General features: G+C 42.8%; 3 protein-coding genes across 3 annotated transcripts; 2 read left to right on the top strand and 1 right to left on the bottom strand.

The window, feature by feature from the left end:
- Positions 1-14662: 14662 nt before the first annotated feature.
- Positions 14663-33097, top strand: LOC147891020 (ATP-dependent zinc metalloprotease FTSH 8, mitochondrial-like). Its single transcript, XM_087389319.1, has 8 exons — positions 14663-14903; positions 20647-20950; positions 21402-21479; positions 22040-22176; positions 22293-22766; positions 22869-23636; positions 31860-32087; positions 32509-33097. The coding sequence occupies exons 1-8, from the start codon at positions 14853-14855 to the stop codon at positions 32989-32991; spliced, it is 2523 nt and encodes an 840-aa protein (XP_087245445.1). The 5' UTR covers positions 14663-14852; the 3' UTR covers positions 32992-33097.
- Positions 33098-73578: 40481 nt separating this feature from the next.
- LOC147891019 (uncharacterized) lies at positions 73579-105850 on the top strand. Its single transcript, XM_087389946.1, has 7 exons — positions 73579-73847; positions 74000-74098; positions 77594-77703; positions 77922-78315; positions 104985-105087; positions 105253-105395; positions 105605-105850. The coding sequence occupies exons 1-7, from the start codon at positions 73689-73691 to the stop codon at positions 105704-105706; spliced, it is 1110 nt and encodes a 369-aa protein (XP_087246072.1). The 5' UTR covers positions 73579-73688; the 3' UTR covers positions 105707-105850.
- A 19922-nt stretch (positions 105851-125772) lies between these two features.
- LOC147891018 (trans-cinnamate 4-monooxygenase-like) lies at positions 125773-128181 on the bottom strand. Its single transcript, XM_087389312.1, has 3 exons — positions 127168-128181; positions 126955-127064; positions 125773-126844 (listed from the first exon to the last, which is right to left on the bottom strand). Exons 1-3 carry the CDS (start codon positions 127980-127982, stop codon positions 126249-126251), a joined length of 1521 nt encoding a protein of 506 aa, XP_087245438.1. The 5' UTR covers positions 127983-128181; the 3' UTR covers positions 125773-126248.
- Between the last annotated feature and the right edge of the window lie 15998 nt (positions 128182-144179).

Raw genomic sequence — 144179 nt, 5'->3', positions numbered from 1 at the left:
CTCTGATGGTGTTGAACTAGCCTGACATCTACCATGTGTACCGGGTGGCATAGTTGCATTTACCAATTTGTTAGGCTCTTTTTTACTTTCTTTTTCTGAAGTCTCTTGATCGAGCTTCATCCGCACATGTGGCTTATATTTTTGAAACTTCTTACATTGAGAACTATGGGGTAACTTTTCCACTGGTAAGGTGTTTCCAAGTAAGGGTTTATTTGTTGCGCATACTCCTTCCAAACCCTCAGGGAACCATTCAAGAGGTGGTGGTTCTGATTTTGAGGGAGCTGGCTTTGCAAGGTACAATTCGACGATCCTTGTTTGGACTCGTTCGAATTCATTGAAGTGCTCGGCCTTGGCTTTTCTGCAATTTCCTCCAGCTTTCTTGCAGGATCTTCTGCTGTTATTCAACTTTGGAGGTTCAACTTTTGGGAGCTCGACTGCCATTAGGGCATGTAGAATGGCTAAGTCATTATCAAAGATTTGATCTTCAATTTCAGCATTCTGAGCCTCTGTTTCAAGGTCCCTAGGAAAATCTGAGTCATCATTGGTATGGGTACCTTCTTAGGTTCATTATCCCACAGAGCCATAAAGAATGGCATCTCAGATCGATTGGTTCTTCATGTGTGAGTGGAGGATCTACCTGTAGCGCCTTAGCGTCTATCTGTGAGTAGATGGGTCTAATGAATGGCAATTGTCGATGGTTGCCAATGTTTGTAACGAGTTATTGACATTGCTTTGTGAATCGCCCGCTATGGCATGTTGTTGCAAGGGAGCTGATTTGCTTGAGATTGTCGTTAAAGATGTGTCATCCAATGCTCTAGGCACAATTGGTTTTATAGCTCCTGTTCCCACATTCACCTTGATTGCTGTGTCACGATTCTAGATTGTCAGTCTACCAATTCCCCAGTCATGGAGGATTGATGCTACCCGTAATGAAGGACATCCCAATAAGATTTGATAGGATTTTTTGGGAAGATCCAAGAGTGTGAATTGAAGGGAAAAGTGGACTCCTGCGACCTTTGTGGACACGCCATTTACTATTCCCAACGGTTTAGCCCATGAATCATCGGTAAGGCGTATGTTGAAATTAGCCTTTTGCATTGGTGGGAGACCCCATTCTTCGTAAAGCTCCTTTGATAGGACATTTACACCTGCTCCACCATCCACTATGGCTTGGACTTCATTATATGCCTTGTGGATCAAAGGCACAGTAATGTTGCATATGTCATCTCTCTCACCCATCCGCACAGGGATATCTTCGATGTCGTTCATAGGTGGAGGAGGATTTGCGAGTTCAATCCATCCTTTGAAACTTTGCCAGAGATTGGGACAATTTCGTAGGAGGATTTCGATGGGAATTGACACAGGGCAACTTAGGATGCTAGAGAGTGCAGCTCCTTCAAGTTGACGTGGCGGTACATTATGTTGTGGAGTCTGTTGTTGGAACAAAGGCTCAAGTACATTATCAATACTCTGTGGGGCCAAGTCATGGATTGGGTCTTGAGCTTGTTTCTCAACCTCAAATTGTTGAGGCTGAGCTTGTTCCTTTTGTACCCATTGTTGAAGTGCCTGAAAACGAGCCTTCTCCACCTCTGCATTTGGGTATGGTGCTTCTTTTATTTGAGGATCGAGAGTTGATGTGGATGAGCTCGGCTGCTCATTGCTTAGCGGAGGTGGAGGCACTTGTGCTTTCTTTTGAAGAAGTCGCTTTGATTGGATTGGAATGTTAGGGTCCTTGGCGGCCTCTTTCTATTGGTCTATAATTACATTCACAAGTTGTGATATTACACTTGCCGGGCCCAAACTTTGATAGTCCACCCCAATGATGCCGATTGGAACATCAGGCTTAGCCTCTGTTTGTTGTGGGATTATATTTTTCATGGGAAAATCCATACAGGCATGTCCTATCCCCCAATCTCTACAGAGTCGTTGGAAAGTAGTGGGGCTACCACGATGAGGGCACTCTACGATCCGGTGATTTTCTCCACAACCGTAGCACTTGATTGGTGCTCGATATGTGTTGGGACATACTTGATTTGCATAAATTGGTATTAGACCCTCTACACCTTCTACATAGTACATTGGGTACTCTGTTTCATATTGATATGATGAGTCTACTTCCTCAGCTTGTAATTGATGTATTGGAACTGCCTGAGGAGCTAGATTTGGTGCTCTTGGATATGGTCGTGGATTTGGATTCCTGAGTAGTTGTGGGACTTGTGTCCGAACGAGAACATGATTTAGCCTCGGAGCTGGGGGCGCTTATGCAAGTACCGGTTGCCTGTACACTGGCATGGGTGCCGCTTGGTATTATTGAGGTTGAGGTGGGTTGTTGCGCATGTTGAAGATGCAACCCGGCCACTCATTTGCTGTATGATTGGCCATGCAATGTGGACACCAGACATTTTGTCGCCGTGGATATGTCTGAGTTGGTGGCTGAGACAAGTGAAAGTTTTGTTCCATGGCTTGCATCATGTCCTCTTTGAGCTTCATGGTCATGGCCTCTAGGCGATCTGCAAGTGTTTGAGTCGGTCATGCCATCCTCAATGTCAATGGCTACCACATGAGTAGCACTGAATGTTTCATAGTTGCTTATCTTTTTCATACCCTTTCGGATTTTCTTTCTTAGTCCTGCAATGAACCAGGCCATGAGGTACTTTGCATATGGGCATGGGTCACATTTGCGATTTATCTTTTCATCTTACCCAAGTACGTGCGTACATCTTCTCGACAGCCTTGTTCGATCTTTGCTTAGTTGGAGAGCGGGATCATCTTGTAGCCTCTTCGTTTGAAAGCGTCATTTAAATTCTGTTTGAAGTAGGTCCCATGTGGCGTGCTCTTCCACTAGAAGGTCTAGGTACCATTCAGACGCTTCATCAGTTAAGGCCATGGAAACCAAGCCACCTTGGTTTCATGGGATTGATCTCCACCTGCTCGGCATGCGGCATCAAAATGCTGGAGGAATCGGGCTAGATCTCCCCTGCCATTATATTTGGAAAGTTCCAGTTTTCCCAAGGGGCGCCTGCCTTGAGTGTTATTATTTCTTTGATTAAAGAAATTGTGAGCCTCTGCATCGAGGTTGATATCCCCATCATTGTCGCGACGACGTCCAGCCATGTTGTGGCATGGAGAAGTTAAAGGGATTGATTGAATTTCAGGGGGGGGTTCAAGGTAGAGGATTGTCGCGGGCAGTGGTTGTAGCAGAGTTGTAAGCAGATTTGGTGAGCATTGGAATCGGAGGCGTTGGCCGCAACATAGTTGCATGTAGATTGGGTGACATTTGCAAAGGGTGTCTCTGCCGCAAGTGCGGGTGTGGATGTAGTTTTGTTGGGAGGGTTAGAGTGGTGTTAGGTTGTGGAGGGATCGTCGTGTTGATAATGTGCCTAAGATTGTCCTACATGTGTAGAAAAATATGCCGGTGTAGACGGATCATCAATCGGAGGTCACGGCATGAAGTACAAGTGAATTTGTATGAAACGAGGCCCACACGAGGGCGCAAATGAGCAAGTGCTGGGGATGCCAAAATGGTGTGCAATGGGTTGGAAAAATACCATGTAGCGTGGTGTTTTTGTGTGTGAAATTCTGGTTCAAACGGGGTACAGTTTGGGTTCCAAATGGGCACAATACGATGTGTTCAAGTAGGGGTAAAATTAGCCTTGGGGGGGGGGGGGGCTTGGTGTTAAGGTTTGGTGTGAATGGGCTTTAAGTCTAACTGAGGGGTAGTAACTGATCTAGTTTAGTTGACCTAACTGGCTCAATTAGTCTAACTAACCTAACTATCTAGTTAGATGCCTAACAGTTAGCCTAACCTAGTTATGGTTAGACTGACTGCAGCATCTAACTAACCACAGTTAGTTGAGCTAACCTAGTACAATCAACCAACCTAATGGTCTAGTTAGTGTAACTAACTAACAGTTAAACTAACCTAAGTAAAGTTAAAGCTAACCTAACCTAGGTTAATACTAACCTATGGTATAGCTAACCTAACCTAGGTTTAAACTAACCTAACCTAGGTTAAACTAACCTAGGGTTAGGTTTAGGTTAGTTTTTTTTTAAATATATAATAAATTTATTTTTAAAAAATTCGTGGGGGGGGGAGAAATTTTGCGTGGCGGCGATAATTTCGCGGTGGCGGGGAGGGCGACTGAGAGAGGTGAGGCTAGGCACGATGGGTAACGCGAGGGGTAGGCGGGGAGGTGCTGAGGGGTGGGTGGGGAGGTGGGGAGGGGCAGGCGAGCCGGTTGCAATCGCGGGGCGGGCGGGGAGGTGGTGAGGCAGGTGGAGGGGACGGGAGGGGGAGTAGCAAGGGCCTTAAGGCCCTTGCTTAGTAGATTAGTTTTGTAGGTTAGTGTTGTGTTGGAGTGGCCGGCGAGGCGGTGGGTAAAGAGAGAGAGAAGGGGGGAAGAGAGAGAGAGAGAGAGATAAAGAGAGAGATAGAGAGATAAAGAGAGAGAGAGAGAGAGAGAGAGAGAGAGAGAGAGAGAGAGAGAGATTGGTGGTGGAGGGAGAGGGGGGGGGAAGGATGGTGGAGATGGAGGGGGGGAAAAGGGGGGGTCGAGATGGAGGGGGGTGGGGGGAGGGGAAATGGAGGGAGGGAGGGGGTGGTGCTGGAGGGGGAGATGGAGGAGGGTGGAGGGGAAGATGAAGAAAGGGGGTGGTGGTGGAGGGGGGTGGAGGAGATGGAAGGGAGGGTGGGGGGGGGAATGGAGAGAGGGAGGGGGGAAAAGGGGTGGTGAAGATGGAGGGGAGATGGAGGAGGGGGAGGGGAAAAAATAAAAAAGAAAAAACTTGACAGATGGAAAACTTTGATGAAAAATGAAAAACTTTGATAGAAATCCAAAGGGAGGAAGAGATGGTCACCTGAATGATCTCCAAGTCTTTCTCAATGTAACGGGATTGTTGAGGACCAATGGATGGGGGGTGGATGGCTAGGTTATCATTGCAAGATGGGCTCGAAGTAACTTACCATGTGAGGATGGGAGTAGGGTGGTGGTCGATGGAGAGGGAGGAGTGTCTTGCATAGGGCTCGGAATGGGGAAGAGGATGGAGACAAGATGTGAAAGAAAAAGTATGAGAGAGATGGGCGCTCTTTTATAGGGAAGGAGGGGGAGCTATGGATTTAGTCAAACACATGTGCACCTTTGAATTTGTCCAAGTTTGACTAGGGAGGTGGTTTTAATTTTTCTTTTGGGTTATGGCATTTAGAACCTTTAATCATCGATTGCCCATAACTTTCGGTGGTTGTGTTAGAATGTGCTTCCGTAAAAAGGAGAAATGTTCAAAATTTCAAGCTCTAAACTCTAACAACCATCACATGGTCTGATTTATTCCTTAAGGTGTTGTTTTTCTAGAAAACGTGCATTTTTCTAAACTGATAACAAAGAGTTTTAGCTAGGATTTTTTTTGAAAAAAAACTTGAGTTAGAAAAATTTTAGCTCTCCTAGCTCTTGAGTGATATGTTCATGAAAGTTCGAAGTAGTTTGTTTTTTACACATACCTACGTATGTTTACTCATTACTTGAGACGCTAGTCTCCCTGACAGCGGCACCAAATGTTGGCTCTTTCCCACGGCTTCCACGAAAAGAGCAGGGTATTCTCAGTATGTAGGGTTCCAAGGCTTTTTTGTCACCTATAGATATATTAGGGTTGTCGTTTGTAATATACGTGTAGCTTAGGACCTCGAGTCGTGTTCTGGTGAGAGATGTAGGCTTAAGTGTGGTAAGCAAACATAGTGCATGCATGTGTAAAAGGAACGTGTATCATCATGGTTGAGGTAATGAAGGTTTTCGTCTTCATTGGGGGTTGCAAAGTTTAGGAAGAGTTTAAGGGTTAGGAGGAGGTTCCAGGGTTTAGAAGAGGTTCTAGGGTTAGAAGGAGTTTCAAGGTTTAGAAGGAGGTCCAAGGTTTAGAAGGAGGTTCCAAGGTTTAGAAGGAGGTTCCAGAGTTTAGAAGAGGTTCGAAGGTTTAGAGTAGAGTACATGGTGGAGAACTCGTCTCCCTTGTAGATCATGGAGATTAAGGGTTGAGGAGCATAGGAGTGGGAGAGGAAGAAGGTGTAAGAGCATGGGGGAAAGAAGAGAGAGGGAGGAGGAGGAGGAGGAGGAGGAGAAGGGAGGAGGAGGGAGGAGGAGGGAGGAGGAGGAGGAAGAGGGAGTAGGAGAAGGGAGGAGGAGGAGGGAGGAGGAGAGGGAGAAGATGGGTTGCAAGGTTGGAGGAGAGGGGAGGAGGAGTTGCAAGGTTAGGACATGCTTTTGGACGTGGAGTGCAAGGAAGCATGGACACTTGAGACAATTGCTTGGAATACCAAAGTAGAACTCAACACATTGCCCCAAAGAGTGTGGGCTGCATTCCATTATGGGGTATTTATACAAGTTGGAGAGCTTCTCTCTCTGCATGTAGGAATTATAAGACATTCTCTCTCTACATGTAGAACTTGCATATAGAAGTTGCATGCAAAACTCGCATATAGGAGTTGCATGTAGAACTCGCATGTAGAAGTTGCATGTAGGAGTTGCATGTAGAAATCACATGTAGGAGTTGCATGTAGAACTCGCATGTCGTATGTAGAACTTGCATGTAGAACATGTAAGTTGGATTTCTAAGAGGGATTATTTCTAGCCTTATGCAAGTACAAGCAGAGCTTTGTCACTACTCTATACACACATTCTGTTCTACCTAAGTTCATGTTGGCACAGAGACAACAGATTGTGTTGTAGTTATGCTCGTTTCGAAGGGAACCGTAAGATGGTTTCATCTACTGCAAATTGCCTTTTTGCTTAGTGGAAATTGGTATTACTTGGAGATAAAGATGCTAAATGATGCCTTGTTTGATGTTTGGTAGGTATTAGAGCAGGAGTTATACGTTGTATATGGAAACACACTAATAGTTTGATTTTCAAGAATGGGAAGATTGGAAGTTGGTATAGGGATATTGAAGATCCCCTAAGAATTGTTTTGTTGAGTTTGAGAGGGAAAAATGATTGCTTACACAAGTCTGCCTAAAAGTTCACAGTTGTTAGTTTCTGTTGTAATTGCTCTTTTGCCTCCTTTGACAAGGCAGCCTTTTTTCCTCTAAGTTATAAATATATATATCTCTTCTCACCAAAAAAACATAAATCATGAGCACCTAATTAGTTGAACTAGTATGTAGATGTATGGTGCAATTAAAAATATCAATTTAAAAGATTTTTGCACACCCTATAAGGTACACCAAAAAATGTAATCAAACCTCGTAGGAGCATTGTAGTTGCCTCCACTCCCAACTCATTCTCAAGAAATGATTATTAGAAGCAACAACCCATCCTATCCACCACCCTCTCTACCTCCTTGATCAACACCTCCTATCAACAAATTTCTCGATCATCCACCATTAGCTTATATGTGCCTGTACAAAGATTTCTTATCATATAGGTATCCCCAATTGTTATGCTTGGCCTACTTAGTTCTGACTTCCTACAGTGTATACTAGCCAGTTCATTTATGTCAACAATTGAGCTTTTCTATTTTAACAACCTTCCCATGCTACCTCAGTAGGATGTGGGCATGGAATACTTGCAAACTCTTGAGCCTATTTTGAGGCATATCTACTGCTGCTCAACCTTCCTTATGCCCACCTTACTTTCACTTCATGTCACCATAGCCACGACACCATAGAGAATGCTTGCTTGAATGCCACCACCTACTGTGGAGGAGTGGGAATACAAGGAACTACTTGGACTTTCAATGGATTAATCTCCATTTTCATTTACTACATAGCTACTGGCAATGTTTTTTTTGGGGTAAAATTTTGGCACCCCCAATGAATTTCAGGCAAAGCCCTTGCAAAGTCTTGCACCTCAAAGGAATTTTGGGTAATCCTAAGGAATTTCAAGCAAAATTTATTATTCTTTTCGGCCCCAAAAATATAATATAGCAAAATTCTTGATTGAGTTTATCATTAAGAATTGCAGTTTACTAATGTATAAATATAAGGAGAAAAATGTGAAGACTTGTGATACTTTTTCCAAGAGGTGTATGGGTTGTTCCCAAATGTTACACTTTTCCAAGGGGGGCCCTTGAAAAGAAACAATGCTAGTTGATGCATTTGGTATCATGATCCCTTGAAAAGAAACAATGTTAGTTGATGCATCTAGTATCATGAGCATCCATCATTATTTGTGAGCCTTCTTCTCTTTCAACATGTGCTAATATAAGAATCTTACTGAGACTATGGGCTTGCTTTGCTACAAGTGGACACCTAAACCTTTCAACACAAAAAGGCCTCTTTGCTATACATACTCCTTTATTAATAATGCACTACCTTAGGGCCATCTTTGGAAGTGACATTGCATGAGCCTTTTGATCTTTATACAAGTTTCATATATTGCAAACAATATGCAACCAGGCTACTCATAGCATTTTTGACATGATTGTAACAAAGTAGGTGAGAAGGAGTAGAGCCCAAACTCATGGACTCATCTTCCCAATCCCCTTATCAATCACCCTCAACATTTAGCACCGATTGAACAAACTATGACTTGACTTGACAAGGCACATAAGGTTTAGAAGGTGAGGCAGTGAATCACATGACCAATTTGCTACACAACTTGCCAATCTTTTATCACTTTATGACCCAAAAGGAGCACATGACTTGATTGTGGGTGTCAACATGGGTAAGGGCATCTATTACAAGATGCATTCATCTCAGTGCATGAGGCAACATCAATCTATGAACTCTTCTACGAGTGCAGCCAACCCCCAATTCCCTGATGGGTAGGGAGCATGTGTCACCAGTTCCACAGGTAGCAAAGAGAGATCCAAGCCATGAGGACTTGACTTGACTCAAAGAAGAGTAAACCCTGAAACTAACATATCAACGAGCAAAGCAAGTGAGCCGAGGTGTTGATTAAAGACTGGTTTGGAAAAGGATAGGGTAAAGTAAGAAGTAGCTCTACCCTTTTTAACTTTGTATATTGGATGCCCAATCCCCAATTGATGGTGCTATGAGAAAAAGTGAGGTAGTACTGCATGACAAGGCAAGGCATTGCCAACTGTCAATTAATTCAGCATGTTGAAATGTCAGAAAATGAGGGCTCCTAACCATCAACAATCTATATTGAGGAAGAACTAAATGACAATGAATGTTAGGATTTGTGAAGGCAAAGGGTGTCCAAAGGTCCCATATAATGTAATAGCACCTACCTCCTTCTAGCAAGGAGGTGCAAATGTTTTAAATGCAATGGGCAATACCTATCTAAAATGTCAAAAGAGGCCATGTATATAAATTGCTAAAGCTCTAGAAGTTAGGGTTGTTCTAGCCTACCAAGCCAGCATGGGTGCATAGAGTGCAACCTCTAAGCTAGTTGCATATGATTGCCAACTTTGTCTAGGCAATCGAAGGCTATTTCCAGCTCATGTGCATACATACCTCTATCTCTCTATTCATCATTCATTTTCTAAGTTATGCATTCCCCCCTTGCCCAACACTACATATCACTACACATCAGTTTGCCTCATTCAACAAAGAGTGAACACCTTGCAAAAGATTTGGAAATAGAAATTGCCCCACACACTAGAAATAGAAACAAAGGGTGATGGTATGAACTAAATCAAATTTCCACCTAAGCATTGAATTTAAAATGAATCATATAAGCTTACTCACTTCTCACTTCTATTTTCATGCTTTGTAACGCTTATGAAAGGATGAGGATGTTTTATTGATTTGGCACATGTTTTTGTCACGAGATGAGACTTCGAATTTACAATTTAGCATGTGAAAATGTTTTGTTTCTATTGTGAAATGTGAATTCTAATTTGCAATGTTGCAATTGCAAATGTACTTACATTGCTCTATTGGTTGTCCATGATGCGATTTAGGGTAAGCCAACTTTACTATTATGGAATTAAATGTTAGCATAGTAGTATGGTCTCAAGTACTTGGTTGTGTTATAGTGCATAGGCTCATGTGTGGTAGGTTTATGTCATACTTATCTCATCGTTGTAGTTGTGTTTGGTCTCCTCCCTCACCCTTGCTGTCTTGTGTGTTTGGTCTCCTCTCTAACCCTTAGAGGCTTGTGGGTGAGAGCAAGCTCAAGTGTGAGCTGTAGTAAGAGGTTGTAGATACCTTGAGAGGTTGAGGTAATAGTGAGGTTGATTATTAGCTTTAAAAAAATTATAGCACATGATTCCCCAAGGTTACCTATTATTAGCTAGAAGAGTCAAATTGTTAGTTATGTGAGTTGTGATAGTTAAGTTCTTGGTAGTCTAATACAAAAGAGCACAAAGCTAGAGGCTATAGAGAAGGTAGCATGAGGTAGCTCAATTGAGGTTGAAGACATGGGGCATGCCAGTTGCAATAGAGGTATTTGATCCTATGGAAACCAAGGATAAGGCATCCTATGTTCTTTATCACCAAACAAAGCAATCACATGGGTGTTTTGCACCTTGACCCAACATCGGGAGTTTTCCAATTGCCTCATTTCTAACTTCCCCAAATTCAGCACATAGTTAATTTGGAACCTCTTGACATCAAGTGCCCAAGTACTCAAGTCACCAAAAAGCCTACAGGGATATCCTTGACTAAATTAATCACCTAGTCGATTTCCAAGAGCACTTTCATATTAACATCTTTGGTAGTTCAAGCAAATCGAATGCTTGGTGAATTTCCTTTAAATAACTCAATGGCATGGAGTGGCTCCATTTCTATTCAACATACCAAGTAGTACTTGTTCATTGATTTCAAAATCAAACATTTACGTAATTTGAGTCCAATTTTAGGAACTGTTATCAAGTTTTTAGTTCTTCCAACAAATTGAAAGAGTGGTCACTTCCAACTCTCAATCAGCTGCCGTGAGGATATTCAAGTAACTGCTTATAAAGTTCAAAGATTTTTTTTGCCATCATTCCCAAATTGAATGGGTGGTTGATTTGGGGCATTATTCTGTCTAAAATTCTACAAGGACATCCATTCATCAATAATGGATTTGAGAGTCTTGTAGGCCATGTTTTTTATGGCAACAATTATAACATATGGAAATGTCGAATCAAGAGTCCTTGTGGTAAAATCTTGTTTTAGGTATGGTAAACACACCATATGAGAAGCACCAAATAGGGTCATGTTGAGGAGAATTTTAAGGCATTTTACATTCTCATAGCATGTCTAAAGGACACAATCTTTGCATAAGTAATGAACTTGACTTTTGCCAAGGACATGTGGACAAAGCTTGTAGGAATTTATGTGGCGATGCCATTTTTGAGGAACTTGAACTTGAAACCATGTGGCCAACATCAAAATGCGAAAAGGTGAACATGCTATGTGACATCTAATAAATATGTGTATCTGAAGTGTAGCCTTAGAATAAATTTATAGAGATTGGCTCAACAATGGAAGCTTTGGAGTTTTTGGAGATTTTGAGGTGCTACCCCTCATCATATGAGGATGAATGTGGCAATTATTTGTAAAGATGCTTTGCTCACATCTAACGCAAACATGATATAGTTAGTTAAAGAAGAATCAAGAAAAGGTAGACCTAAAGGAAGCATTGTACTAGAAGACTAAGACAAAATTTAAGGGTAAAGCCAAAACCTTTGCAATGCACTTAATTATGCGTCAAATCCTCAAGGCCATAATAACTAACAGAAAGGAACTAAATACAACAAAATCAAGGTAAATCAACAAAATCCAAACCTGATATGAAGGGCACATTGGAAGAGATTATAGGTCAAACCTCTAAGGGGACTAGTAAGAATTATGCAAAAGTAGCAATACGCACATGTTGCAAATCCAACTCGATAAGAGAAAGGGTTGCAAGTCATTGCAATGTAGAAAATCTACTTTCAATAGTGGCGAAAGATTTCAATCGACTTAAAGAAGAGTTGAGGGATGAGGTCATACGAGTAGAAAAGTTATCCTTAACAATGTCATATAACTTTGATATTGTTTAATATGAGGATGCTAATCTTAAAAGAAGAAAGTGCTACACAACTCAAAATTATTTCAAAAAAAATTATGACAATGGTGTATTGATTGTTTTGTAATGATATTGAACAAACATTTGAACATAGAAAAATCATTAGTCTGGGAGTAGGAGGTATTTGTGAATGATTTTCAAAAAATGCTACACTCATTTCATATATATTAAATAGATAAAAAGGTAGGATGAGATTTTCACGAGGCAAAAAGAACAGGATTTTCAAACTAAAAAATAAAAAACATAGAAATCTGTTTCACAATGGAGTGGCTAAATTTAAATAGATAAAAAAGTGGGACTAGATTTCATGAGGAAGAAAACACAAGATTTTGAAACTTGAAAATAAAGCTTGTGTTGGTTAAGATTGAAAGATAGAAATCCATTTCATGATAGAGTGGCTAAATTTTCCTTATTGATGGCATTTGCAAATTGATGAGCCTTGTCCTTAAGGTGGCAAATATAACAAAATCGATGCATTTGATGTAGAAACTAGTTTTTGGGAATCGTATTATACTTGATGCTTTCATTTTTAAAATTTTACTTTTTGTACAAAGAAAGTTGTCACATGAAATGGTTTATAAGAGAAGGACCACCTAGGATCTATAATATCATTGAACTTGGCATATAACTTGAGCTATTGAGACATAAGATCCATGTCATTTGAGGGAATCAAGGAAAGATCTTCCATATTACATTGTTGACATGCTATGCCAAAAGGCAAGAACATTTGTGAATACACTTCAATAAACCTTTAGTCAAATAAACATAGGCAAATCAATCTGATTATTAAAAAAAAAAACTAATACTCTTTACTATCATACTACTAGGGCAAGGTACTTATTTGTTATTCCAAACATTTTTTTCAAAATAACTTCCCTTTCAAGTCTCTAGTAATACTAATTAGATTTATGCTCATAGGGGTTGGTTGAAAGTAGTTAGTGACGTGCTATTAAAATCAAAATTAAGTAAGAAGAGCACCTTCATTGATGGACATTACTATATGTTAACTATTTACTAGAACACTCAATTTCATGGAGATGACATTGACTTGATAACAAATGATAAATGGATCATCTATAGCTAGGGTGAGAGCATGAAACCATTAGTGCCTCACAGTTGACAATCCAAACTATCAAATTGGTTAAGCATTTTAACCATTGTTCAACAATGATGATGCTTACAACAATCTATTGACAAAACTCATTCATGGTAGGCAACTTTAGTTTTTTATGACGACATGTGGCTCATGTAAATGGTGAAATGATGGACATGTGGCTCATGTAAATGGTGAAATGATGCAGAAGACTAATAAGGTAGGGATATTGATAGGGATAGTGATACTATCCAAAAAACTCTTCATAAGATAATGTATCCAAATCCACAAATGTAGCATGTCTTACATGAGTACAAAATTCCAAATCCACAAATGTAGCATGTCTTACATGAATACACAATTCTAAATGATTTCATCCATTTCCATAATTTTCATATTTTCCAAAAAACTCTTCATAAAATAATGTATCCAAGGTCTTTGATGCCATTAGTAAGAAATTCTAAACGATTTACCATTTTCACAATTCGAGTACTTTTAGAAATTGCTACTGTCTCATGTTTATACTTCTCTCTTAGAGTTATGAAACACACGAGGGATGAATCTTAAAGAGCTTTGACAAGATGTAAACCAAAATTGCAACTAAATAAAAGTAGTTGATTTCCATTATATATTAAAAAGAGCTTGTTAGGTTTTTTTGTTCATGCAACTAATGTGAATTTTTATTGTTCCATTTTTTTTTGTTGGAGTTGACCTTGAGTCTTAGAGTTTTTAAATGAGGATTTAAAGTAGCATTCCCTTTGCTCGTAGCTAAGTTAAGCATTTATGTTGCGATTATTTGACACATTTGGCTTTACAAAGTCCTTAAAGTTCATGTTAAGGGGGGTTAAATTTTACAAGCATTCTTAAAGAAGGTAAGACATTAAATATGCTATCCCTTGAATTCTCATCAAAGTGTGCATTTTATCTAGCATATTTGTTAATACCCCTAACCAATACTCCTTGATTTGTAGTGTGAATAGGACTCGTTTATTGGTAGAGTGATAAGGATTTCAGAGTGATAAGTTTAGATACAAGTTAAATTTTACAAGCATTCTTAAAGAAGGTAAGACATTAAATATGCTATCCCTTGAATTCTCATCAAAGTGTGCATTTTATCTAGCATATTTGTTAATACCCCTAACCAATACTCCTTGATTTGTAGTGTGAATAGGACTCGTTTATTGGTAGAGTGATAAGGATTTCAGAGTGATAAGTTTAGATACAAATGGGCACATGATAGTCTAATCGTAGGCAAACAAGGATGTTAGAGGTATACCAAAGATGGAGGACTTGTACTCTTAAGTTGAGAGTGCTAGAGCTAGCACACGAAGTAGATGAGTCAAAAGAGGCTATTAAGAAGATTGTAATAAAAGCTAGAGCCCCTTGTCTTGGGACAAAGGTGGAACTACTGATGAATCTATGGGCGGTAGGAAACGACGTGCCTTGAAGACGAAGGCAAGAAGTGTTTTGGGGAGTTGTGGAGGAAGCAAGCAAGGAAAAATATCAAAAGACTGCCAGCTAGGAAAGAGAGAAGAGAAAGCAAAGAAGCAATCCCTCTTTTTTTTTTTTTTTTGTTGGATAATAGAAAGAATAGACAGATAGAAAAGACCTTTCACTTCTAAACTTTAAAGCACCCTTGTTTTTCTCATCATCATCATCATCATCATCATCATTTCCTTTGTATAACTCCCACTTTGTTTGCCACCGTCGTTGTTTGCAAACGATTTCATTCGAGCTTCCATTGCTCCGTTTTTGCTCCTCGCCTTCGCTTCCCACCTCCCTCCTCTTCACCTGTCCTCGAACCGCGCTTTGTCATGTCAAAACGGCGATCGGCTCTGATTGCGCGCCCCGTTCAGCGTGCCCTTGTATGTGTTCCTTGTCTCACTGCTTGACGCATTTTTTCTCAATACCCCGGATAAATTGAAACAGCCCTCAGAAATCTTAGATTAGCTGCATTCCATACAATCAGGCCTACCTAATGTTTTTTAGGTTTTACATGGAGCCGCCCTTGTATGTGTACCTTATCTCTATACCTGAGGCGTTTGTGCGGATTTTGCATGAAAAAAGGTGTAAATTGAGTAGCTCTCAGAACTTTTAGACTAATTGTATTCCATACAATCAAGCCTACCTAATGTTTTTAGGTTTTACATGGGACAATTTGATGATTGGTTGAAATAAGTACTTTGGATTAGCCGAAGGCGACTTTCTGGAGGTAAAGATGGCTTAATGTAGACGCGCATGGCAAAGATTTTTTTTGGACAAGAAAAAGCGTGCTAGTAACCGATTTTAACTTCGCAAAGTACAGTTTCAGCATGCTGGGCTGGTCGAACTTAGTTTCTTAGAAAGTTGGTGCTTACTTGCTTTCCTACCCCTTTCTCATTTCATCCCTCTCACGCATTGCTGGGTCATAAAGGAGCCGCACTGCTGAGTCTCTCCTAATAGATGTAGTGACTCCGATAATATCATAAGCTCTGCCTGGCGATCCTGTTTTCTTTCGTAGTGTTCTCTTTTGAAGTGCTTCTTTGCTTGTTTTTTGGTTAGTCTTGAATCTGGTTTGTTCTTTCTCATCAAAGTATTTTGCTATATAAGTAAAGAAAAAGAATGTAGGGAAAGGGACTTTTAAATAAAGCGCTTCCTGACTTGTCTACGTAGATTTTCATGGACAACTTTTCTACTTGCGATGGCCTACTGCATCTCCCAGAATGTCGAAGACACTGCCTTTTATTCTGTGTTGTTTAGATACTCTTAACGGTTTTGTTAATAATACATTATGGTGCTCCCTCAAAGGCATTGTTTCAACAAATCCTCTTCATGTTTGTTTTGATTTTATTGGCTGGTAACCCTTGTGTTGTTGAGGATGTATAATGGACATTACATACCTCTTTTCTCCGATGCATTGAAAATGAGCTCGTACCTTCCTTGCAGAATTTTAGTTGCAAGATGTGTATCAGGAAGAATTATTGCTGTGTACTGGACTTGGGGTTTATTTTCTTACAGTCTTTGGTAGAGTTTCATATTGTATAGCAAAAGTTGGAGCTTTGAGGTGTCTGGATTTTCTTCTTATCTCCTTGTCTGTAATTGTGGCCCTCTTGTTCCCTGTCCATGTTTTCTCTGCCTCTTTGCCTCTCTGTTTATGCTTTACTTGCTCTTCCTTCACCTCTGCAAACATACATTAGCTGAGATCTGCACAAATGAAGAAATCAATACCCATGGAGTTTTTGCAAAGCGTTCGCTTTATTTTCTCGTGTGTGTGCATGATGTAGAATTGATACACATCTATTTACAGCTGCTTGTAAGAATTCCTGAACTAAAATTGCTGATGGTAGAGCTCCATGTTACCTGCTGAGAATGAATTCTGGAAGAGTTATTAAGAACAGATGATCTCCTCATGGACTCTTGACGGTTGTGCATGGAATTATTCAAATGCTTGAAGGTTGAAATTCCTGTTGTATAAGTACATTATCTTTGATTTTATGATTCCTTACTTCAAATCCTTGTAGAAGGACTCAGGGCTGAAGTCTGGAATACCCAAATACACATGCATACTTCCTGTTTGCTTATCTTTCTGGGACATGCAAGTGCGCACTAAGGGCCCAACCACACATAGTTGTTTCCTACGTAGAGAGCATAGGACAGGTAATAGATTTGGCATGACAGTAGGGCATTGCAGGTGGCACCTAAGCCTTCCATTACATGTGAGAATCAGTTGGTGGGGCAGCCCCTTATCCTAGTCCACCAAGAACTCACCTAATAAGCACCTTAGAAAAGGAGAGCGTCCTTTTATTATTTGTTAAATCTCATCAATTGAGCACACTCTTTGTTATCAGTTAGTGCCCTAATTGCGAGCCCCCATATGAGGCATTCGGGCTAATGGCTACCTTGGGCTGTGTGGATCTGCCCATTTATGGCAACAGCTCCCATCTCACCCATCAGTCAGTGCCCTAGCTGCGAGCCCCCATATGAGGCATTAGAACTAATGGCTACCTTGGGCTGTGTGGATCTGTCCATTTATGGCAACAGCTCCCATCTGACCCAACCGGATCGGTTCTAACCTGGCCTTATTGGTCTGTACTGGCCCGGTTGGTTGCCCTCAATGTTCTCCCTCTTAATGCTGCTAAGGTCTCCAATCAGGGCATGTATGAGAGGAGTTAGGCTGCACACATAGATGTCCCTTGGCCTCCAGTTTTCCAATACTAGGTTGTGATATCTAGCACTTGGCTGGTACTTTCTGGCAGTGAAGATTTAAGAGATTTGTGAGATACTTTACTTCCATTATTTGACTGTGAGGACTAGCATTAGTTTGCTGTCCTCTTGTCTGACACTTTTATATTGTATAAGCTGTTTTTCAAGTACGCTAAAACTTAAAACGATTTCAGATCCGGGTTGGTTGGTTGGTTTGTTTTTTCTTTTTAAATTTCAAGCTTTATTTGTGAGCTAGTTTTTGGTTGTGTGCTCTTCAGCTCTTTTAAGTGTTGCTTTTAGGCCTCTTTCAAAATGTCAAAACCTATATACATGCAAAGGTAATCCAAGTGTGAAAATCAACAGCTGTTTGGAAATTTCTCCAGACTTTATCAATCTTATCAAATGTATGGAACCCTTGAAACTTTCGGCAGTAAGTATGCTTGGAAGAGAAGATCCAAAAATGTTATATGGGGCAAGGGTCTTTAGAGCTGAGTTTGCCAGTGTCTAGTCAAGACGTTTCCATTCTGTTTGTCTCTACCATTAAAGGGGACCTAAGCAAATGAGATTTAAAAAAACAAAATTTACAGGCTTTATTTTGGGTATAGTAGGGTCATGACATTTCCAAGGCAATTTTCAGAATGAGATCTTCCTAGTCGTAGATATTCAGATTTGAATGTTGTAAAGTACTTATGGTGCCTAAAGGGGCTTACCAGCCACAATAAATAATTTTTGGCCCACTTCAAATCATAAAGCATTGGTTTAGGTCAATATTCGAACTACAAACTTTGGATTTGCCTCTGATGCCTTTATTAGATGCCTAGACTAGAGGTCATTCTCATCTTTTAGGTTGTATTCTTGATTTGCAAGCTTAGCTTCAGCTGATAACTCATTTCAGTTATTCCATACCAAGTTATCTTCAGATTATTCTGGTCTTATAGTAATTGCTTCAGCTCAATTCTGCGTGAATCCCCGCTTCTTAGTTCAGGTTTTATGATATTGTCTATTATTTCTGCTGAATGAAATTGGCACATGACGTAAAGGTGCTCAGTTGTGGCACCCACATATTGCAAGTAATCAGGGATTGTGAAGATCCAGTGACGAGTCCTTCAGTATCAAAATCTCAAGTTGTATCTTGGATTGCAGCAAATCTTAGATCTCAGTACCTCTGGGATTCCACGTGGTTGTCAGGTTTCTTTGTTCTACAAAGTAGAGAGCTTAGTCTGCTATATTAATGTGGTAGGACTATCATGTGGGCACCCTACCAGTCGGCTGTTTGCAGACTATGTTAGCCATAATACTGACGCGTGGGGCTGCCTGCCCTCATGTATATAAAGGGGTCCTTGTGTCCCCATTTCAGTACAGTCCCAGTCTGCAGGTTACCTCCAAGGGGAAGAGCAGATGTACATCCAATCCAAGAGCTCAGCAGCCCACTGAAGCCTACTCATGGGCATGCAGGCTGAGGGGTCTTTGTGGCGTACTCATCAAATGTGGGAACCATCTTTATGGGGAACCTCATGTGCAAGCTCACTTGGTGGAATGGTAAAGAGCTTATCTAATGGAACATCATGTGCAGCATCAAATGATCATCACCTAAAACCGTCAATTGGTTAGCAACGTTTTCCAAAACCCTGTGTAAGCTTATTAAGCATAAGCTTGGCATCCAATGGTGAAAGCATCAAGGGATATTTTATCACGTGCAACCTCAATATGGGTGGTAATACAATCTAGAACCTCATGGGTGGCTCATCAATAACTAATTTATTGAAATATTTTCGTGTGTTTGCGTCGGTGTCTCATTTGTTTTCTTCTATGTGTGTTGGTTTATCTCTGTTTTCTTGTGTTAGCATTCGTGTTTCTTTGTTTTTAATACTTCTAACCTAATTTAACACACATTGTCTGTCTCTGTAGCATGTGGGGACTTGCTATGCGGAAATAGATGAATGCATGGAGAACTCAAGCATGAAAAGACATCAGAGATCTTCCTAACTATTGTAGACTGCTTTATTAATGCCCTAAGTGTACATGAGCTCAGATGTATGGTGCAGTTGCTATGTGACTGAATGACTGATTGCTATACTGTTGAAACAGACTAAACTTTAACCTTGATGCTGTCCAAACCGTGCTGAGATGCTGCGTGGTGATGACCCCTCAATCGCAATCTGTTGGAGCTGCTATATGGCTGCCTCCGGATGTGGATCGGTGCGGCACAATGGGCTGGAGATGAGGGTGGGAGGGCTGGAACTGAATGCCAAACTAAGGCAGCAAAGGCCCCGTTAATAGGCCTGGAAATGGCGGACTGGTTGACTGACCTGCAGGTATGGTCAACCGACTTGTCTGGTCGGGTCAACTGACCCGACCTGTTCAGCATTACCTGCGGACCTTGGGTGACCCAGCTCTCCCTTGACTGGACTGCTGGAATGGCCGCAAAACTGGGTGTAGAAGCTGCATCTGGATGTAGAGAATACCTGACAGTGTAGCCAGGTGTCACTGCCACCTATGCCTGGCACTGGTGCATTTGACAGTCTCTCTCTCTTGCTCTCTCCCTGTGTCATTTCTTTTCTCATTTTCTGCATTGTGGTGTGAAGGGGCTCACAGGCAGGTGCCAGGCACTGCCCTCATTCAACATGTATGGTACCTCAAACAAAGCATATTTAGGTACACTACTACATTTGGGAGAAGATCTAGAGTAACTGGGTCGAGCTGTGCTCTACTAAACCATGCAAGAAATATCTTTACATTGAAATTGGCAAGAACCGGCATATGTATGTGTTACTGGTGATCCACATTAATCCACATACTAAACTTTGACTTGGAGTGTTGGAAATGACACTAACTGAGGTTATGCTTTGGTTTGCTCATTTTTGTAAGTGTCCGTATAAGGAGGCTGAAAGGGCATTAGGCTGCATGTTAGGACAGAATGTGAAGGCATATTGAGGGCCCATTTTCCCCTTAGGGGCTATAAACTGGGGCTCATCCTTGTCACACCACAACATTGAATTCCAGCAAGTGGGTGTCACAAGTGCATTACCTCTTTTAGTTGAAACAATGAGATTTCTTGACTTCCATCATGGTTACAACTGTACTTGTTTTTGGAGTGGATTGCTCATGCAGATGTTTCCCATTAAAGCCCATTTTCTAGGTGAATTTCTCACAGGTAGTAGTAACTAAATTGGAGGGTCTTCATCCATGTGACCTGCACCTACGTTTCGAGCATTTATTGTGTAAGTAGGACATTAAAGCAGAAAGTCCATAAGCTAGGCATGGTGAAGTTTGTGGTGTGGATAAGGCAGACTCTCTTGAAGTGAATTTTTTGCTTGTGCCTTTGTTGTTTATATGATGCCAAGGATTCTGAGTGTTAAAGTGGAACTGCTGTATAATAGCACTCTTTTAGTACTTCTCATTCTTCCTCCATGATGTGGTTTGTAGGAGAGTGTTTTATTCCCAAAGGTTCAATCAGGCTTGTGCTCACATCAACAAAGCCCAGGAAATCAGCAAAGTGTCATACTCACATTGCCTTTACTTCAAAGATTGATTGCATCAAGGCTATACAGAACGCTTCAGCCACCATCTGGGAGATGGCAACATGGTGAACATCGTACACTTTCTAAGGGTTCATTTGGCAGTAGGAAACCCCAAAGCAGCATTGCCAACGTCCATCATGTGCAAAGGTTGCCATTTGACATTCCCGGATTGCAAAGATGTTATTCAAGCGAGGCTCCAAAGAAAAGTGGTGAGTCCTTGAGTAGTAATGTGTTTTGTTGGGTTAGGCTTTTCACTTGTGGCTTCGAAGATCTGGTTGTGAACAGGGTGACAAAGTAGGATAATTTATTAAGAGCTTAGTGCTGTTATCAAGGACTATTGTAAAGAAACCTCATTGTGGAGAAAGTGACAATGTGTCTCAATGCAATATAGACATTTTTGGGTGTAAGGAAATTTGGAGCCACTGCTTTTGACTTTGTTGGACAAGGAAACTGGAGCCTTTTGGTATGACACAGTCAGATGATGAAACTTTTGAAGCTTCATTCACAAGTCACACCTCGGTTTTGAAATGAAAAGTTGATACAACAATCTCTATGTATGCCTTATGTAAGGTTGTAGAAGCACAGTCTGACGAGAATTTTCTATGTAGGGCAAGAATAGGATTCTGTTGGAGAGATTTTCATTGCTGTGCTTTTCCCCAGGATATGAGAACTTCTACCCCAAAAGGAGGAAAGAACTACCTAAAGGACGTGATAGCCAGAAAGAAGAGTCTAAAAGCGGTATGTGAATGAGTTAACTTTGCCTTTCTTAACTATATGTGAACTATTGTTTCCCTTTATTTTTAGATGCTTCAAATGTTTGATACTATTAAAAAAGAGATACTATGCGTCACACCCTGGCATCTCTTGATCTAAGCATGATGTTTTGGAATTGAGTCCATTTGTGCAAAGTTGTGTCCCTTTGATCTAAGCATTACGTTTTGGAATTGAGTCCATTTGTGCTGATGGCTTAAGTGAGGATGCCTTTATGTTGCCTATGCTGTGGATGTTGAGATTGCTTGTCTTAAGCTTTGTTAGTGGACTCTCATGAAGTGAATGCTTTCTGTTGGTGGTGGATTTTATCTTGACGTGCTGCATGTATTTCTTTGAAATGAAGACTTTCAGAGTCCTGTCTGTATTTTTGAACCCAAGGTAAGCAAAGACATGTATGTAATTCATATGTGTGTGTCTATGTGTGCGTGCATGTATGTGTAAAGAATAGCAAGCGTGCAGTTTTTTGCAATGTGAATCTGTCCAGCTCACCAACAAACACGATTATGGCTCTTTTTTCTCTCTTACAGAAGATGCAAAGTCAGAGGATCAAAAAGGTTTCACAGATTCAGCTACAAAGGATCAACTAAGGTCTTTGATTACAACAGCTGTTGGCACCATTGTTGTGCTTGCCGCGCTTTCATTCGGTCGAGATGATGCTCAAGAGGTTGGTTTGAATGTGTACAAATGCTTTGTTCTGGTACAATGGAAGAGTCTATCTTGGAAGAGGACAATTTTATGGCTGCTTGACCTTAGGTCATTTCTTTTGGTTTGTATTTACAGATCAGCTTTCAAGAATTCAAGAATAAGCTTCTTGAGCCTGGATTGGTTGACCGGATTGAAGTTGTAAATAAAAGTGTTGCAAGGGTTTATGTTAAGAATCCACCTGCACAAGGAGGAACAAGTGATGGACAACAGGACAGCAATCGCAGCTCAAGTGGTAGTCAGTACAAGTACTATTTTTACATCGGAAGCGTAGAATCTTTTGAACGGAAGCTTGAAGAAGCCCAGGAATCTTTGGGGATTGATCCACACGACTATGTGCCTGTAATATATGTAAATGAATTGAGCTGGCAACAGGAGTTAATGAGATTAGCTCCAACAGTTCTAATCATTGCAGGGTTTATATACCTGTCTCGTCGAATGCAGAGTGGTTTTGGCATAGGTGGGAATGGAAGTGGTTTAGGTGGTGCACGTGGATTATTCAGTGTTGGAAAGGCTCGTGTGACTAAAGTTAGTAAAAATGCCAAAGATAAGGTTTGATCCTATTCTCATGCTTGATGGTAATCAAATAGTAATCTTAATTGTACATTCTGAGTGAAATTTACACCTGTGACTGGGAGACTTTCTGTCTATCAGGTCATGTTCAAAGATGTTGCTGGATGTGATGAGGCCAAACTGGAAATCATGGAGTTTGTAGACTTTTTGAAGAACCCCAAGAAGTATCAAGAACTTGGTGCAAAAATACCAAAAGGAGCTCTCTTGGTTGGCCCTCCAGGCACTGGGAAGACTCTCCTGGCTAAGGCGACAGCAGGAGAAGCTGGTGTACCATTTTTGTCTATCAGTGGCTCTGACTTCATGGAGATGTTTGTGGGTGTAGGTCCTTCGAGAGTTAGGGATCTATTTGCTCAGGCAAGGCAGGCTGCCCCTAGTATTATTTTTATTGATGAAATTGATGCTATAGGGCGAGCCAGGGGACGTGGGGGGTTTGCTGGAGCAAATGATGAAAGAGAGAGCACATTGAACCAACTTTTAGTTGAGATGGATGGGTTTGGGACTACTTTAGGGGTGGTGGTACTTGCTGGAACCAACAGGCCAGACATATTGGACAAAGCATTACTCAGGCCTGGACGATTTGATAGGCAAATATCAATTGATAGACCGGACATAAATGGAAGAGAACAAATTTTCCGAATCTATTTGCAGAAGCTAAAACTTGATAAGGTGGCTTCTTATTATTCTGAACGACTGGCAGCCCTTACACCAGGCTTTGCTGGTGCTGATATTGCAAATGTTTGCAATGAAGCAGCTTTGATTGCAGCAAGAAATGAACAAACAAAAATATGCATGGAGCAGTTTGAGGCAGCTATTGACAGGATCATTGGTGGCCTCGAAAAAAAGCATAAGGTTCTCTCTCTCTCTCTCTCTCTCTCTCTCTCTCTCTCTCTCTCTCCCCCTGTGCGCGAGCGTGCGCGTGTGTCCTGCATGTACATCCTATTGGTTTGCAGTGTTAAGAGGTTATAAGAGTATATCGTAATGTATGTCTTTGCAGACTATTCTGAGACCATTATTGCAGACTATTGCTGTCCAATTCAACCTTTAGTTTCAATCTGTGTGTTCTTTGTGGTTTGTGTGCTGTTTGCGTACTCAAGATTTGTCATAGATTTTGGAGATGGTGCAAATTACATATTCTAAGATAGCAGAGGATCAGGTAGTGAAAATTGTTTAAACTTTTGGGTCTTGGGGATTCAAAGAGTTCAAAGGTAAAATGTGTTTTCCTATTTGAAGATTCTTTGAATTGCTCAAAGGCATGTGATCTCTATCTTATGGGCAAATGATCTCTATCTTTGAATTGCTCAAAGGGCATGTGATCTCTAATCTTACGGGCAAATGAAGACAAGGAAGCATATTGACTGAGAGGGATATCTAATTATCATCTTATGAGAGATGTGTACCAATTCCAATGGGACCTTGGCAAGGTCTTTTTTAGAATTGCATTTCAATGCTAATTGCCATGTAGGCTTTAATCAAACTCGTCCATCTTATGCTTAGTAAAAGCACTAGCTGAAAGGTCAGGAATATAAAGGACTTGGGAGAATTGCTCAGTAAAAGCACTAGCTGAAAGGTCAGGAATATAAAGGACTTGGGAGAATACGTTTTCTTCATCTTGGTTGGTAGAGAGTAAGTTGTTAGCAATCCCTTTGACAAGACATTTCCTACTGCCTCTGCCCTTCATTGAAGAATCCAAATGTGTTGTCTTGCAATATTCCATTGATGCTGATGGGCGCATCATTACGGGAGGAACACTGATTTAGATGTGGTAACTTGTATTGTTGAACATTCCTTCTTGTTTGGCATGTGCTTGGAAGCGCCACTGTGATCGTTTTTGATGTAGTCTCCTCCTATCCTTTACAATTCTTGACAAAAGGTCTTGGCTTGTCACTGTAGGGATGCTTTTCGTTCTCGTTGTTATCCCCCTTTGCTTGAGACTTGTCACCCTTGAGGTATCTTTGTCATTTTTGCACTTGCTCTTCGCTTTCCCTTTTCTTGAAGCAGGAAAGGCCTTCTCATTCTCTTTGGTGAACCCATTTGCCCTCACTTTCTTTTGCAGCAGCATGGCACCCATGTTTTCAAAAGTGGGTGGCCTCGAATCAAGCAACATTATGCTTGTCACAAGTCCTTTGAAGGTTTTTGGACACATATTAGTAGGAGCTTGGTTAGTGCATTGGTCTCGACCTTCTAGCCAATTGTAGCCAACTAATCCCCTTCCATCTTGACCTTACATGATGCGGTCATGCACTAAGTCACCTTCCTCCATCCTCGTTGTATATAGTTGATATTGGAAATTTGTGCATGTGTGGAGTTGCTTGTCTCGTAAGTTTTCATACTGCAGAGGCGATCTTAACAAATTAGACATGAGGAATCAACGAGTTCACGAATGTCCGGATGATAAGTGAAAGGGCCTTGGCCTCCTCGTCTTCCCACTCTTTATCTTTTCAAGATCTTTAAGTGACACACTTCATTTATTAATACCATGGCTTCTCGTCTATTCTAGTGGTGACAATCTAGATCCCTGTGCTAGCATATGGTTTCTGTGTTTTAACCTTCCAAGGTTAGTTGGTACCATCAGCCTTCCCCTTCACAAAAGGTTGGAAAAGGAAAATGTGAGGCCATGTTAAGATGCAAGAAAGCCAACTGAGTAGAGGGTTTTCAAGAGTGTTTGTTGTGGGTCTTCAGGAGGGCACACACAAGTGGTTCAGAGTGTCCAGATCTTGTTGGAGATTGTAAGAGTAACCTTTGGCTCTGATACCAAGTCATAGAATACTAGCACCCCTCTTACCTAATAGTATCTTACAGGACAAGGTTGACGAATGACTGAACTTGCCAATCTCACTACAAATGACAGTGTTTCTCTAGAGACAGCTGGAGGGATTTCTTCTAGTGGGGATCTATGTGGGACAGCCATAGAGATTGCACTGTGCCAGGTTCAGTGGACCTTTAGTGCGGATGGTGCCGGCACATGCTCAGGTTAGATCTTTCTCGTGAGGCATAGTGCCTTGCAAGATCCAAGGGGTTCACTGTTGATGAGGGGACACTTGGATGGTCATTTGTAGATGGCCTTGACAGTTGCAGAGTTGACAAGGTGTGTGTTGTGGATGATCATGTCAATGGTCCCTGGATGTTAGAAATAGAGGTGGTGGTTGCTTGCTACAGCCAACGCTCGTGCAGTGGAAGATAAACAATGAGATAGTGCCCAGGAATCACAGTGTTAGAATCAAATCCAACCTTTTTGTTGTGTGTGCTATTAGAAAGAGAGAGATGTGCAGACAATAAATGAACTCTGCTATGTACATCAAAAAATATATATTTGTCCAAAGATGGGCCAAATCATGTCCAAAAATGGGCACAATGTGCCACCATCATCAGCTGCATGCTGCCTAGATGTGGACCCCTGTGGCTCCCAAAGTCTGTTTTCCTACCTCCTCGTGGCACCTTCAAAACACTTCAGCTTGTGTTTCTCTCCTAGAGCGTCTGTGGGCTTCATAGTGTCTTCCCACAAACACCCCTTCCTGCTGTCCAGTGTACAGCCCAATGTAAGGCAGTATTTGCTCCTTTGATCCTTGACCTCCCTGCTGCTGCGAAGGCAGTCAACGGTGAGGCACAAGCCTCCTGTGAATCCTGTCCTCCTTGGCTGCTTGTAGGCAGCCCAATGTGAGGAAATTTTGCAAGTCTTCTGGACCTCCTGCTGCTGTGATGGCAGCCCAAACTGACAATACCAAATCTCTTGCGATGTGGAACAGTGCTCCCCTTGGAGGGGCCTCCAAAACTGACCCGATCAGCCTGCACACTGGCCCAAACTTTTGTGCTGCATTTCACTGTCTCATTGTGGGGCCCCTGACTGCCCTCTGGCAGTCCTGGTACTTGTGCATGGATGCTGCTCTCTTTTGACCTGCCCTGATCAGCTCCAAAGTGTACCTAATTACTGAGCCTGTTGCTGCTGTCTGCTGCACAGGTATTTACTCTGTTGCTGCGTGTGGACCAGCTCCAAACCATCCCTGGAACAGTTGGCTCCAGATCTATGCTGCTCCAGTCAGCTCCAGTCGCAGCCATCTGATGGTCTTTCGTACATCCTTGCCACCCACATGACAGGTAAGCATGCTGCTCATGTGGCAGCCCTGCATTCTTTCTCAGTTTTGCCCTTATGGCATCTCCGAGTCCCTTGGTGCACCTTTCCCATGCTCTCCTTGTTTGGGGGCTCAGAGGTGGGGAGGTGACCTACGAAACTTCAACATCTCCTCTCACCGACACACTGTGGATCAATCCCCACATGTTGATGTAGAATCTCCATTGGTTCCCATGGAGAGAGAAGCCCTCTAGAACAAGTCGAAGTTGTCCTCGTTCTTAGGTCTTTCAACCCGCAGCTCCTGCTCCTCCAGGTCCGGTCCCGTGCAAGCGAACCCGTGCAGTACCACAAGTCCATGACACCACCATCGTTAGTCATGAACCCGCCAGTGCTCGAGCAATCCTGGTACAACCATCATCTGGCTGTCTTGCTCATAATCTAAGAACAGCTTAGAGTCTTCCAAGCATGGCGCTCCTGAGATATGTTTCAACCCGTCTTCCTCTGGCAGTATCCGCAGCCAAGTAACCCACTTGAGCAATGAGATCCCAATAGCTGATCCACAGAGATCTCCCAGCCTAAGTGTATCTCTAGAAAACCCGGACCATGAGCTCCAGATGTGCTCTCAAGTAGGTAATCTTCTGATGACAGCATACTTCTTCCACCTAGATGTCCCTTCTCCACCTCTAAGGTTTGAACAAGTTCATCAAGTCCACCCTTGAGCCACCCACAATTGAGCTTTGAAGAAGCACCAAGTCTTCCTTCTTTGCCTTCCAGGAAGGCTTTCACCCTCCAATATCTCATTACCTAGAAACATACAGCAAAGTTTCTGCCCAAAGCATGCTACTAAGGTGCATGAATACACAATGAAATATACATACTAGAAGATCCACTTATCGTTTGCTTCCTCTAAAAACAAACCATTTATCTCATTGAGGCACTCACAACTTTTTTTTGTAATCCTTTAGTGCTCTCTCTAGTGTCCCAGCTTCCATCCGACTCTTAAGATCATTTCAAAGAGACTTCCCTGATGCCAATGATATTAGTTTTGCACTCAGAGCAATCTGAGCACTCTTTGCTGTCCTTCATCTCCACAAAGGTTGTTGATTCCTCTTGAACCCATCTTTCAATTTCAAACATACACACCGATACACCAAAGTCTGCAAATCTTACCTCAGTAACACTTGGAGTTGTTATCAAGAAAAACGCCTAAGTGATTACCACATTTGTAATTTTGTTGCTGGTTTTGACTTTTTGGACTTTAGAACAAAAAAATAAAATAAAATCTAAATTTGTATGATTGGATATATTCTAGTATTATAAAGGTATATCTTTTGATTCTTGATTGGACTCCTTTTCTTTTGGTCAGTCTTCTTCTTTCTGCAGTCCTTTGCAGAATGCCTCGGTTGGTTGCTGTAGAAAGCATTTCATCTTCTTCTTGCTCCCACTAGAAGAAGCATCATCACCAGTCTTTTCATTCCCCCTTGTTTTGTGCTTCTTGTTGCTAGGAATGGCCTTTTATGTGCCTTTGCTCTTGTCTTGAACATTAAAGGCCTTGTCATCAGATCCGTCGTATTTCTTTTCCCGGGCTTCCTCCTGCAGAAGCAGAGGCACTACCTACTTGAAAGTCACCTGTGCCGACTGTCATCCTGCAATCATGGTCGTGGCAAACCCTTTGTAGCTCTTGGGAAGCATGCCAAGCAAGAGCCTTGCCCACTTGTGAGCCCCCAGCATGGGGGAGGTGCACCAAGAGGGACTCAGAGATACCATGGGCAAAACCGAGAAAAAATGCAGGGGTGCCACATGGGCAGCATGCTAGCTGCCATGTGGGCAGCAAGGATTGCACAAAAGACCATCAGTCTGGAGCAAAAGAAACCCTGCAAGGACAGCCGGATAGAGCTGTCAGGGTCAGTTTGGAGAGCAACAGGCATTTCTGTAGGTCTGTGCAGCATCCAGGACCAGACTAGAGTCGTTTGGAGCAGAACCATAGCTTGGGAATCGGGATCATGCAGGAGATAGGCACAATGATCTGGACTGAGACGTGGCAGCAAGGTGACTGTTCAGGGATGGTTTGGAGCTGGTCTGCAAGCAGCAGACAGAGGAAATACCTGCGCAGCAGACACCAGGAAAGGCACAGCAATTAGTACACTATGGACCTGACAGTCAGGTCAGGGCAGGTCAAAAGACTGCAGCAGACATGTACAAGTACCAGGACTGCTACGTGGCACGCCCACAATGGGCCAGTGAAATGCAGCACAAACAGGTCAGGCCAGTCTGCAGCTGGTCTGGTCGTTTTCTGGAGGAACCTAGCCTATAAAAGGGCCCTTGGCATTCACCATTCCACATTGCAAGAGGATTTGATGCCTCACTTTGGGCTTCCATCACAGCAGCAGGGAGGCCCAAAAGACTTGCAGAAGTTCCTCACATTGGGCTGCCTACACAGTAGCAAGGAGGACAGGATTCACAAGATACTTGTGCCTCACCATTGGGCTGCCTTCTCAGCAGCAAGGAGGTCAAGGATCAAAGGCACAAACACTGCCTTACATTGGGCTGTTCACTTGAGGAGCAGCAGGAAGGTGTGTTTGCAGGGTTACCATTACGGACCCCACAGAAGCTCTGGGAGAGCAATGGAGGCTGGAGAACAGATTTTGGGAGCCACAGGGTTCCACATCTAAGCAGCACCCTGCTGATAGATGGTGGCACATTGTGCCCATATTTTGTATATAATTTGGTCCCATCTTTTGAAAAAAAATACTTTTTTGCTGTTTCTACATCTATCTCTTCAGCACGGTTCACTGTTTCTCCATCTATCTCTTCAGCACAGTTCACTCACTGTCTGCATATCTCTCTACACTAACACACCACGGAAAGAAGTTGGATGTGGTTTTAACACTGAGATTCCTGAGTGCTATCTTGTTGTTTATCTTCCGCTCTGCGGGGAGCGTTGGATGTAGCAAGCAACCTCCACGTTTATACCTCTATTTCTAACATGGTATCAGAGCCCTGAGGAAGATTCAGAAGTGTTGAGAGCTCAAAGAAATTGACTTCTAGGTTTGAAGGACAAGTACCCTTACGAGGAGGGAGATCCAGATTCAGGCCGGTGTACATATTCCTAATCCCTCCACAAGCCTCGTCATGGCTGCTACTAGACTGATTGGGAATCAGGTAAGCTCGACAGAAGCAACTACCCATTGTGGAAGATGAACATCCGGAGCTCCTTGGTGGTTCGGATGATTTGGGAAATCATAACAGGATTGAAGCTAAAGCCACACCCTACCACGAATGCGGCTGGAGTGGTGACACCGGTAGATCCCATTGCAGTGAGGGATTGGGTACTGCGTGATGCAGAAGCCCTTGCCATTGTCATTGGCATGACTGCAGATCCAGTCCTCCCACATATTCAGCTTGCAGACATTGCCTTTGGTGCGTGAACAATTATGCCAAGATTCTCAACCTCAAGACACAGTTGTATAGCATGCACATGGATGAGGGGTGAGTCAGTTCACGAGCACATCGCCAAGATGAAGGTGGTGAGGGAACAACTCTCCGAGGTTGGTCAAACGACAGATTCGGCAAGGATTGGAATTGATCGACCAAACTCCAAAACTGGATTGTACGAAGAAGTTGGCATCTTCATCATCAGTAGTAGTTGGTGCTCCATGGGAAGAACCTGTGTTTCACCTTTACAGAGCTGGAGTGATTGGGGTCACCTCCCCACTCGTAAGCCCCCATATGAGGAGTATATGGGGGAGATTGACATGCAGCAGAGGAAGAGATGAAGAGGACTGGATTGGGGCTGCCTTGTGGGCAGCAATCTGGCACACAGGGGCAAGCACATAGATTTCCATGTTAGTTTAGATAGTGGGCAGCCTCATGGGCCACGGTGGCCAGCATCAAGGTCTGGCACTAAACCTTGATTAGCCCCCACCAGGGCCAGTATAAGGGATTTTAGAGGCCTGAAGAGCAGGCCTATCCCAGGTCAGCCACATGGTGGATGTGTACTGGAGGAGGAGCAGATTCGCTCATCCTTGTAGCTACTGAAGCCTACAGGAAGGCACGTGGCAGAAAGAGGGAGATGCTAACAGCTAGCAACATGAGACTGAGTTTCTAGGCTATGTTTTTTGCAGTAGACTGCTTTGGGGTGACTATTTGTTGTATGAGTTCTCAGTTGATGAGTGGAGAATGCCTTCTGTACAGACAGGGGGGGTTTTCTCATTGCTGAGGCTTTCCGCACATGTACAAAGGCTTTGATAAGTTCAAGTTGCTGACTAGTGAAGGTGATCAGGAGGCTTCTCGAGGTGGCCCAGTTGATGATGCTTAAAGGACCAGGTGGTGATCCTGTTGAAACCTTTCAGGTGGAGACTTTGGATCGGAGGAGAATCAGTCGGATTCTTTGTGATTCAAGATCTGTTTTCTACATGTTTCCATGTTGAATGCATACTCATTGCTATCCCAAGACTACCAGTTTCAAGATGTCCTCCCATTGTGTTTGTTCTAGTTCTCAGTAACACTTCATGAGTTTTCCTGGACAATTTTGTGACACACATTGGCTCTGATTTCTTGAGTAAGCTATGTTACTCCTGCATGCTCAGGATGCAAGGAACGTCATACACAGTTTCCAGGGTATTCTCCCCAGGATCCTCAGGACAGCACGAGGGTTAGTGATTTCTGTCTAAACGAATATATTTACATTCAAGTGTACTTAAGTTCCTTTTGTCATTGTTTCTTGGACTCTCCCCTCTGCTCTTCTTCTCTGTTTTCCCCTCCTTTTCGCTTATATTTGAACATTGAACAGATATGGAGGGAATTGTGGCAGTATCTGCTGGTTTGCCAGTATACTTGGCTTGAAGGAGCCTGAGCGTTATGGTTCATAGGCACTGCTTATGAGATATGTGGTGTGATTAATTAATTGATTGACATTCATGGTTTCCTTGAAGGTTTTGGCTTTTTTCTAGCACTTTGCAGCATATCTAATCCACTGGTTCTTTTTTTGTCTCTTTTTAACCCAGGTCATAAGCAGAGAGGAAAGAAAAACAGTTGCATACCATGAAGCAGGCCATGCAGTGACAGGCTGGTTTTTAGAACATGCGGAACCTCTGCTTAAAGTAACCATAGTTCCACGCGGGACTGCAGCTCTAGGTTTTGCCCAATATGTGCCAAATGAAAATCTTTTAATGACCAAGGAACAATTGCTGGACATCACCTGCATGACCCTTGGGGGACGAGCTTCTGAACAGGTGATTTACTTGTAGAACCAGAGTTATTGATGTATGGTTTTGAGTTCTGGTATCAATAGATGGGCTCTCAATTGACTGCAAGAAATGTATAACATGTATTGGACTTGTCTCTAACTTCTGCCAAGATTTGATATCAAAGATGTAGCTGATTTAATTTGTTTGTGTTTGTGATGCCAAGTTTGTCTGGGCTTTGATACATGATGTCCAATTCATGCTTACAACTCTTGCATGCCATTAAGACTCCACAGGCCAGACGACTAGGAAATTTTGCACATGTATCCCTTGTATTGGGGACTCCACTGAGGGATGCTTCATGCACCCATAAGTGGCACTATATATATATGCTTTGTTCTATTGAATTATTCATTCTACTTAATTTTTATATTTGAAGGAATAACATTGATATTTGAAATGTCTACAGGTCTTGTTGGGAAAGATTTCAACAGGTGCTCAGAATGATCTTGAGAAAGTGACAAAAATGACTTACCAACAAGTTGCAGTGTTCGGTTTCAGTGAGAAGGTTGGTCTTCTTTCTTTCCCTCAGAAAGAGGATTCTTTTGAAATGACAAAGCCTTACAGCAATGGAACAGCAGAGATAATTGACACAGAGGTACGAGAATGGGTTGACAAAGCTTATAATCGCACTTTAGAACTTGTCAAGAAGCATCGAGCTGGTGTTGAAAAGATTGCTCAAATGCTCTTGGAAAAGGAAGTTCTCCATCAAGATGACTTGACAAACATTCTTGGTGAGAGACCATTTAAGACCAGTGAGTTGAGCAACTATGACAAGTTCAAGCTGGGCTTCCAGCAGGAAGGGAAAGAAGTTGAGACTCCATTTGCAGATAGCAAGCAAGAGGATGGATCTGAGTCAACACCCTTGGAAGGAACCCCGGCAATCTCTTGATTATTATGAACATTTTTTTGGGCGTTGGAAATTTCTAATTGTAATATAGTGTCTCCTGTAAATTGCTGTTCATGCCAAGGATATGATTGAATCTTTTTTCGGTTCATTGTTGCCTTTATTTTGGGCTACCTATAATCTGGTGCATTGTGCCTCTTGCAATAGCGAACACAGCAGATGTCATACGGCAGAGGATATGTCAACACTCTTCATCTGCAGAGGTATTTGTGGAATGTGAGTGGCTGCATTGTCAAGTCTTTCCAAAGCTTCCTCCCATGCACCTGTGCATTCTCAATTAAGGTAACAATGATAATTATACTTCCGGTGTGATCGTAGTGTATGCTGTGTAATTTTGTACATTAGGACAGCAGCATGGACCACATCACTCTTGCATCTAGGTTGACACGCTTCAGTAGATACTCATCAAGCTTTGCATCAAGAATGAACAATGTCCTATAAAAGAATCATCTAAATAGTTTAGGGTTCAGTGCCTAGAGTTAAGTCAAATGATGAGCCTGCCAAATAAGGCATTTTTTTTCACTGTTGGATTCCCATTGTTGCCCTCTTCCTAGAGGGAAGTTGCTGTCTGCCATCCCACCCTTGCTTGAATATCCCAAGTCCCACCCGATCTGGCTCAAAGAGAGTTTTAAATCAGCCTCCTCAAGTTGCCAACATGTCCCTAGTAAACACACCAATACCACATACCAACCTATGCCTAGCAACAAATTATTCACTACCGAAGTTCAAGATATGAGATCATGTCCTCTAGATACATGAAACCATCAAGATGGGTAGATCTACAAAGCCAAGATCTTGCGCTATCAAGTAATAATCCAAGGCATGTGGACCAAGGGCCATCATTCGTAGATTTGATGAGAGGGGGAATGCATCACTGGTGTCCCCTAATGAGAACCTAGCTAGCACTCCTTACATAGAGCTTAAGCACTTGGAGTATATATTTTCAAGAATCCATTAGAGGGAAAATCTGTAAAAGCCCCAAATTTCATTCCAATTTTGTAAAATGCGATTGCAATGTGTTGCAAACCTTCAAATGTGTCACAAGAGCCCCGAAATTGGGCTGAACTAGTCAATGTCACTACTGAAGCTCAAAAGCCTCAAAGTACACCTTGAAATCTGCAAAATGGATGCTTAAGTATGTGTGGGTGTGTGGATTTGTATGTGTGAGCATATTTTTATACTATGGTCTACACACATTGTTGGGCGTTAATGACATCAATGGGGATGTCATAGTAGCTAGTCCTTGTTATGCGTGATGAAGTTTATGGTCTTCAATCTTATGAGTGACTATCGTGAGATTGAAATTGCACTATGTTGTGTTTTTAGAGGATGAGTTTGGGAATGTTCTTGGATTCATCTAGGTATATGCTTCTTCCGCATTAGCGGACATGCAAATTTCACCTTGTGAAGTTTTCGTCTAAGTTATGGCCCATCGGTATTGCGAATAATTCTTTCCATCTTAAATGGTGCGTTGCCCTATCAGCTAGATTTAGTGCTCGTTTGGGAGAGACCAAAATGAAATTGTTTAGACTTCACAAGCAGTTGTAGCTTGAATGAAGAGATTTTGGATTACTTTTTGATTAGCCTTGTCCTTTAGTGCTAGCCTTCGTCATGGTTGAGTCTGTCCTTATCTCCGAAGTACCGACAGAAACTCAGTATGAAGACTTTGTATAAGTGGATGCTCAAGTATGTGTGGGTGTGTGGATTTGTATGTCTGAGAGCATATTTTTATACTATGGTCTACACCCATTGTTGGGCGTTGATGCCAGTGGGGATGTCATAGTAGCTAGTCCTTGCTATGCGTGATGGAGTTTATGGTTTTCAATCTTGAGTGACTATCGTGAGATTGAAATTGCACTATGTTATGTTTTTAGAGGATGAGTTTGGGAATGTTCCTGGATTCCACATTGTCAGGAAATTATGAGGTATTTATGTTCTAACGTAACCTTATGTGAAAAGATGGATGCAGCTAACAAAGTTTGGTTAGAGTATGATCATAAAATGTTGGTAAATTATACTTTCATAAAAGCATTTCATCAAAATAGAGGCAATGTGTCTAAGGGAAATGTGCAAGTTGTAGCACAAGAAAATCATAATGATGGAAGTAGAAGCAGGCAAATTGAAAGCCTTGCTTACAAATAAATATGATGGATGTAGAATTAGGTAAATTGAAAGATTTCTTACAAATGAATATGGCATAGCCTCTTTGGTTGCAATAGAGTGGCATCTTCTACGTTGAATGGGATTCCATCCTCCCTATTGGGTTCCCTAGGTTCAAAACTTGAGAGGTGGTCTCTCACAGAGTTCCTTGCTTGGACATATCACCAATTCAAATTTGAGTTTTTGAAATAGCAATAAACAATTATCTTGTTTCGTATGTATTTGAGGTCCTAGTCTCGCCAATAATCATTATAAATTTATTGGTGAGTGGATAATGACAAATTTTACAATGCAAGGACCATGGCTAGACCATCCCTCTATATGGTGTTGTATTTTCCCTCACCATATTTGAGTTACTTGTGAGAAAAATAGATACGGAGATCTCAAGGCCCCTTGTTGGGTGATCCCCATGCTTACTACCTTTGTAGCCATCACCTTTTTGTTATGTGAAGATTTTCCTCATATAGGAGGGCACTCAAAATTTGGAGTATTGAAGGCATGCTTTTGTCAAGTTCCCCAATGGAAAGAAACATCATGGTGGAGTAATTCTATGAGGGGGTACGTTATTGATGCAAAATGCATGATAGACTTTCTATGGTATCCCAAGTTCCCAATGAAAGCCTCACTTTCCTTAACATTGCTAGGTGGTTTCCATGGTTAGAATGGCCATGATTTTCTTAGGGTCAATGCAATAAGCACTGACCACCACTGTTCGTGGCTCATCGGGTGTTCCCAAGTTAAGATCATAAGTTGGCTTGGTATCAAGTGATCTGTTTTGAGTTGAGTGATTATAGCTATGGATCTGGATATTTAACACTCTCCTATTACATATTCAGTGGAATTGTAAGGAAAAACGTGCTTTTGTTTTGCTTGCTTCTCTTCTTTTGGTCTCTACTTGAGTTTAGGTGCCACATGAAATATGTCAATCTCTCCCATAGGCAAAATTTGCATTTTCACTTGCCTAGCTTCAAAATCCAGTGGAAATTGGTCTTTCACTTCTAGGTCTTTAGGGTGACAGCTACTTGGTACCTTACTGGGGTTGGTAGGAAGTTGTTCATTTGTGTATCTAGTCTTGATAGGCATTACTTTAGTATCCCAATCATGCAAGACCTTAGCACTTTTCAGCCAAGATCTACCCGACAACAATGGGTAGGCATTTTCTTCCATTGGGATAACAATCAAGATGGCAGTATAATGAACTCCTCCAATATTAAGTAAAACATATGAAAGAATTCGTGTTGGCTCAACTGGCCTTTGGTTGTCCATGCATACTATGAATGGAGAAGGATTAAGAATTTTAAGATTCGGACACTTTAATATGGCATCCGAGATAATGTTGGTTCCACAGCTATAATCTATAATGATGCAAGATACATTCGACTTCTTCATCTTAACAATGATAACTAGGACCACTTCATGACAGGTATATTGACAAGAGAACCCACTTCCTTCATTGTTAGGAGTTATTGCATTATCATTATTTCCTTTTCTCATACTTTACTTGTCTTGATCGACATCTTGTTGAGATATCGAGCTCCACTCGTGATATGCCAGGGTGACCATTGTGCATTTATGTCACCAACTTGTTAGCTGCAAATGCAGTTGGTACACCGCCCATGAATAATAGCTAGATGACAACTATCTTTATGTACTCTAGTTAGTGGCTCGGTTAGTATGCCACCTTAGTTAGCTGAGTTTGGTTTGAGACCCACATATAGGGTTCACCTATTCTTTTGTACTTAGAGTTCTTTTAGCTTCTTGCAATCTGATGTCAGGAAGACTCAAGCCACCTTGCCCTTCCGAGTGTTCCAACAATTCCCAGGTTATCTGGTGAAATTTTCTCTAGTCCACCTCCTCAACCTCACGAAAGGCTCCCAACATTTTCTCAATCTCTAGAAAGTAAAATTTTCTCAGGTCCACCTCCTCAACCTCAAGAAAGGCTCCTAGAATTTTCTCAATCTCTAGCGAGTGAGCCTTCTTGAAAATCTAGATTGAAGAGAGGTATGTGAACAAATATGGAGAGAGGAGAGGAGAAGAGTGGACATGAGAAGAGAGGGCATAGCTAGAGAGTAGTTTACAAATGACTAACTATACACTAGATTTAGTTGAAAATAATGAATATATACAAACCCCTTTATGGTTAGGGTTTACAACTCTTTACTTTTTAGCATTCTAATGTGTTAGTGCTATGGACATATGGTAATACATGATGTTGAGATGTTTTGTCAACACCTTCCCTAAAGATCAACATCATGAAGTAGGCCTTCCATCAAGATGATGATTATGGGAAATTAAAAAAGGACTGAACATTACATTCCATCGCAGCTCTTTAATGGGAATGTCCTTCATTTGACTTAAACCAAGAGCTTGTTGGTTCTTCTGAAAAAGCTATTTCCCAAGTGGTTTGGTAAAGATGTCTACAACATTTTCTTTGCTCTCACAATGTTGCAATGTGATGTCACCAAGTAACACTCTTTCTCTGATTAACTGTTCTCTGACATCAATGTGCTTTGTCCTGGAGTGATATACTAGATTCTTGGCTAATGCTTGAGCCGCAATTGCTTATCATACTATATATGCAAGGTTTTCCAAAATATAACCCCATAGATGTGCTCAAATGGGGTTTTCCGATCAATTTGAGTGGCTGAATGACTATATTTGGACATTGGATGTGAAAGTTATGTCACTTTTAAAAGTGCTGTCCAAGGTAGTTTCGCCAGCGAAACTACCTTGAAAGACCTTGTTCAAAGGGGTTTCGCTGGCGAAACTACCTTGATGGCTTGCTTCAATGAGTTTTCTTTGGAGAAACCCTTTCATGAAGATAGGTGAGAGAGGTTTTTCAATGTCACCCCCTATTAAGTAAAAAGTTGTAAGAAGGATCATAAGGGAATTTTCATAGAGAAGTCTACTCTACATGTGGGTTTCTTTAAAAGCCATCCCATGATGTTCTCACCATTCCCAAAGATTCACATAAATATTCGTGTATAAAATAGGCATTCCTATAATACTTTTCATATTTCTAAGTGAAACTATGTTTTCTTCTGATCCATTTTTGTCATATTTTTGCATAGTTGGAAGCTTTTTTTTTCCTTCGATCGGACGCTCGGAAGATTTCGCTCAGAAAATGCTCGTCCCTGTATATTGTTGTTGGCTTTGACTCATCGAAATAATCTATTTTTAACAGTAGTCTTTTGAGCCATATAGCCTCACATGCACCTGTCTTGAATGCACTATGTCCTCAAAATGTGGATGGTCTTCTTCAGCCTCTCCATCGTCTCCTCCTTTGGATCCCTAAAAAAATTTAATGCAACAAGCTAGACTAGGGCGATGACAGATTATCAGGCCAGAGACTGCACTGAGGCAATGAGCAGAATGATAGATTGTGTCTCATTATTATGCCAAAAACCAGTGCAGTGGTCTCTCCAAGCCAACCTATGATTTGCATGGGCAAAGTTACGGCAAAATGCTATGTGATGACAGGTAGTCAGCAGAGACTATGCTGTGGCGATGTCCAAAATGATAGATTGCATCTCATTATTACACCAAGAACCAGCGCGGTGCTCTCTCCAAGCCAACCTTGAATTTTAATGATCCACATCGGTGCGGTGCCCAATGATAGGTGGCAAAGCTGTGGTAGGAAAAGGCTACATGATGATAAGTGGTCAAGCGGCTCAAGCCAGTGCTGCGTGAAGCAGTGCAGAGATGCACGATGTATAGAGAGCTAGCATGTGTCGCCAGACATAAATGGAGGCTGTTAGTGTGGTCATGATATTATTCTTCAAGCAAAGCCTGCACATAGCAAACAATCTAGGAGTTAGAACAGGCAACCTTTTGAACTCTGTTACCATTCTAAATAAAAAAGATGGTGGTCTGGGTTTATCTAAGAGGGAGTAATTTTCCTCTTCATGACCCTCCTTCTCATTGGGCTCGATGGTAATTGCAATGCGTTGAGAAAAATCAAGTCTATTAGATGGCCTTGAAAATGGGTGGTTATGCAAAGTAGCCTCCTAGATCACCGTTCTTCCATCAGTTCTTCCAAATTGTAGAACATAGCCTCGTGGACTTTTTGCAATGTGTGATCCTCTCTTCTTTCCATTTCTTCCCATCTCTAATTATGTACATTTAGTACCTACACAATGTAGGGAGTTAGTCAAACATGCACGAGAGGAGAAAGGCAAATGGGATACAAAACCCTAGGGGCTCTTGGTAGCAAAGTCTAATGGCACATTTGTGTAGACCCATTCATCCCGCCCTCCTTCTATCAGCATCAAGTAAAAGCAAAAGCCAAACCTCATGATTATCCAAACGTACCTCAACTACTTCATCCTGCCAAGAATCCAGTTGTGAGACATGTAATGGGCAAGAAAACAAATTGGAGGTGGGATGGCAATGGCTATCACATAGCAATGGTGCACGTACTGAAGGAGGACAACATGTACCCAAATATCATCCAAGGCCATAGATGGAGAGAGGCTTGCTCTTCAACAACACTGCAGCATCTACATACAAAGCTACCCAAAACGATCGATTGGCACCCTCAGAGCCTCCAAACTCCTAGCACGCACAAGTAGCCAGCCTTCTCTGATCGACAAGACAACCCTGCTCCAAGCACATGGGACCTTTGCTCCTGTTCCTTCATCAACAAAAGGTCGATGTAACGCTCCTCGTGAGTGACTCAAGCACATGCAAGTCAATGCTTCTTCAGGTGCACCTCCTGCAATGACAGAAAAGCAAAGGCTCCCATTGATAGTAACAATTGGCAGCAATCAGCAGTGGCGGCGGCCTCCTACAATCTTCTACAACTAAGGCTCAATGCCTCTCCATTACCAACGATCTTCTCAGCGACAACAGCTTCACGGGCAGCTCTTTACCGACTCACATGCACATGGGCCATCCCTTCAACCACGCGACTCCAATGACCCTCTCCAGCAACTAGTCTCCAAATCAAGCTAGCTCTAGCAGTGACTAAGCAACTTGCATCGCCTCCAACAACCTCTCCATCTGCATAGTTTGCCTCAACGCTCTCCAATGAGCCAACCTAGCTTCACCATGAAATCTCTACTATTGTGAGCTCTAGTAGCTCCTACGACCTTGGTATTCCAGTAGCGCCAACGAGCAAACAGACAATAGCAAAGGAGCAAAGGCCTTCCAATGATCTTGCACATCACAAAGCACCTCGCAAACGACCTTCTGCCTGTCAATCAGCTGCCCCATAGTTCTATGCAATGAACTCCAGCCACCATAGCCGCCCCTGAGATGACAGCCACAACGACGGCCCATTTACTTCCTAAGCTCATGAGAGGACTGTGAATCCTCCTTCCTGCCTGCCATTGACGCCTTCACGATTTTCATCTTCTCCTTCTCCAAGGTTCACAGGAATCGACATGTGGCCGATTGGATATAGCCACGGTTACACTTTGTGACCCTTGGTTAGTTTAGGTGGGTGAGTCACATCGCAGATAAGATTGGGTTACTCTAACTATGGTTAGGCCAACTGGACCATAGGTTAGCCATGTGGTAGCTGAATGCCATGTCATCTTCTTATTCACAATGACGCGTCATTTGCCACGGTGGTAGCCATGTCATCACTGACACATTATCTGGCCACGTCACCCTGCTAGCTCATTAGACATGTCATCAGTGCCATGTCATCATTGCCACATCATCAATGCCACATCATCATTGCCACATCATCTGCTGACATTAGTTGTGCCACCTCAACACAGGCTTCACTAGCACACCTCTTTCTAGGCACAGTGCCACATCATCACTGGATGAGATCCACAGTGACACATCATCATTGAGCACCATTTGCACTCCTTTTGCCCCTCCACCTAGATCAAGCCGCATCTCTTGATCCAGGAAGAATTTGAGGGTGCTCAAGTTGCTTGTTTTTTTGTGCTTTATGCGCTCGTCACATCACACGCACATTTTGGCGCAAGTTACACTCACATTTGAGCCTCTCCGACAAAACCACTTCCTTCATGCACATTCGCCTCTACATCGATGCATCTAACCCAGCACTTAAAAAGAACAAAAGAAAAGGAATTATTTGTTGTTCTTTCATCGATCAACGATTGGTATAGATCTAGATCAGAGTAGACTATACCGCCATAGAGGGGACGCTTTGAATTTCCCCAAGTTGCCAATCTAAGCCATGCCCGAAATTCTCGACTAGTACCTACTCAGAGTCAGTCCATACACTCACATACATTTTCACATCATTACATTACCTGAAACCTTACGTTCATCAGTTCAGTGAGTAGACTTCAGAGTGCAGAGGCATTGCAGATTGTTTCAGAGGGTAGATATCATTTGATTTCACACACACATGCCACCATTGTAAAGCCTATTTGGCTATCTCACGGCATTGTGCACATCATTTCAACCTTGTAAAGCCTCTTGGCTATTCCCGGCATCATTGCCACAAGCCTTGTAATACAGATCAGATTTTATATATTGCAGTTCTATCTTCACCGACGGTACAGAGATTTCACTTGGCATAGTCAGTGTATTTGCAGTTGATTCATACAGAGATTTTCATAACACTTTTGAGTACATTTCTTGCACCATATCTACGACTAGAAACCTCAATCTAGAGCATCTGCTAAGTTAGAAAACTCCAATTACGGTACATGGAAATATCGAATGGAGACCATTCTTGTACTTTAGGACAAATGGGAGTATGTCGATGGGTTACATCTAGACCATTGGCCGATCTAGCCACAAGTAGCTCTACTCCATCTATTGTCAAAGCACCAGCAACGGGATCTACAATGGCATCTACAGCTACACAAATAGTTTCTGCACCAGCACACAAGCAGCAGATCCTACCATTGCCCAAGCTCAGGCAGAATGGGATAAGAAAGACAAGTATGCCTATCATCTGATCAAGCAGAATGTGCAAGATTTCATGCTAGGACAACTCAACATAGTCAAGACATCGAAAGAAGCATGGGATATGTTCGCAGCTCTCTACGAATCCAAGAACACATCTAGAATTCTCACGTTGAGCCAAATCAACCAGAGTTTCCACAACAGTAGCGAAGCCGGTCATGCTTATGTACTTCGCATAAAAGACTACAACAATCAATTTGCTACAGCAGGAGAGACTATGAACCCCGTAGAAATGGTTCAAGTCATTTTGAATGGACTAGGAGAGGGATATCAGAATCTAGTCCAGAGTATTGCCATCCAATAGCAAATTCTAAAACTGGAAGAACTTCAGTCAGTTCTACTTGGTGAAGAACTTAGAACTCAGGCAATTCAAGCACATAAAGGTCATTCTAATGATTAGGCATTCACAGCTTCAGACAAAAGTAGAGGCAAAGGAAGAGGCAGAGGTAGATCATATCAGAAAAGTGGTCATCATCAGCAACAAAATCAAAGTCAACATCAACATCATCCTCAGCAACATCAGAATCAGCAAAGAGGAAATCATTCCAACCAAGGACGATTTCAACGACGAGGGAATGCATCCACCAATGTGTCAAACATTCAGTGCCACTACTGTCACAAGTTTGGACATTATGAAAGAGATTGCCACAAGAAGCAATACGACCAAGGTAGTCAATCCAACAATAATCGAGGGGATTCCCGAGGTAGAGAAAATCATCGTGGTGGACATTCTACTCACAATCATTTTGCAAATGAACATGGAAATATGTTTCTTGCAAGTGAGGAATTGCATCAGACTGATACAGTGTACCTAGGCCAGTGATTTCAATACCAAAGAGGATTTCAACTATCAAGTCAACCAAGTGGAACAGGATCCTTGGTACATCAACAGCGGTGCATCATCTCACATGACAAATCATTAGGAATAGGTCACATAAATGAAGCCATTAGAAGGACAGAATTAGAAGGACAAAAAAATGTCATCTACATAGCAGACAATACACCAAGGGATAGGCATTATCCCTATGAACAATTTCACTAGTAGAAAAGGATTAGTGAAAGATGTGCTCTATGTTCCGAAGCTCAACAAGAACCTTTTGTTAGTAGGTCAAATGACGTAACACAATTACAAAGTCATCTTCGACGGTGATGAATGCACTATCAGAGACAAATCCAAAAGATGTCAGCTAGTAGCAAAAGGTGTCAAGGAAGGATGCTTATATAGAATGCTAGCTACAGTACTAGATAAGCATGCCATGTCAGCTCAACCACAACAGATGCCACTATCTACAAAATGGCACAAGAGATATGGTCATGTCAACTTCAAGTACTTGTTAGATCTTAGGAATCAGAATATGGCAATTGGGATTCCAAAGCTACAGTTTCTTGGAAAAGTTTGCGAAGCATGCTGCTTCGGCAAACAAAAGCGAACCAACTTTGTCAGGAGTACCTCTCATGCATGAGGTATTCTTGATTTGATACATACAGATGTGTGGGGTTATGCCCAGACCCACAGCATCAATGGTTCACTTTATTACTTGACTTTCATCGACGACTACAGCAGATATTGTTGGGTCTACTTTTTGAAAGAGAAATCTGAAGTGTTTTCCAGATTTCAAGAATTCAAAGCCATGGTAGAAAACCAAATAGGTAGAAAGATCAAGGTCATGAGATCACATAGAGGAGGTGAATACATGTCTTCAGCATTCATAAACTTTTGCAAAAATCAAGGCATTCGAAGACAATTCACATGTGCAATTACTCCTCAGCAGAATGCAAGAGCTAAAAGAAGAATGGGACTTTAGCAGACAGTGCTAGAGCAATGCTTAGTGAAAAGCATCTTCCGAATCAGTATTGGGTAGAAGCAATAGCTATAGCAAACTACTTGCTTAATTGGCTTCCTACCGAACCGGTACAGGGTATAACTCCTTATGAAGCATTCACTGGACACAAGCCACACATTGGGCATCTCTGCATATTTGGTTGCATAGCATATGCCCACATACATGATGATCATCGCAGGAAATTGGATGCAAAGTCACACAAATGCATCATGGTTGAAGAAAGCAAAGCATACAAATTATATGATCCCATCAACCGCAAAGTCATTATCTCTAGAGATGTAATCTTTGATGAGGAATCAGAATGGAAAACCTCACCTACACAGGAGATAGAAGCATCGACTTCACAGTCATCTACAGAATAGGTTGATGAAGAAGAGCAAGAATTGCCAGCAACACCCCAAGCAAAGCCATAGTAGCTCAAACGGTCTACTAGGGAAAGCAGACCACCAACCAGATTGACATATGCTCAAAAAGGCAAAGCAATTCAAGTGGAAACCACCAACTATGCTCTTATGACTACCATCATGGCTACAGAAGAGCCAGTGTACTTCGAAGACGTAGTAGACAAGCCAGAATGGCAAATTGCTATGAATGAAGAAATGGATGCTTTGTATTAATAATGCTTGGGATTTATGCGACCTTCCACCAGGAAAGAAGGCCATAGCAAACAAATGGGTATACAAAGTGAAGTACAATCCAAATGGTAGTATTCAGAGATACAAAGCCAAACTAGTTGCAAAAGGATTTGCACAACAATATGGTCGGGACTATGATGAGACTTATGCTCCAGTAGCAAATATGGATTCCATATGATTCTTGATATCACTAGCGACACCACTCAAATGGAATGTGTATCAGCTCGATGTTAAGAATACATTTCTCAATGGTTATCTAGACGAGGAAGTCTACATGCAACAACCAGCAGGTTATGTTGAACTAGGAAAGGAGAATAAGGTTTGCCATCTCTAGAAAAGTCTCTATGGCTTAAAACAAGCACCCAGAAGTTGGTACAATAGAATCGACAAGTATTTTGCTGATCTGGGATACATGAAATCCAATGCAGATCATACTCTCTACTACAAAGTTCAAGGGGAAGACATTACTATTGCATTTTTGTACGTAGATGATCTGATTGTGATAGGAAGCAAGGATAGCTTCATCAGAAAACTAAAACAAGACTTATCTGTAGAGTTTGACATGAAAGATCTTGGACTTATGCACTATTGTATTGGAATTGAGTTCTGGAGAGATTCAGATAGCTCATTCATGAGTCAGCTCAAGTATGTTGACAATCTCCTGAAGAAGTTTCATATGGCAAATTGCAAGATTGCAGCCACTCCCATGGAATAGAGTTTGAAACTTACTAAAGATTCAAAAAAGCCTATAGTCAATGATAGATACTACAGGTAGCTCATCGGATCTCTTATATATCTGACAATCACATGGCTAGATATTTGTTATGCAGTAAGCTCACTAGCACAGTTTATGGCAAATCCAAAACAGTCTCACTAGAATGCAGCCAAAAGAGTCTTGAGATACATCCAGAGGTACAAGACAGTTTGGGATAGAATAGAGAGGAAGTCATCCACAATTGCATTGATACTGTGACGGTGACTATGCTAGAGATCATGAGAGGTCAAGAGATCGACAAAGGGATATGCATTTTTCCTTGGTCAAGTTGCTATATCATGGTAGTCAAACAAACAGCCAACTGTTTCTTTATCTTCAACTGAAGCAGAATATAGAGCACTCACTACAGGTGCATGTGAGGCTATATGGCTCAGAAAAACAAATTACTTTGATGAGTCTAAGCCAACAACAATATACTGTGATAACCAATCTGCTCAAGCATTGGCCAAAAATCCAGTATATCACTCCAGGACAAAGCACATTGATGTCAGAGAGCACTTCATCAGAGAAAGAGTGTTACTTGGAGACATGACACTGCAGCATTGTGATAGCAAAGAAAATGTTGCAGACATCTTTACCAAACCACTTGGTAAAGAGCTATTCACAAGAAACACCGACTAGCTCTTGGTTTGACGTAGAGGAAGGACATTCCCATTAAAGGGGTTTGATGGAATGTAATGCTAAGTCCTTCTTCGATTCCCCAGAATCATCATCTTGAGGGAAGGCCTACTTCATGATGTCGCTCTTGAGGGAAGGTGTTGAGAGTTCACGCTCAACATCATGTGATCATGTGTGCATAGCACCATCACGTGATCATATGTGCATAGCACTAACTTATAGAGTGCTATAAAGGAAAGGGTTAGATCCCCTAACCCTAACCCTAAATGGGTTTGTATATATTCTATTTTTTCAACTAAATCTAGTGTATAGTTAGTCATTTGTGGTGTGCTCTCTAGCTGTGCCCTCTCTCCTCATCTCCACTCTTCTCCTCTCCCCTCTTCATATTTTGTCAAATCAAATTTTAATTGAGGAAAAATTGTGTGTGGGGGGAAGGGGGGGAAAAGGCTTCTAGTGCAATTTGTGTGGGACTTCTGAGTGTGCAAATATAATACCAAGGAAGTGTGTGAGTGTGTATGTGTGGGGGGCAAAGGCAGGGGAAGAATGTGTGCATGTGAAAATTTTAATTGAGAAAAATGTGTGTGTGTGTGTGTGTTTAGATTTACTAATCCCATCAATAAATGAACCATACAATCAATTTAGTCATAGAATAGCTTAAAAACATTAAATAGAGATTATACACATGGAAAATAAATACATGAAGAACTCAAATTTAGTTTGATTTTAAATGGCCAAACACCATTAGGGTTTCACAAAGAAATCCAACACTGTCGAATCTGTCAAGTAGTTCAAGCACCATGGTCAAGGTCCACTTACCTGCCACCACCCAAGAGAAACTAGCCGTTAGAACAACATAGCTTCAAGTGGGTAGATAGGTAATGCCTGTTGACCCTAGCTTGTTATTGCTTTTACCACTCTATAGATTCTAAGGTGCTAAATAATTAAGTACAACAATACAAAGATTATGAAAAAGGATGGTAGTGACAATTATGAAAACAAAGTTATGAATTTAAAATATCCCAAGGGATGACCACACAATTAAAGTGAAAATATTTCTAAGGGAGGTATTCCCCACCATGTAGAATTAATGGCCACAAACCTAAAGATCATGAAGGGGATTATTCACACCCAAGAGCCTCATAAGTTTTAAAGAGCAACTTGAAGGGTTAAAAACATAAATAAAAGCTTTCTAATCTACATAAATAAGCTTAAAGAATTGGACAAAATGTAAACACTAAATTTATTTGTGTAAAAAGTCAATATTACATAAATCAAGAGGAACCACGATTTTACAATATCAGTGAAATAAGAAGACGTACAAAGGAATAAGAAACCATGGAAAATAGTTTGCCTAGGAATTTGTTTTGAGTAATAATAAAGGGGAAGCAATTATTTCATAAGGAATATATAAAAATCTATCACACCTCTTTTCTCGAGTAATAAAAGCCAAGAGGTGTAGTCTAACCATGTAAATATTAAAAAGTAGGTAAATAATAGAGGTGTCGATGGTAAATAAGAATAAATAAGGAGAGAGAAACAAATCATATATGTATATATAAGGAAAATAAACCTAAGCCTTGACACAAACTTAAAGAAGGAGGGCAATAACGTAAAGGGAAAAAAATAAAATCCACGAAAAAGGAACTATAACTAAAACTATAAATGTGTGTAAAAAATGAATGCTTAAGCTAGGAACTATATGAGAATACATGCCTAAAGCATATATATGGTCTAACAAGAAGAAGCATGATGGAATCACGTAACCGTTGACAGAGCATGGAAGAGAATACAAAGGCTAACAACTGGAGCTACCAAGAAGGTCCACCAACATAGAGGAGGTTCATAGAAGACTACAAGTCCATGCGACATGCACCCCGAATGAGAGAGTCTCCATAAGTAAGGCTACGGAGCAATTGAGCAGGAGAAAGCCTTCACGGTCCCAAAAAATGCCGAGGGATAGAAGAGCAACCATTGTTGTGGAAACTATCATGGGCAAGTGCAAGGGAGAACGAAACACAAGGACAGAAAATAATTGCCAAAAGCATTGGCTGAACAGTATGAGCCGAGGAGACAAAGCATAGAATATTACCTCATAGAGACAACCATTCTGTAGCTATGGGCAACAAGCAAAAGAGAAAAGCACCAGGTGGAACATCATCAGGTATATTGACGAGATGGCCAAGAAGAAGCCAACGAAATGTTAGCCATGCAAACTAAGGATTGCATGGGGAATTCTGAGCCCAAGTAACATGTGTAGTAATCACAAAAGAGAGATTTACATAGTAGTAGCTGAGTATCTATGAAGTACGAGCCCATAGGGATCCCCAATACTCTAAAAACCATGTCCATTTTAATTCTGAGACATCCCAAATTTTGTAGCACCAAAAGATCTTTGCCACTTAAGGTATCATAGCCTATTTTGTAATGATTAATCAGGGAATTTGAGGCTTTGCAAAAAACATCAAGACAATCCATAACACATCTGGCATCTCGCTCATTATTCCTTGAGGTAAGTGTGGTGTCATCTGCAAATTGCTGGTAGACTAATTGTTTACCATTCAACATCTGAATTCCCTAGAGGCTAGCTTCATGAATTTGACTTCTGAGGATCCAACGAAGAGCATCTGCTATGGCAAAAAGTAGAGGGGCTAAAGGACATCCTTGCCTGATTGATCTTTTCAAGAAGAAAGATTCACTCATCATCCCATTAACATTCACTTTAGTTGAAGCATTGGTGAGTAAGAGCTTGACACTAGAAACAAAGGAAGGACCAAGTCCCATGTCTTGTAAGGATTGTATTAGAAAATCCCATTCTAATCATATGCCTTATCAAAATCAACTTTAAGAAAGCATATATCTTGTCTAGTTTCTTAGGCATACTCACACCCTTCCCAAATGTTTATAATGGCTTCAAGAAGATGACACCCTTTTATGAAAACCTTTTGTTCAAGAAGAATCAACTCTTTCATCTTACTTTGTATTCTAAGGGCTAGAGCCTTTGCAAAGATCTTGTAACTGCAATTTAACATTGTTAAGGGCCTCCAATTTTTTAGCTCATCTTTGGGTCCCTCTTTTGGAATAAGTTTGATTATCCCCCCCATTGATATGATAGGGGAGAGCACCCTTCCTCAGGCTTTCTTGCCACAATAACAAAAGGTAAGGTCCAACCAGATCCCAGAAAGTCTTATAAAACTCAATAGGTGGCCTATCTTCTCCTTATGTCTTACCATATGCGATAACTGTAACTGCCTCCTTTAATTCCTCAATTGTAAAAGGTTTCTCAAGAGAGGGTAGATCATACTATTTAAAAGCCTTATCCCTGATGATTTGACAGAGTTTCCTAGCTCTCTTATTATGCTCATTGGGGATGATTGCACAAGATAATAGCAGCTGGAAGTGTTGTTGGATAACCTGAATATTCTCTTATGTAGAAGCAACATAAGAACCATCTGCTTTTTTTAATAGTGGGATATTCTCCTGAGTTCTCTTTCTTCTAATAAGCTTAAAGATCTCTTTAGTGGGTTTGTCTTTCCTACTTGCCCACCAATCTCTAAAACAAACCTTGGAGTCATTTAATCTGATCTGCTCCTATCTCTTGAGATCCTTGTTAGCAGTAAAAAGATCCTCTTGAGCATTTGCATCCCTTGTTCTGGCTTTCTATTCTAATATTTTAATCTTGTTCTGAATACTATCCATTCTCTGAGCCATTATCTTAACTCTACCTTTCCAAGCTATTTTAGGAATGATCTGGGTGTCTTGAATAGCTAAGGCCCAAGCTTCTAAAGCAGATATGCTCTTGGCGAAAGTATTTTGCCAGGCTTTCTCAATCAAAGACTACACACTCTTTAAGGCAAAAAGCTTTGGGTTAGCTTTGAACCAAGAGAATCCCCTAACACTAGACCCAAAATCACATCTAAATATGACATGTTTATGGTCTAACAAGCTTAGGAAAGAGAAAGCTTTTATTTTTAAGGATAGATGACTATTAGATAGGCCCTATGACACATAAAATCTATCCAGTCTGGCTTCCCTCCTGTTCTCTCCTACTTGACTGTTACGCCATGTGTAGTCACCATCTGCACCCACATCTACCAATTGCCAGTGTTCTTTTCGTTCTTCCTAAGACACCAGCTCAGCACTTCTGATACAAGTACCCTTTTCTAGCCATTTGTCTCTCTTCATCTTGACCATATTAAAATCTCCCATAGTGATACAATCACCATATGCACATTGTAATGATTCCCATAGACCTTTTCTATTCATTGTTGAATTGGGGGCATACAAAGAGATTATTGAGAAATTTATCTCCTTAATGTACAACATTTAAGAATCACCACCCATCTACTATGGTCATCAATGATTATGTGAGTGACACCACCTCCATTGTAGTGAGATAAAACTCCAATGGTTGTCCCACCGTTACCCTCCACATGTGAAGTGAAATATTAAACTCTTCTTTTATCTATAGCTTTAGCCTAGCCTCTAGAAGATTTCCACAAGACTTGACTTCTTGTAATGCTAGAAAGAGAAGTGATAAAGTGTTAGCTCTTAGCCAAAAAGCTAACTCCTCACTTCTACCAAGGTCCATTAACCGTCTCACATTAAGAGTCAAGAAGGGGAAATTTTATCTGCCATTCTTCTTCTACCCCTTCTTAGCCCTGGGGTTAGGGATGTAAAGAACCACAACTGCACAAGGTGTCCCACTATAGATGGGGAATGATTCCTCCACCATCCTTTCCATTGCCTTGCAATTTTAGGCAGTTTTTGTGACTACTTGCACCACATACCTCACACCAACATCCAAAATGGCTTGCTTGATGTGGCCATAAATAAAATCCCCTATTTTGGTACTCTTTTATAGCATGAAATTTGAAGGAACGAGGTTCCCTAAGGATATTCATGACATGTCTCCTCTTGATATCATCCCAACCGTCAGATAGAATCCTATAGCCATACTTCTCCCAAGCGACTTTTATGGGCAGCAACTTGTTGTTTACAATATCCTGCACCTCCTCATGCAAGTTGATATGGCATAAGGCCTTGCATGAAATGCCTTCCCATTCATGCCTAATGCAAGGGACATGCTAATTATACATCACCATTGAGGAGTTTTAGCAAGATGAGAAGATAAATTTCATCTAATAAATGTCTTTTGAATCTCACTAGGGATTGCCATCCTCAAGGTTGGTTGCCATGCTCCCTTAAGCCTATCAGGTCTACCTCTACTTGCATCATACTTTCCATTGACCATGATAACCATAGTTGTTTAAGAGCCTCTTCATTATGTGCACCTCAAAGGGCCAGTATGAGTGCCAAAGGATGTGCATTTGTGCAATGCATCAAAGTGATCAATGCATAGTAAAATCACAAAGCCACTTAGCTCCAAGAATCCTAAAGAGGAGAGAAAACATTAAATACATTTAAGTGTCCAATGTGTGGTACAATCACGTAGCCACTTAGCTTGAAGAATCTAAAGAGGACTGACACCGTTAGACAAAAATAGATGACCTTTATCTTTGATGGGTCTTATCAATAAGGAGACACCAAAAGTGGTGGAGCAAAAGCTACTCCAGCTTATTCCTCTATCATATATATATGAGTATACATGGGCAATGTACAAGTGGGTGGGCACACTGCCCTTTACCCCAACAACCTCCCACTTAAAGGTAGTGTGCCTTTAAGGGAGTATAGTACACATATAATACAATCAGACATAGGCTGAAAAACAAGATGACCACACCGTCATCCTATGCCCATCGGCACTTTACAATGTGCAAAGTGCATAGAGGATAAGCTGCTAGCAGACATCAGGTTTGCAAGATAGAAAATGACAAGCTGTAGATGCCTGTCAACCAAGATCTCATGCCAGATCTCACTGGGAGAGTGAACTCTCACCACCACGTGCTCCTGTGCTAAGTCCATAGCACCCGAACTGTCACTGTGCAAAGAAAATGTCTCTGTACCACCTGTGACCATATGCACATGCCCTACAATAGACCTCTGCTAGTCTACCCAACCTGCATCACTTGCATGCTGCTCCTGAAAGCATAAAGACTTGATGTCCACAACCGCTTCCCTATTGCCAAAATCTGCCATAATCATGCTACCAACTCCCACTGCAACGGAAGCAAGAACTGGAAGTGTAGCCCCAATGGCAAACATGTGAGAACCAAGTCTCAACACAGTCATGGATGCATGAAGTACTATGGCTGCCATATCAACCATAACTTGCTGCTCAACTGATCTGTGATCATCAAACCTATTGTGTTTCAAGTATGGAGCCAATACAGGCAATGGAGTACTCAATAACTTCCCCCTCTCCATACTGAAACAACCAAGTACCTGACAAACATCATCAAGACCATGCAGCGCCCACTGCAACGCATCCCTGTCCATAAGGAACCATATGGCAAGTAACCTCAGAAGGATAGCAACCTCCTGAATACTGAGACCATAACCTATCTCACTGCGCATCACATCCTGAGCTCTCATAACGGTATCAAGCCTATGAAGCCAAGCTCGAGGGGATTGCTTCTGGCCATGGAGGCACTTACGAAGCAAACACATCAATTATTTCTGCCCATGCGCAATAAGACCCGAGTCAATAACTACAGAAACTACATCTGTCCTGGCATAACCAGCCAATGGATCATACCGGGCATCATTAGCCAAGGTTTCCTCCTCACCATGCATAGCCTCATCCTCATCTGCAAGAGGCACTCTGCATCCTGGGAGTAAACAGTAACTATCCATAAAAGATGCATTAACAATCTCCATAGGAGTATAAACCTATGGAATACTCAAGACATCTGACCATTTCTGACCAAAATCAGGAAGTAATCGTGGCTATCCCAACTTTATAACCTATTCACTGTGGGAAAAACCTCCCACTCCAAGGGATATGGGCTACCCCTGCAAAGAATTTGAAGGTATCAGTGCACTTACACCCTCCTGGAACACCACTCTCCTACTATCCACAATCCTGGGCTGTCTAAACATAGCATCCTCTCTGAAATAAACATTATGGCTGCGTATCAACTCTCTAGTTGAAGAATCCCATAACCTGTAGTCCCTACTGGACTCACTGTATCCAAGGAAGATACACCTCCTCGATCGGGAACCATGAGCATAAGCCTCGTAGCCAAACACACGTAAATGCTCATAACATGGTGCCATGCCTGTCAAGAAGTCAAATGGCACTCTACCATTTAGAGATCTCCTAGGTGACCTGTTAAGCAAGTATGCAGCTGTCTTACATGCCTCAGCCCAATAGCATTCGGTAAGACCTGCATATCGTAGCATGCTACCAATCCTGTCTAATAGAATTTGATTTATGCCTTCTGCTAAGGCATCGTGAGCAGAAAGATGAGGAGTGGTCAACACCCTCCTGATACCAAGTGTATCACATAGATGCTGAAATCTAGAAGAGGTAAACTCTGCATCACCAGCAGTCATCAAGCTCAATAGCTTCTTTCCTGACTGATTTTCAGAATTACCCAAGAAGCGCTAAAATGTATCATATACATCATGCTTTTGTCGAATCGGATAGACCCATATGTACTTTGTAGCAGCATCAATAAATGTCACAAAGTAAGAGGCACCACCTAGTGAAACGGTAGGCATAGGCCCACAAACTGCACTATGAACCAACTGCAATGGCTCAAGATACCTCTTACTGACTGACTTTCTCACAAAGGAGGATCCTAACTACTGACCATCATCACAATCATGATATAAAATTTGAGAGACATCCATAACAGGAATGTATCTCAATGTTGTAAGGGCTTCCATACCTGCAGTAGACATATGTCCAAGTCTGGCATACCATAAACTAGCTGATGGCTGCTTACTAATCATAAGCATCTTATCCTGGACACTTGATACATGCAATGCATAAGAGAATCCAACCCATGATCCCCTAGCCATAACCAGATTGCCTCTAGTAATCGTCCATGCATGATCACCCAAAGAGACATGATAACCTACCTCAACCAACTGTCCAATACTGATCTTGCTCGTAGCAAGTCCTAGTATATGTCTAACCCTCTGTAGAACAAGAATAGAGCCACTAGGCATAACAAGGTGGATATCCCCATAACCATCGACATCCATAGAATGATCAATGTCCATCAAACCACTCTCCACAATGCATTCCTGATATGCACTGAACCATGACCTATGAGGGGTCATATGACATGAAGCACATGGATTTAACATCCAATTACCAAGAATGGGTACATCAGTGGCCAAGAAGGAGGTGTCAGACATAGACAAAAGAATGCCTTCATCACTGCTACTATTAGTGGAAACCCTGGCATCCACGCCTTGAAGCTCAACATGCTTCTTCTCCTTCTTCTTGTCATTCTTAACCTTGCTCTTCTTCTTGTATTTTCTCAGCTACTTACTGACTTCGAGAGTGACGACTCAATGATAGAGCATGCTTGCTCATCCATGTCATCCCAATCACTCTATTTAATGCTATTAAGCTTGACACCTTTGCATTGAATGGGCTTATGTTGCCTCTTCTGCACTAACACATCATAAATCTGCTCTTTCCAATACTGAAAGTTTGATCCATCCAACCTCTCAATATCAAAGAGGGCACTACCAGCTATTGATGCCATATCTGTGGCACAATAGCTCACAACCAAAGAGCAGTATAGTGCAATAGGCAACCCAAATGACCAAAAATATAGTGTTGTCCAGACCAATCAGATCTCCAAATAAACTGGCTGATTGAATGCTCAAAAGCACTCAGCCATAAAGAGGCATAAACAAGAATATATGCAGCCCAGTAACCTGCCAATGCCTGGCAATTGAAGTAAGAAATGCACTGAACCAAATGAGCAATGCCTGCTCAACCAATGGCAATAGAAGCCCAGCTCAACTATCCATAAACATCAGTGCGGCATCCACCAATGCAAATCCATAATGCATCGAAATGGCATTTACTGCATCACCTTTCTCAAGGTAAATATTCTCAAAGTTTTGAACCGTATGCTCTCTGGCCTCCAATCAAATTTGCCTAGCTTGTACAACAAAGGCATTAGGAGGAATGGAGGTGGACAACAAATTTTAGAAGTGATGTTGGATCAACTATATATTCTCTTCTATATTAGCAGTAGCAAGAGAGTTACCCCCCTTCTTCAAAAGAGGGATTTCTTCATTTACGTCTTGTGACTCTTGTGACTAACAATGTTTAACACTCAGGTGAGACCCCAACCATTGTCATTTGAGGAGTTATGTGCTTTACTTATGGAGGAGGAATTGAAGCTTAAAGCTCGAGATGGAGGCAACAATGGGGATGCCACGTTCTTTGCCACTGCGAAAGGCAAAGGTGGTTCCTCCACCAAAGGTGAGTCCTCTACTAGTGGTGACAAAAAGAAGAAGGGCGGCAAGAAGAAGTTTCAGGGAGAATGCTTCTACTGCAAGAAGAAGGGCCATGTGATTGTAGATTATCGGGTCAAGAAAGCACATGAAAAGAATGGTACCCAGACAGATAAGGAAAAAGAGACAGCTAACACAGTGAAAGGAGAGTTGGATCTATTTTTGGCCATTGAGGAAGAGTGTTCCTCAGTTCAAGTGTCAACCATTGATTCATGGGTGTTGGATAGTGGTGCCTCCCATCACATGACCTGCAAGAAGGGTATATATTGTTCCATGCAGCCTGTACAGGAACCCATCACTATGACAGTTGGAAATAATGCAAAATGCCCTATTGAGAGTACAAGTATTTGTAAATGGAGATGTTAAGAAACTATCTAATGTGCTGTATATTCCACAAATCAAGAGAAATTTGCTATCAATTGCTTCCATATCTTATCTTGACCATGAGGTGCGGTTCAACAAGATAGAAGCAAAAATTTTGGATAGTGCTGGCAATCTTGTTGGCACATGAGTAAAGAGGAACAACTTGTATGAGCTAAGTGCTCTTACAACCACCACTGGAGTGGGCATAAGCAGAATTTGGCATGAAATATTTGGCCACATCGGATTTGCAGTACTGAAGGAGATGCAAAAGCAAGGTATGGTTGCTCACTTACCTGCAGTATAGCAAAAATCAAAGAATTGTGTGAAGCTTGCATGATGGGCGAGCAACAGAGAAAGGCATTCCCACAAGAAAGCAAGAATAGAGCAAATGCTCCTCTAGAGTTGGTACATGTTGACTTGTGCGGTAAGATGCCTACACAGGCCTTGGGGGGATCTTCCTATTTTTTATTGATTGTCGACAACTATAGTAGGAAGATGTGGGTGTACTTTCTTCATGAAAAGGCTCAAGCTTTTAGTAAATTGAAAGAATGGCTACAACTTGTTCAAAATGAAACAGGGAGAAAAGTGAAGAAAATCAGATCGGATGGTGGTGGTGAGTTTGTTTCTACAGAGTTTGGAGATTTTTGCAAGAGCAAAGGGATCAAGCGACGAATGATGACACCACATACGTCTCAGCAAAATTCGATTGTTGAATGCCGAATGCAGACCACCGTGGAGATGGGGAGGTGTATGTTGAAAGGTGCTGGACTGCCAAACCACTTTTGGGCTGAGGCTATCAATACTATGATTTACATCCTTAATCACAACTATACAAAGGCACTCAAAGGTAAAACACCACATGAGGCTTACAGCGATAAGAAGCCATCTGTCTCCCACTTTAGAACATTTGGGTGTGAATGCTATGTGCATGTACCAGATAAAGAGAGAAACAAGCTACAACCAAATGTATCTTCTTAGGCTATTGTGATGAGAAGAAAGCCTATAAGTTGTATGACCGAGAGGCAAAGAAGATCATAGCGAGCTGCTGATGTGATGTTCAGGGAGTAGCCACATGCAGTGGAGGCAGAGAAGAGCTCTTCCACTTTATCATCAAGTGAAGAGGTAATTCACTATGGACCTGTCCCAGGAGCTATAAAGGAGGAGGAAATATCATATGATGAAGGTATAAGTCACCAACTTGTTGTTACACCACCGGAAAAGCCACTGTCGTGATGGGTAAGGCAATTCTATGACCATGATAACCAGATGCCTATATCTATTGAGCAGCATGCAGATGGACCAAGGTGATCTCAGAGAGTCGAGGAGCAAAGGAGGGCTTCTACTCACATAGTCAATATGGCCTTGATGGTGGAGATTATTGTAGAAGTAAAGGAGCCTGTGAGTTTGGAGGAAGCACTTGCAGACTAAGATTGGAAAAACACTATGTAAGTAGAATATGACAGCATCATGAAGAATGAAACTTGGGAGTTGGTAGATCGACCACCTAACAGAAAGATTATTGGCACCAAGTGGGTTTGGAAGGTGAAGTACAAGGCCAATGGCACTTTGGAAAAGTACAAAGCTAGATTGGTTGCACAAGGATTTTCATAGGTTGAAGGGTTTGATTTTCAAGGATCTTTCACTCCGAGTGCCAGAATGACCAGTATTTGCATTACTATCGGTGGCTACTCATAAAAAGTGGCTAGTTTATCAAATGCATGTTAAATCAGCATTCTTGAATGGTGACCTCAAGGAGGAGGTGTACATGGCTTAGCCACCTGGGTTTGAGGCCCCCCATTCTGAGAAGAAGGTATGTAAGCTGAAGAAGGCTCTGTACTAGCTGAAATGGGCCCCAAAAGCATGGTACCAATGGATAGACAAATTCTTAAACTTCAAAAGATGTGCCTCATATGCTAACTTGTATGTGTACAGGAAAGGTGGAAAATCTGCTATTATTGTTCTATATGTGGATGATCTCCTTATTACAGGTGACCATGAAGACATGATCTAGCAGATTAGAAAGGCATTGAGCACAAAGTTTGAGATGATAGACTTAGGCTTGATGCACTACTGCTTGGGGACTGAAGTTTGGCAAGAGCTAGGCAAGATCTTCTGTGAAGATAGTGGGAGAGAAGGAAGGAGTCTCACTTGCGGCTTTCTCACATACACAATGGGGGAATACACACAAAGGTGGAGGCTGAAAATAGTTTTCCTCTTCTTAGTTGTGAAAGCCAAAAGAACTCTAGTATAAAGAAATAGAAGAACCCTATATGTGGGTCTCAAACCAAACTCAGCTAACTAAGGTGGCATACTGACTGAGCCACGAACTAGAGTACATAAGGATAGCTGTCATCCAGCTACTATTCATGGGCGGTGTACCAACCACATCTGCAGCTAACAAGTCAGTGACATAAATGCACAACAGTCACCCTAGCATATCACGAGTGGAGCTTGATATCTCAACACTCCCCCTCAAGCTCAATCCCAATTCCTGCACACCAACCAGGTCTCTGAACTTGCACAGCTTCTCTATGCCCAATGCCTTCGTGAATATGTCAGCTACCTGATCCTCTGTGCTGATAGAAACTAGATCAATAAGACCTAGTAAAACCTTCTCCCGCACATAGTGATAATGCACCTCAATGTGCTTTGTTCTAGCATGATAGACTGGGTTATTTGCCAAGTGTATACTACTCATGTTGTCACAATAAATGACAACTGGCCCATCTGTAGACTGATGCATATCATAAAGCAGCTTATGCAACCAAGCTACCTCACATGCAGCCATTGCTACACCCCTGTACTTAGCCTCTATGCTCGACAAGGTACCTGTAGGTTGTTTCTTGCTACTCCAAGTGACTGCAGCACTCCCAAAAGAGAACACATATTCACTGGTAGATCATCTATCAAAAATACTACCAGCCCAATTAGCATCAGTGTATCCATGCAATTGTATCTAAACCCCAGTCTCATAAAATAGTCCATACTGCAATGTGGACTTCACATACCTGAGTATGCATCTAGCCGCATCCAAATGCAGTTTCCTTGGAGCCTACATAAATTGACTTACCAATTCAATAGCATAGCTCAAATCTGGCCTGGTAATAGTCATATAAATCAAACTTCCTACTATGTGTCTGTACATAGTAGGGTCTTCCAGAAGCTCACCTGCATCTGTGCTTAGCTTCACATTCTACTCCAAAGGAACTGAAATAGGCTGACAACCTGTCATCCCATATTTGGATAGCATGTCCAATCCATACTGCCTTTGCAAGAGCCGTATCCCACTTGTTGATCTAATCACCTCAATGCCCAAGAAATAACACAACTCTCCCAAATCCTTCATCTCAAACTTCTGCTTCAATAGCATTTTCACATGAAGAATATCTTCATCACTATCACTTGTGATGATCAAATCATCAACATAAACGACAAGCAGCATAATACCTTTCTTTGTTTTTCTCACATAAAGTGAGAAATCTACCTTGGAAATCTGAAAGCCAATAGTAACAAGATACTATCCTATCTTGTCAGACCATGCTCTAGGTGCTTGCTCCAAGCCATACAAGGCTTTCTTCAACCTGCAAACAAACTCAGGATGAACAGCATGAACATAACCTGGTGGCTGCTCCATAAAGACCTCTTCTTGCAAATCACCATGCAAGAAGGCATTCTTTACATCCATCTGATGTAAAGACCATCCCTTTGATGCAGCCATAGCAATGACTACTCTTACGGTTGCCATCCTTGCAATTGGACTGAATGTTTCTTCATAATCAATGCCATATGTCTATGCATACCCCTTGACAACTAATCTTGCCTTGCATCTGTTCACAGAACCATCTACATTGTGCTTCACCTTATAAACCCACTTATAGCCAATTGCATTCTTGTCTTTAGGCAAAGGCACCAATTCCCATGTAGCATTTTCTTCCAAGGCATCCATTTCTTCATCCATGGCTTTCTCCCATTTTTCCTCCATTTTTCTTTTCCCATGGCTTGCTCAAAGAAAGTGGGTTTTGGTTCTTGTATCACTTTGACCATATAGGCATAGTGAATGGCTGTAAATCCATCATATTTCAGCCTATCCACAGGATACCTAGCTCTGGTAGACCTGCACGAAATAGGCTCACTTCCAAGTGCTCTCAAAACATCCATGGTCTTCCTTACTCTAGGTGTAACAACAAAAGGAATACCCGATTCATCATCAATGCTCTAGTCTGAGCCATTGGATTCACCATCCATATAAGAGTGACCTGCATTCACATCAAACATGGGCTGATTTATCTTCTCTTTTCCTTTTCGTGATACCTGCATACCACTATTTGCATTGCTTTGAGGAGATTCTCCTGATCTCAATCTGCCTATCCATGGCGAAGTATGTGAACCACTACTAGAGGACACTGTAGGTCCACTAATATTTTGTGATTGCTACTATGAATTCTGTGCATCATTACCATTTTGTGCATCTACATCATCAATCACATTTACCAGTTTATACCAGCTACTCATCTCATCAAAAACAACACCTCTGCTCATTGTAAACTTAAGAGTAGAAGGGTTATAGCATCTATACCCTTTCTGCTGCAGAGAATAACCAATAAAGATGCACTTCTCAGCTTTTGGATCCAACTTGGACCTCAACTCATCTGGCACATGAACATAGGCAATGCAACCAAAAATTTTCAAATGAGAAATATCTAGTTTCCTACCAGTATACATCTCCTCTGGCATCATGCCATGTATTGCTATAGTGGGAATCATGGCATAGGAACTAGAGCAAAGAGAGCTTGTGAAAAACTAAGAAGAGCACAAATGAAGGAGCGCAGTCCTCCTCTACCCTCTACCCTAGTTGCAGAAACTGCAAACTTAGAAATGTAGGTCTTGCACAGCTAAGTGCACTTGGGCCAATGATATTTATTGGTTTTAAGGACTCACATTCAATTAGAGACTTCAACCTTATAGATGATTGTAGAAAGGCACTAAGGTATAGGGAAGGAGAAGTCATAGATATGGTCATCCTTGTAGGACTCTAGTAAGCTCTTATTTTTATATTGTGCTTAAGGTAACCAAATATTTTCATATCATTCTCAACTAGTACATTGGTTTGTAGCCTACTTAGGAAAATGCTACATGATTCTCTTCAAGGACTTGTACATATTGTGGACCTAACAATCTCCTTCAAATTGAGGAATCCTATAGAACCACTAGAACTGATTGCCAAATGGTTCACCTTTTGTGATTTTAAATTAGTTTCTTGGAGCTCCTTTGATATGCATCCTCTGAACTAAAAGTGAAAAGTGCCAAGGTGAGAAGCTTAAAGAGAGAAGATGTATCTTGCAAATAACTTTTGGCTGGCTGTAGTTTGATTTTTAGACTTTGCTTCAAGATGCCAAGAATGCTCCCTCTTCCCCCTAACCCGTTACCTCTACCTTAAAAGTTGAAGCTGTTGAAGACACAAAAGAGGATTCAATCTTTAGAGAAGCTTCTTTCTTGGTCACAATGTGAAGTGCCTCCACGTATGTTGTTGGATCTTTACTCATTGATTTTGAGCAAAGACGAGGCTCTAAAGCCATTATAAATTTGCTCATCTTTAAGTGCTCCATCCCTACGAGACTTTGAGGGGCCGATTATGCAGATGCTACAGCTTGCAAAGCTGCCCTTTCATACTTTCTCCATAAAGTTTCATATCAGATTGCCAAGGTAGAGACCATCTGACCCTCTCCTTGATAGAACTGGTCCAACTGCAACATCAAAGCATTTGGCGACTCCATTGCCCCAAATCTCTGCTTCATTACAGCCATCACTTGGTCCTAGTCCTCCTTGGTAGAGCCCAGGAAGGCCTCATGCCAACTCAAGGCTACACCTTCAAGAAAATCAGGAAAAATCTTCGCTCGATCCTTCATGGACCATTTAGAAAGCCAGCATCCTCGAACAAAATCCCAAAGATAAGACTCCGGGTCTTCCCCTTGGGTCCCTCAAAACACTGGAATCTTCACCATGATGAAACACAAAAGGGAAACACCAAGATCCAAATAATATCCCAAACAAGATCCCACAAAGCCTTAGTATACCAAGACCAACTTATTATGCATAACCACTTGTTGAAAACCCTCCACAATGTGATCCTCAATAAAATCTTAAAAAATAAGTGACCAACCAGCACCATGAAAACATTCTGTGTACATGCATTCACAAATCACCCTTCTCACAATTGGAAGTGCACATAACAGCTTCAAGATATTATACTCTTCATCATTTGCATAGCAAAAGAAGTTGAAAGCATTGAGAATCACCACTCCACTGTTATAGTCAAAAACTACTCAAAGACTTAACTCTTCTTCACACCAAGCTGCTAGTGCATGAAACAATCCCCAATCTATCATTGTGCCTACTGTCGGCATTGTTGATTCACCAACATATTCAAGAGTGCAAACATAAAGGATATGATCATGATGACCGTGCGAATCGCTTGAGCATCACCTTCACAATCTTCTAGTTCTCTTAAATAAGCTGCAATCTCTCCTAACAGAGTTCTTCCAGGCATCTTCTTTATCACATCAGAAAACACATGCCTTTACTAGGCATAACATGTAATCAAGTATACCCGAGACTGTTTAGTAAGGTGGGATAATCCAATACCAAACGTACCCGGCGTCTCCACCAAAAAGATGTGACATGAAGTTGGGGGTAATAAACTTCACGCACCTCTTCACTTCCTATTGCTTTCGAACTAAGTGATAGAGATATTCATCACTAGGAAGGGGACATTAAAAAGAAGATTTTATACCAAGAGACCACCCCATACTATCCTCCCTTAGATGAGAATGAAGATGGTAACATCCCAAGTGATGTACTCAAGCATAGAGAGAAGGAAAGGATTAGCGGAGGCCATAATCTCAGCAAGCCGGTCTACACCAAAGAGAAGAGCGATACATTGTCGAAAGAAGATCTTATTGCTCAACATGACATGAACTAATATATATCAAAGAGTTTGAAGGGGATGATTGGGTCGGATGGGTAGGTTCTGAGGAAACATTGCACCTCCTTCATAGACACCTTTACACTTAGCTCAAAACACTCTCCAAACTATCATGACACAGAGATCCATAACTTTCAGCAGAGATATGATATAAAATATTTAATCACATATTAAGATGCAACTTGAAATGGGATTCACTTTGATAGAAGTTTTGTAAGAAATAGAGAAGCAGTCAAAAAGATGTGGGCAGTTTACTGGACAGGGGTAAAAACTATCTGAAAAAGAAATAGTCACACACAGAGTCCTAGATTTTTGGTTTGAAATCTAATACAATAACTGAAGACACAGGATGATGCTCCTTGAAGAGAGATTTGGGCTGATATAAGTTTTGTCCAAATCGGACTACCGAGCAAAAAGTTATGAGCAAAATATTACAGGGGGTTAAACTATCATGAAAAACACCTACTCCTTCTACTGGTGCTGACTTGGGAGAATACTACCTCCATGCTTAGAGAACCACCAACCACAGGCCTTCCTAACCACCGTTGGCACAGGCGCCACCGAAAGAGTTACCTGCTCAAAAATCACTGGTGAGGAAGTGGGGGCACCACACTGAGCTGCATTGACAACAACCCACTGCTCAACAAACTCACAGGCACCCCTGTTGATGCTGTAACTGCATGGGAAAGAGTAAGGGGAGCAATAGAAGGAAGCATTCCTTGCATGATCCGAGAACCTTGATGTCTCTGCTTCTTAGACTCTTGACCAGAGGCCCTTCAGCCACATGTCCTTCTGGCTCCAAGGTCAAAACTAGTGCCGTATTCCTTCGAGGAATAGTAGAGTCAAGTTGTAAGTCAAGTTGTAAGGCAAACAAAACTTCCAAAATCTACCCAATCTTTGAATTCACAGCTTGTTTCTTCTCCACCACTGTTGCCACCCTCTGTTCCTCTGCATGGATTGTCTCCTTCAAAATTTGTGCCCAAGGCACTGGTCTTTGCTCTACTACCGTGACCATCCCATGAGACCTAGGAGTAATCATATAGGTCTTCGCTTGCAAACAGACAAACTCCAGAATCCATCGATAAAGATCACAAACTTGAACATCGTTGCAAGTGTTCAGTTTGTACTCACCTCGAGCCGAGTTGCCAAACTCCACCACCATCTCTTCAGTTGAACACGATGGTTGCACCAATAGCTCCCCGTCCATTGGTAAGAACAACCACTGCTGATAGATCAATTGAGACCAATTCTCACCTGAAAACTCCACGACTGATCCAAGTGCAATCTGCTGACAAAGTGCTAAAGCCGATGGTTGAATGTTCACCTTCAGCCAATCAATGCTGCTAAAATTTGTAATCCTCAGCCTTTACAAACGTGCATCGATAGACTAAGAATCAATATACACTAGTGGAATGAAAGGATGAAATTGCGTGCACCATCACCATAGCGATGCGAAGCAGGGGGAAGCAAAGAAAGTTGAATACAAATAAAGCAAGGAAGGCAAAGGAAGCTAAAAGAATTGATAGTACAATGAGGAAGGCGAGGAATGATACAAGTACATGTAGAAAAGTGACAAAAGATTGCATTCCCAATTGCCAATGGACCTCCTTCATGCGACAACGTGTTGCATGGTGGCTAGGATAGGACCTCACAAGAACACGTCTGTCATGCATCTTACCATACTGCCACATGTCCTCCTATGATTGCTCTGCCACCTCCACCTCAACCCAGGAAAGTTGTGCCTCATTAGATACCAAAAATGGGCACTGAAAACTCCCATCATGATTATAAGGACATAGTCAAAAGCCATTAACTGGATGTAGAAGAACGTGCCCTTGCAAGTTTGCAAGATAAAATGATGTAGACCTGCACCCATGAAATATCCAGAACGGTCCTGACCACTGCAACATTGACTTCCTCGGCCCTTCCGCTTTTACCTTGCTTGAACCTCTAGAGTAAGATAATAGCTTTCCATCTGCATATCATCCAATTGATCTAGCACATCCAGACAGAATACCATAGACTCATGTGGGAAGAAGCATATCCTCCACCTCAATCTGCAAGCTCAAAACTACGTGCTCAATTGGTGTGATTGTTTCCATGATCCCAAATGCCAGCTTAGCCCAGTTGCCACCTTGAAGGACGTGCAGTAGGCCCATAATGCAGCCAACAACTTTTCGTCCCAATCTATTCGGTGCTCATTCACTAGCAACAAGATGATCTACTTGAATGTATGATTGGTTGATTCAACCAATCCATTGGCTTGCGGGGGTAGTAGGGAGATGAATTTTTGTGAATCACCATATAGAAGGAATTCATCTGCTTAATGACCTTGTTAACAAAGTGGGTACCCCTGTCATCACTAACTAGCTTGATCGGACAACCAAACCACATGAACACATCTCGATGGAGGCATTTTGCAATAGAATTTGCGGTGTTTTGTCGCAGAGCCCATGCTTCCACCCATTTGGTACAATAATCGGTTGCCACTAGCGTATGACAATTTTGCGTTCGGGCAGCCGCAGCAGTTGGCGAGAATGGACCCGTGAAGTCTAGACCCCATTTCTAAAATGGTTCAAGTGGCAAGATGGGGTTCAGTGGCATCCGATCACGATCGATGGATTGACCCAACCACTGACATAAATCACAACTCTTTGTGAGCCGTCGGGCATCTTTCTACATGGTTGGCCACCATAGGCCTGCTTGTAGAATCTTCTTTGCGGTTATTGCCGCCGCAAAGTACCCACCCAAAACCTTGCAATGTGCCTCCATCAGAACCACCTCTTGCTCATGAGGTTGAACACACCATAGCAAGGCCTCCGTTAAATGCCATTGATACAATTGGCCTAGCACTGCTTCAAAAGATCGGCTTTGCAATGCCAATTGCTTCCTTTGATCTTGATTCAGGTACTTGGGCATCACTCCAATGGTTAGTAACAACACCTTCTCATCATACCAAGACCATGGGCATTCCAGAACCACCTCGAGCTCAACATCAATGGGATCCACCCGGAAGATAGCCGCAAGCTCATTATCAAGAAACTCATCTTCCACTCCCGTTGGCATCTCCCTAGACTCCAATCGAGATAAGTAGTCGGCCACCACATGCTAGGATCTTGGCCAATGGATGACATCAAAATCATATTCCTGCAGCAACAACAACCAACGTGCCAATTGACTCCTAATATTTCGTTGTTTCACTAAGTATAGCAATGCAGAATGGTCAACATGAAACACAAAAGGTCATTACTGATGAAATTTCTTGATTGAATAGATCATTCCCAATCCTTCTCATTTAGTGACGGAATAATTTTTCTCAACTGCCGAAAGTCGTCGGCTTACCTAATAAACTAGGCGATACCATTAGTCAGCATCCTCCTGCATCAATACACTACCAATGGCTCTATCCAAAGCATCAACAAACACATGAAATTTTTTTTCCCAATTGGGGGACATCTACACTGGTGTGAGTGAGAGTTGAATTTTGAGTTGCCGATATGCCTTGTCGCAGGCTTATCGTGCTTCGCTGTCCATAGAAATGCCTTTGGTTCTACATAAGCAAGCACATTTAGGGGAATGGCCATGTGAGCCAGAAACTACAAATGTCTGCCATGCCATCGGATCTGTCCTAGGAATCGCAGGCACTCTTTAGGTGTTGTTGGTGTAGGCGCTTGCATGATCACAACCACTTTGTCTGGATCAACCACAATTCCCTTCGTCGAGATGACATGACCTAGGAGTCGCCCACTATGTACTGCAAACACAAATGCTCCAAGTGTTTGGTAAATGTCCCAAACATGCTGAGGTCATCCAGAAAGATCCGCATGAACTCTATCAAATATGAGCTAAAACTTTCCTGCATGGTTCGTTGAAGAGTGGAGGGAGCGTTCCGTAGTCTGAACCACATTATTGTGCACACATATACTCCCCACAATGTTATGAATGCTATCTTTGGATGATCTTCCAGAGCCATCTGGATTTGGTTGTACCCACTATACCCATCCAAAAATGAGTACACCTCATGACACGCCACTTTATGAAGCATTGAGTCCACGTACATCAGAGGAAAAGGATCTAGTACCATGGCCATATTTAGCTTGTGGTAGTCCACAAAAATCTGCAACTCTTTATTTTTCTTAAGCAGAATGACAGTTGGTGAGATCCACTCTGGATTCTCAATTGGTGCTATGAATCCCACACTTCGTAAAAGCGCTCCAACTCCTCCCGCACTTGTTTGGCCACATGAGGATTCATTCGATACCTCTGTGTCTTGATTGGAGTCGCATCTAGCTTCAAGTTCACCTGATATTGGTAGAACTTCGGATCCAAGCCCTTCATGTTGGCATAGTCCCAGGCAAACACATCGGAGAATTTTGTTGGTAGTGCTATCAACGCTATTCGAAATTCTGTTGTCAAAAGAGAACTAATTTTCACCGATTTTGATGTGCCATCTTCCTCGAGGAAGACTGTGTTCAAAGACTCCTTTTCAATATCATCGTAATAAAAAATTATGACTACTTGTTGCTCAATCGTTGTGTCAGCCCATGCTCCAAAATCAACTGTCTCATTCAGAGGCTTGTCTTTGAATCTACAGCGCTCGTGTTGATCGATAGATTGCATAAAAATGTATGTTGTAATTCCTCATTAAGAAAAACAAAATGTGCTTGAAACTCTAGATGCCCTTAAAAGATGAAACATTAAAGCACCTTACCGTGATTGGTTGGTATCCTACAATAAGTAAAAATTGTCGACGAATGGTTGGCTATATGAAACATTAAAGCACCATAACGAATTTGGCCAGTATGTTACAAAAGTTAATGAACCTCTATTGGAATGCCTATGGAGCACCATGAATGTGGAACATCTTGAATTTGTCAACAAATGGCAAGTTTTTTCAAGGAATGATACTATTACACACCTTTTTGACAATGTACAACAAAATCAATGAGAGAGGGGTGTAAAATTTATTCGCCAGCATAAAGAGATTGATTTAGATGATCGTCTTCTTTCTCAACCATGCATGAGCAATTCTAACAGAAGGCACCCGCTGATGCTCATTTGCTGAATGCAAGGCTCTTCTAAAGAATTTTCTGCCTTTGATCAATGGAGAGAGATTCTTCATGCTTCCAATAAATCAAGACTTCAGTCTTTTCAAGAAACTTCATAAATTTTCTTCTGCTACATACTCACTCTTACTCATCCTTGACCTTTCACAAGATTGCTGTCTCTACAATGCCTAGACAACGTGCCTTTTAAGTTTTCAAAATTTAAAGAGGCTTCGCTTTTCGAACTTCGGGACACATAGGAAACATATCTTTCATAAGCATTTTAGATTGAAACTTCTAGCTTCTTAATGCTAGATGTTGACTTCTATTTTGTCTAAAACAACGTACTTTCATGTGCCTCTAAAAAAGCCAACTCTCCCCCCTACTAAATGTGTTGGAACACTGAAAGGAAAGAGTAGAGTGGACACAAAATCAGAATACTTGCATATAGAATGAAGAAGAAAGAGGTCCTTAAGTAGGCACCTCATACAAGGTCACTGACATCACTGATGACCTCAAAGCTCCACAATCATCTCCTCAATCTGCTCCTAGATTCACTCAATCATCCTATGTGGCTTTTCCACCACCTAACTGTGCTTGTGGGCACCTAACTGTGCTTCTAGCACTCACACATAGAAACATAAGGTGTGCCTGAGGCATACACCTTGAGATATCCCAACAAACCCCCCCTCAAGGAAATGCCTCAGGCTATGTCAAGGATACATCTAGTCTCATAGTTTCTCATGCCATCTCATGGTGGTCAAGGATAAATCTATGGCTAGGTTCTCATCCTAGCAAGGGTTCCCTTGGGTGTAAGGTAAACAGAAAGGGATACAAACAGACCTTCCAATGGTTATCTCCCCTGCATGTACATGCACACAATGTCTGCAGGAGGTACCATGGAACAAAACATACACATGGCCTACATCATAAGGTGACCAGAGGTGTTTACAAAACACACAACACACAATAGTTTATTTTCATTCATTTTGGAGGACTATCCAGGCTGAGTACCTTGACATAAAAGAGAGATCTGGAGCATACATAGAGATGATTCAAAATGCATAATCTTCATGGGATGCCTCATCTTGTGGAGGCAAATTCACTGTAAGTAGATTTGCATTTTCTGTCTTTGCTTTGTCTCTGCAAAACTTCTCACTATGGTTGTTTTTGCCACAGTGCTTGCATGGATTAACTTTGAAGCAGTCCTTTGAAAGGTGATTTGTCTTTCCACAGTGATTGCAAGGAGTATACTTGCCCTTCTGGAATTTCATAACATAAGCAGTGTCATTGCCTTTCCTTAGCTCCATGTGTCTTTCTTCTTCTTGGAGAGCTGAGATAATGCCTTCAAGGTTTGGATTGGAAAGATTCTTCAAAGTGCTTACAATGTGATCAAAACTTTCAGGCATACTCTTAAGCAGTACTGCCATAGTATCACTTGCCATCTTTAATTCAAAGAAAGAGATTTTAAGTGATAGTTTAGATATGTGAGAGCTTGCACCAAAAATCAAATCTAGGTTCTGCCATGCTTCCGATGGAGACTCCAAGTCAGATATATGATGTATGTAATCATCACCCAAAGCTAAAGCAATTATACCATATGCTTTTTCTTCTCTTGTTGGATCCCTTGCCGGTCGTGTCGGAGCTGAAGATTCTCCAGCATTTGAGGCCGTAGAAGAAGCGGTAGGAGTAGGTTTGACAAGTCCCCATAAATTCTCCCGCATCAATGCAAATTTTACCTTCATTTGCCATGTATGGAAGCCCTTTCCATTGAACTTCTCAAGATTATATAAGGTAGCCATGAGAGGGTCTAACCCAGATATTGGGCAGTGTCTATCTCTCTTACAAGGCAAAAAGAACTGAAATACTTCCAAAGTATAGGCACTTGATGTAGCAAATAGTAGTGACTAGTTTTCAAACAATGATGCTACCTTTTGCATGCTTCATAGAAGTGGATGAAATAAACACTTTCCAATCACAACCAGGTCTAGCAAGTCAAAACAAAACTGAAGCAACACTTGTAGTGAAGTTATTGAAAACTTCAAAAGACCAGAAATGCTAGAGTAGCATTTTATGTAGCATCATTTTCAAAAGTATGTCAAACCTGTCAAAACTAGAGAGCTGAACTTGGAGGGCTCATATCACACTCTTCAAAGCAAAAGAAAGGGGGCTTTCTAAGGCAAAAGAAAGCTAGTATACCACAGTAGATCCTCTGGGAAGAAGAGGCGAAAATATGCGTCAGGTCGCCTTCACCTTCTTGAACAAAGTCGACTGGTTTTTCTCTGTTTTCTCCTTCAATATGCAGCCATTGCTACTCAAATTTCAGCACAAGGTAGCTCTAGGTATGGAAAAGCTTGCCCTAGAAGGAATTAGACAAAGACAGAGCAGGCGCAGAGAACTTGCAGCAGAGAACTTCGACGATTTTCTTGCAATGGCGACGAGCAGACGCAATGAATCGTTGATTCCTTGTAGCCAGAAGTGCGCCCCAACTAGGTGGATCTTCAGCTGGAAGGGCGTGGGAAATGAGTGAGAATTGGAGGAGAATAAGCTTAAGCAAGTTTTTGGAAGAAGAGGGAGAGATGGTGAAGAAGAAGAAGAAGAAGAAGAAGATGATGATGATGTGGCAAAAATGGGCTCAAGGGGGATCAAATGGCTCTGATACCATGTTGGAACACTGAAAGGAAAGAGTAGAGTGGACACAAAATCAGAATACTTGCATATAGAATGAAGAAGAAAGAGGTCCTTAAGTAGGCACCTCATACAAGGTCACTGACATCACTGATGACCTCAAAGCTCCACAATCATCTCCTCAATCTGCTCCTAGATTCACTCAATCATCCTATGTGGCTTTTCCACCACCCTAACTGTGCTTGTGGGCACCTAACTGTGCTTCTAGCACTCACACATAGAAACATAAGGTGTGCCTGAGGCATACACCTTGAGATATCCCAACAAAATGCAATGTGCAAAATGTAGATTCTTATGTGTTATGCATATATTATGAATGCAAATTACTATGCGTGGGATGCTGTGTTGAATGCAATGTATTGTAAACCCAAGGAAGAGCATGTTCCTTGGTCTTATAATTTTTGGAGAGGAAGCATGCCAAGTCTCTCCCCAACAAATTTTCTATAAAAAAAAGTCTCTCCCCACAAATGTGTGGCTAGTTATGTGCTAAATGCAAAGTGCTATGCACTGAATGCAAAATGCTTTGTATATTCAATTTCAAGCTCACTTTTGCAAAGTGCTATATGCTGAATGTATGAATTACTATGTACTCAATGAAGGGCATGCTCCTTGGCCTTATAATTTTTGAAGAGAAAAACATGCCAACTTTCACCTCACAAAGACAAGTGGTTATTAATGAATGTAAAGTGCTATTAGTAGAACACTCATTTTCAATATTCAAGCTCATTCTCTATCTTTTAAAAAATAAATAGAACATTTGTACAAATCCTACAACCAAAGAATATAATAATGCAATCTTCTTCTCAATATAGGTGCTCAGATCTTTTTGGCATGCCAAAGGCAAAGCCATAGCATTTGTTTTGGGTTCTCTTATTATGGGAATTGTCCATGTCATAATCTAAGGGTGAGGTTGTTTCATCTCCTTTGATCTAAGGGTGAGGTTGTCACATCTCCTTTGGCATGCCTAATGAAAGTTTCACCTAGTTTTGTATTTGTTAAGAAAGAAACAAGATGAACTGCATTCATTGGGCCTACCAGGATGGAGGGTTGTGGAGTTGGTAGTGTAGATTAGTGAATGTTCGAATATGCACCAAGAAAATCTAGGGCTCAACGGACTGATTTGGGCTCAAACCCTCCCAAAAAGAAGGCCACACAAAACGCCAAAATTCTACCTCCAGAAAAGGCCCAATTCTGTTCAAAATGAATACTACGTGTTTTGGTGTTCAAGAATTTGATAAGGCCATAGAAGTTCAAGAATTTGATAAGGCCATAGAACGAGCTTGGTTGACTGGGAAGAGTCTCTCTAGTTCTCTGGTCCACAGATGGGAAAACTGCTTGCAACAAGTCACCAACTTTTGCAAAGACAATGGGAGAAGGAAAGCTTCCTACATGCGTCAAATGGACTTGGTAGCTTCTCTTGTATGCGACCCTCTCCTACAAGCTCTTTAGGAATCGCCTTCCGATCCCTATCTTCCTCCACTCATTTTGACACTAGAAATGGAAATCCGTTGCCTTGAGCACGCTAAATTAGCTCAAAGTAGCTTGCTTAACTTTGTACAATTACTGGCATCTAGTTTGTGCTCCTGCAAGAGTAAAACATCAATAGAACTGCCACTAACACCTGGATGAAGCTGATTCCATATCAACTGTCTGTGGTGATGATGAGGGATGCCACCAAGGCCGTGTATGTTCCAGCTAGCAATCCTCATCGGCGGGAAGATGTAGAAAGGAATATCTTACCTAACCTAGTGGCAGAAACAAACCCCTCAATAGGAGAAGACCTCCTACTCAAAGAGTGAGGGATGGAACCAAGTGGCGGAGAGTAGAGGGCACACAGTCCTCCTCGTGGAAATCTAGCAGGGCTGAAAAGGAGTTCATGTGAATCAGGACCGACACAGGGGTGCGGAGGATCCCTTCAGACGGAAGCAGATCACCGGGGTACCCAACCCCCCTTTTCCTCTATCCAAGAGGGGAGCTAAAGACTGCTCCTGAGAACCCTCTGTCTAGAAAGCTGCAGGCCCCTCCAACTAGAGAATATGCAATGTTAGGGAGAGGGGCTACTACTGGGATAGGGAGAGGGGCAACCTCTAGGTCTCGGGCGAGAGGCTACAATGGGGGCTGCAAATGTAGGTGAAGCGTCTTGGATTGTGTGAGGTGCAACACTGGGAACAACTAGAACGAGAGACTCCAAAGCTTCTAAGGAGGTGGACTTGAGGACGACATCCTCCTGAATTGTCGGGGGTGGAGGATGCGTATGAACTGGGAGCCAACGAAGTGCTGTGGGTCTCGTCGAGGGAGCCGCTGGGAGTCATGAGGCACCAAAGGCAAGAGGTGGCGGTATCGAAGGATCACTCTGTGGAGGAGGAGCGCTCTGTCATGGAGGAACAGTACCACCACCTGCCTAGGTTGGGGAGTAGGCGTAGGAGTTGTCCCACCCCCTTGTCAAGGGCAAAGGGGAGCTATTGTGCCAGAAGGCTTTCTGGGCCTTTTCTTCTTCCTAGGGCAAATTCCTCGTGAAATGCCCAAGGGTCCTGCAGTCCTGCACTGGTCCAATCTGCTTGCAACCTCCACTCTCTGCTGAAAGAAAGATCCATCGGGCACTGGAGCAGTATTATCCAAATTTCTTATATTTTTTTTCTCTCGAGTAATATAACAAGGTGAATGATGATAAACCATTCATAAGGCTTGCCGGAGATCCAAATAGCGAAAGAGGGCAGAAATGATGAATTGAAAGGGATGAGGAGAGAGAGAGAGAGAGAGAGAGAGAGAGAGAGAGAGAGAGAGAGAGAGAGAGAGAGAGAGAGGCCCTAAAAATGTGGAGGAGAAAAATAGCAGTAAAAATCGTGATTAAAAAAATAAAATAAATGGCCATTTTCGCTTCCGAATTGCCTTCGCCTTCACTTAGGCCTCCGTGTGGTGGTAGGCCAAAAAGTGAAACATGATGGCTAGAAAGGGGTGTGGAAAGGAGAAAGAGGGAAAAATGCAAATGCAAATTCAAAGTTAAACTCAAACACAAAAAAAAGAGAGTCTAAAAAAATAAAATAAATAAATAGGTATTTTCGCTTCTACTGAGCGTCGCTTTCACTGAGGCCTCCTCGTGGCAGGCCAATTACCACCTTTTCTCTTTTTTGGGAAAAAAAAAAGTGCCAAATTTCTCTTCTCGTAGGCAGGCCAAAAATCGTTTTCTGTGTATACACTAGTTTAGTGTCTTTGGATTATTTGTAGACGGCAGTGGCAATAATAGGCAGTCTGAAGACTCATTACTTTCGTTCCTTAAGACACATTTAAATGGCCGATATCAGAGACGGTGCCCAAAATCGAGCCCAATTCGAAAATCATCTCCAGGGTCCCAATACATCAAGACCCCCCATAGCAAGCGCTTATTACTGCCAAGATTTCCTATGGGAAGATCTGCGAAATGAAGTAGAGCATCACCTTGTAAAGGAGGTTCGTTAGCTGCTGCACTGCGACTGTGGTTTCTTGGAAAACTATGAATTCCTGTTATCATATATAAACTTTTGTTCGTTAGCTGTACACATGGGCTTCAGTTACTTAGAAAAAAAAATGGGATTAAATGGTTACAATATACTTTGCTGCAGGGTTTGGAAACTCCAGACATCTATATTGCAACAGAAATCTGCACGACTGAAGCTTGGGAAAAATTCCACGAGCGCCATGGAAAGCATGCCTTTTTCAAGGTTTGTGTGTTATTATTCTACATTTCCTCTTTCACCACCAAATGAAGCACATTCGCTAATTCCCAACCAGTGACACAATAAAATGTATAGTTACATTAGTTTCATCATGGAACAAGCAATCAATCAAAATGCTAGGGCATGCGTATAGTCATAAAAGACAAGTCCATTACCAAGATAGGGCATCAAATATAGGTCAAAATGCTCGGACATTGATCAATCTGGTTTCCAGAGACACATGCTATTACCAAGAACAGGCATCGGTATAGATCAACATGCTAAGACATTGATCGATCAGGCACGTACTGCAAGCAATGCCCTTGCAACTTCTTGATCTGTATGGATGCTTATTCTAGTAATCTGCATGGACGTAGTTGCAACAATACGCTTAGTCATTGTTTTTGCATCTAGATCGTTTCCTTGGCAATCAGATTCTCTAATGGTCGTGTCTTTTAGCAACCAGCCGGTCAGTGTACTGGGTGCTAACCATGTTTTGGCTCGAGATGTCTATAAATGAGAGTGAGGTGACCATCTATGTGCCCCTTTCATGCATTGCACTTACGTTTGATATGGAATCTACTTTGAGCGTCTTGCTCCTTACTTCTCAGTCACTGTACTCTCCCGACTCCCTACTCTGCTCCCCCCCCCTCCCCCACACCCACAACAACACCCCCAACCCCCCCCACCGCCGCGCCCCTCCCCCCCCCCACCCGCTCATCCTTTGGTCTCCTTCTCTCCTCTTCCAACCACCTCCCAACACCAGTATCTTTACAGTGTTTTCCTTGTCTCGATCAACAATACTTTCAATCTGCTCCGATAGTGGCACATGCCAATAAGAGCTAACGAGCAGCAAAGCCTTCCAGAATTTATTGTTCTTTTTTTTTTTGCAAAAAGGAGACTTCTATTAAGTAAGAAAGAAACTCGCTAGAGCAAGCTCTGTGCGGAAATACAACATGCTAAGCATGTAATGAAAATACCTCAGAGGAATGAGGTAGAAAGAAACCAAGGATGAGGCTGAAAATGCCAAGTCAACCTTGTAGAAGTCTCAGCAAGGAAGGGAGAGTCTCTCCAATCTCTGAGAAAAGTAACTCTCTTGGAGGACGCTGCTCGAGATGATCCCTGCATGGTCGCCCAAATGGCCATCAGAGTGTGTACCGTATCTGTCCAAGTACTGGCCAAGATCTGAGAAGGGTGAACCTGAGAACCCTCCAAAGCCTCAGTGCATCTGGCTCTCCAAATGTGCCATGCTGCAGAGCTCCTTCTTGTCCAATGGTTGACAGAATGCTTAATGCAGTGAAGATAGACAGCTTTAGGAGTTGATTGGGTTACTGAGGTTGTAAATTGGCTTTGCATTGCTCATATGTTAGCTTTGAGAAGCAAGACAAACTTGGAGGTTCTTTGATGCCGTGAAGAGCCTAATTATGATGCAAGGTTGGATGTGTTGTTGTCTCCCTTTGGCTGTGGAGTGGGCTTTTCCATAGGTCCGCCTCTCTAGGATGAGTATGAATTCTTAACAGCTCTCCCAGAAAAGCGTACAATGGCAAGTTAACTAGTTTGGTAGAGGTACCGGGTAACTCATGGTATATTCCCTTATCAGAATGCCCAACGAAGGCCAATGACAAAGACTTTTGACATATTCCTCGAGACTTTTGATAAGAGACTCCGCTGGGTCTTTAGAAACCCAGTATAGCTTCTTATGCTTGGGCACTAACGACGACATAAGTGTCGCTTTGCTTGCTAGATATGTCTACCTTTTGTTTTTTTAAAAATTTATTTTTGTGTTAGCTCATTTTTCTTATGTTTCTTTTTTTCTCATTTATTTTCATTGTAGATTTTTGGACTTTAGAACAACAAAAATCTGAATTTTATGAGTGGATATATTCTAGTCTTACAAAGGTATATATATGCCTCAGAATGTAATCAGAAAAAAAGGACTTGAGAGGAACCCTGCCAAGTTCTTGAAAAATGCATTTCAGGAGTTTGAAAGTCTAGAATAGCACACCCCCAAAATGCTTTGCGAAACCCGTGAATGCACTTGGGATAATTATGTGTTTGTTTGATTATTTTGCACGGAGTGTTTCACCTGTGTGAAACTTGATTCCGTTGAGTCTTGACATTTGTGAGTTAGGAATAATTGGTTATGAGTAATTAGTCAAAGAATTGAGTTTTAATTTTTACTCTCGAAGTTGCGATATTCAAACTGTGTATCATGATTCATGCTAACGCATAATAGCATTATATGTACAGGCCAAGGCCTAGGCTATAAGCCTATTATGCCTTGGCTATATTCCATGTTTACACACCACAATGCAAGATATAAAATATCATTAGTATATTGAGTCATTGAGTGGCCCTTCATCTCGGAGTGCTAGCAGAAACTCAATACGAAGATCTTTGTATAAGTGGATGCTCCTCATCTTAAACCATCCTTAAATATTGGTATTTGTAAACACTGAGCATTAGGCAAGCATTGCCAAAGGCCATTGTGTCATCCGACGTGCCTTCTTCCCAAGATTTTTTTGAGCTTATCCACACTGACATAAGTGGCCCTTTTCCTCCATCTCATTGTCGGCATCGATACTTTATTACATTCATTGATATTAAAAAAAAAAATCATGTTTATCTTTTACATCATAAATCAGAAGCAGCTTTTACTATTTTTTAACAATATCATAAACTTGTTGAAGACAAACCGGGAAACTAATCAAGGCATTGAGAAGTGACCTCGAAGTGACAATGGTGGGGAATATACTTCGTCACTGTTTTCTTGAATATTGTGCTCAACATGGCATTCATTGTCAATGGGTGTGTGGATATTGTGTGTGAGAGCCTATGTTTATACTATGGTCTACACCCACTGTTAGGTGCTGATGACATCGGTGGGGATGCATAGTAGCTAGTCCCTGCCATGCGTAATGAGTTTATTGTTTTCAACCTTGTGACTGTTATGAGATTGAAACTGCATGATATGTTGTGTTTTTACAGGATGAATTTAGGCATGTTCCTGGATTCTTCTAGATATATGCTATTGTCTAGCGTTTTTAATATTATATTGTTGAATGTGGCTAATAAATTTATTTAGATTTATTTTGTAAAATGAGGCTCAACTCTCATCCTTATGTCATTTTTACAATTTAGGACTACATGCCTTTGGACCGAGTCTTCAGAAGAGTAGAGTGCTCAAAGTAGCTATCTTGACTGTCTGGAATTCTAACCAGTTGATCCACAAGCACTCAAATGTTCGTAGGCATGAAGTAGATCAAGCCTACTAGGCAGCACAAGCCTATTAGGCAGCACACTCAGCTGCTTTTATCTGTTTTAAGGCAAGAACGTGCAGTGATTCTTTAAATGTCCCTCATGAAGCTTTCATGATGATCCTTTTTGTTGGGTGGCTAGAAAATAGGCACAGTTTCGGATCCATGATTTACTCTTCTTTATAAGCTGTGGTTTTCTTCTATTCTCAGTACAGAGTGCCTGCCTAATTGGCCTGTGCAACAGGAACGCAGATATTTGGTAAAAGAGTTTCCTGAGTTACTAGCTGCAGAAAGAGCATTGAAAGTGCTAGAGGTTGGTTGTGGGACTGGAAGCTCCGTGCTTCCTGTTTTGCGGTAATCTTCTCACCCACCTTTAATCCCACGCCCCTTTGCCCCTCCACCATCCTCTTCCTGGGTTTCAAAAAAATCATGAATTATGGGACAATCTTCTTTTTATCTACTTCGGACAAATTATGGAGTCTGTTTTTTTTAAATAGATATGTTCAAGGTTGAGGATTCCTAGCTTGTGCGATCTATGCAGTATCTTATTGATGAAAGTTTACCTTTGCCAGAGCAAACAGCAAAGCAATAGTCTATGCGTGCGACTGTAGTGAATCTGCATTGAAGAGGGCACAAGAATTAGTGAGGAACACCAATCTTCAACGTGAACATTGTCAGTTTATCCCTTTCTATTGCGATGTGTGCACAGAAAATCTTCCAGACTGGCTTCATTGTAGTCTGTGCTCAAAATTCAAGGCCAGATTGGATGATAGAGAGCAAGATGTGGTTACGTCACCTACACACATTGGCTTAGAAGAATGGAAGTCTACTACTTCAGGAACCTATCATTCTTTGATTGGAGATGTTATTGATGAGGATGGCAGCGATGCTGGGCAGTCTGATTTTTCAAATGTCGACATCAAGAAACACTCTTGCTGTGTTGGTGGGATGAACATTGTGATGATGGTGAATTACGTCACACCCATTTACATATATTCTAAATTGCACTTTTTACCAAAGTTATTATGTTTTTGTGCATTCCTTGGTAGTTTAATCAAAGGCATTGGCAGTTTTTCATCGACTTTAATTATAAGTTTTGCCATGACCTCTGTTCTTTCTTCTTGTGCTGGCATTGTTAGACCCTTGCATTGCTTTTCCTTGTTATGTGGTCTGTTGGGGTTGTGAATGTGGTCTGTTGGGGTTGTGAGCTGGGTTAATGGGATACCTTATATCCTGGAAATTTCTAAATTTCTGAAATAGGCTTGAAATACTTAGCACCTTAAAGGATCATCATGTAAATGCTATTGCACATATTCTACTTCATGATTTGCTTATTTCTGAGGCAGTAGGAAGTTCATCAAGGCTGATCAAGAGGTGAACTTTTGGATCTTCTGTGAAGTTTCCTATATGCTTTAGCAAACTTTGGAGGGGTATGCCTCTCTCCTAATTTGGAGCCATGAGAAGTATTTATGGCTTGTGGAAGATTTACTCTGATGCCCTCGTTAATCACCTCTATGAATCTAATGTGACAAGCAATAACACATTGCAGTGCTACATGTTATTGTTCTGGACATCAAATGCTTCCCTGCCATCTGTCATCCTTGGGGGTTTGACTTGGCGTCAAGCAATTATGTTATCAGAGGGTTCAATCAAAAGAGAATGTTGGCTTCAGGTCTGAAAACAATCCTTTTGACAATCTTGTGCCGCTCAAGAGTAAAGATAGCAATGATCCCACATCCCATTTCCCATAAAGGGTGTGAAGCAAATGATGTCATATAAACATTCAAAGACCTGGAGCAAATAAAAGGCTATGGTCTAGAATATTTGACAACTGATATCCACAATGACTTGTCTTCAAATCAAACACGCTCCTTGGCAACAACATCTTCACACACCACCTCTCTAACCATCTGCAATGAATGATTCAAGCTATCGTTAAAATTCTTATCGATTTTTTGAAGGGGAAGCACCATCAAATAATTTCCCATCATGTTTCATGGATGGGCATTGGTCCTACCCTTAAAAGTTTAATTATCACAACTTTCATAGGCAAATCAACTTAAACATGAGCAGTTTCTTATCCATAGTTTGGGCTACATTTGATTGATTTAATGCTGGGCCAGAGCTCCTAAAATGCTGTTTTTTGGGGTAATGATCAAGTAATGCATTGATAAGAGGGTAGTTGTTTGATAGACATGCACACCCACACCCACGCCCACAGCCCCGAAGCAATGAGTCATTTTTCTACTAGCTCTATCAACACTTTTTCTTCCCCTTTTTGGGATAATAAGCTCTTTTTTCCTCACCACCGGTATTAAATCAAAGTGTTCGGTTTCACGTACCCCGTCAGGTTCGTAATCATGGTATTTACCCAGCAGTTGGGATATGAAGCCATCCTAGGTAGGCCCTTCTTGTGAATGTCCGGGCTTATACACGACTGGCGTAATGACAACATCTTTTTGCGGTATGAGGAGCAAATCATACGGGTGGACGCAAGCACCTACAACTCTTCATTGCCACAGAACCTGACACAACCATTTGGACAGCATCCCTGAAGCTGTTCCAATCTTGTGAGAGGGAAGATGAAGAAAAAGAGTTTGATGAATTTTGATATGCACCTTTCCCAACCATATAGAAAAGGTCATCCTCACCAATGTGTGTATTAAAAATTTCCATTTATATTTAACATTATCAAGTTTCCATGTTATGGTTTGATACTTATGAGAACTTCCAGCTTGCACATATCAGAGTGATAGGACCCCAAAGAGGCCGTCAAGTGTCGGAATGCCTTGCAGGCCTATAAGTCCATTGATGTGACAGGTCTACATGTCAAGTCACCTCCCCGCCCCCATATGAGGAGAGCAGGGGGGGGGAGGGGGGTGAATCGAGGGTTTGAGAGGTTGCCACATGGGTAGCAGACTGGCTGCCACGTGGGCATCATTCAGATAGTAAAGGAAATGGAGAGGGGCTGCCACAAGGGCAGCACCTCATAGCATACACAAGAGGAGTACCTGGCAAGTCGTGGAGCTCCTGGTGGTGAAGGCAGTATGGAGCAGACATGTGGACATCAGGGACCTGCAGCAGCCTGATTGCGCAGGGTTTCCAGCAAGTACAGATGGTGCATCAGTACATAAGGGTACGTAGCTGTACGGGGCTGGTAAAGCCCTGGCAGGAGGCAGGGATGTTGCAGCAGGCAGGCGCCTGCATGAAGAAGGATGCGGGGCAGATGGCGAGGGCTATGGGCAGGTGAGAGGCCTGCAATAGGCCCTGGATCTGAGGCAGCAGGGCCCTGGCCAGTGGCATAATGCCACGTGGCAGGTCAGCCCTGCAAATGGCCCTGAAGGGGCCTAGTTTTGTGAGCCCATCGGGGGGTCGCTGGGTCAGCCAGCCCACAGTGGGTCGGTTTTTGGGGCTGCTAGTCGGTCCATATGGGGGGCATCCTTGCCCTATAATAGGGAGGCTTTGGAGCCTCATTACTTATCTTCCGGAGCAGCAAACAGCAAGCAGCAAGGAGCAGCCTCTTCTGGGCGTACATCCAGGAGAAGAGAAGAGTGTTGGAGTGCTGCAGACAGCTTGGAGAAGCTGCCCACCTAGGCTGAGGTTCCGGTGGAGGGATCACTGGATGGAGAGTCTACATATGCTCAGTGGAGCACGCGGGCTCAACGATCTAGAGGTTCCAGGCATTAAGTAGGAGAACCTTTTGGTATTATATCTTGTCTAGTTTGTGAATTGATGGAAATATATAAGAGTTGCTTCTATATTTGTCTTTGAGCATAGTCTATTTGCTAGTCTGCGCACACATGAATTGTTGTGAAGTACACACATGGTTATGAAGCTTGATTCGATCGTGAAACACTTTTGTGTGTAATTCTCGGGCTAATCTATCAGTCTTTCGCTCTGCGGGATATTCTCTGATGGGATTTCAGTTTTCTAACATGGTATCAGAGCCTTGACGGAAGTTCTCGGGAAGTGGTGCTTGAAGGCAAGGACCTTGCCGAAGGACGACCTTGATTCATTGCTCTGAGGAATTAGCTTTGGTGTCTGAAGGATTGTACAAAGGCGGGAGGCTCAGGTTCAGGCAGGTGCTTGAACGATTGTACCCAGGTGGGAGGCTCAGGTTGAGACAGGTGTACGACACTCTAAAACCCTTTTCCTCTTTCAATTCATTATCATGGCCAATAAAAACTAGATTCCAAATTTTGGGAGACATGCAAGCTCGACGTTGTGGAAAATGAAGGCTCGGGGCCACTTGGTGTTGAGGGAGTCATGGGGGATTGTGACGGGGACGGAGCTAATACCTCAGGCTATTGTAACTACCTTTGCTACATCAACCTTGGCGGCGGTGGCAATGCCAGTGGACGCCATACTAGTGAGAGCATGGCATATCTAGAATGCGGAAGCCTTGGCTATCATTGTAGGCACGACAACGGATATGGTACTACCGCATATTCAAATGGTAGACACTTCTTTTGAGGCTTGGACGACATTGAGGGATATGTTATTGAGATATCGAGCTCCACTCGTGATATGCCAGGGTGATCATTGTGCATTTATGTCACCTACTTGTTAGCTGCAGATGCGGTTGGTACATCGCCCATGAATAATAGTTGGATGACAGCTATCTTTATGTACTCTAGTTAGTGGCTCAGTTAGTATGTCACCCAGGTTAGCTGAGGTTGGTTTGAGACCCACATATAGGGTTCATCTATTCCTTTTGTACTAAAAGAGAGAGTTCTTTTGGCTTTCACAACTAAGAAGAGGAAAACTGTTTTCAGTCTCCACCTTTGTGTGTATTCCCCCTTTGTGTATGTGAGAAAGCTGCAAGTGAGACTCCTTACTTCTCTCCCACTCTCTTCACATGGTATCAGAGCTCGGTTCGTGGTAAGGAGCTCAAGGAAGCAAACCAAGTTCGCGGTGTCTTGGTAAGAGGATCAGTGTTGCTTTCCTTTTTCGAGTTTGAGAGAAAATCTCTGCAGGTAGCACAGCCGAAAAGTGCAAGAGTGCATTGTCTCAGATTGGGACGCCTTTCGCGGTAAGGGCGAAGCCCTTGGTGACATTATTTTTTTGATTCGAGGCCATTTCGGGGCCCGTTTCGGTGGCGGAAGTTTTTCGCAGGCACTCAGAAAAGTGTCATGTTTTTTGTTGTGTGACCACTGTTATGTAGGTCGGTGAAAAGTTACCGCAGAAATTGCATCGTATGCCTGTGCACAGAGATATTGGGAGTTACAGAATCATTTTTATTGTCTATTGATGCAAAATCGTCACTAGGAAGTGACTGTGTGGTCAAATATCACTTTCGTCAGTTTTGCAGATTTGCCCTTGTGAGACGGAAGTTGTGTGTTTTGTAGTGACAGAATATTTTTGCAGTGTTCTGTAATGGTGTCTGATGCTCTTTCACAGATAGTCACTGAAAAGCTTGACAAGAACAACTTCCAAGCATGTAAGTTTAGAATGATGAATTTCCTTAAGGAAAAAGGCTATTGGGAGTTCATTACTGAAGCTAAACAAGAATCAGTTATTCCTAATGTTCCCAATCAATAAGAGTTGCAGGCATTCAAAGGATGGCATGAGAGAGTCAGAAAAGTTATGTACTGACTGTTTATCAGTATTTCAGATTCTATGATTGTGCATATTCAGGATGCAAGCACGTCGAAGGAGGCGTGGAATACTTTGACAAAAATGTACAGCACAAATACGCAAGCCAGGAAAATGCAGCTCAAGCAGGAGTTTGATAATGTGCAGAGAGAAAAAATGAGCATCAATGACTACCACATGAAGGTGAAGAAGATTGCAGATGTACTTGCTTCCATTGGGTCGCCAGTGGAAGATGATGATTTAGTTTCTGTGACCTTGAATGATCTAGGAAAGGATTATGCACAATTCCGGATATCCATTACCGTCCGTGAAATTTTTTTTGATTTTGAGGAGTTGATTGCTCTCCTAATTTCTGAAGAGCAGAGAAATGGTGGTGCATCTTCTTCAGGAGGAACTTCAAAAGAGACTGTCTTCTACTCAAATGCTGCTCTTCTAATTTCTGAAGAGCAGAGAAATGGTGGTGTATCTTCTTCAGGAGGAACTTCAAAAGAAACTGTCTTCTACTCAAATGCTGGAAGAGGTAGAGGCAGAGGTAGAGCAGGTCGATCTGGACGTCGTGGCAGAAATCAGAATATGCAGCAAATTCAAGAAAACCAGTCCTATGAAGGAGGACGTGGTAACTTTAGAGGCAGGGGGAGCCAAAGAGGTCGTGGTGGATGGCAAAGAGGCCAAAATGCAAACAACAATGTTGAATGCTACTGTGGTAAAATGGGTCATATGGCTAAAAAGCAGAATGACATCATGAATGAAAAATTGCAGCAAGGCAATTATGCATCCTATAGTAGATAGGGTGATGACAGAAATGAGCATTTGTTTATGGTGCAGCACATGACCAATTCTGTGACAAGTGCAGAAGAAAGCAATAATGTGTGGTATGTTGACTCAGGTGCGTCAAACCACATGATAGGTCATGCAGAATGGATGCAGGATGCAAGGAAAATGGAAAAACCAGGATTTACTGCACATCCTATTGTGCAGATTGGTAAAATTTCTTTGTCTATGCAGGATGAAAAAAAGAAATACATGTCTGATGTATTTCATGTCCCGAATATCACCAAGAACCTGGTTTCTGTTGGTCAAATGGTTGAGCAGGGCTTGCAGGTTAGATTTAATCCTCATGGATGCTTTGTTGAGGATATGAAAAATAAAGGTCGCTTGATAGCTAAAGGGAAGAAGGGCATGATGTTTACGTTGGATGCGGACATGCCTGAATTGAGTGCAGCAATGTTTGCGCATGGGATCGGTGTAGTTGCAGATATTGATATCTGGCATAAACACATTAGTCATGTTAATGTACAGCGACTTAAATTAATGTAGATTCAAAATAGTGCTGCAAGATTGCCTAAGTTCAAGGTTGTAGAAATGCATAAGATATGTGAAGCGTGTCAATTTGAAAAATAGGTAAGGAAACCATTTCCTAGACATGTTCAAGAGAGTAAAAGGTCATTGGAATTAATCCACTCTGATGTGTGGACTACTAAAGCTGCATCTATTAGAGGCTGTCATTATTTTGTCACTTTTATTGATGACTACAGTAGAAAAGTGAAGTGTTTGGACATTTCAAAGCTTTTAAAGCTATGGTTGAGAAAGAAACAAGCCTGCAAATAAAATGCCTAAGGTCAGATGGAGGGGAAGAGTATCTCTTAAATGAGTTTGCAAGGTTCCTACAGGAGCATGGCATAAAGCAGCAATATTCATGCAGTCATACCCCACAACAAAATAGACTTGCAGAACGAAAAAACATGCATATTGGAGAGGTATCTCGTGTCATGCTCAACGAAAAAGAGCTGCCATATTATTATTGGGCTGAAGCAGCTGCTACAGCAGTCTACATAATGAACATGACTTCCATTGCAGCAATACATGGCATGACGCCAGAGGAGAGGTACACTGATAGGAAACCAGATATTTCTCATTTGAAAGTTTTTGGTTACATTGCCTATGTTCATGTGTCAGATGAGTTGAGATCCAAGTTGGATCCAAAAGCTGAGAAGTGCATCTTTATTGGTTATTCTCAGCAGTAGAAAGGGTATAGATGCTATAACCCTTCTACTCGTAAGTTTACAGTGAGCAGAGATGTTTTTGATGAGATGAGCAGTTGGTATAAATCAGTAAATGTGATTGATGATGTAGATGCATAAAATGGTAATGCTGCACAAAATTCACAGCATCAATTACAAAATATTAGTAGACTTGTAGTGTCCTCTAGCAGTGGTTCACATACTTCATCATGGACAGGCAGATTGAGATCATGAGAATCTCCTCAAAGCAATGCAGATAGTGGTATGCAAGTATTACGAATGGGAAAAGAGAAAGTAGATCAGCCCATGGTTGATGTGAATGCAGGTTACTCTTATGTGGATGGTGAATCCAGTGGCTCAGAACAGAGTCTTGATGATGAGTTGGATATTTCTTCAGTTGTTATACTTAGAGTAAGGAAGACAAGGGATGTTTTGAGAGCACCTGGTAGTGAGCCTATTTTGCGCAGGTCTACCAGAGTTAAGTATCATGTGGATAGGCTGAAATATGATGGATTTACAGCCATTCACTATGTTTATATGGTCAAAGTGATACATGAATCAGAACTTACTTCTTTTGAGCAAGCCATGGGAAAAGAAAAATGGGAGAATGCCATGGATGAAGAAATGGAAGCAAATGCTACATGGGAATTGGTGCCTTTGTCTAAAGACAAGAATGCAATTGGCTGCAAGTGGGTTTATAAGATGAAGCACAATGCAGATGGTTCTGTGAGCAGATACAAGGCAATATTAGTTGTCAAGGGATATGCACAGACATATGGCATTGATTATGCAGAAACATTCAGTCCGGTTGCAAGGATGGCAATTGTAAGAGCAGTCATTGCTATGGTTGCATCAAAGGGATGGTCTTTACATCAGATGGATGTAAAGAATGCCTTCTTGCATGGTGATTTGCAAGAAGAGGTCTATATGGAGCAACCACCAGGTTATGTGTATGCTGTTCATCTTGAGTTTGTTTACAGGTTGAAGAAAGCCTTGTATGGCTTGAAGCAAGCACCCAGAGCATGGTCTGACAAGATAGGATAGTATCTTGTCACTATTGGCTTTCAGATTTTCAAGGCAGATTTCTCACTTTATGTGAGAAAAACAAAGAAAGGCATTATGCTGCTCGTCATTTATGTTGATGATTTGATCATCATAGGTGATAGTGATGAAGATATTATTCAGGTGAAAATGCTATTGAAGCAGAAGTTTGAGATGAAGGATTTAGGAGAGCTGCGTTATTTCTTGGGCATTGAGGTGATTAGATCCACAAGTGGGATATGGCTCTTGCAGAGGCAGTATGGATTGGACATATTGTCCAAATATGGGATGACAGGTTGTAAGTCTATTTCAATTCCTTTGGAGCAAAATGTGAAGTTGAGCGCAGATGCAGGTGAGCTTCTGGAAGACCCTACTATGTACAGACACATAGTAGGGAGTTTGATTTATGTGACTATTACCAAGTCAGATTTGAGCTATGGTGTTGGGTTGGTAAGTCAGTTTATGCAGGCTCCAAGGAAACCGCATTTGGATGCGGCTAGATGCATATTGAGGTATGTGAAGTCCACATTACAGTATGGACTATTTTATGAGGCTGGGGTTCAGATACAGTTGCATGGATATACTGATGCTGATTGGGCTGGTGATATTTTTGATAGACGATCTACCAGTGGATATGTGTTTTCTTTTGGGAGTGCTGCAGTCACTTGGAGCAGCAAGAAACAGCCTACAGTTGCCTTGTCGAGCACAGAGGCTGAATACAAGGGTGCAGCAATGGCTGCATGTAAGGTAGCTTGGTTGCATAAGGTACTTTATGATATGCATCAGTCTACAGATGGACCAGTTGTTATTTATTGTGACAACATAAGCAGTATGTACGTGGTAAATAACCCAGTCTATCATGCTAGAATAAAGCACATTGAGGTGCATTATCACTATGTGCGGGAGAAGGTTTTAGTAGGTTTGATTGATTTGGTTTATGTCAGCACAGAGGACCAGGTAGCTGACAAATTCACGAAGGCATTGGACGCAAAGAAGCTACGCAAGTTCAGAGACTTGCTTGGTGTGCAGGAATTGGGATTGAGCTCGAGGGGGAGTGTTGAGATATCGAGCTACACTCCTGATATGCCAGGGTGACCGTTGTGCATTTATGTCACCGACTTGTTAGCTGCAGATGCGGTTGGTACACTGCCCATGAATAATAGTTGGATGACAGCTATCTTTATGTACTCTAGTTAGTGGCTCAGTTAGTATGCCACCTAGGTTAGCTGAGTTTGGTTTGAGACCCACTTATAGGGTTCATCTATTCCTTTTGTACTAAGAGAGAGAGTTCTTTTGGCTTTCACAACTAAGAAGAGAAAAATTGTTTTCAGCCTCCACCTTTGTGTGTATTCCCCCTTTGAGTATGTGAGAAAGCTACAAGTTAGACTTCTTACTTCTCTCCCACTCTCTTCACATATGTATGAGCTCGACAATGAGGCAAGAATCTTGGACCTTGAGACAGAGCTGTACTACAGTTGAGTATGGAAAGTTGAGTATGGAATCGATACAAGAACACATCACCAAGATGAAGGTGGTGTGGGATCAACTGCCGACAGCTGGTCAAAGGATGAGTTCAACCAAGATGGCAAGGCTGTTACTGGGAATGTTCCCCCGAAGCTATAGTAGTTTTGTGGCAATGATGACTGCGGGGCATAGGGCGGTGTCGATGACTTTCAAGGAGATGATTCCATTAGTGTTGTAGCAAGAAGCTTGAGAAAACAGGTACAACGGTACATATAAGGATGACAAGGCTCTGATAGTTGAGGACAGGAGAAAAGGCAAGGGCAAGAGTAAGCCTGGTAAAAGCAAGCCCAAATATGATGACGGAGCAGACTCTTCAGATGAAGACAACAAGAAGAAGAGAAAGAGAGAGGAAGTGCTTCTACTGCCATGAGCCAAGACATTTTGTGAATGATTGCAAAACAAAGAAGCTGATCAGAAGAAGGGTGCCATCTCAGAGTCAGAGGAGTCGGCTGAAGTGGCGGTAGGAGAACTTTTCTTGGTGGCCACTCTGTGTGCTGTTAAGGTTAGATATGTGGACCCCAGTGTGACTGTCAGAATGTCAGACATTGAGGATTGGTCAGAAGAGGAGTCAGGATCCTTTGTGAAGGTGTGATGGACAGTGACGAGTGCCTGGAGTCATATGGGTGCTTGGCTGGTGTTGCTGAAGCAGAGGGGGATTCTTTGACAGGACTTGAAGACTCAGGGCGACAAGGGAGCTGTTGGATTGTCTACATCGACGAGTTGGTATTGAGCCAAGATGTGTCGGTGAGTTGGGGTGTTGGAATGGTCAAGTCACCTCCCTATCTGTAAGCCCCCATATGAGGAGAGCATAACTGAGGGTTTGAGAGGTTGCCACATGGGCATTAGACTAGCTGCCATGTGGGCATCATTGAGACAATAAAGGCTGAGGGCAGCACGGAGCAGACATGTGGACATCAGGGACCTGCAGTAGCCTGATTGTGCAGGGTTTCCAGCAAGTACAGATGGTGCATCAGCACAGAAGGGTACACAAGTGCCTATGTGGCTGTACAGGGCTGGTAAAGGCCTGGCAAGAGGCAGGGATGCCGCAGCAGGCAGGCGCTTGCATGGAGAAGGTTGCAGGGCAGATGGTGAGGGCTATGGGCAGGTGAGAGGCCTGCAGTAGGCCCTGGATCTGAGGGAGTAGGGACCTGGCCAGTGGTGCAATGCCCACGTGGCAGGTCAGCCCTGCAAATGGCCCTGAAGAGGCCTAGTTTTTGTGAGCCCATGGGGGCCTGCTGAGTCAGGCCAGTAGACCCCACTGTGGGTCAGTTTTTGGGGCTGCTAGTTGGTCTATATGGGAGGCATCCTTGCCCTATAAAAGGGAGGCTTTGGAGCCTCATTACTTATCTTCTGGAGCAGCAAACAACATATTCAGAGCCTCTTTTGGGCCTATATCCAAGAGGAGAGAATAGTGTTGGAGTGCTGCAGACTAAGCTTGGAGAAACTGCCCACCTAGGCTGAGGTTCTGGTGGAGGGATCATTGGACCGAGAGTCTACATACACTCAGTGGAGCACGCGTGCTCAGAGATCTAGAGGTGCCAGTCATATAGTAGGAGAACCTTTTCGTATTGTATCTTGTTCAGTTTGTGGACAGACGGAACTATATAGGAGTTGCTTCTATATTTGTCTCCGAGCACCGTCTATTTGGTAGTCTGCACACACTTGAATTGTTGTGAAGTACACACATGGTTATGAAGCTTGATTCCATAGTGAAACAATTCTGCGTGTAATTCTTGGGCTAATCTATCAGTCTTTTGCTGTGAGATACCCTCTGGTGGGATTTCGTTTTCTCACACTACAACCATATCTAGATTGTGATAGCTTTCTAAATATGGCTTAAGACATTCTTTCGCTTGGATGCTCGTTTGGGAGTGACTAAAATGAAATTGTATAGTCTTCACAAGCAGTTGTAGCTTGAATGTAAAGAATGTGGACTAATTTTTTATTATCCTTCTCCTTAGTGCTAGCCTCTGCTCTTCATCTCTTAAGTGCTGACATGAACTCAGTGTGAATACCTTTGTATAAATGGATTCTCAAGTATGTGTGAGAGCATATGTTTATACTATGGTCTACACCCATTGTTGGGGGCTGATGATGTGAATGGGGATGTTATAATAGGTATCGCTGCTGTGCGTGATGGCGTCTATGGTTTCCAATCTTATGAGTGACTATCATGAGACTGAAACTGCATTGTGTGTTTTTAGAGGATGATGTTCCTGGATTTATCCACATATATATAGCTTGAGACACATGGTGATATGACATATCAAAATAAATGACAAAACATGGTTTACACATTGGTAGGATTCCTTTGCCTAAAGGAGCGGTGGGTGAAAAGTAATCTTGAATGCTCCTAAAGGATTGTGACGTGTCTTTGTGTAACATGCAATGGTAATCTGATCGTGTAATCATAGCAAGACCTTCTTCAAACCTTTAGCGAGGAATTAGCGTTGTGCACCATAGAGAGAGGAAGGAGATAAGGGTAGAGAGAGAATGGAGTCGACAACCGATTGGGTCCTTGTACCCACTGAGGGCCCCCTCTTCCAATCAGGGGAGAATTTGCTTTATACTTGAAGAACTGAGAAATACAAATAACACTCCTCAAGAGAGCACGAAAACACGCTTCTGAAGAGCTCACTGTGCACACGTATAGGAGACCCAAAGACCTGAGAGGCAATGCCGACCAACACTGAGACCTTAATGCTGTCCACATTGACGATGTAGGACACTTCTGCAAGGAAAGGTAGAGGCTTGTGCTGTCCACCGGAATGCAGGATTACTGCGTGAGTGACAGTGAAAGCTAGGAGGGATAGATCCTAAAAGAGAGCTGAGAGATGACTGAAATATAGAGCTGAGAAGTGAGCTGTGCAAACTGTAAAAGATAACTGAAAAGAGCTGCTGAAACAGACCCCAAACACTCCGTTTGCTGTCCTAACTCCCCGTGTGATGCGCTGCGTGAACACTTCCAAGAGGGCTGAATTGAGGCCAAGAGCTGAGGCTAGTCAGCGGCCCACTGCTGGAGAGTGTCAGGCTGTTCAGAGGGGGGCTGGAGTGGAGCTGTAGGAAACTGAAGGAGGGAGGAATGAATGAGCAAAAGAGGCCCTTTTATAGGGCTGGCTGGGCTAACCAGCCCGCTGCAAATAGCCGACTGAGTTGGCTGGTTTGCAGCCTGGTTGTTTGGCTCAGTTCAGCCTATACCCCCCCCCCGTCTGCTCATTTGCCAGTGGACTTTTTGGGCAGCCTTTGCAGGATGCCTTCTTTGCTTGCTCTTGGCCAGCCTTTGGGGGCCCCTCTGGGGCTCCGAACCTAGGCTATGATCTAGACCTATCTAAACCCTAAGATGGAAACACTATCCTACTTTTCTCCAGTGGGTACCAGTGAACAAGAATACTTGACTTAAGGCTTAGAGATTGACTTACGTAGCTTGTGCTTGACTGTCCCTGAACAAGGGCTCATAAAGGGGTCACAACATATGACAAAATCTCCTATAAGGAAACTATTACGCACTTGTCGATGTAGCCAGTGTGTCACATTGCACCCAAGTGCAGGGATGCATGTGACACTTTGTCCACCACAATGAGAGTCACACTTTTGCTTCCTCCAAAAGTGTTCATACAGTAGGTTTTCCCACAATGAAACTAGGTGATCTTGCTTGTACAAAAGGATGATGGCTTTTCTTAAGACACCTTCTATAAATGCTCTCTAGAGTCATATCGCTTTAGAGTTACATCTGCAGGCCGCTATGGGTATAGGGGCATGACCTATAAAGAAGCAATTTTTAAGGTAAGAGAAAGCCACAAGTCTTTGCAGAAGAAGGCTTCACACGTTCCTCGTTACATTCTCAGCTCTTTTTCCTTGGGTTGCTCATCTCACCTAGTCAACCTCATAGGCTTTTAACCTCACCCAAGGCAGCCAGCAGTAGATCTGTATCACTGGTTATATAGCTCCAATTACCAGTTCCAACACAAAAGAACTCATTTTCTGTTTGATATGTTATATCACCATGTCCAAACTACAGTTAGAAAGATTGCACGCATGTGCACACGGTTAGAAAGATTGCACGCATGTCCAAACTACAGCTAGAAAGATTGCACGCATGTGCACACATGCTGCTTCATGCATGCACCTAATTTTCTGGCTATTTGAAGTGGCAACTTTTAATGATCCAAGCTGCTCAATAGAGAAGACACATTCATATGAAAACTCTGCTTGGATCATGAATGTGTGGCTTGTTTATTGAGGTAGCTGCCTTGCATGATAGTTCACTCGTCTGTCCGTCTCTGCTGTGTTGCTTTTTGGCTGTTTCCATGGCAGCCCATACTGCCATGCTGCGTATGTGGCTTGTATCCAACATTCAAATGGAGCAGTTAAACATACATAACTGCAAGAAAAGGCAATGTTTTCGGGGTGGTTAATAAAATGATATGATTTTTTAGGCTAGTAGGTAGTGAGTAAAAGTCTTGGGAGTAGGGTGCAAAGTCAGGCGCCTATGGGAAAGCTCCCCAAGCAAGTGCTCTTCAGGTTTTGTTGAGTGCACCATGAGCCATCGTTACCAACGTTCCAGAAACTCCGGTGCCGGCAACGGGAATGCTCCAGAAAGGGGGATCGGAATACCATGTCATATGACACATCATCAATTCATATTGAAATATACCAAATTATGAAAGGTAAACCACTTTTAGTATCTCTAAACTTTCCATTTCAGCTTTAGACTTTTAAAGACATTTTTAGAAAACTTAGAAAGGGGGGCTGATACAGTGAGCTGAGAGAACTTAGAAGGGGGAGAGAATGGGCTGAGAGAAGAGGAGAGTGGATAGTGTAAGAAAACAATACAACGTCTGTGCTCAACAGATAACAGGATCTCGTACGTAAGAGAGAAAACCAGATAGTATGGAGAATCAAAAATTTGATTACTGTAGATCTGATACAATGGATGGCGCTGTGTAAAACAACTACTCTAATTCCTACTGAAGATCACGGGAGAAGCACCGAGTTATTCCACCCAGCCAAATCCTGCTGAAGCGTGAGAACTAATCAGAGAATTCAAAAAGACCAAAACATACGTGAACACCATCTTCTTCTCTCACTAACTTCAGGAAGCCCCATCTCCCTAGATGGATCTAGATGCCACATGTCATCCATATAGGGCCTTCCTAATGCAACATTTCACCCGTCTCCTGGGATGCGTTAATTCCTTTGCCCTTAGGCACATTTCTTGCATTAGGCCCTTAGCCTTAGATCCACCTAGTCTGGTGCTATCAACCCTCACCTAGGACCTTGACATTAATTCCCTCTCGATCATTTACATGAAGCGCAAAACAAATATATTACAATTATAGATCCTTTAGGGGAAATGTCGACTGATTCTTCCGAGGTCATGCTACCTCGGCTAGAGCGTAACATTCCTTCCCTCTTTAGACATGAGCGTCCTCGATGATAAAGTCTGGGAACACTCTCCGCAACTGATACACGGATTCCCAGGTAGCTTCGGATAGAGGCTGACCATGCCATGCAACCAACACCGTGGGTATCTTCCGATTTCGTATTTGCATTGTTCCTCGGTCCAGGATTCTTGTTGGTTTGCGCCTTGCAATATCCTCTATCTCCTGAAACAAAACCACACCTTCGATTAGTGAGTCACCTGTATGTAAAAATTTCTTTAAGCGCGAAACATGAAAAACCGGGTGCACCTTACACCCCTGTGGCAATTCTAATTTATAGGCTACACTGCCTATTCTCTTTAGAATTAACCACGGCCCACAGTATCGAGGTGATAACTTAGCACACTCTCCTGAAGTCAACGACTTCGAGTGCGAAGGAATTCTGAGAAAAACTTTTTCTCCTTCTTCAAATACTCTTATAGACCGATTTTCATCCGCATACACCTTGGCTCTATCCATAGCCTGTCGGATATTAGCTCTCGCAAGTGCTAGCATCTCCCGCATCTGAACTATAAAGTTCGCGGCACTAGGCACTTTCTGAGGTACTCCAACTATAGTCGGATTGGCTGGTCTATAACCATAGTTCAGTTCGAACGGACTGAACCCGGTAGATGAATGCTTCCTATCATTGTAGGCAAACTCCAACAATGGCAACCACTTGTCCCATGTATGTTGCCTCAATGACACATATGCTCTCAGCATATCCTCTAAAGTCTGGTTGACTCTCTCCGTTTAACCATCCGTCTCGGGATGATCCCCACTACTCATTCCCAACTCAGTCCTTAGTGTCTCGAATACCGCTATCCAGAAATGACCGGTAAATCTGACATCTCGGTCTGACACTATGGATCTAGGCAATCCATGCAGACGATCTAGGCAATCCATGCAGACGAAATATATTCTAATAAACAAATCCGCCACTTGCGGGACACTAACAGACTCTCTAGTCGGAATGAAGTGAGCCATCTTGGTTAGACGATCAACCACCACAAGGATAGAATTGTATCCCCCTTGTGTCGCAGGTAGCCCTACAATAAAATCCATGGAAATGCTCTCCCACTTACTTAATGGTATTTCCAAGGGCTGTAAAAGTCCGGGTGACTTCACCCGCTCGGCCTTACTTACCTGACACGAGAAACACCGTGTCACATATTCATGAATATGCTTTTTCATCTTTGGCCAAAAGAAATCTCGCCTCACGAGATCATATGTCTTCTCGACACTTGGATGTCCCGCACACGGGCTATCATGGCATTGTCGAATGACTCTCTGCTTGAGATCATTCTGACCAGGTACTACAACCTTGCCATTTCTAACTAGCATACCATCCCTTATGGTATATCTTGCATAAGTTTGGCCTTTTCTGGATGCCAGGTCATCCTTTTCACTTTCCCCGGGTTTTAACACATGAGCCTTAGGCCATAAGCTCTGGACAAACTCGTCCACCTTTTGAGTTTCTCTGATCTCGGTCATTAGAGCACTCTCTAATACCGTGAAACTCAGGTTGTGCATAATGCGAGACAACGCATCAGCAACCTTATTGTCTTTTCCTCTTCGGTACCGAATCGTTAGATTAAACTCCTGCATGAGCTCTGCCCACCTAGCTTGGCGGCCCCTCAAGTCAGGCTGTTTACAAAAATGTTTCAGAGTATCATGATCTACATCCACATAAAACTATGAACCATACAAATAATGCCTCCATGTTTTCAAAGCATGGATAACAGCATACAACTCCAATTCATGAGTTGGCTAATTCCTTTGAGAGAGAGAAAGCTTCTTGCTTTCAAAGGCTACTGGCCTTCCCTCTTGAAGGAGGACTGCTCCTACCGCAATGCCACTTGCATCGGTTTCTAGGAACAACGGTTTCTGGGGATCAACTATTTTTAACACCGGTCCTGAGACCACAGCTTGTTTTATGGTGTTAAAACTTTCCTGTTGATTCTGTCTCCAAATAAAAGGTACTTTATCTGAGGTCAGATCAGTCAATGGCGATACTATTCCGGAATATCCTTTGATATGCCTTCTATAAAACTGGACAAATCCCAAGAATGATCGCAACAACGCGGTCAGACTCTGAGGGATTGGCCAAGTTAGTATCGCAGCCACTTTCTTCGGATCCATTTCTACCCCCTGTGGAGTAATTATGAACCCTAAATACTCAAGCCTAACCATACACAGTATAGTTTTCTTCTTATTCACATAGAGACTGGCTTTCCTCAAAGTACTGAACACTATTCTTAAGTGTTCATGATGCTCAGTAACACTTTTACTGAATATCAAGATATCGTCAATAAAATGTACTACGAACTTTCCGATATACGGACGTAGTAAATCGTTCATAAGCATGACGAAGGTCGCTGGAGCATTGGTAAGTCCGAAGGGCATTACCAAAAACTCATAATGACCAAACCTGCTCCTGAAAGCGGTTTTATGCACATCCTCGGCTCTAATCCGGATCTGATGATAGCCGCACTTAAGATCTATCTTGCTGAAAATCACGGCTCCATGTAATGCATCTAGCAAATCATCAATCCGAGCCATCGGATACCTGTGCTTAACAGTGATATTATTCAATGCTCTGTAATCTATACAGAGGCGAAACGTATCATCCTTTTTCCTCTTTAATATCACTGGTGAAGCAAAAGGTGAGAAACTTGGTTGAATCTGCCCCAACTTGAGGTATTCTTCCAGTTGCCTACGCACCTCCGCTTCTTCGGTAAAACTCATTCTATAGGGAGGTCTATTTACAGGTTCTGCCCCCGGGATTAGTTCAATCTTATGTTGAACTTTCCGCTCTGGAGGTAACCCATAAGGTAGTTCATCCCTAAAACTTTCAGAGAACTCCTCTGTTATAAGATTAGCCAGATTGGCCATCTCACCACTTTGCGTAACATCAGTGCTAGCCGAAGACTCATCCACCGGCTCTACCGATGCTGTGTAAAGGAATAAAAACTCTACTTGAGCCTTTCTGATTTCCATCACGGAAACCAACGGTCCCTGAGGTATATCTTTTTCACCTCGCAAGACATAAAGCACATCATTCATCTTGAATTGATATACGTGCTTTTTCCAATGAATGGCTGGATTCTTCCTAGAATGCCACGCCATGCCCAGGGCTATATCCGCATGAGCAAGCTTGGTCATTGGTTCCTATATTGATCCCAAGCTCGGGATGCTTCGTCAGGAGGTAAGAAGTGTTTCCTGAACTCTCTTTTAAACCCCTCCCAGGTAGTGGATGCTATGCCATCTTTTTGTTGTTTGATCCACCACCGATCCGCTGCCTCACTAAACATATGGGTGGCCTCGCGGATCTTTTTGATGTCATTTCTGATCTCACAAATGGCGAACGCCTCGTCCCATTTGTGTAACCAGGTCTCAATGACATCGGAGCTACGGTCGTTCATCCGACCAGAATACTTTTCCGGTCTGTAATTGGCAATATTTGGCACTTTAGCCTTCCTAGGCTCGACCGTATGGACACTAGACTCCAGTTCCATTGGAGCCTTTCCCTTCTCTTCTCGAGAAGGTCTGGCAGACATACTCTGGAACGCTCTCCTAAGTTCAGATTGCCCTGCGTTGGCTTGTAATTGCTGCGCTAACAACTGTTGCAAGGCATCCTCCAGCAATGCAATCCTGCCAGATAAAGTGTGAGCTACTGGGCGCGATCCCTGCTGGGTCGGCCGGACTCCTGACTCACCAGGGTCCCTTCTGGAAGCCCCTTCTTCTGCTTCCATTCCGTTCAATGGGTGTTTTGTTTTGTTTTATTTTTTTATTTTTATTTAAAAAAAAAAAAACACCGCTAGAACACTGTATTTACACGCTTACACAATTCAGGGTACTGACCCTCTGACACAATTCCCTATACTAGGGAATACCTGCAATCTGACATGCACACTAACTGGGCCTTTGACACATGCATATAACCAAATACCAATCTCCCTATACTAGGGAAATTTCTGCAAGTTAACTCAGACTGAAGTATACAGGCATCTGCACAGGCATAATCTGTCCCTATAGCATCGTAGACTGTAAACTCTTATGCAAGCGGAGCATCAACAAACTAAATCAAGAGAAGAAAACACAGAATTGACAGAAGTGACAGAGAGCCCCCTGGTCTATGAACTCGGTCCCCAGTTAGATCCGCTGGATATTCACGAATACAAATGTCCACGAAGCCTGCTCTCTGATCGAAATCTGTCTGAGGGAATCAATCGAAAACTGTCACGGGTCGAGGTAGCCAGATATCCCGAAGCCTATGGGCCCTATGCCTTCGTGCTCCAACCAATCTCGCCAATCTGTCAACCGCTCCAGATCATCGCCTACGTGCTCGCTGCCCAAATCTTGACTACGGGCCCACTGCTCGTCGACTGGCGCTCCACGCCTATCGTCCATCCCACCTGAGTTTCGTTACAGCCTTACGATTCCATGCTGCTGCTGCTCCCCGCTCACGAGCTGCTGCTGCTCGTTCCAGCACCTCCCCTTGGACTTTCCGCTGATCAACGTCAGCCACCAACTATCAACGTCGAAGGGCCTTACAGGATAAACATCAACAGTCTCGTCGATTCCTTCCTTTCTTGCGCTCTGCGATAGCTTGCGTAGACCAGTGCCTAACGATGCATAAACCAGTTGTTCGTCGTCACATCTCAATCAGCGTCGATCCCGTCAGGGAATCAACCGCACATCATCAGTCACCAGGGCGGTCCAGTCCCGCAACTCGAGCTCACGTTACCCTGCTCATCCCGTTCGTCCAGCTTCCTCGTGGCAGTGCGGGATGACCACCTGCTCTGATACCAATTGAAAAACAACTACTCTAATTCCTACTGAAGATCACGGGAGAAGCACCGAGTTATTCCACCCAGCCAAATCCTGCTGAAGCGTGAGAACTAATCAGAGAATTCAAAAAGACCAAAACATACGTGAACACCATCTCCTTCTCTCACTAACTTCAGCAAGCCCCATCTCCCTAGATGGATCTAGATGCCACATGTCATCCATATAGGGCCTTCCTAATGCAACATTTCACCCCTCTCCTAGGATGCGTTAATTCCTTTGCCCCTAGGCACATTTCTTGCATTAGGCCCTTAGCCTTAGATCCACCTAGTCTGGTGCTATCAACCCTCACCTAGGACCTTGACATTAATTCCCTCTCGATCATTTACATGAAGCGCAAAACAAATATATTACAATTATAGATCCTTTAGGGGAAATGTCGACTGATTCTTCCGAGGTCATGCTACCTCGGCTAGAGCGTAACACGCTGCCTTCCAGCCGTGCGCTCCTGTGAAAGAAGCTTCGATGGCAAGCTGGAAACAGTAGAGGACGGATGCTAAGGAATCAGGGTTGCTGTAGCCAGTGATAAAATGGGCTTCACGGGCTCGCTCTTATATAGCCACCAGTCGTAGTCGGTTAGACCCAATATGGTGACCGACCCTGTCCGCCCAAAACGGTTGACTGGGGATCGGTCCCAAAATAGGCCACCGACCACACGATAGAACCGGTGCGCAAAATAGAGCAACTGACCTACGGTTCGCCGTTCGGCCCACAGCCATCCGGGATTATCTGGGACTCCAAACGGGCCCCACAACTTGAGAGTGGGCTGCCCCGGGAAAAGCTCTGTCTACCCTCAGTGCGGTCAGTCATGGGATGCCTTCCCGCACTTGCATGTAGCTTAGTTGGCAGTGTGCCAACTCGGTCCAGCCATCAGGCCACACATGGTCTCCATCTGGTGTAAACCAGGACCTACCGGATAACCGAGCTACTTAAATGCCTTCTCCTCATATGGGGGGCTTACAAGTAGAGTTAGCTGGCTCCTGCGTAGTTACACGAGAGTGGAGCATTGATATCTAACACCCCTCCTCAATGTCCACCCGTAAGTGAACTTACTTTTTCGGTCCAATGCCAAGTCGATGAAGATGCCTCTCCAGCAAGTCTCTTCCAAGAGCCTTCGTGAATATGTCCGCAGCATTCTCTGTAGTCGGACAGTACACCAAGTCGACCTCTCCATCCATGATGAGCTCGCGTACAAAGTGATATTGAATCTCAATGTGTTTTGTGCAAGCGTGGAACACAGGGTTCTTTGCAATCGCCATGCAACTCTAATTGTCACATGACAACTGCGTAGGCTTGTTCTGCACTGCACCCATGTCTCCCAAAATCCTCCTCAACCACACTGCCTTGCAAGAAGCAAAGCATGCTGATTTGTACTCAGCCTCGGTAGAAGAAAGAGCAACTGTAGGTTGCTTCTTGCTGATCCATGACACAGCTCCAGATCCAAGAAACAGTAACCTGTCACTGATCTTCTACTGTCCACGTCTCGTGCCCATTCCGAGTCATAGAATCCGGTCAAGATGTTGCCCTTGGTATAGGTGATGCCATAATCAAGTGTGCCTTTGATGTATTTCAGCACCCGCATCCCTGTCCTCCAATGGTTCTCGTGGGGCTTATTGGAAAACCTGCTTAGTACACCAGTTGCAAAGCTGATGTCCGGCCGTGTGTTGCACAAGTAAATCAAACTGCCCACAAGTCTTCTGTACTTCGCTTCATCTACCAGTGGTGATGAATCCTCGTTTGAGAGCTTCACGTCAACCTCCATAGGGGTACCAACTGTCTTGCACTCAGCCATGCCAAATGCCTTCAGTATATCTCCAGCATACTTCAGCTGTGAAATGAAGATCTGTTTCAGCTCTTGTCAAACTTCAATCCCCAAACAGAAATGCATCAGTCTGAGGTCTGTCATTTCAAACTCTCTTCCTAGCAAATGCTTTGTCTGCGAGATCTTCTCTTCATGGTTCCCTGTTATGACAAGGTCGTCCACATAAAGGACCACGATCATACACGTGCCTCCTTCTTTGAAGATATACAAATTTGCATTAGATGGGCTCCTCCTGAACCCGTTTTGCAGAAAGTAGGCATCAATCCGTTGGTACCACGCTTGTGGGGCCTGTTTCAGTCCGTAAAGTGCCTTCTTCAGTTTACAGACTTTATCTTCTGAACCGGGAATCTCAAAACCTGGTGGTTGTTCCACGTATACCTCCTCCTTGAGATCTCCATTCAGAAAGGCGGATTTTACATCCATCTGAAACACGGGCCAACTTCCCTGGGCAGCCAAAACATTGCGATTTGTGGTTAGTCGAGCTGTGGGAGCAAAAGTATCTTGATAATCAAAACCATGTACCTGTGCAAATCCTTTTGCCACGAGCCGAACCTTGTACTTATCCAACGTGCCGTCGGACTTGTACTTGGTCTTGTATACCCACTTGGTACCGATTACCTTGCGTTTTGGTGGTCGATCCACAAGGTCCCAAGTGTTGTTCTTCATTATGGAGCCATACTCCGACTGCATAGCCTCCATCCACCTATCATTACCCTGTGCCTCTTCAAGACACTTGGGTTCATAAGCACGGATCACCTCTGTCATCAAAGCATAGTTGACCAAGTTTTCCTGCGCCCTTCTTTGCTCCTCTAATCTTTTGGACCGGCGGTGTTCGGATGGTTCCTCCTCAATGGCTGGAGGTTCTCTGTCGTCCAAAAGCTGCTTTACCCACTTCGGGAATGGTTGTTGCCGTTGTGGTTCTGCAGGGTCTTCTACATCTTCTTTATCTTGAATCCTTCCAAGCACCGTTGGGGGAGTTCGGTCTGCTGTTGGTGGTGGTACTGGATGGATATCCTGGTCCTGGTTGTCTGGGAAGGAAGCATCCTCCTCCAATTGATGCGGCTGTTCTGAGAAGACCACATCGCGACTTACTATTACCTTCTTGGTAACAGGGTTATAGAGATGGTAACCCTTCGCCTCTTCACTGTAGCCCAAGAAAATACACTTTCGGCTCTTCGGTTCCCATTTGGTCTTGGTAGCATCAGGGACATGCACAAAACAGTCACATCCAAAAACTCTGAAATGTGCAGCTGAAGGTTTCTTACAAAAAAAGGACTGCAGTGGAGTCATCCCGTTCACAGCCTTCGTGTAGTTACGATTCAGGATGTAAACTGCCGTGTTACGTACTTCAGCCCAGAAAGTCTTTGGCAAATCTTTTCCTTTCATCATACTCCGGCCCATTTCGCAGATGACGCGCATCTTGCGTTCTGCTATTTCATTTTGCTGTGATGTATGTGGCGGGGGTTTCTTCCTCTTGAACCTGTGACTTTTGCAGTAACTTTCGAATTCAGTCCATGTGAACTCTGCACCTCTGTCTGATCTCAACTTCTTCACCTTCTTTCCCGTTTCTTTCTCGACCATTACATGCCATTCCTTGAACTTACTAAAAGTCTCGTCTTTAGTCTTCAGGAAGTATATCCATATCTTTCTACTGTAGTCGTCGATCAGTGTCATGAAGTAGTAGGAACCACCCAAAGCTTCCGTCTCCATCTTTCCGTAGAGGTCTGTGTGAACGAGCTCTAGAGCAGCCTTTGCCCTGCTGGCCTCTTTAGGAAAGGGATGCCGATGCTGCTTGCCCATCATGCAAGCTTCACATACATCGGGCAGATCTGAAATTTCTAGTAGGTCTGCAATCATTCCACTTTTATGCATCTCCTTCAAAGAACTAAGGTTTAGATGACCAAACCTCTCATGCCACTTTTTAGTGTTCTTCACATCGGCTCGAGCACTGAAAGCTGAGAGTTTGTAGATGTTGTTGCGCCGTGTACCTTTACCAACGACTTTCCCTTGAAGATCCAAGATCTGTGTACCATTCTTATCGAATTGAACTTTGAGGTCCTGATTCGTGATCGCAGAAACGGACAACAAGTTCCTCTTGATATCTAGCACATAAAGAACATCGGACAATTGTTTTACAACTCCATCTGACTTGAGAGCAATCGTACCTTTTCCTTTTGTTGGACATTTTGCATTATTGCCGACTGCTACCAGGATGTCATTCCCTACCGGCTGTAGAGAGGTATACCAATCCTTTCAACTGGACATGTGGCGCGATGCACCTTGTCAATGATCCAAGGTTCATCCGCAGGTACATGAATTGCCTCCGTGCAAATCTCCTCAATTGCTACGAACAGCTCTACTAGTACTGCTTGCGCGCTGTTGTTGGACTCTTTCTTTACTGCGTTCTTCTCATTTGCAATCTTCTTCCGGCACTCATTCTGCTTGTGCCCTGCCTTGTTGCAATAGAAGCACTTGATCTTCTTCTTTCTCTTTTTATCATTAGAAGAAGATGGGTTACCAGAGTCCTTATCCTTACCTTTCTTTGATCCAGCGTAGAAGGCCGTATCTTCTCTAGTCCTCGTCTTTTGACGCATCTCCTTCTCCAGAAGCATCGCGCTGAAATCCTCAAAGTTGAGAGGCGGATTTTGGTTCTGCATATTCAACGCCGTAACAAGACCGTCGTACTTTGGTGGGAGAATCCGTATGCACCTTCGTGCTAGATTCTCGCTGGTGATGGTGATGCCAATCGTAGTCATCTGATCGTGCAGATTTTTCACCTTGGTGATGAACTTCTTTGCCGCTTCAGACTCAGATAATTTTTCGTTCGTGAGTTGAGTCTCCAGATTCTGAATCCGCGTCTGATTCGTGGTCTCGTACTGATTTTTCAAGACCGTCCATGCCTCCTCCGCTGTGGTGACATGTTGAATTAACGCCATGACGGAATCACTTACACTGCAAACAATAGAACACAGCGCATTTGCATTTCTTCTTGTCCAGGCGAGAATCTCATCCGCAGTTGGTACTATCTGTTGTCCTACATTGGCTGGATCCGGTCTCGCAACCGGCCTCACGTCCATCCTAGTAGCAGTGTCCCAAAGCTCGTATGCGCTTAGGATGGTCTTCATCTTGAACTTCCAGAGTGGATAGTTAGAGCCGTCCAACTTTTCGCTTTCGCCGAACGGTGGGATTTGCAGTCTTGCGGGCTGACCATCTCTCACAATTTGCTCGCAAACAGAAACACACTACCAAATCTTCTTGCTAGAGTCCAGGCTCTGATACCATGTAAGAAAACAATATAACGTCTGTGCTCAACAGATAACAGGATCTCGTACGCAAGAGAGAAAACCAGATAGTATGGAGAATCAAAAATTTGATTACTGTAGATCTGATACAATAGATGGTGTTGCCTCGCAGCCGTGCGCTCCTGTGAAAGAAGCTTCGATGGCAAGCTGGAAACTGTTTAGGATGAAAGCTGGATGCTAAGGAATCAGGGTTGCTGTAGCTAGTGATAAAATGGGCTTCACGAGCTCGCTCTTATATAGGCACCAGTCGTAGTCGGTTAGACCCAATATGGTGACCAACCCTGTCCGCCCACACGATAGAACCGGTGCGCAAAATAGAGCAACTGATCTATGGTTCGCCGTTCGGCCGCCCACAGCCATCCGGGATCATCTGGGACTCCAAACGGGCCCCGCAACCCGAGAGTGGGCTGCCCTGGGAAAAGCTCTGTCTACCCTCAGTGCGGTCAGTCAGTCATGGGATGCCTTCCCGCACTTGCATGTAGCCTAGTTGGCAGTGTGCCAACTCCGTCCAACCATCAGGCCACACATGGCCCCCATCTGGTGTAAACCAGGACTTACCGGATAACCGAGCTACTCAAATGCCTTCTCCTCATATGGGGGGCAAGTAGAGAGTGGAGCATTGATATCTAACAGATAGAAGGGGGGGCTGATAGAGTGGGCTGAGAGAGTAGAGAGAGAGTGGAGAGAAGGGGGCTGAAGCTTAAAGCTTGAGAAAGAAAGAAAGAAAGAAAGTTTATTAAAGGCTTCGGAAGACCAATGGGTCTATGAGACTGTGAAAAACCTGGTACAAACGAGTTGTGGTAGTGGAGCTACTAAACGAGCATCCACACCAATGCAAAATGCTAAAAATGCAGAATGGCAGTACTAAGTCCTAAGTACAACATAGTCATGTCCAGAGAAGGGGGAGAGGGTGAAGAGAAGGGGGGGATGAAAGAGTAGAGAGGATGAGGGGCTGAGAGGAGAGTGCCCAAGGAGTCTTGGAAGGGGGCTGAGGTAGTGTATGAGCTGGAGGAAAAAGGAGCAGCAAACCACGACACCAACAATGCAAGGAAAAGGTGCTGTTTGGGAGTTTTACCCCGACCCGTGCAACCCTAAAACCTGGAACGTGTGCCTGCCTGGGAACTTTCCAGGAACGTTCCAGGTGTTTCCTACTCCTACTTTGTCCAGAATGGCGTCCCAGATGTTTTGGATGTCGGAACGCCGTTCCGTGGTAACTATGCCAGGAGCTTGCTAAATTGAGTGTATGTTTAAAACAATTGGCTCAAAGTGAAGACTCAAGGAATGTGATGGAGAAAATCCTCGGAAACATGGGAATATGCTTTGTAGCAATGTTTAGGGGAAGTGTGGGGGATCCAAAGGGAAGACTATGGAAGCTCGGCACAAAGAGGGATAGTGGACCAGTGAAGCATGCTTTGTTCAGCGTTGAGGGTAAACTTAGTCCTTTCTGATGGGAAGTGTTAGTACTTAAGACTATCCTAAATCTCTTTAATACCATTATATCCATTATATTTCTCTCCTAGAGTACAACATGCATAGCCTTGCTAACAACTGAATGTGTCAGTGATAAATGGGCACATGGGCTGCAAACAAATTCTATGCAATTGTCGAAGAAAGTCTACTTTCAGTGCATGCCCACTTTATACTAGAATTCAAAGCTTACAGCAAGTCTACTTCAGTGCATGTCTATAGGTAATTATTATGCTTCATAATAGAAATCAAAGCTGATAGCATCTAGGTTTTCTGGTGAATCGTATATTTCGGAAATTCTGATGTCTAAACGTGGTGCTAGGCTTTTAATTCTTCAATGCACTCTCTGTTAGGCTTTAGCACACCTGCACAAGGCTACGTTGGAATAACAAACAAACAAATGTGTTTTTGTATGAATCTTTTGCATTTGTTTCTAAGTAATTGTTCACACTATGAGTATTTTATCTTCTGTTCACCATGTGAGTACTTTGTTCACACTGAGTATTTTGTCTTCTGTTCTGATGTGCCACACTGTGTACTCGTGGTTGGCTTGGCCTATATTCATGTCATCAAGTATGTCTTGTTTTTGCAGATTTTCACAATGTCTTCTATTCCTCCCCAAAAGATGCAACATGTTGTTAAGGAATGTTTCTCGGTCCTTGAACCAGGGGGTCTATTGCTTTTTCGTGATTATGGTAACTGAATTCTGGATAGATGAAGTAGCATTCAGGACTTGAGATGACAATCTAATGCATTTGTGAGAGAAGGGCTTTAAAAAATTCCTTTAGGAGGATTTGTGGTAGAAGATAATGACTTCTGTCAACAGTCATCACTCACATGACAAGCATGTTGCTTTGAAGGATTATACGACATGACAATGCGAAGGTTTCCCAGTTCTCAACGAGTTGGAGACCGGCTTTACCAACGTGGTGATGGCACACTCTCTTACTTTTTTACCCCTGAGGTTTTACGAGAGCTTTTCACAAAAGAAGGATTTTTGGAGGTGAGATTAAATGCTGAAGAAATTTGAAATGGTCATTTTATTTGAAAGTTTTACTGGAGGGAATTTTCCTTTGCTGTGTGGATCTTCGGAGTACCTTCAATCCATTGTTTTCAGTTGCTAAGGGACAACATAAAAGTACTATTTAGTTAGCTAGAAGCATAAGGCAAGTTGATCCTCCTTTGTGACAACTTTCATGCGGAAACATGCAGGGGGAAATTTCACTTTGCTGCGTGGAATTAAAGAATCATCAGAAGCTGCTACCAATGAAGCGTGTTTGGATTCATGCCAAATTTTATAAGCCCATTAGCTAATTGACCATACATAAAAGGCAACCGTCATAGTCATGGCCCTTTTGGCTTCTGCGAGCTGATCATTCTTCATTATGTAACTAATGCAAAGTATAGAACTCTAATAGATTTGTTCATTTGTTTTGGCTTCGTTGGTACAAGAGTAACCAAGTGTATTTCACTCCAAGATGGGTTGAACCCTCGGCCCAGCCTGGTGGTTAGTCTCAGCATAGGCCAAAGTCATGGAGTTTCCTAAGGTGAAACATTTTCCTTGACCCCAAGCAAGCCTTCATACTTTGATGTTGCAGCCTCGCCACCCTTCTCCTATATTTTCTCAAAGATGTCCTCTCTGTATGCAAAGACAAATCTACAACCTTGGAAAATGGGGGAGCATGATAGACCCCCAAAAGCTCATTTATTATTCTAGCAGGAAATTTATGAGCTCAAGCTTAGAATTGCAGCTCTAGAAAGGAAAACCAGCGATATGGAAGAGAAGGAAACACGGGAAAGTATCCACGAAGTATTGCACAAAATACACTTCCATCTCCACAGCACCTCAACTGGTATCTACAGTGAAGGAAATGATCACTACTCAGGTAAAGTCCTATCAAGCAGAAGATGGCTGTAAATGTTAGCAATAAAGTTGACAAAGTAGACCTTTACACTGAAGTCAAGGAGCAGGAAAGCAAGGTAAAGAATAAGATGATTTTGCGAATCGGGGATTGCAAAATGGCTGTCTTTGAGATGAAGAGGAATACATAGAGCATAAAATCATATGGCTTAAGAAAGAAATACCACTAATTGAATGGGATGAAAATGCCATAGGTATTATTACTCAAAAGGGAACATAAGCGTAAATTTGTTTCAATGACAGGGCAACAAGAGTAAATATTTTTAGATAGAACCCAAAGACTCTCAGTCTTAAATTGATGTTATTCAAAGCATTTTTAAGATAGTACTAGAACTTAGCTATGCATCTTAATAATTGTGGGCTGAGTTGCCTTGGGCGCTCCTCCGATTCTCTGGCTATCCATATGTAATTGCAACTTCTTTGGTGTGTACTTTGTCTCATAGGCTCGTGAGGCCTTCCACAGATGTTAATCTCTCTCTCTCTCTCTCACAGGTTGCATGCCTACTAGTGGACATTAACACAATCATCTTCCCCCCCCTCAAACCATGTTCTCCTCTTTTCTTCCCTTTCTCCTCCCTCCCTCTTTCCTGCCACTAGAAAGAGAGAGAGAGAGAGAGAGAGAGAGAGAGAGAGAGAGAGAGAAAAGGGCATTTGGTCCTATTAAAACCAGGTCCATTGCTTGGGATACGAAGCAAGACGTGGCTTAAACCTCATGTGCAAAGTGCCAAATGTGGCATCAAAGAGGAAACAGATCAAGCATGTTTTCTTGGGAATGTTTAATGTACCTGTACATGAGAGAAATAAGCAGGAGAATTTGTTTGCAATTGATAATGCTTGTGGATTATGTTGAAATGAGACATGAAATGCCATGGAGTCCTTGAATATGGTGAATAACAAATATGGTTCTAAAAGAGGAACACAAAGATCAGGTTGGGAAGGGCTTCTATAGATTAAATGTAGGCTCAACTTAATAAAATTTTAATTTTTGATATTCTTGGTTCACTGAATTTTGCTATACATGCAATTAACTCATTAGCTGAATTGTAGAACATTAGTTTGGAAAATTTCTATATGACAATTTATTATGTGTGGGACTACTCACTTCCACTTTTTCAACGGGGGCCCTTTGCATAAGCTCTATGAGTGCAAGATTTGTGTCACTTTGGATCTCACAGGCTTGTGTTTCTCTCTCTCTCTCTCTGTCTCTGTCTGTCTCTCTCTCTCTCTCTCTCTTTGAGTGTGTATGTGTGTTGGTCTCTACGGACATTTAATTCTTAATAGTTGCTCTCTCTCTCTCTCTCTCTCTCTCTCACATGCGTGCGCACACACATACACACATACGTACACGGATGCACGCACATGTGCATGTAGAAAGTGTTACTCGCATGAAAGGTGTCGATGAACTTTGGAGACAAGCAAGCGATGTTGGCTATGAGTGAGTCACACGTTGGGGCCATGAGTGTTGCCACATGATAGTGGGCAAGCCATGGGGCATCTCATGTACTAATGCTAAGGGATGAGGTCATCAATTTGTGAGGGGGAATGAAGGGGCAAATTGATGTGTGTATGTGTGCCTATGGGCTTGGAGTCTTATGCAAGAAGTGTGTGAGTGTAGGTGTGCTAGAAGGTTCTAGTTAGGTGTGTCAGGTTGGTGTGATGAGTGAGTGATCATAGGAGATAATTGATTGAGATAATCAGGGAGATGATTGTGGATCTGGGATCTACCTACATGGCGGCAGTTGCCTATATATGTAACCACTCTATGAATAAACAACTACATTTGTGTCTCATTGCTTCTACATGGATTTACAAGATATGATTTATTTTTCTCAGTGTTTTGATTTATTGCACCTCTTGCTTTAGTTACTTCAACAGAACTTGTGGGAATTGTTAATCATGCTTTACTTACTTCAACAGAACTTGTGGAAATCGTTAATCAAAAGTTATGACTATTTTGATCTCTTATAAATACTCTCTCTCTCTCTCTCTCTCTCTCTCTCTCTCTCGTCACATGACTTGAAGGTCAACCTTGATAAAACCAAGGTCATGATCTTCAACACATCACAAACAACTATGCATAGAGAGTAGTTCACCTTTGATGGGTCACCCTTTGAGATAGTTTCATCATACACATATCTAGGGGTTCTATTCTCCAGTCTTATTTTCACTATGAGGTTGGCGATGTAGGCCCGTTTGAGCAAAGGATATGCCTCATTAGCCTAACTAGAGAGATAGTGCTTCCACTCACATTTTTAGGGCCCTCGGACCAAGTCTCTCCTCTTTGACTCCTTGGTTCGCCCAACAGGCATATATGGTCAACCTTGATAAAACCAAGGTCATGATCTTCAACACATCACAAACAACTATGCATAGAGAGTAGTTCACCTTTGATGGGTCACCCTTTGAGATAGTTTCATCATACACATATCTAGGGGTTCTATCCTCCAGTCCTATTTTCACTATGAGGCTAGTGATGTAGGCCCGTTTGAGCAAAGGATATGCCTCATTAGCCTAACTAGAGAGATAGTGCTTCCACTCACATTTTTAGGGCCCTCGGACCAAGTCTCTCCTCTTTGACTCCTTGGTTCGCCCAACAGGCATATATGGTAGCCCATGTTGGGGACCAGATCTCTCTGATATAGAGTGGACTCTAGGTTATCATGCTGTCGAGGATGATACATAGTAAGACATTAGTTCCCCACATGAGATCATCCAGGCTAAGAGTTTAGGTCATCCCCACTATAGCTTGATGTGCATTCCAGGTCATCAATTACCTATATTGGATTAGAGTAATGGTGAGTGCACTTCAGGGCAATGCAGGCTACCATAGTTAGCACTTTCGTCTTCCATGACCTTAGCAGGAGAGGGTGACCAGAGATGCTGGTATACACACACATGCATGTGGTTCGAGAGTTTGGGACTCCACATGGACAGATTACCTCCTTTTCAGTATAGCATTGATGTGCCATTTCTCCCACTCGGCTATAACGAGGTCAACCAGGTCATACGTATGGACCTCCTACAGTTACACATGGTTAGGAAAGGGTTGGCACTGAGTGAGCTCCCAGTGAAGCGCAACTTCTATAGAGATCACTGCCTACATATTTTTGGTGAGGACTTTGTTGATCCCTCGGATATACTCAGAGGATCTCTATTGGTCCATCTCGAGTTTCATCGCATCGACTCCAGATTGAGAGTGAACGAGCTAAGGGAGTACCCAAATAGAGGCAAATTTGTACCTTGTGTTATCTACAAGAGATCGAGTCAGAGGACCATTTCCTCTTCAATTGCCCAGTGTACTATGAGATCCGAGGCTACTACTACTATCTCTTTAAACATAGCTTCAGACTGCTCTCCCATTTGCTCTCCTATCTAGATCATAGATGCTTAGTTGCCTTCATCGGTGAAGCAGTTAGACATCGAGAGCACCTACTCAGATTATAGAGCCAGGCTCCATAGGTTTACAACTGGGAGATGGACACAGACTATGTATGTAAAGCCCAATGAGTCCAACAAGGAAAAATCTCAAAAGACTAACAATCTTTTAAGGATGGACTATCCATGGCAGAGAACCACTATTGACCTCACACACACATAACTTAAAAAACATATGGATCCTTACCCTTGTCAGATTTAACATGGGTGTTGTAAATAGTGAGAGCTTGAGTTTTGACATTCTCTGGTTCTTCTTCTTCTTCAGTTTCTGCTTCCTCAACAAGATTGGCTGAACATCTCTTTTTGGCATAACATTCCTTTCAAAGTGTCCAGGTTTGCCACAAAAGTTACATTTCATTTTGCTCTTTTCCTTGAAGTTTCTTAAGTTGCTTCTGGCCAAATATGCCCTTCTTTGTAATCACTTCTTTGTTTGATCTTTCTCTCCTCCTCTACGAGTGATGCTTCAATTTCTACCAGACTTATCTCTGGAATATTAGTGAGTGTGGTTACAATAGTGCCATATTCTTCATTGAGACTTCTAAGTAAGATGGCAATGACAATATCTTCATCAAGATTAAACTTGATGCTAAATAATTGTGTCAAAATGCTCTTCATTGTGAAGAGATGGTCTCCCCCCTATCCAATCTTAAGTCAAAAAACTTGATAAGCAAGCTATACTTAGAGCATCTTCCCTGTGCTCCAAACACATGCTCAAGATGAGTCCATGCAGCATGAGCAGTCTCACATCTATCAATGTGATGAATGAAGGAATCACTCAGACCAAGAGCAATTATAGCAAGAGCTTTTTCATCTTTTGGAAGCCATGAAGCTTCTCCTTCTCTAGTTGTAGGTTTAGTTTCTTTGCCATTTGCTACCTTCCATATTCCCTTTTTAATGAGAATAAACTTCAGTTTTGCTTGCCAAGTGTGGAACCCCTCTCCTTCAAACTTATCTATTTTCAGTTTGGAAGCCATTTAGGAAGGTCTTACCAAATTAATGGCAGTGTCTAATCCCTTTACAAAAGGTCAATCTTTCTGAACAAAAAAATCACCTTCACCGTATAAGTGCAAATTGCAAGATAAGAATTCTGAAAAACCTAATTGTTTGGCATAATCATAACCAGTTGGCTTCTCCTGCAACCTCTTAACTAGAGTCTTTTTCACCTTGTACTTTGTCTTTGTAGTCTTCTTGATTTTGGAAAAGCTTTAAGAGCTTGAGGTTGGCATGTTGTCGAGAAATTAGCACCAACTAAACTAACATTCTCTGAACTGAAATGACATAGTTTGAACTAATTTTTGGAAGAATAATCTCTGAACTAAGTGTCTTACTCCTCAAGCATTTAATGTAGCATAAAAAACTCTAAAAAATACACTAGAAATGCTTGTAGAGTACATGTAAACTTGGAGGATGAAATTCAACCAAATGATGAGAGCACCTCTTTGAGGGCTTTTGTTGCGCAATGAAAGATATAGGACTAGAAAAGACCCAGTACCAAGATTGGGTGAAATGTCGTGTCAGGTCGCCATAGCCAGAAGCTCCAAAGTTGACTAGTTTTTTCGTTCAGTATGCCTCAATTACTAGAGCATTTGCCTTCAGATTTGAGATGTGGATAGCTCTTACTGTTGCCTAACTTTTGCTAAGAGGAATTACCAAAATGTATCTCCATCAGGTCGCATTTGAAGAAATTGCGTGGACTATATATATTGTCAAAACAAGCTGTAGGAGCACTAACTTCACAATTCCTTCAAGGTGGACGTGCACCCTAGTGAGGGGAAGCTACAGTAGAAAGGGCTAGGGAAATGGTGGCCTATAGGTGGAGAACAAGCCTAAGGAAATTCAGGAAGAGGAAGGGAGAGAAAATCTTCATTTGGGGAAGATGAAAAATCTAAGAGAATCTTAGTGGAATCCAAGAGAACTCAAGGAGGCTCATGGAGGCTGAGTGGCTTTGATACCAAGTGAAAATCCATTTAGAAGCAATGAGACACAAATGTAGTTGTTTATTCATAGAGTGGTTACATATATAGGCAACTGCCTCCATGTAGGTAGATCCCAGATCCACAATCATTTCCCTGATTATCTCAATCGATCACCTCCTATGATCACTCACTCAACACACCAACTTGACACGCCTAACTAGAACCTTCTAGCACACCTACACTCACACACTTCTTGCATAGGACTCCAAGCCCATAGGCACACACACACACACATCAATTTGCCCCTTCAAATCCCAAAGGCCCATTTTAGAGCGTGATCACAGAGTTCTTCGAGCCGGATTGCACAATCATGATCCCATTAGTAGTTAGCGAGGTAGAGATCCAAAGCCATCCACAAGGCACACCAGACAGAGGGATGATGTACAAATCATCCTCGGGGACATCCCTTCTATGTTTAGACTTGGGGCTCAACCTTCGCGACCCATAGGAGTTACCATGGCCCTTGTCAGACGTAAAGTCACATCTAGGAGAACACTTCGACCCACATATAGATAGGTGCACCAACACTCTATATTTGTTCTTCTCTTGCCACGGCCACCACACCAATCATTGGGTCCCTCATGTACTCACCTCTAGGAGGCCCCCAGGATCTTCAACATACACAGAACCATATGGATTTGATTTGAAATGATGATGAGCTAGCGACACAACACACTGGATAGACGATGGATGCACATATCATGCTTGAGGACATCCCATCCATGTTTAGGTTCGGCGCATGACCAACCACGGTTATCGTGGACTTTGTTAGATATAGAACCATCACCAAAAGGCCATGATGAACCACATCCACAGATAACCAGAATGTTCTATCTCTGACCTCATGCCCTAGCATAGCCCCACCCACTAGGCCCATCATGATATCCTACTCCCCTTTTGGGGCCTCCACTCATGTATCTAATGTATCTGATCAAACTTGGCATTGGATCTGATTTGACATGATGATGATGATGTTATGGCTTGTTAGCTCTTTCCTACTGCTTTCGTAGGAAGAGTAGGGTTCTCTCAGTATGCAGGGTTCCGAGGCTTTTTGTCACCTATAGATATAGTGGGGTTGTCGGTTGTAGTATATATGTAGCTTAGGACCTTGAGTCGTGTTCTGGTGAGAGACGTAGGCTTAAGTGTGGTAAGAAAACAAAGTGCATGCATGTGTAAAGGGAACATGAATCATCATGGTTGAGGTAATGAAGGCTTTTGCCTTCATTGGGGGTTGTAGGGTTTAGGAGGAGTTTAAGGGTTAGAAGGAGGTTCCAGGATTAGAAGGAGGTTCTAGGGTTCAGAAGGAGGTTCCACGGTTAGAAGGAGGTTCTAGGGTTTAGAAGGAGTTCCAAGGTTTAGAAGGAGGTTCCAAGGTTTAGAAGGAGTCCAAGGTTAGAAGGAGGTTCCAAGGTTCAGAAGGAGTCCAAGGTTAGAAGGAGGATCCAAGGTTCAGGGTAGAGTACATGGTGGAGAACTCGTCTCCCTCGTAGATCATGGAGTTGAAGGGATGAGGAACAAAAGGTTTAGAGCGAGCATAGGAGTGGGAGAGAAAGAAGGTGTAAGAGCATGGGGGAAAGAAGAGAGAGGAGGGAGGAGGAGGAGGGAGGAGGAGGAGAGAGGAGGAGGCAGAGGAGGGAGGAGGAGGAGGAGGAGGGAGGAGGAGAGGGAGAGGATGGGTTGCAAGGTTGGAGGAAAGGGGAGGAGGAGTTGCAAGGTTAGGACATGCTTTTGGATGTGGAGTGCAAGGAAGCATGGATACTTGAGACAAATACTTGGAATACCAAAGTAGACTCAACACAATGCCCCAAAGAGTGTGGGATTCATTCCATTATGGGGTATTTATACAAGTTGGAGAGCTTCTCTCTCTGCATGTACAAATTGTAACACATTCTCTTTCTACATGTAGAAGTCGTATGTAGAAGTTGTAACACATTCTCTTTCTACATGTAGAAGTTGTAACACAAAGTTGTAACACATTCTCTTTCTACACATAGGAAGAGCAGGGTTCTCTGAGTATGCAGCGTTCCGAGGCTTTTTGTCACCTACAGATATAGTGGGGTTGTTGATTGTAGTATATGTGTAGCTTAGGACCTCGAGTCGTGTTCCGGTGAGAGACGTAGGCTTAAGTGTGGTAAGCAAACAAAGTGCATGCATGTGTAAAGGGAACATGAATCATCATGGTTGAGGTAATGAAGGCTTTCGCCTTCATTGGGGGTTGTAGGGTTTAGGAGGAGTTTAAGGGTTAGAAGGAGGTTCCAGGGTTAGAAGGAGGTTCCAGGGTTCAAAAGGAGGTTCCAGGGTTAGAAGGAGGTTCCAAGGTTTAGAAGGAGTTCCAAGGTTTAGAAGGAGGTTCCAGGGTTTAGAAGGAGTCCAGGGTTAGAAGGAGGTTCCAAGGTTTAGAAGGAGTCCAGGGTTAGAAGGAGGATCCAAGGTTCAGGGTAGAGTACATGGTGGAGAACTCGTCTCCCTCATAGATCATGGAGTTGAAGGGATGAGGAACATTTAGGGTGAGCATAGGAGTGGGAGAGAAAGAAGGTGTAAGAGCATTAGGGAAATAAGAGAGAGGAGGGAGGAGGAGGAGGGAGGAGGAGGAGAGAGGAGGAGGCAGAGGAGGGAGGAGGAGGAGGAGGAGGGAGGAGGAGGAGGGAGGAGGAGAGGGAGAGGATGGGTTGTAAGGTTGGAGGAGAGGGGAGGAGGAGTTGCAAGGTTAGGACATGCTTTTGGATGTGGAGTGCAAGGAAGCATGGACACTTGAGACAAATGCTTGGAATACCAAAGTAGACTCAGCACAATGCCCCAAAGAGTGTGGGCTTCATTCCATTATGGGGTATGTATACAAGTTGGAGAGCTTCTCTCTCTGCATGTAGGAATTGTAACACATTCTTTTTTTACATGTAGAAGTTGTAACACATTCTCTTTCTACATGTAGAAGTCGTATGTAGAAAGTTGTAACACATTCTCTTTTTACATGTAGAAGTTGTAACACATTCTCTTTCTACATAAGTCCATGTTGGCACAGAGTCAACATATTCCTGGATCCATTTTATTACCCATTCTCGAGTTATGGCTGATTGTGAGCACGTACCTTGATATCCATGCTTTTAGTCCAGTGGTTGTGGAACTTGTGTCGTGCCAGTCGATCCTACTGTAAAGCCTTAGCACCATACAATTTTTGTACAGTTTCTAGGTAGCTTGTATCCACCATTTGCTCGAACAGAGATATGTGGCATGCTTCTAAGAAGATCACTCTTTGATAGAGCTGGCTTGTAATCTGAGCATCAACCCTTTCATTGGGATTAAAGCTGAGTGGAGGCAAATGGGAATCAAGGTAACATGGGACCTCTAGAATGAATTCCAATGTTTTACAGAATATAGTACTTTGGTGAAGGAAGCGATCAATGTTGCCGTGCATTATTTGCCCATGGTGCTGAAGTGCTTGGACCATTATGCCTTGGATATTCCATTCTACACTAGAGTATGGTTCGATCATTGGCCAATTAATGGTTTGATTTTTAGCCAAAGTGTGTATGTTGGCTTCCCGTTTTTTATGCCGTGGAACTACATAGAACTTGGGATGGGTTCTGAGACATGGAGGTGCCTTTAAGAAGATTACATCAAAGAGCTTCGGATGGTGCCAATCAAGTTGTGGATCCAACTTGCTAATCCAACCTTCACTAATTTGATGCCACTCCATCCTCAACCCTTTGGACCGTTTTCCTCTTTAATATTACAACAATGATCTGCCAAGAGCAATATGTACCTGCTCTGGTTGAGGATTTCAATAGGACAATCCTCCGTTGCTTTCCGAAGCTTCAGCATGAACTCGTATAGCAAGCCCATAGTACAACCCTCATGGTCAAAGAGGCGAAGCACGAAGTACAAGGGCTCTATGGACATTTGAATGCAAAGGGCTTCCTGCCAAAACTGATTGTCAAAGACAATCCCCTCTACATTCTGTCCAACAGGCAATCTTGAGTCACTCCAATCCTCGAGCCGATGTGAGCAACACTAAGCTGTGGCATGAGAGGTTTGGTCATCTAAACTTTAGTTCTTTAAAGGAGATGCATAAAAGTGGAATGATTGTAGACCTACTAGAAATTACAAATCTGCTCGATGTATGTGAAGCTTGCGTGATGGGCAAGTAGCATCGGTAGCCCTTTCCTAAAGAGCCCAGTAGGGCAAAGGCTCCTCTCGAGCTCATTCACACAGACCTCTGCGGAAAGATGGAGAGGGAAGCTTTGGGTGGTTCCTACTACTTCGTGATGCTGATCGACGACTACAATAGAAGGATATGGATGTACTTCCTGAAGACTAAAGATGAGGCTTTTAGTAAGTTCAAAGAATGGCATGTAATGGTCGAGAAAGAAACAGGGAGGAAGGTGAAAAAGTTGAGATCAAACAGAGGTGGTGAGTGCACATCAAGTGAATTTGAAAGTTACAGCAAAAGTCACAGGATCAAGAGGCAGAAACCCCTACCACATACATCACAGCAAAATGGAGTAGCAAAGCACAAGATGCGCGTCATCTACAAAATGGGCAGGAGTATGATGAAAGGGAAAGATTTGCCAAAGACTTTCTGGGCTAAAGCATGTAACACGGCAGTTTACATTCTGAATCGTAGCTACACGAAGGTTGTGAATGGGATGACTCCACTGCATACCTTTTCTAGTAAGAAACCTTCAGCTGCACATTTCAGAGTTTTTGGATGTGACTGTTTTGTGCATGTCCCTAATGCTAACAGGACCAAATGGGAACCGAAGAGCCGGAAGTGTATTTTCTTGGGCTACAGTGAAGAGGCAAAGGGTTACCGTCTCTATAATCCTATTATCAAGAAGGTAATAGTAAGTCACGATGTGTTCTTCTCAGAACAGCCGCATCAATTGGAGGAGGATGCTTCCTTCCCAGACAACCAGGACCAGGATATCCATCCAGTACAACCACCAACAACAGACCGAACTCCCCCAATGGTGCTTGGGAGGATTCAAGATAAAGAAGAGGAAGAAGACCCTGTACAACCACAATGGCAACGGCCATTCCTGAAGTGGATAAAGTAGCTTTTGGATGGTAGAGAACCTCTAGCCATTGAGGAGGAACCATCCGAACACTGCCAGTCCAAGAGATTAGAGGAGCAAAGAAGCAAAAGGATTCGCACAGGTACATGGTTTTGATTATCAGGATACTTTTTCTCCCACAGCTCGACTAACCACAATTCGCAGCGTTTTGGCTTTAGCAGCATAGGAAAGTTGGCATGTGTTTCAGATGGATGTAAAATCCACCTTTCTGAATGAATATCTCAAGGAGGAGGTATACGTGGAACAATCACCAGGTTTTGTGATCCTCGGTTCAGAAGGTAAAGTCTGTAAACTGAAGAAGGCACTTTACGGGAAACCGGCCCCACGAGCGTGGTACTAGCAGATTGATGCCTACTTTTTGCAAAACGGGTTCAAGAGGAGCCCATTTGATGCAAATTTGTATATCTACAGAGAAGGAGGCAGGTGTATGATTGTGGTCCTTTATGTGGACGACCTTGTCATAACAAGGAACCATGAAGAGAAGATCTCGCAGTCAAAGCAGTTGCTAGGAAGAGTTTTTGAAATGACAAACCTCGGACTGATGCATTTCTTTTTGGGGATTGAAGTTTGGCAAGAGCCAAAACAGATCTTCATCTCACAGCTAAAGTATGTTGGAGAGATACTGAAGGCATTTGGCATGGTTGAGTCCAAGACAGTTGGCACCCCTATGGAGATTGACATGGAGCTCTCAAATGAGGATTCATCACCACTGGTGGACGAACCGAAGTACAGAAGGCTTGTGGGTAGTTTGATTTACTTGTGCAACACACGGTCGGACAATAGTTTTGTGACTAGTGTACTAAGCAGGTTTTCCAATAAGCCTTGGGAGAACCATTGGAGGGCAGGGATGCGGGTGCTGAAATACATCAAAGGCACACTTGATTTTGGCATCACCTATACCAAGGGCAACACCTTGACTGGATTCTGTGACTCAGATTGGGTAGAAGACGTGGATAGTAGGAGATCAGTGACATGTTACTCTTTCTCACTAAGATCTGGAGCTGTGTCATGGGTCAGCAAGAAGCAACCCATAGTTGCTCTTTCTTCTACCGAGGCTGAGTACAAATTAGCATGTTTTGCTTCTTGTGAGGCAGTGTGGTTAAGGAGGATTTTAGGGGACATGGGTGCAGTAGTGCAGAACAAGCCTACACAGTTATCATGTGACAATCAGAGTTGCATGGCAATTGCAAAGAACCCTGTGTTCCACGCTCGCACAAAACACATTGAGATTCAATATCACTTTGTACGCGAGCTCATCATAGATGGAGAGGTCGATTTGGTGTACTGTCCGACTACAGAAAATGCTGCGGACATCTTCACGAAGCCTCTTAGAAGAGACTTGCTGGAGAGGCATCTTCATCGACTTGGCATTGGGCCGAAAAAGTAAGTTCACTTGCGGGTGGACATTGAGGGGGGGTGTTAGATATCAATGCTCCACTCTCGTGTAACTATGTGGGAACCAGCTAAATCTACTTGTAAGCCCCCCCATATGAGGAGAAGGCGCATTTGAGTAGCTCAATTATCCGATAGGTCCTAGTTTGGACACCAGATGGGGGCCATGTGTGGCCTGATGGCTGGACGGCTTGAGATAGAGTTGGCACACTGCCAACTAGGCTACATGCAAGTGTGGGAAGGCATCCCATGACTGACCGCACTGAGGGTAGACGGAGCATTTCTCGGGGCAGCCCACTCTCATGTTGCGGGGCCCGTTTGGAGCCCCAGATGATCTCGGATGGCTCTAGGCCGAACGGAGATTGTAGGTTAGTTGCTCTATTCTGCGCCACGGTTCTAACGTGTGGTCGGTGGCCTATTTCAGGACCTATTTCGGGACCAACCTCCAATCAGCCATTTTGGGCCGACTGGGTCGGTCTCCCAATTGGGTCTAACCGACTACGACTAGTGGCTATATAAGAGCAAGCCCGTGAAGCCCATATTCATCACTGGCTACCCTGATTCCTTAGCATCCAGCCTCCATCCTCTACTATTTCCAGCACGCCATTGAAGCTTCTCACACAGGAGCACACAGCTGGGAGGCAGCGCCATCTATTGTATCAGTTTTACAGTAATCAAATTTTTGATTCTCCATACTATCTGCTTTTCTCTCTTGCATACGAGATCCTGTTATCTGTTGAGCATAGATGTTGTATTGTTTTCTTACAATACTCCCATTCTTCCATTGTGATATGCATCCCCTCGTCTCTCTCTTCTCTCTCCATTTCATCAAGTAGCCAATCCACATGAATATCCTTTGGAAGTGCTCTTAGATGCTGAGGGTATGGCACACAAGATCCAAAGTGTGTACGAAAGAGGGCCCTTTCTACTTATCTTCTTGCCTTGCATCCTCGTATCTTGTCACCCATCTTTTCATCACATCACTATTAAGCATGCAATAGAGGTTGATATTATTAAGCAACTCCGTGTCCATTACTTTGCTCCGTCCTTTCCCTTGAGGCAGGATAGAGGTCATCCTTAGGTCTTCATCATCTCTCCATAGTTGTGGAAGAGAGCTATCCACATCAATAAGAAACTCAAAAATATATACAAGTGACTCTTGTACAACCAAACCTCAGCCATGCTACCTTCGGGCCTTCCATTTTGCCTCACAAAACCCTTCAAGATCTTCATGAAGCACTCGAGAAAGAACAACCATTGTGCATGTACAGTGCCGCATATAGCAATCTCATCCACCACCAAATGCACTATGAGAAGTAGTTGGCTTGTGAGAATAGAACGTGGAAAGGTCTCCTCCACTAAACAAACCACCTCTACTAACATAACTCGAGCATCCTCAAGCGTGGTGGGATCTATTTCCTTTGAGCTCACATACCTAGAAAGAAAAAAGTGTGCCATATTAGCAATATCAATACCTTGCATGAAGCATTCGTATGCTTCACATTTGTATAGTGTAAAGTACCTCACAAGCTCGCCCATCTTGTAAATACAATCCTTCACGTCCTTCGATGCACTATGAGAAATGCTGGTATAGGTAGTATGAACTGAACACATGAGTGATGGTTGATTAGTTTCTTCTACACTCACAAATTTGGAAGGAAAAAGAGATTATGCTAAGTCATACTTACTCGGAGCATCTTGTGCCAATCATGAGATTTCAAGCCATATAATTTTTCTACACCTCTTTTCTTGCTCTTTGTGAAGGCCCCCTTCAAACACCTCATGCATCCAATGGGAGTACAAATTGTAGTAATAGCTCGCTTCACCGCTAGCATCTCTAGCTTTGATAACTTCCATGGTGCATGGGGTAAAAAGGCACGCCCATTTGGCCTCTCTTGTGGCCAAGCTTCACGCATCCTCCCTATGGTGCGTAGATCCTCCCTTATGCCTACGAAATCTCGTGTCCCATTCAAATGTTCCCAAATGGTAGACGCCACATTCTTGAAGATATGCATGGGATCAAGCAGGTGATTGATCTTGAGGTGGGACAAATATGGTAGCCGATAAAAGATGGAGTTCCTAAACAAAAGATGGTGTTAGCATGCAATCTTTATTTCCATTCAATATAGCACACAATAGTTACAAACCCTTACTGTCTCATGCCAAGTGGTGGAGTCGTGAAACCGTCCCAAATTCTCATCCAATCTCTTGCAATGAGTTACTATCGGGGGACTTCATTCCAAAGGGTGACATATCTAGGATGATTAGGTGGAAGAAATCGATGGTGATTCTCATAGATGACCCTATTCAACGCGTTTGCCCGTGAAGCAACTAGCAAAGGACCACAAACAGGACATGCATGGTAACCCAATGTAGTGAGACCTAAACAATAGATGCAATTGCATAAACAAGGTGGGTTTAGGGTGCCACATCGACTGCCTACTCATAATTAAAAGTTCAATGCTTACTTGAACACTCGCCATAGCCTAGGAAGTCATGCATCATCCACATCAAGACTGTTTTGCAGTTGAAGTCTCGTGACGAGGGAGGCCTACTCATGTCATGCACCTCGATACCTCTCCACCCAACTCATCAATCAAAGGCTCCAGATAAACATAAGGATTTTTTACTTTATGTTTCCCTGGAATTAGAAGGGATAACATAACATGTCCTTTCTTAATCACCATAGAGGTTGGAAGATTATAATTCACCAATATCACTGGCCATACACTCTAAGAGGTGATTTTGAGACTAAATGGGTTCACACCATCCATACCCAATCCAAGTCTCAAGTTCCTAGGTTCTTTCTTGAAGCTTGACCATGTGTCTTCAATATGCTTCCACACAGAAGTGTGTACGGGAGTTCTCCACTTGCCATCGGTTGATCGATGGGAGGAATGCCATGACATGAGCTCTACAATGGATTTGCACTTGAACATATGTTGGATGCGAGGGATTATGGGAAAATGTCACAGGACCTTACGAGGCATATCTAAAGTTTTGAAATCTGCTATATATCTTGCCTCTCGACAAGTAGGACACTCTCTTGCCTCCTTATGTGGTCCATGAAACAGAACGCAATCATTGAGGCAGGCATGGATGCGCTTGTAATCCAATCCTCCAAGAGAGGTCACATGTTGCCTTGCCATATCTCTTGAGGTCGGTAATTTGTTCTCCCTTGGAAGCATTCTACACAATAGCCTACACATGAAGACCATAAATGAGAAAAAGTGTTCCAGTAATTGACCCACTAGCATAATTCTCCATGTTTGCAAAATAGACTTTAAACCTTACTTGTGTAATGCATTCAAACTTGCATTGTTCCATCCATAGATAGTCTGCAAGTTTAGTAACTCAAGGGAGGCACGTAGAATAGATAATGTGCACCCCTCAAATAGTGGTGTTGATGCTGCAGTAAAAAGATCGTCCTGCTCCATGCTATCATTCCTACCTGAGGACTGATGGACAAATAAATCTCGCACCATATCATCAAACACCTCCTCCTCCACGGCCTCATGAGGTAATGGTGGAGGGCTACTATCACCATCACTCCATGCATCCATAACGGTCCCTCCTAAAGATCCCACCTCATATCACCGACGCTTCGCCTCCTCATGAAACGAGCATAGGGCAACATATGCAAGTGTGGCACTCCATCTTGTATCAAATTGAAAAAGGATCATACATCAATCACATGAACACCCATAGGTATCTCAATCAACCTCAATGCTTTAACACTTACCCGGGATATGGTTGCATCCCATTTTCATACTTTGAGATGTGATTGAGTGCAATTCTACATGCACAATACATGTTTCCTCGACATCGATCACACATACATTTGATTATTTGCTCCAACCACATTCATCGATGGTGGATATGGAAGGATTCATCCTCAATGGAGCTACTTGTTGAAGATAAAGACATCCTATAGATAAACAATCCAAAAAATGTGTTCTTGCTTGAGTATTAAATGACAAAACTCTGTATCACATCTAAAACCACGCTTATAAGTGCGTCTGTACTATGGAGTGTGTCTATAGGCATGTCTAAAACACAGTGTAGGTGCGTTGATAGATGCGCGGACTGCAGACTGGTTTTTGAACCTACTCTTAGTGCCACACTTTCCTTTCGATACTTTTAGCGCCGCTTGCTTTCCTTTTTTAACACACATAGCTCCAAGCATTCACACTCATCTCTAGGCACCCACACTCATCTCCAAGTAGGCACACTCATCCCCAATCATACAAGAGAAGAGGGTGAACAAGGAAGCCACCAAAGAAGAGGGGGAGGAACCTTTAAAGAAAGACAAGAAGCTTCCATACCTCTATCCAAGTTAAGTCTCTTGGTGGCTGGTCTTCTCTAGAAGTTGTTTTCTTTGGATTCGTCCTTTGTCGTATGTAGGGAAAGGATGTTCTTGGTACTGTTATTTGTTTTGGGGTTGGGGGCATGTCCTTTTCACCTTTTTGTCAAAAAGCGTATGTCAGAGTGCGTCTACAGACACATCTAAAAGGGCATCAAAATTTTAGGAAAACAAGGTAGCCGCACCTATAGACGCACTGTTTGCTGCATCTATAGACGTGCTTCGACAGAGTTCCAAACATGCAGTTCCGATAAAGCGTTTCCCTTCCCCTTCTCCTTTCCCCTTCCCCTTCCCCCTTCTCCTTCCATTCTCCCTCCTCCTTCCATTCTCCCATCCTCCCTTCTATTTCCTTTCTATGTTCCCTTGCATGCATGTTTAAGTCGAATTTTCAATGCCTTAAGCATTCGCCTTAAGCATTCGTGAGGAAATAAGGGATTGCGTAAATGATGGAAATAAGTGATTGCATGAGGGAAATTGGATTGTAGCATGAGGGTAGGATAAAGAAAGAGGGCATGCATAATGGAAATCACAGGATTGCATGCATGATGGAAAGAGGGCATACATGATGGAAATCTTCTTCTCTTCTTTTCTGCAATTCATCATATGGCCATGAAGCTCTTCACCCTCGCCTGATCTTCGGGATGCCATCTTTTGGGAGTTATATAGCATTTTGGGGCACCCTCCCACTCCTCATGAGTTATACACATACATGACGGGTACTCAACACCCCCCAGAAGTCGGCAGTACAGACTCCAAACCACCCCATACCCATACCAACTAAGATTACTCCTGTGGAATCGAGATAGCCCAGTAGGCGACAGAGCCGCCAGCCTTCTCCCCGATCATCAAGAGTCCCTTCTCCCCTGTGGTCTGGAGTCCCTTCTCCCTGAGCATTAGCACTCCCATCTCACCTGTGGCCTGGAGTCCCTTCTCCCCTATCGTCAGGAGGTCCTTCTGCCTCGCAGAGCCACCAATGTACTCTTGTGCGGTTGGGAGTTCTTTCTCCAGAGACGAGTGGCCAACGTACTAGCTCATCTCACGATAGGGCAGTAGGCGTAGTAGCAGGGAGAGCTCTATGGGATGCATGGCACAATGCTTTGGGGGGGGGGTAATGGTGGGGACGAGGAGGATTCAGATAATGCAGACATGCCAGAGGGTGATACGATCTTCTATGACATCACTCAAAGAGGAGGCATCTTGATGGATGCACGAGGGAAGGACATCATGGCCTTCATGCGCTCTGTAGTTGCTAACAACTATAGAGATTGCTTTATTCCATACAACGAGCATCCAAAAAGGTGGGCTGATGAGACCATCAATGCTATAGGCTCTAGGTATTCGAATCCCCCCAATGTTGAGTTCACAGAGAAATGGGCAAAGTCAAAGATTGTTCTTATACTTGCCAATAAAAGATCTTTACTTAAGAGGTAGGCACTAGCCCAGATTGCCAAGAGAGAGGGAGGTCAACCACCAAGGGGCTAGTCCCACACTGCTCATAAGCGTGAGTGGAAGAAAGCAATGAAGGCGGACCCCAGTATGCAGCATGTGGAGGCACAGCGGATCCAAATGGAGCAATATGGAAATGTGCATTTTAGAGCAGGGGGTGTTGACTCATGGGAGGCCCAATTTGTAAGTATCGATCTCAAATTATATTGTGTTTATGTGGTTTATTAGGAGGTTGTTTCTTTGTACTAACCCCTCCGCAAATTGTGTCATCTTGCAGCTTGATATCATGGGCAGATACCCTACTACTGTCGAGACAGCCTACCATCATGGACATCGCAGAGGACATACATGGAGGCACTTCTATGATGAGGGGTTGATTACTGAGAAGCAGTATATCCAGGCTACTGGAGCCCCCCCCAGGTATTTAAAAGTACCTAAATAATGTCAATAGTGTAAATAAAGGTTTGATTTTTCATACATTGATACATGTTGTCCCTCGTTTACACGCCCTTGGGGATATTAAGAAGGAAGAAGACGAGGATACTGAGGAGAAAGGCGATGAAGGCTAGGAAGAAGGCAATGAAGAAGGGAGCGAGGACGTGGATGACTTAGATTAGTCATAGAAGTAGTACTAGAATTAGTGCTAGCTACTCTTTTTTGTACTTGAAGCCATTGGCTTGGCTTCGTGCCTCTCTTGTATATACAATCGTCTTATTTTTTATACTTGAAGCCACAAGTGGCTTGGCTTCGTGCTATATGCATATACAAGCACTTTTTGGGCTATGAATTAATATACAATTCTTTTATTTTTTTGGCATTCAATTTCCTTGTGCAATGTTCTATTAACAATGAATGCTTGTGAGCTAAACGTTTTGGAGTTGTAATGTTTTATTTGGATTTGTAATCGTCGGCTATAGACGTGCATGGAATCGTGCTAATTAAAATGCGGTTGGCTGTAAGAATTGAATTGCACACTGTGGAAACGGGATTCATGCAACCACACAACATACACAGCAACATGTTCAACCATACAAAATTTTACTTTTTTGTATTTAAAAAAAATCTACAAGTCTATAAGCACGTCTATGAGCGCATCTTTTTGTTTTTTTTTAATTTCTACAAAGCATCTAATACCGCATTTATACGCGCATCTATATGTGCAAATGTTTGTTATATAAACGCATGTATAGATGCGGGTCTATAGACACACTAATAGACGCACAAACAGCCGCATTCTTTTTTTTAAAGTTAAGGAAACACATCTGTGCGTGTCTATGAATGCATTTTGTTGTTGTGGACGATGAATGCAAAGCTCACAAATTTTCAGCCTTAGAAGAAGCTACGTGAGAATGCTAGCTTTTCAAAACTTTAGACGATTGTGGCGAATATCATGGTCAGATTGCAAGTTTTCCAATGTTACCACCAAAAAGGTATCACCATGATAATCACGATGTTTGTGGGAACATCCTCTAAATTCTACAAGGAAATTGAGAGATTTTAGCTCTTGGGGCTTCTGCACGTCTGTAAGACATTTCAATATAGTTGAGCAGCTGATCACCTACACTTGGTTTCGGCGAGCCCAACAAAGTAAACGGATTGGAAGTTGGGGGACTACTAATTTCATCATAAATGAGACGTAATATTAGGTTTGGCAATGCACAAACTCACAAATAAAGCGATCACACATCATTGATTTGGTAAACAGACAATTAGTTTCACATAGGCATCTTTTGCTTATAAGCAACGTGGACTAGATTTCATTTATATAGACAGAAAGGTTCAGAAAATACTCCACGAAGATATGAGATATATTACGTCTGATCTATTACATCTGTAGGTGTGAAGGGAGGGTAAAAGATCTTATTCGATAACACAATCCAAGAAACCTTTAGACTGTGGAGAAGGGATTTGACTTTTTGCATCAGATCGATAAACTGTGCTATATCTTGACCTATAAAAAATTCAGCTCACAGAAAGACATACTGCACCAAAATTCTTTTGAGCTAGCAGCTGCGGAAGGAAACTCAGTAAGACAGAAGATCTAACAGCCTGATATATCATCCTTTTCAACTGCACAACACTGTTTTTGGCGTCGTGTAGATAGGAAACCCGATAGAGTGTTCAATGGATTATGGTTCTCTGCAATTATTGTTGAATGCGATATCCAGAACAGACTGAAGTTTTGAAGTGTGATTTTTGATAGCTGCTCTGATTCTAGGGCAGTTTCAACCGGACAATAGAATTAGCATCTTTAATTCTCGCGGGGTTTCACCACGACAGTAGATTTCACAGCTAGAGTGAGACTAAGCTGCCCTCCCATTTCAGCCATGTTGACCTTGTCTACGCCTGGTGGTGGCAGCAGCTCGAAGGCCTGCACAAATTTGCCCAGCACCAGTGCCACCACAGGCGATGCTATTATGCTTCCCGGGCAGCTCCTTCTGCCGGATCCGAATGGAATGAACCTGAAATCGTTGCCGTTGGGCTCGATTTTGGACTCCTCCAAGAACCGTTCGGGTCGGAACTCCTCCGGCTTCGTCCAATACTTTGGGTTGTTGGCGATCCCCCACGCATTCACGAGGAGCCTGCTGCCAGCTGGGATGTCGTAGCCGCCCAGCTTAGCTGCCTGCAAATTCATGTGTGGAACCAGCAAGGGAATGACCATGTGCATACGCAGTATCTCCTTGACAATGGCCTGGAGGTACGGCAACTTGGGAATATCTGGCTCGGTGAGAGGCACGCCCTTGCCCAGCACGGCGTCTAGCTCTTCTTTGAGCTTTCTCTGGATACGAGGGTTGTTCACGAGCTCTGCAACTCCCCATTCAGAGGACCATAGAGTCGTCTCGATGGCTTTCCACACAACACGAAATCTCTCAGTAAGAATAATCAAACTCTTTTCACGCATAATCCTTCATCCATCAAACAAGATAAGGTTCACACGCTTAACATCTGCAGCATACCTGCAACGTTCATGTTCTGAATAAGGTAGAGGACACTGGTCTCGCTGATCTCTCCTTTCAAATGGGCATCCAGGAAGAAATCGACTCCAATCTTTTCACCACCTTTTTTGCTGCCACAAATCAAGGTACGGATGAGCCTTAATTCTCCTCTATATACTGTTGCTAAAAGAAACGTTTGGCATCGCAAAACTTGTGGGATTACGAGAGGCTTACCTCTTGCGTTCGTTCAGAAACGCGTCTCTCAGGAATGCAAGCCTTCGCTGGTTGGTCTCCCACACCTCTTTCAGATATCCTCGTAGAAGGGGCTTGAAAGAGGGCACGAAGTCGCCGTAGTTGAACTTGAAGCTCTCAGCCAAGCGCCCGTTCTCCCTATTGAGAGTCATGAGTTGGACATAAAGTGGATCGTCCATGCCAGAAAATGTCCTGTTGAACATCATTTTGTACACGATATTGTACATCATCAGCTGCATTCTGTGCCTAATCACAAGCCCAGAGGTGGTGGCACCTTTCATGGCTGCGACGTCACGCACTGCAAGGTCGATCTCCTCTTCCCATCCATGTCTGCTCAGTTGGACCACCTTGTTGGTGAAAAAGGGGAGAGTCGCAATACGCCTCATCTTGCGCCAGTGCTCGCCGTAGTCCGCAAACACCATATCTTGCCCCTTTCCTGTGGTCATGTCCATCACCAGATTCCGAGCCCGGGATCCAAACTCCACTCCTTGAGTCTGCAGCACTTCCTTCGCCATCTCAGGCGACGAAACGACCAACACGTTGCGCTGGCCCAGGCGCAGCAGGCAGACATCGCCGTAGCGCTTAGCCAACTCGGCCAAGTTTCTAGGAGTGAGGCCGCTGCGGAACTGCAAAAAGTTGCCCACCAAGGGCAAGCGGGGAGGGCCGGGGGGACGCCTAAAGCGCAGGCTGAGGAGGAAACGGTAGAGGAAAAGGGCACCGAGGAGGGCGAAGCAGGAAGAGAGGATGATCCCGGGGGAGCTAAACTGTTTGAGAGGAAGGAGAGAGGGGGGATCCATGGAGGGAGCGGGGCTGAAGATATGCTGTTTGCTGATGGGTGTTGATCAGGGACGTTGATGGCGAGCAGGAATGGCGGAGAAGACCAGGGATGGCTATGGCGAGCAGGAACGTGGGAGAAGACCAGGGATGGCTATGGCGAGTAATCAGCAGTGAGTGTTGCATTGAGATTGTGGTGGAGGGAGCTATATATAACATAGAGAGTGGTGGCGAAATGGCCATCGAAGAGAGAGAAGAAACTGGTTTTCATGCAGACCATTCTTAGTCCTTACGTTCTCCTTGATTGACTTTATCTCCCGCTTGACTCGGTCTCATCCCATCTCCACCGTCCCCTTGTCCCTCATCTTGGCCGTCCATTCTTTGTCATCCTGCTGGCCGTCCATCTTAATCTCCATGCCCTTGCTTTTGATGACAGGAAGAGCGTTGGTTTAATGAATCTTTTAAATGAAACGAATGGCGTGAAAAAGCCCCAAGACTAAGCATTTATAACATTAAGTTGACACACGAAGGCTTACAAGAACCTTTGGACCCAAAAATACCAACAATCCCCCCATAGTCCTTAAACCCTCCTATAGGAAGGGCACCTAGATGCTCTTTGTCCTATATATATATATATATAAACATAGGCCAAGAGACTAGTGCAAGAGAGGGGAGGTGAAAATGCAAACCTATAATGACACACAACAAGACAAAGCAACTACAGACACACCTGATAGATGCACAAAATAGCGGGCACGTCTATAGGCGCGGCTAGAATCGTGAAAATACCGATGCATCTATAAGCACGTCTGCACTGTGTTTTAGATGTGGATTTAGACGCCTTTATAGACACGGAACAGAGAATACAGAGAGTAATATTTTGCTGCAGGCTGATAAATGTGCATCACTGCTTTCCAAACATTGCCCATGATTACCAAAGCACATAATTTTAATATCAATGCTTTTTGGCAAACCCACACATACAAAAATTAAGTGAGGTAAGGAGAATGAGACAATATGTAAATTAGTTTTGCCAATATCAATGATGGGCTACGGTTCGATCTCATCCTCAATGAGATCAACCCTTGCCAAACTATCCCCTTCAAAATCCATTGATACATGTTGTCCCTCGTTTACAGGCCCCTGGGGCTGATCCGGAGGAAGGTCTTGATATCGAGGAGGAAGAAGGCGACGAAGAAGGGAGCGCAGAAGGGAGCGAGGACGCGGATGAGTTAGATTAGTTGTAGAAGTAGTGCTAGCTACTCTTTTTTGTACTTGAAGCCATTGGCTTCGTGTCTCTCTTGTATATACACTCCTCTTATTTTTTGTACTTGTAGCCACAGGACGTGGCTTGGCTTCGTGCTATATGTACATACAAGCACTTTTTGGGCTATGAATTAATATACACTGCTTTTATTTTTTTGGCTTTCAATTTCCTTGTCGAACGTTCTATCAATGAATGCCTTGTGAACTAAACGTTTTGGATTTGTAATGTTTTATTCGGAATTGTAATCGTCGGCTATAGATGTGCTTGGAATCGTGCTAATTAAAATGCCAACCGTGCTAATTAAAATACGGTTGGCTGTAAGAATTGAATTGAACACTGTGGAAATGGGATTCTTGGAACCACACAGCATACACAACATGCACAACATTCTATTTAACCACACAAATTTCTGCTTTTATTTTTAAAAAAATTCTGTAGAGCGTCTATAAGCACGTCTATGAACATGTCTTTCTGTTTTTTTTTAATTTCTACAGAGCGTCTAATAGCACGTCTATAGGCGTGTCTATCTGTTATGTGGATGAGCCCATAGACGCGGGCTAATAGATGCGCCCAAAAGTTTTTTTTAAAGTTAAGGAAACGCGTCTGTATGCACGTCTATGGCTACTTTGTGTTGTTGTGACACTAAGGGATAACAACCATGATTGGATCAGGGATTGGATCATACAGTACTACAGCTATGTCATTATGGCCTTCTTCTATTGTTACTCCTTCGTAGATAACCACAGTCAAATTTATCATCATGTTTTAGGCTGTTTATTCATCCGAGCCATGTATGTATTTCAGCAGCCAGGTATAAGTCGAGGCCTTGAAAACCCCTTCGCAAATAAAGTCAACTCTTGGCAAGCCTTATAAATATACCGATCAAAGATGGGAAGTTGACGTTTTGTAAAAGCAGCCTAGCACCTACGAATTATAATTGAGTAGGCCCGTTTTTTGTTGGACTAGATATTCAACCCATGTAACTATCTACATACATATCTTTTGCTCTTCACTTGTAAAACTTTCATTCTTCACTCCCCTTGTTCTGCAAACCAACTCGCATTCGCCTATTTCTATATAACGTTTGGAATGGTGAATTGAAGTAGGGTGGACATCTGATTCTGTAGTTGGTTCCTAAGGCAAGAAGCAAGCTTCTGCTCTTCCTTACAATCAGATGTCTCTCCACTGAACCTTATGCAATAGTTTCCCATCATGGTGCTCTCTACTGAGAGAGAGAGAGAGAGAGAGAGAGAGGCATGCTCGACATAAGGAGAGAAGACTAGTGTATCAATGCATCATAAGACATTTTTCCAATGGTAGTAATTGATCGTACATGGTTTCAATTATTGGTGAATGTGTGCTTTCTATACACAACCTCATGACACTACCTTAGTTCAAGTGAGGCTCAAGTAGAAAGAGCTATCAAATGCAAGCAGCCTTATTTTATTATACAAGGGCCGTTGTTAACCCTGTGGCAACAAGGGTCAAAAGCACAATCAAGAGCAACCAATCTGTGAATATTATGTGTGTGGAGTAGCGGCATAGCAGTACTTGTATTGACTTGAGCTTGAAAGTAGATCTGATGGATCTAATAGGATAGGGATAGTTAGAAAAGATCTAAACATACTTGCAAAAATTATGGAGTGAGAGAGAGACTACTCATAATGAGAGTTCTAAAGAGTAAAAGAATAAACTTTATGAGGTCCCCCTACAAATAGAGAGTATTGAGCTCCCCTATAGAAAAGATAGAACGCTTGAGGTCCCCTACAAAAACTGCAAGGACTATTAAGGTCCCATACAAATTATGTAGAGACTATTGAGCTCCCATACACTTTGTGTAGACTGAAACTCAAGAAAATGTATAAATATCTCTCAATGAAAAGAAGGTCCCACTCTTGGACTTTAATGTTTGTATGCCCCCCTCCCCCCTTTCACCCCTTAACCCTATGAATCCATCAAGGACTAGTTCCCCATGACTCCTCATTGACCCTATTTCTCAACCTTGAACTCACAAGTTAGCTCTCCAAAACCCAATCCTCCTTCTAAACCCTACGAGCCTTTACTAAACCCTTGAACCCCTATGGAGATGAGAACCGCCATACAAACCTTATGAGCAACACTTCTTTTCCACCTTAGCTTAGCCACTTTTCATGCTTTAGCCGATATCTCTCATCAGCATACGATTGGAGGTCCTTTGTTGCAACTATGGTCACTTGACTACAATGACCAACTAAGCATGATTGTAGGTGACTAAATCCTCCAACTTGGAAATGTGAGAAAAAGTGACGACATATGTTTCCCCTATCTCATCAAAAATATCACTAACATTGCTTCTATTAAGAACTAACACAAATTCTCCTAAGAAAAACCTTGTTAGGGAACTATCACATTTTGTCACCACTTAACAAATCCAATGCATTAAATATAAAAAAATAAGCATGTACATGTGCAGAATTTGTGTCTTCCTACCCACTGTAGTGCACGTTGAGGTCCGCCTTTTGCTCACTAACTGCCCTCTCCACTACTACATCCTCAATGGATGAGAAGAAGTGCATGACGCTTAGAGCTCACACTTACAATGGGTAGGTTGTGCAAAATCAATGGAATTTAAGTAAAAGCATGTAGCCAAAAGCCTTCAATCCCTTGAATAGCATTACTAATTTATGAATGACACCAATATTATTGAACAAATGAAAACCATCTTCTTTTAATCCATGCATGTCTTTGTTATGCTAGAAACACCTCCATTGTAATTAGTCCTCTTGGTCAATCCATGAATATGGCTCGCCATTAGTAACAAGAGCAATTTTACTAAGGAGGAGATGCTATTATGTGAATGTAGATAAGAATTATTCCTTAAATTTGTAAATAAAAACCAAGATTTGATTCATTAAGGTGCTTCCTTGATGTTATTTGACAAAATACAGTGCCACAATTGCCAGTATGCATCTTATTTAGTATCTTAAAGGAGAGCATCTTACATCCAATGCATATCTTTGAATGCCCCAATCTTTGAATTCCAATGCGCCTCAAGACACTTGGCCAAACATCTTACGTCCAAAGTATACCTTTGAATGCCTAATATTTGAGATTTGATTCCCAAACAAAGGTCGAGCATCATGTTGGTGTTATGGGTGGGTAGGGTCTAGGGAGCAGAGAGACATCTTGCATTTTGGTTAGGTTATGCATGGGGCTTAGTGGCCTACACAAAATGTGGGTGAGCTAGGATGCAAACACCTATTTGAGTGAGTTTATAAGAAGAAGGCAAAGGGCATACTCTTGGTTTACACTTTTTCTTCGTTTATAAGGGGAAAAAAAAGGGTAAACAAGGTGCAAGGCGAGATTGCCATGCTCATTGACAAAAAATGATTAACCTTTAATTAAATTTTAAAATGATAATAATTGATCATGAACAATTGGATTTTTGGTGGTGTGTAAATGATTGTGTTGCATGCACACTTTCACATAAGTTTACTTGAGTATACACACAAGAATTCAACTCGATTCCAAAGGGCTAGATTGTTTTTCTCATGCTAGATCCATTTCCCTTAGGTTATTAAAAATCTTACTGACTCAGCTTAGAAAACGTTGCCTAACCATGGCATATATGGGAGCTTGCTCTTAGAGTGCATGTGGTAGAAATCCACATTCATTGCCACCTTAGCTAGTAATCCTCTTTAGAGTGCCTTTCTCTTAGCACTCAATAGTATTTTTTCTTGGACTTATGTACACACCTTGGACCCATTATGAAAATTTGTTTGAGTTCTCTTTGGTTGCTTGGATGCAATATCAAACTTAAGTTGGGATATTTGGGAGTAGTGACAAATTTAGGTTGTATTCATTTTAGCATGGTGGAGCAAACTTAGGTTGTGATGTTTGGAACTGACGAAATTAGGTTGTGTTCATCTTGACATGGTGTTAAACATGAAGCCCCATGAGTTGTGGAAGGTCAAACTTCTTTGACTAAATTCGTGGAAAAATATGTGGCTAAAAGCCTATAGTGCCTCAAGTGCACAACCCATTAAAATTTGTGTCAGAATCACAATGCTTGATATAATGGTATTGAATGTGTTAGAAGGGAATATGTCAAAGAGAGCATTCAAACTTAGGTTGGGATATTTGGGAGTAGTGACAAATTTAGGTTGTGTTCATTTTGGCATGGTGGCAAACTTAGGTTATGATGTTTTGGAACTGACGAAATTAGGTTGTGTTCATCTTGACATGGTGTTAAACATGAAGCCGCGTGAGTTGTGGGCGTGAGTTGCAAAAGGTCAAACTACTTTGACTAAATTCATGGAAAAATATGTGGTTAAAAGCCTATAGTGCCTCGAGTGCACAACCCATTAAAATCTGTGCCAAAATCACAATGCTTATATAATGGTATTGAATGTGTTAGAAGGGAATATGTCAAAGAGAGCAACCCAAGAAGTGGGGAATGCTCTCTTGAAAATGTGGGCTTTCTTTGCCCAGCACTACACTTTGAGACTTTCTTTGGATTCCATCCAATCCGAGTGCACAAGAGTTGCTCCCTTGTAGTTAAAAGAAAACCTCCGTTTGATCTAGCGAATTCGTTAGTGTGTTGGAGTTCATATCGTGCAATTTCGTCGTCAATTTTAAACAGCAAGTTGTAATCCTTTTGGCGAAAAGCTCACTTTAGAGGATCCAAAAGGCCAAGAGGAAATTAGCAAAATACCAAAGGCAATTGTAATTTTTTAAACGTTTCGAAGTTGACGTTTTGCTCACCTTCGACTTGACAGCAAACTTGCTCGTGTTTTTTAATATGGATAAGAATCCGAAAGAACAGACCCAGTTGCTGCCGTGTCAAAAATGATGCGCATGCAGCCTTGGAGTTGAACTGTTGCTGTGGAAGGCTGACTCTCGTTGAGGCTAATAGAACATTCCAATTAAATCGCCATCTGCGCTGCAAATTGTTGAATGCTCTAAGCGTAGTATTGTTGAATGATAGAACTTCATAGAAATAGAGTTGTGGTCATTACTTTGCGGCATCTGCATGAGTGGCTCGTGTTCGCCAAGGAGGCCAATCCTGCTCACATTCTACGTTTCACGTTTACAATCAATATTCGAAGAGATGTTAAAACCAACTGGGTTGCTATTACATGCGTTGCTGTCTTTGACAGGACGCATCTTCGGCGTTGGGCATTGTTAATTCTTAGAAGGACGATTCCTCAATCCTCACCCGTTCTTTTCCATCTTCTAACGAGTCTCGTTTTGCTTCTTAATTCAGCGAACGTTCCTAGCTGGTTCGTGCCGCGCCGTCGACCTCCGTTTTTCTTCGCAAATAAGATGGACCTTTTCACGGTTCACCTTTTGTTCAAATGATCAATTTCTTAATGCTTCTTGTAAGTAATTGTCCCCTTCACCAATTGTAATATCATGAGTGATTCGTCACGTAAGTTGGAGCTTCCAATTATCTTTAGTCATGACGTTAACGTAGCTTGTCAACATCTAGACAATCGTGCAACTTTGCAGAATTGATTGCTTATAAAATCCAAAACAAAAAAAAGCCTTCGCTTGTGCCAGCAGCCGGCTCATCTCATAGCTGTTTAAGTGTACGGGAAAGAGCCCACATTTCTTCTTTCAAGTTGGATGCGGGCTCACCTTATTATTGCCTAATTTTCTGTAGTATCGTATAATTTTGAAGGACCTCGAGCTTCTTGAAAAGTAAATTCCTAACTTAGCGTGTGCCACTTTCTAAATGCAATTCATGCACTTGGGCATCGTTCTTCATTCATCTTTCTCTCAAACATGTTCTCGTTCTCGTTCTTACTCCCATCCATAGGCCCCACTCGATGGTTTTGAACACACAAACAATTTCTTGTCATGAAAGTAGGTATTTTCATAGTTTGCTTTTTTTAAACCCACTTTCACGTCACCCATCCATCCTTTTGTCTTTTCTAGCTAATGCTTCCGCTTGGATGTTAATTCTAGATATGTTATAATATCTCCATATCAGCAAGTCTAGAGTAGTTGATGTGCATGTATGGAGAGACCTATGGATTTGTCAACAATGTTTTGAAGTCCAAAATCCCTTCCCTTAATAAATAAAATGGAAAGATTGACAACTGAACATAAACCCCTATCAACGGTTGCATTGGATATATCTTAGCACCACATTTGCATGACAAAGCCCGATTTTGATGAGGTGCTTATTTTAATTTTTTTAAGGTGATACTCTCCCTCAATTAAAAAGAATTAGAAAATGTATTATTTAGTGGAAAAGGAAGGAGGGAGAGGTGGAAAGGCAAGGGAAGGAGTACAAAGAGGAGCGTGATAAAGAGAACAGTTCCCCTCTTTATGAGCAGAGGCAATTCCTTCTATCTTATTCACGAACATATGATTGAAAACCCTTTTGCATGAATTATTTTTTTCATAACTTCTTCATGTAGCATAAGGCTAGCAAACCAACAAATGTTACTTCAAAATGGATACTCCCCATTGGATTTCAAGTACATTATCCATCTTCACACTTTGTAGATTCATGTGGTAGACATTGAAATTAGTTATTTTTTGAAATCTAATGTTGTTTCCCTCTTCATGCTGTTATAACTTTGGTGAATATCATAACAATAGTTCAATGCTTTTGTAGGCATAGGGGGTTCACAACTCAGAACTTGATAAAATGTACATCAAGGGATCAATTTAAAAAATCATTGAGGGTCAATGTTTGCTTGGGTGTAGTGAATCGTGGAACTATTTTTGGGGCCACTTTGGGGCCACAAAGCGATGCGCTTCTAGGTGAATATTTGAATTTCGCGTAGACCCACGCTCTCGACATCATAAAGGCGCATTGGCGTAATAATGAGACGTAATCTATTTGTTCTGAACATCGCATAGCTCGACACACAACATCTATGCAAAGAGAAAGCAGATGATCGCCAGTAAGCCTAGTGTGACTAGATGAGCATAAGAACTATGGAGGCTCAATGCACATTGAATAAGACATGAGAGGGAGATAGCAAATCTATATCTCTTGCAATGTGTGCTCAATAATACATGATAGGCCCCTTATATAAAGAGTGCTCTTTGAATAGTCAACACTTGTGGGATCCTCTGGTCCACATCTCTCCTTGTGGATATCCTCAATCCACATCTTCACATCACGTAGTCCACATCCTAGGGTGGCTACTTTGATTATTTCCTATACTATACCTTAGCCTCTAATCTATGTGATCATGGCACCATATCTCAACACCTCCCCTTGGTGCCATGATCCATTTGCTACCGCAAGGTGGTCAGATGTGAGTTACAAATCTAGATATCACCTCCCCTTAGTGCATGCATTGCTACTTAAGGTGGTCAAGTGTGGTTTTTACATGTCAATATTTCCCTTGGGTGCTTTCATAGCTACTCTCAAGTGGTCAGGTTTGATTTACAAACATATGGGCTGAAGGTGGCAAGGATGTTGCTTCTCAATGCTTGATGTCAATGGCGTTTGCATCTTTACTCGATGTAGCTTGATGCATGATACTTTATTCTTCCATGTGCCTTAATGATTTATGTGTGGATGCCATGTTCTCTGCTATGGTCATCTCATGCACTTGTGCTTCCAACATGTTATGACAGCGATGTGTGCATTCATGCTTTGATTTATCATTTGTTGCAAAGGTCTTACCAATTGATTTTTTTCAATATTGGCACTGTCTAATTGCATACAATGATTATGACTTGACACGCGCGTAGAGCTTGAAAAGACAATCACTTTTCCTTGTGGGAGTGTGTGCAAATTCTTCCTAGATTGCAAGTTACGGCTTGTCGAATTTTGTGAAGAAGAGGTGGTCTGATGATGTGGCACAGGGATTCATATGATGCTTGCAAGGTGTGCTTTTGAAGGGACTGGGTGCTTAGTTGACACTTATGAATGATGACTTGGCATTTTTACCTCACCCTAACCTAACCATGGTTAGTATACATTGACCAAGGTTGTGGCCAAAGATTTAAGCCAAGATCAATGTTTGACCTAGGCTTACCTGCCACGTGTCCTAAGGTCTAACCCTTGAGTGTGCCTAACCAAGCATGTAGTACTAACCATGGTTGTGTTAGCCACGTGGCCTTATCTGCCACATGGCGTTTTCTTCCTCAAATGGTCCAGAATGAGATGGCGATGGCGCGGTTGTCCTATTTTTCTATCCTCGTGCTAGGTACTCAACAGCTCTGTCCTGTTGTCTACAACGGATGCTCCCTCATCTGCTTCATTGAACATCAACGGATGCTCCCTCATCTGCTTCATTGATGTTCAGGAGCATTGAAAGGCGTTGTGATGAGAGGCGTTAAGACCTAGGAGTGGCAGGCGTTGAGAGCAGGCCGTGATGCCGTTTGGAGCTGCAAGTCGGTGCTAAAGCGTGGCCTTGAGTCGCGTTGCTTTTGGAGAGGTTGGAGCATCGTTGAGAGCAGAAGGGCCGATGATGGTTGTAGAGAAGGAGACAGGAGAGGAGCTGTAGTCGCCAGAGCACTGCGGGCTGGTCAGCAGAGATCGTTTGGAGGATGGCGCTAGAGACACAGAGCGTGGCTCCTTTGCATGGGAGCTGGAGTTGGTGAGCAGTCGAGGCTCTTGGAATTGATTGCGTAACGTGAGGAGAGGCGCTGGTGCTAAAGCTAAGGACTGTTGTAGCATGGGTGGTTCATTATTGCAGGCAACCAGCAACATGGAAACTTTATTGAGAAAGTACCAGCTTCCAATACCGCTCCTAATTCCTATTGCCGTCGACAAGGAAGCTGCTAGATCGTAAAGCAGATGCGTTGCTTCTCTGTATTCAGTGGGCGACAACAACGCCTACGTGAGGATAGATAACTGTAGTATCGGCTATGGAGCTATTGAGCTCTTACTGGACTGACAAAGCTTGTGGAAACCTTCAACGAATGGCTATCAATCGACCTTTCAGCAAGAGGTTCCAACCACAACAAAAGATACCACAGCCATTGAAAAAAAGTCCACAACAAGAAGCGTCGCTTTGAGCCAAAAGGCGTGAGATCGAGCAAAGGCTCAGACCGATGAGGCAACTAATCGGTCTCCTGCCTGTCTCTGTGCAGAATGTATCCAATGATGGACAATTTGAGGTCCGCTTTGATAGCGCCTGCTACCCTAAGTTCAATTACGAGGTTTACTACGCACAAACTATCACAAGGAAGGTAGCCTATGGCGACATCTCTGAGGTGCTCGGTCGCTCGTCGTTGTCGCTGAATCATTGAAGGCAAGGTGGTTTTGCTGCAGAAGAGTCACTCAAATGTCTCTCGTTCTCTCTCTATTGCACTCAGAGAGAGTCTCTCAAACAAAATGGACATAAATCTCACACTCTCACAAATCAATCCTTTCTCCCTAAAGATAATACTATTGTGCCATTTTTTTCTTTTTCTCAACTAGCAATGCCAAAAATGAGAAACAACTATATACAAACACACTAATCTACAAACTAGACTTAGTGGATGAATCAAAGCTCTCATACCATAACAAAAAGAAAGCAGATGATCGCCAGTAAGCCTAGTGTGACTAGATGAGCATAAGAACTATGGAGGCTCAAAGCACACTGAATAAGACATGAGAGGGAGATAGCAAATCTATATCTCTTGTAATGTGTGCTCAACAATATCCTCTTATATAGAGAGTGCCCTTTGAATAGTCAACACTTGTGGGATCCTTTGGTCCACATCTCTCCTTGTGGATATCCTCAATCCACATCTTCACATTATGTAGTCCACATCCTAGGGTGGCTACTTTGATTCTTCCCTCTACCATACCTTAGCCTCTAATCTATGTGCTTATGGCACCATATATCAACATGCACTGCTTCGCGCAACGTAGTCTCTGGCTTACGCCGCCTGATCACTTATCATCGCATAGCCTTTTACCGCAGCTTTGCCACCTGTCACTCGGCGCGCAGTGGTCCACATCTCTCCTTGTGGATATCCTCAATCCACATCTTCACATTATGTAGTCCACATCCTAGGGTGGCTACTTTGATTCTTCCCTCTACCATACCTTAGCCTCTAATCTATGTGCTTATGGCACCATATATCAACATGCACTGCTTCGCGCAACGTAGTCTCTGGCTTACGACGCCTGATCACTTATCATCGCATACCCTTTTACCGCAGCTTTGCCACCTGTCACTCGGCACTGCGCCCATGCAGATCATTAAAATTGAAGGTTGGCTTAGAGAGACCACCGCACGGGTTCTTGGCATAATAATTAGGCGCAATCTATCATTCTGAACACCACCTGTCACTAGGCACCGCACCCATGCAGATCATTAAAATTGAAGGTTGGGTTGGACAGACCACGGCACTGGTTCTTGGCATAATAATTAGGCGTAATCTATCATTTGGAACACCACCATAGCACATTCTCTAGCCTGACCACCTGTCATCGTGCAACCTTTTCAAATTGCCGCATCTTTGCTTGCAGCCCATGCAAATCATAAGTTGGCTTGGAGAGACCACCACGCTGGTTTTTGGCATAATAATGAGATGCAATCTATCCTTTTGAGCCTCGCTAGTCTCTGGCTTGATGACATGTCGTCGCCTAGAACTCAAGGTTGTCTTGGAGAGACCGCCGTGCTGGTTCTTAGAGTTACAGCTCTGTTACCTATTTTTACATATTACAAGAGGAGGTCTATGATGACTAGTGCACTGGCAAACATAAGGAGATCTATGAAACACAACAAGACAAAGAACTTATAGATGCGCGCACAGACGCGTTTACTGAACTAAATAAAAAACTTACGGACGCGTCTATTTGCGCGTCTATTTTCACGTCTGGAGACCCGCGTCTAATTGCGTGTTTATATATCAGACACACGCACATATAGACGTGCACTTAGACGCATAAATAGACGCGCTTATAAACGCATTTATAGATGCAAATATAGACGCAAGTCGAACAGACAGACGCATATATAAACACGTTTTTAAACGCACTGATAGACGCACTTTTTTTTTAAAAATAAATTTTACAGAATGCTGTGTATGTTGTGTATGCTATATAGTTACAAGAATCCCATATCCACATTGTGTAATTCAATTCTTACAGCCAACCGCATTTTAATTACAATTCCAAATAAAACATTACAACTCCAAAACGCAATAAAATTGAAAGCTCAAAAAGTGCTTGTATATACATATAGCACGAAGCTAAGCCATGTCATGTGGCTTCAAGTATAAAAAATAAGAGGAGTGTATATACAAGAGGCACAAAGCCTAGCCAGTGGCTTTAAGTACAAAAAAGAGTAGCTAGCACTACTTGTATGACTAATCTATGTTCTCCAGGTCCTCGCTCCCTTCCATGCTCCCTTCTGCGCTCCCTTCTGTGCCTCCTTCCTCCTCTTCCTCATCGTCTTGTGCAGGGGCCTGTAAACAAGGGACAACATATATCAATGTATGAAAAATCAAATCTTTACTTAGAATTTTGGCATTATTGAATTACTTTCAAGTACCTCGGGGGCCGCTCCAGTAGCCTGGGTATACTGCTCCTCAGTAATCAACCCGTCATCATAGAAGTGCCTCCATGTATCTCCTCTGCGATGGTGGCGGTGGTAGGCTGTCTCCACAGGAGTAGGGTATCTGCCCACGATCTCAAGTTGCATGATGACACACTTTGCGGAGGGATTAGTACAAAGAAACAACCTCCTAATAAACTACATAAGCAATATAATTTGAGATCAATACTTACAAATTGGGCCTCCCATGATTCAACACCCCCTGCTCCAAAATGCGCGCTTCCATATTCCTCCATTTGGATCCTCCGTGCCTCCATGTGCTGCAGACTGGGGTCCTCCCTCGCTAACTTCATTGCCTTCTTTCACTCACGCTTGTGAGCGGTGTGGGGCGGGCCCCTTGGTGGTTGACCTGCCTCAAGCCTGGCAAGCTCCGCTAGTGAAGCGAAGATCTTTTATTGCCAAGTATCGTAATAATCTTTGACTTGGCCCATTTATCTGTGAACTGGCGATTGGGGGGGTTAGGATACCTAGAGCGAACAGTAGCGAGGGTCTCATCAGCCAACCTCTTTGGGTGGTCTTTGTAGTGGATAAAGCAATCTCTGTAATTGTTAGCAATTACAGAGCGCATGAAGGCCATGATGTCCTTCCCCCGCGCATCCATCAAGATGCCTCCTGTCTGAGTGATGTCATAATAAATCGTACCATCACCCAAAGGCACGTCTAAATCATCTAAATCATCATCCTCCTCACCGCCACATGGCCCAAAGCACTGTGCCATGCATCCCCCACCGCTCTCCCTGCTACTACGCCTGCTACCCTGTCGTGTCGAGCTCTACGCTGGCCACTCGTAGCTAGAGACTGCATGGGACTATGCTGACCACTCGTAGCTGGAGAACCGAGTCTCGACGGCACAGGAGTACGTGGACGGCTCTGCGAGACAGAAGGACCTCCTGACGGCATGGGGGAAGGGGCATAAGACGGGATGGTAGAAGGGGCATAAGATGGGATGGCAGAAGGGGCATAAGACAGTATGGGGGAAGGGGCATAAGACGGCATGGGGGAAGGGGCATAAGACGGGGCATAAGACGGCTGTGCTGACTCCGCTGGGGTGATCTCAGGTGGTGTGGGGTGGTTTGGAGTCTGTAGTGCCGACTCCTGGGGAGTGTTTAGAGTACCCGTCATATACCCGTATAACCCCGCAGGACTAGGAGGGTGCCCTAAAAGGTTATATAAGTCCTTCCAAATAGATTCTCAGGGATCAGGTGAGCTGGAAGCGCTTCCTGGCCACATGTTGAACTAGAAAAAAGGAAAAAAATCTATTACTGATGAGCTGAGAAGAAAGGGGAAGGGAAGAGAGGCTTACTGTCAGAGTGCGTCTATAGACGCGTTTGATTTGCGTGTCTATAGACGCGTCTAACAGAGCATTTAACAGAGCGTCTAACAGAGTGTCTATCGACACGTCTGTCTGTATCTGCAAACAGGTTAGACGCACGTTTAGACACACCTGTACACGTGCTTTTAGACGCGCTCTGAGACGTGCCTATAGACGCGCTCCGACAGATGGGATTCCTAAAAAGTAGGAAAGGACATTGCACCCGACACACAAACGTGACATTGATACCCAGATCATGTGCTTCTTGGATACGAGAAAGTACAAATCTAAAGAGAGCAAACTTCCAAACAAGATCAACTGCAAAAAGACTTACTTGGATAGAGGTATGGAAGGTTCTTCTTTCTTTTTCAAAGTTGCTTCTTCTCCTTGTTCGTCCTCCTCTCCTTTAAGCTTAGAAGTAAGTGTGGGTGCCTTCCTCTTAAGTGTAAGCTTGGAAGTAAGTATGGGAGCCTTCCTCTTAAGCATCGAAACTATGGATCTGCTAATAAGGAAGGAAGCAAGCCGCACGAAGTATAAGTAATGTGAAGAAAAGCAAAGCGAGCGCGCTAAAAAGCAGGTTTAAAAGCCACGTCTATAATCGCGTTTAATAGCGCGTCTAAATACACAGAGTAGATGTGCTTTTAGACGCGATGTTAGACGGGCCCATATTTTGTTAGGTTAGACGTGCACGTAGACGCGGTAATTTACACGCAAATAGATGAGCTTTTAGATGCGCATTTAGACACGCCCGTAATTCCTCTACTAAAGCAACGCCTATAGACGCGCCCACTATTTTACGCGTCTACCAAGCACGTCTATAGTTGCTTTGTGTTGTTGTGAAGCCACCGCACTGGTTCTTGGAGTTATATATTTGTGTACAAAGGCAAATGTATTCCGTTGAGCAACCAAGCAAAATGAAATTGACCATATGGCCCTTGAGGGGTCCCCTTTAGGAGCAAGGGTCATATCCACATGCCATTTCTATCTAGTGGCATCTTGGATATTGTATAATGCACGTCGATATGGCCCTTGCCCTTAGAGGGGACCACTCAAGGACCATATTGTAAATTGCATTTTTTGAAAGTTTAATTGTATTTTTCTAAATGTATCTCCATGCAACCACAATGGTGGATCGTTGGAGTTATTTTAGCGCTATTTTGGTCGTTAACCAAGGAACTTTTATTCCTTCTTTCCTAGTATTTTAGTCCTTGTTGTAGTAAATATAAATGAGGGCAAAAGTACAATTTATCGAATGAGAATTCAGCAAAAGAGATTGCAATGTACATCTATATCCAATAATAGGTTATATAAAAATATCAACTTATAGCGAGCAAAAATCAAACAAAGAATCTTACATTTATAAAAACTCGGCAATTGCTGAGAGCCTTAAAGGCCAAAAGATTATAGCTAGCGGCCATATTCATTCAAAATATAAAACTCAACAACAGTGCATATTGAGAGTCTCAAATTGAACAAAAAGAGATTACATAAACATAATAAAAACTTAGCAATTGCTGAGAACCTTAGAGACCAAAACATTACATCCAGTGAGCCAAAATATCATTGAGAGCCTTAGAGGCCAAAAGATTGCATCCAGCCATTGCTAAGAGCCTCGTCTAAGCAAGAGGGAATTTGTACATTTCAGCTTTCTGCCAATCTACTCGTTGCATTAAAGATTTTTAGGGAGCCAAAGGAGGATACGATGGAGAGGCCGAAGACCATGCACATTGCCAGGACTCAAATTATGACACCCCAACAAGTGGAGAGTACTCTTCTCTGAAAATACTGAGGCCTTCACGGACATCTACAGGGAACCCATACAGCACAACCATAACGAGGTCCTCTGTGAGCATCTCAACTAAGGTGGTGATATGCAGATATGTGGGGAATCAATTGTGCGAATGAAGGGTCTCCACTAGTGCTAGCATTTCTACTCCAGGTGAGTGCAACAAAATCTCATTATATGAGAAGGTAGATGACATTGCATCAAGAGGGGTTGGTAGTAGGCATGTTGAAGATGAGTGGGTGAGCAACAAATGAGCAGGGGAGTAGATGAGTGACAAGAGTTGGAGGAGGAAGCGTGGAGCAAAGTAGAGCAGGGGCGAAAAAGAGCCAGAGAAGGGGTGTGGAG

This window comes from Dipteris shenzhenensis, chromosome 18, assembly GCF_047967505.1.
Source record: "Dipteris shenzhenensis isolate YYH24624 ecotype China chromosome 18, Dip_SZ_1.0, whole genome shotgun sequence".
Taxonomy (NCBI): Eukaryota; Viridiplantae; Streptophyta; class Polypodiopsida; order Gleicheniales; family Dipteridaceae; genus Dipteris; species Dipteris shenzhenensis.
The sequence above is the reverse complement of the archived record's forward strand: the minus strand, read 5'-3'. Positions and strand labels throughout refer to the sequence as shown.

Bases quoted from the DNA above. Each gene is read 5' to 3' on its own strand.
- LOC147891020 (XM_087389319.1), top strand. From the start codon at position 14,853: ATGTCAAAACGGCGATCGGCTCTGATTGCGCGCCCCGTTCAGCGTGCC. The intron at 14,904-20,646 runs GTATGTGTTCCT...TGTGGTTTGTAG, and splicing joins GCCCCGTTCAGCGTGCCCTT to GAGAGTGTTTTATTCCCAAA. The intron at 32,088-32,508 runs GTGATTTACTTG...AAATGTCTACAG, and splicing joins GGGGACGAGCTTCTGAACAG to GTCTTGTTGGGAAAGATTTC.
- LOC147891019 (XM_087389946.1), top strand. From the start codon at position 73,689: ATGGCCGATATCAGAGACGGTGCCCAAAATCGAGCCCAATTCGAAAAT. The intron at 105,088-105,252 runs GTAACTGAATTC...GTTGCTTTGAAG, and splicing joins ATTGCTTTTTCGTGATTATG to GATTATACGACATGACAATG. The intron at 105,396-105,604 runs GTGAGATTAAAT...GGAAACATGCAG, and splicing joins CAAAAGAAGGATTTTTGGAG to GGGGAAATTTCACTTTGCTG.
- LOC147891018 (XM_087389312.1), bottom strand. From the start codon at position 127,982: ATGGATCCCCCCTCTCTCCTTCCTCTCAAACAGTTTAGCTCCCCCGGG. The intron at 127,065-127,167 runs GTAAGCCTCTCG...GATTTGTGGCAG, and splicing joins TTTCTGAACGAACGCAAGAG to CAAAAAAGGTGGTGAAAAGA. The intron at 126,845-126,954 runs GTATGCTGCAGA...TTGTGTGGAAAG, and splicing joins TCAGAACATGAACGTTGCAG to CCATCGAGACGACTCTATGG.